At 40.3% G+C, this 144,179-nt stretch overlaps 3 protein-coding genes across 3 annotated transcripts in view; 2 read left to right on the forward strand and 1 right to left on the reverse strand.

Moving 5' to 3' along the window:
* Positions 1 to 25,770: 25,770 nt before the first annotated feature.
* LOC116316023 (transmembrane protein FAM155A) lies at positions 25,771 to 111,880 on the reverse strand. Its single transcript, XM_031734473.2, has 3 exons — positions 110,242 to 111,880; positions 33,517 to 33,688; positions 25,771 to 31,232 (listed from the first exon to the last, which is right to left on the reverse strand). Exons 1-3 carry the CDS (start codon positions 110,965 to 110,967, stop codon positions 30,931 to 30,933), a joined length of 1,200 nt encoding a protein of 399 aa, XP_031590333.1. The 5' UTR covers positions 110,968 to 111,880; the 3' UTR covers positions 25,771 to 30,930.
* A 23,970-nt stretch (positions 111,881 to 135,850) lies between these two features.
* abhd13 (abhydrolase domain containing 13) lies at positions 135,851 to 141,484 on the forward strand. Its single transcript, XM_031734620.2, has 2 exons — positions 135,851 to 136,274; positions 137,602 to 141,484. Exon 2 carries the CDS (start codon positions 137,636 to 137,638, stop codon positions 138,689 to 138,691), a length of 1,056 nt encoding a protein of 351 aa, XP_031590480.1. The 5' UTR covers positions 135,851 to 136,274; positions 137,602 to 137,635; the 3' UTR covers positions 138,692 to 141,484.
* Positions 141,485 to 141,956: 472 nt separating this feature from the next.
* The window catches only part of tnfsf13b (TNF superfamily member 13b), a 2,918-nt gene continuing 695 nt past the window's right edge, over positions 141,957 to 144,179 (forward strand). The window contains exons 1-5 of the mRNA XM_031734545.2: positions 141,957 to 142,425; positions 142,560 to 142,665; positions 143,209 to 143,265; positions 143,506 to 143,630; positions 143,895 to 144,045. Of these exons, the coding sequence (XP_031590405.2) occupies positions 142,192 to 142,425; positions 142,560 to 142,665; positions 143,209 to 143,265; positions 143,506 to 143,630; positions 143,895 to 144,045 (673 nt within the window). The 5' untranslated portion in view covers positions 141,957 to 142,191. The remainder of the gene's footprint in view (positions 142,426 to 142,559; positions 142,666 to 143,208; positions 143,266 to 143,505; positions 143,631 to 143,894; positions 144,046 to 144,179) is intronic.

Consider the following 144,179-nt stretch of genomic DNA (forward strand, 5'->3'; position numbering starts at 1 on the left):
ATTACAGATGGGGGACATTTTGGCAGCCGATGCCACACAGCCTGATAAAATCTGTATCCCTCCATAACTTTTGCTGTGAAGAAACCCTCTCCAACGTTACTGTAGTTATTGGTTATACTGTGATTGATTTCGCAAATAAACTCCTTCGTGATAGCTTCGCTACAAAATGTAAACCGAGTGTAAATTCACCGGAGAGCGGCGTGTTTCCATGATCGCGTCTGGTTTTACAGTATTATAGTATCAAAGTATTTTCTAGACAAAGTATTCCCAGCAGGTTATTTCAGTGTACAGTTTAATGTAAATTGTCTTCCACACGGCACATTACAATGTCACGAAACTAATATTAAATTAATCGAGCCTGCCGCTTTTCCAGCTTTTACTCTTTATTGCGCCGACTGCAGATCAGTGACAAGTAGCGTACAGAACGGAGCTGGGCAAGTGGCTCCTCCTACTTTGCGCGCTCTCGTGGATGGGGAAACAATTTTTGACGGGGGTAACTACTTTGGCACAACACCGGCCATGACGGTGATGACAGTCCGCCATCGGCCTGGAAAGTGGCCGGACAGGACGAGTACGTGCAGGCTGAGCAGGGCGAGGACATCCAATCAGAGGCCTGGAAGGAGGCCGGACAGGACGAGCAGGCCGGACAGGACGAGCAGGACGAGCAGGCCGGACAGGACGAGCAGGACCAGACGGCATGGAGACCTCAGGCGCAGACGAAGCTAGACGGAGCGAGGCAGGACCAGGCGACACTGAAGGCGAAGACACGGAGGCCAGACCAGGCGAAACAGAGGCTGAAGCCGGACCAGACGAGGGTGAAGACACGGAGGCTGGACCAGACGAGGGTGAAGACGAAGCCAGAGCTGGACCAGGCGACGGCGAAGACGAAGCCAGAGCTGGACCAGGCGACGGCGAAGCAGAAGCCAGAGCTGGACCAAGCGAAGCTGTAGCCGAAGCTGGACCAGGTGAGGACGAAGCTGCAGGCGACGGCGTGGGAGCCGCAGGTGTTGGCGCTGCAGGCGACGGCGTGGGAGCCGCAGGTGGTGGCGACGAAGGCTGGACGGGCCCCTCGGACCCTCCAGCGGGAACAGAAGGCTGGACGGGCCGCTCGGACCCTCCAGCGGAGGCAGAAGGCTGGACGGGCCGCTCGGACCCTCCAGCGGAGGCAGGTTGCTGTGGCTGGACGGGCCCCTCGGACCCTCCAGCGGGAACAGAAGGCTGGACGGGCCCCTCGGACAGGGGAGACAGCAACTATAGAACACAGAGACATAAACCATAAGACAGAACTCTAAGAAACCCAAAGACTAGAAATGATAAATAATATAATAAACTCAAAAGCCCTGGGTCAACGACCCAGGCATCCTAACATATTTACTTATCCATGTTAGCAAAAGAAAGTTGTTTAGCGGTGCTATAGTTAAACAATTCTCACACACCAAAAAACAAACAAAAAAACAATTAACTGGCTTAGAAAGTTTGGACACATGAATTTGCTTGAACTCCCTTGTCATATGACAGAATGTGACACCTCAGCCACACTGGACTTGTAGGTTTTGAGTTTAATATTGTTATATATTTGCTGCAATAGCCTAGATGTGTTCCAAATTTCAGTAGCCAGCCTTCAGTCTGAATATAATGCCAAATACTCCAACAATTTGTCTCTCAATACACTCATTGTAGCAGAGCTATTAAGAAGGTAATAGCACCACACAGAAGTACTATTTTTTACTGATGCGGGAGAGAAATTGCCACTGCTGGGAACATATAGTACTGAACATACAAATCACTAGCAGAAGATTGGTTGCTTGCTGTGACTCAGGGCCACATTGTAGATCTTATTACAGTTGCTTACAACTAGACCAAAGCACATATTTATGGAATCATTTATATGCCATATTTTTGGTCAAATGGAAAATGAAACAGTGCTACTCTCACTGTGAAACATATTGCATGAGTCATTATTGCCTATTTTTAGCCTGTCAGATGTCTAATTAAAGAGGGGGGTGGTTGGCCGAAGGTTCAGGAATAGCAAGGCTTTAAGCAAATATGCCAATAAGACAGCCATGTGACCTTTAGGTTGTTTCATCGTGTTAACAGGACATCTTCAGAGAATGAAGAGTAAAGTGCCTTAGAGTCACAGCTGCCACTAGTTCAGACGTGATGTTGTGATAATTGGGACAATAATCTTAGGTCACTTCGATGTCAATAAGTCAGTGGATGGGGATGCCGGATGTCACATCATCACAAGGTTACCAGGATATTCAGTGTTGGAAGTTCTTCTCAGAATTTACTTTGCATGCTTTTATGCCTCAGCATGTAGGCGAACTACTGAATGCCTTTCTTAATGTCATTATCATTTAATTATTGTAGCATTATACACGAGACATATTTTTTGGCAACATTTGCACACGCTTTCTGTTTCTGACCTTTTTTAGTAAGAGTACATTTATGCTTGATGTGCAAGTACACAGCTTGTATGTTGGGCAATCTGCCACAGTTTCCCTCCTCCGTGCTTCATAGCTGGGATAAGATTTTAGTGTGATACCTTGTCTTATCTCTCCACAGAACGTTGTTCCATATAAGTATATATCCAGATGCAACAAAGCCCGTTGTAACCTCGTATTGCATGCCTTTATTTATATGGAGGTTTACCTCTGCACAGTCTCATCTCCTTAATTGGAAAAGCCGAGCCCATTCTCCATTGGAGGCCTCTTGGACACTCATGAAGTAAAACTCTAAAGTTTAATAATGAAAAATGACAAGTGAAAAATGGACTCTTCATCTAGATTATTAAATTATATGAAGGGAATACCAGACAGCTCAAGAGACATTTAATTAATTACTGTCCAGAAACACATGCACGCGTGCCAACATACACATATCAAAAATAATTACACACTGAAATGATACATTTAAGGATGGAATTAAACTCATCATAACAGTTAAGGGTAATTACTGATATCGGTTTTGATTCATTTCCCAGTAATAATCACTGATGTGGTTTTAAAGGCAGGAGGAAAAGCAAAGAAAGGGAAAAGAACAGACAAGTCCAGTGCTGTGCCAGATAGCTTCTCTGTCTGCCTGTGGAACATAGAATAAATTGCACTGACAGAGCTGAATTCCAACACACCAATCAAAGAGTGACATTTTTCTTCTTTACAAAACGGAAATTATAGTTAACATTAGGACGGAGCAAAACATGCTCAGGTTTATTTTTCAAACTGGCAAACTCGGAGAACATTTGATAAAACATTTAGACTTGCTGTATCCGAACTCTGTCTCCACATAAAACCTTTTGCAGTTTCAAGTCCAGAAGTGTATCTCAGTCCAAAATCACCTTTCTTTCCCATGAACTAGCCATAGACTAATAAGTGAATTCAGTCACTAGTAAAGCAAATACGTGCCACTAAAGTTATAGGCTTAAAGACTCCTCTGGCAATTTTCTTATTTTATTAAACACTAATGCCCTTTCTGTATTAGACATGAAAGAGCTCATCAACCTTCAATTAACCTCTTCGTCTCTTCTGTTCCTATTTCTCTTGTGCTTAGAGGTATGGGTGACTGGAGGCTGTTTTTGCAGTTACACTACAGGTTTACAACCCAGGTAATCAAATATATCACTACTGATTCCTGGCTTCCTCTCAGTGTCTCTCATTAGGGGTAGAATCAATGCTGAGTAAAAGCAGCAAGGATGATGTCAGCATGAATCAAAGGAGGTTCGTCATCTTTGTGCTTTCCTTTGTACCTTTCAGTTTTATCGGTTTCCATTTCTAACCCATTTGACCACATTTCCGGCTTTTGTTTGATTTGGTTCCACTTGTATTTCTTAACTTACTTCATGCTGTTTGAACAGTCCCTCAAATGAAAAGGTAAAAAAACACAAGCTCTAACTTACTGAACTGTTTTAAATAAAACAGTTCAAAAGTCTGTCGCATATCACATTCAAAAGCTACAACCAGTACAAATCATTTTATTTAATATTTTAAGCCTGATGTAGATAAATCTGGCTCTGTTTAAGAAATAATAAGTGGGCGGTAAAGCTTTATTACTGATCAGAAGATTTCTTAAAAATGATTTTTAAAAGACTGAAATGGAAGAAGAATTTAGTCTGTCTGTGGAGGAAATAGTTGCTGGATGTAAAGATTAGATTAGAATCCTTTTTATTGTCATTGCACAGAGTACAACACAATTTGTAGCAATCCTAGAGGTGCCTTCACATATAATAGACATAATTAATTTACAACAATACAACATAATACCATAACTACAATTCAATAGAGCAGCTTAGTTATTGCACTTGTGTATATTGGACTTTAGAGCCTGTGCTTTGTAATGCAAGGGTGACTATTGTTGCGGTGCTTTCTCATTTGAGGTAAGTGTTTGGCAGAGTTCAGCTCTCGTGTGCTTCTGGGATACAGGCTGTTAAATCTGGTTCTTTGTGATGGACCTGAATCATCTGCCAGATGGCAGTAAATTAAACAGGTAATGTCCAAGGTGGGAAGGGTCTTTCATGATGTCGGCTGCTCTGCTGAGGTAGCAAGAGCTAGAAAGAGTGTGCAGCCACTGATTCTCTGTGTAGAGTTTATGATCCTCTGAGGGGCTTTCCTGTCTGCCAGCTGAGCTGTTGGCATACCACGTAGAGATGTAGTATGACAGCACACCCTCACTAGAGCATGGGTAAAAACAAAAATAACACCAGCAGCTTCTCCTGCATGTTATATTTTTTCTGAGAACCCTCACGAAAAGAAGTCTCTGCTGTGGCACTGCAATGTTTGTAGACTGGGAGAGATTTTCTGTAACATACACCCAGAAATGTGAAGTTTCCATTGGTGTGTATTGAGTTTCTTGTGTTTTCAGAACTCTATTATGCCTGTTTTCTTTTGTTTAGGTGGAGTTCAGGGAAAAATTATTTCAAGTGTACCAGTCGTTGGACTTAACTCCTATAGGCTGTCTCATCTTCTCCTTAAACAAGTCCAATCACAGTTCCGTAATGCACAAACGTAATGACTTAACGAGAGTCTTGGAAGGGACAGAGTTGTGGGTGTAGCGAGCACGTTAAAGAGGGCTTTGTACGCAGCGAGGGTGAAAGAAAGATTGGGGCCTAATCTAATAATCAAGGCGCAGGTAGTCAGGAAGCCCAGTGACAAACAGGTTGTGAAGTCCTAAGACGCTATGTTCGGTGTCCAGTCTGTCTGGGTTGATGGTACTAAAAACAAAACTAAAGTCTTCAAAGAGCATCCTTACATGATGCTCAAGATGGAATAGTACTGTAAGGCAGTGGAGATCTTCCATAGAGCTACAAATACTGGTGTGGATTCTTGGTGTTGGAAACATTGCTCTGACATCACGCTGTTGCTCCAGAAACATATCTCCTGTTCCAACATATCCCAAAGCTGTTAGACTGAAATCTGTTGACTGCTATTTGAGCACACTGAACTTATTGTCTATTGTTCACAAAGCATTTTCACTGGGAGAACTTCCATTCACTGGATATTTTTTGCATTTTTGGTCCATTCTCTGTAAACCCTAGAGATGGCTGTGAGGGAAATTCCCGGTAGAACAGCGGTTTCTGAAACATTCGGACCAGCCTGCCTGCCATCAACAACCATGCCCTTTCGTTCCCAGTCTGATGCCGGTTTGAAATTCAGCACATTATTTTGATAAATATGCGCAAGGTTTGTTTTTTGTTTTGTTTTGTTTTTTGTAGGCACATCATTTATTGCTGTGATCATTATGCAGATGTTTGCAGTAGTTGGACAATGGTGCAGTAATGAAAATGTTTGCAAATGTAAAAGTTTGCAGTACTGTCTAAACATTGGTAATGCACATAGCAGGTTATTCATCACCTGCTCTAGTGGGAGAAATAACAAATATGGTGCCAGGAGATGACCTTGAAATATGGTACAAACAGGAGTGCTGGCATAAATATACCCAGGGGTGAGATAGGCAGCCGGAAAAGTCAGGAAATAAAAATGCTTATAAGTTAGGTTAGAAACTATTGATATTACAATAAACCAGGCTTTAATAAATTGAAGGACTTGCAGAACTTTTGAATTATTTTAAATCTAAAATATGCACGAAATTTACTTTGTATGACTTTAAGAAGAATAGAAATGTGCATAAATGTTTGAGTACTGGTGCCACCCCAGGTAATCCAGACACCTGCTATGGAGATTTAGCACATTACGGTCTATGCCTTCTGTTTGCTTCCCAACACATAACAACAGCTTGGCCTTGGGGGCTCTCATCAGCCTTTTTGATGGAAAATACAGATTGTAATACTGCAGACTTTGATAAGGCCAGGATAAGAGATTGAGTTTTCAATTCTGGATGGAAAGGTGCGTGTCACCAACAAAGCTCAGCCTAGACAGGTAGGCATCCACCCACAGCAGCTTAACTGTCTGGAATCCCCTGTTGCCACACTGGTCTGGTAAGGCTTAACTGGTGACTCAATATAGCAAGTAAAAAACAGGAACATGTCCAGCAGGCTTTACCCACCATGCCCTCCACATTACGCTCACACACATCATACACTGCATATACGCCCACATACACTGAAGTGGAAATTCACCAACTAAAAAATAAATCAGTTTGAAACAGAAAAACAGGAAACAGGGGTTTTACACAAAAAATGAATAATAGAGAAGGAGACAATGATAAAGAGAAGGGTAGGAGAGAGAGAGAGACAACATGTTATTAATCTTAAAAAGTGAGCATACCTTCCCCGTTAAATTGATGGTTCACTAAAATGTAATTTATGTGGCAGTGCAGTTCTATAAGCACGAACAATGAGCACATATCCCACACTGGCTCTCGTTGATCCTTCTAGCAGTTAAGAAAACTGGATCTGCCGGAGTCAATGCATAAATGGATTATTCCTATGTTAAATCACTGAAGGGGATGTTGTCAGGGTTCAATTCATATGCAAGCTCTCCCGGTACTTTACCATAGGACTGCAGAGGTTTGGCACATCTAGCTCCAAAAAGGTGGACCTTCATCTGAAACTGCTTTGAGTCCTGCAATGAGCTGTTCCACCAGAGAACATGCAGGCAGACAGTTTTGTACACATGTATAACAAATCAAAGCAGTATTGGTCTGTATTAATGTGACAACAACGACATTCAACCAATGACAGAATATCGTTATTTATGTTCGTTCTTGCCTCACACAGGCGCTTCCCCCTTCTATTCAATGAACAGGACTGGGTGAAACAGTGACATACAGATGTCATACATATTCTGGGCATGATCATGGCTCCATGATAGTGGAGCCATGATCATGGCTCCACTATCATGGAGCCATGATCATGAAAATCATGTTTGCTACTGGATTGGAGCTAAAGAAAGTTTAAGAAGGTTGCTGTGGAGACAGATACTGCTGGTTCCTCACATTGAGGTCAGCAGAATGCCTGTTACCCTCCTATATTACTTCTTGATTGTGGATCAATAATCTGACTTACAAAAACCTGTTATTGTTCTCTGCCTTTCATATTTGAAAGGACAGACAGACTTAAGATTCTGAATATGAAGTGAGCATAGTCTCGCTTTTACCCATCTGAGGTCTAAGCTATAATCAGTATAACTATAACCCCAACTCTATCTTAATTTGTTATTTTAGTTCTCTTAAAAAATGTTTTCTCAAATCTTGGCATTCATGGGAAAAAATCATTATAACTGACACCATTAAAATCTATGTAGATTCTGTCCAGTAAAGTACTTTTTGTTTGTCTCCAAAATATAGGGTGGAGTAGATGACAGTTTATGCCGCAAAAGATTAAGTAGCTCGAAAAGCTCTTGTTTCACAGCTGCATTGACAAAATTGCCATCTGCACCTCAATTCAATTCAATTCAATTCAATTCAATTCAATTCAATTCAATTGTATTTATATAGAGCCAAATCACAACAACAGTTGCCTCAAGGTGCTTTATATTGTAAAGTAGACCCTACATTAATACATACAGAGAAAAAACCCCAACAATCATATGACCCTCCTCCAGACACTCAATTCCTTTAACTTCCTTTAACTTTAAATATGTTTATATTGTCCATTCTGTAAAATAGTCAGATGTCTATTCATATTAATGTACAGAATTCACCTGCTGCTGCTTCTACTGCACATTCACCCAATGTATATACTATATATTGTGGCGTGTTGGGGGAGCAGCTAGTTCTCTCCCATCATGCCTTTGGACATGTACTGCTGTTTTCATGTTCTTGTTTTATTGCTTATGTTTACATTACTTTTAACTGTTACCTTGAATGTTGTGTTTATGCTGCAGTATAATTTCAATGACAGTTATTGCTGATGAAAGAATGTAGTACCGTGAGTGAGTTCAGGCTTGTGGTTATTGACCCTCTGTAGCACAGTGTGGTACAGGTGTGTGTGTTTAAATAAAGAGCTCCCCCTACCAGTTTGGGGTTGAACTGCAAGCTCAATCTCTCTGTGAGCTTCTTTGTTGAGATTTCTCTGCATGCTACATTGGTGTCAGAAGTGGGATTTGAAGAGCATGGCCACTATTCTGAAAGAGGAAGAGGAGCTGAGGAAGATTGAGGAGCTTATCACTCGCCTGGAAGCAGTGAATGGAGCCTGACCGAAGAAGCAGGGAGAGCCCCGGGCAGCAGCAAGCCAGCCAGTGGAAGATCTGTGGGGCTTTCCAGATGGAACCTCACAGCCCCGCCCACTGGGAATCTGTCGGGCCGCCAAGACATGCTGCAGGCTCCAAGACCACGAGCAGCCAGCCAGCCTCCACTCATGGTGATGCCTGGGAGCAGCACACCCTCACTGCTGGCAGCCGAGGGGGACAACACCAACTGTCTCCAGGACCCAGTGCAGCCGCCGCTGCCATCAGGGGCTCTTGTCCGGGGGAGCATGAAGCTGCCACGCTATAATGGGGAAGCACCTCCAGAGACCTACCTTATCCAGGTACAGCTGGCTGCTCAGCTAAATGGATGGTCAACAGAGGAGACAGCTGTCCAAGTCGCCCTCGCCCTGGAAGGCAGGGCACTGCAGATCCTCACAGACCTTCAGCCAGAAGAGCGTTTAAGTTGGCCTGCTGTTGCCAGAGCAATGCAGAGCAGGTTTGGCCTCCGTACACATGTAGATGATGCCCGAGATAAACTTGCTAGCCGCCCACGGAGACAAGAGGAGAGTCTGGGTGCCTATGCTGCCGACCCCACGCCTTTATGCACGTGAGAGGGTACCCTGCTTTTGATGCTGCAGCACAAGAAGAGCTTGCTCTCAGGCTTTTGTCCGGGGTCTCCAGCCAAAACGACTACAAGAGCACATCCGTCTGCATGCACCAGAAACCCTGGTGGCAGCTCTAACTGAGGCCGAAAGAGTGGAGCATGTGCTCAGCCCAGGTGCACGCAGCCCTGGCATAAGTCACCAAGTGCGCCAAACAGACTACGAAAGGAGCGACCAGGAGGAAGAGGCCCGCCAAACCACCAACACACCACCCTGGCAATCTCGGCGAGGGAATAGACGAGCAGGAGGCCAACCCAGGGGTAACTGCCATCGGTGCGGAGAACCAGGCCACATCGCACGCTACTGTCCAGCACCAAGCCCACAAAGCCTGGCACCCCAGCTGCCGTTAAACTAAGGCGGGGTGGCACAACGGAGGAACTGCCCCCTGCCACCACTCTGTCCTCCGAATCACACTTGCGGGTTGGCCGGCTCGGCCAGGCACGGGGACTGTATCTGGACTGTGACCTTGCCGGCACCACCTGTAGAGCCCTGATAGACACTGGATCCACGCTTTCCTTGGTACAGGCCGGAGTCCTCCCTGGTACTGACGGCCCAAGACCGCAGGGTTGGCAGCCTACTCAGCTCCACATCACCACAGTCACGGGGGAGCGTGCCAAGGTTAAGGGGGAAAGATCCCTCCCAGTGACTGTTGCTAACTGCACTGTTGACCACAAGTTCTGGCTAGCCAGCATCCAGGACCAATGCATCATTGGTCTGGACCTGTTAGCCAAATGGGAGGCCACAGTGGACGTGTCCCGAGCAATCCTTTACCTGGGCACGGAGGCTGTGAAGCTCCACACCACCAAGGAAGTCCCGCTGCCTGCCTCCACTTTTTCAGCCAGCGTCAGGAAGCCTGAGGACCTGTCACCGCTGGCGGCGGAAGGGGCCTCTCCTTCACTAGCAGTACAGCAACTGTCCACAGAGACCAAGCTAGCTGTCGAGGACCTATACCAGAGGAGCTGCGAGGGTCTCCAGGCTGATCAGCAACGGCAGCTGCGGGAGATACTCGACTTGTTTGCCGACATCTTTGCAGCCAAGGATGAGGACTGCATGCAAACCAGCCTGGTACAACATGACATTGACACTGGGGATGCACGGCCCATCCGCCTCGCCCTCGCCGCCTTCCCTTGCCAAGCGTGCCGCAGCAGAGCAGAAGATCAAGGAAATGGCAGAGGCAGGCATCATAGAACCCTCAAACAGCCCCTGGGCAGCCCCAGCCGTACTGGTTCGGAAAAAGGATGGTACCTGGCGGTTTTGTGTCGACTATCGTCTACTCAACAGCATCACACGCAAGGACTCCTACCCATTGCCCCGGATTGATGATGCCCTCGACGACATTGCTGGGTCCTGCTGGTTCAGCTCCCTCGATTTGCGCAGTGGCTACTGGCAGGTGGAGCTGACACCAGAGGCCCGCCAAAGACTGCTTTCTCCATTGGCCAGGGACTGTGGCAGTTTAAGGTGATGCCCTTCGGCCTCTGCAATGCCCCAGCCACATTCGAGCGCCTAATGGAGAGGGTTCTGGCTGACATTCCCGTGACCGCTGTGTGGTCTACCTGGATGACCTCCTCGTCCCACGCGACAGACTTCGAGAAAGCCTTGGCTAACCTGACTGCAGTTTTCCATGCTATCCGCCAGGCTGGCCTTCGTCTCCACCCCAAAAGTGCCACCTCTTCCGAAGGAGACGACCTTCTTGGGTCACGTTGTCAGCGGAGCAGGGGTTTCCACTGACCCTGCAAAGGTGGCTGCTGTGAAGGACTGGCCCATTCCGGGCAACACTGCTGAGTTGCGGAGCTTCCTTGGCCTGGCATCATACTACCGGCGTTTAGTCAAGGACTTTGCTACCATTGCAAGCCCCTGCACCAGCTCACACAGAAGGGCCGGGAGTTCCACTGGAGTGAGGACTGTGCCGTGGCATTTGATCGGCTCCGATCTGCACTGGTTGAGGCACCGGTGCTAGCCTACCCAGACCTGCAGCTTCCTTTTGTCGTGGACACCGATGCCAGCAACACGGGTGTGGGGGCTGTACTGTCACAGGAAGGCCCTGAGGGGAGTGGGTCATCTCCTACTACAGCCGCTCCCTCAGCAGACCGGAGAGGAACTATTGTGTCACCCGTCGAGAGCTGCTGGCCATCATCCTGGGTCTCCGCCATTTCAGACCCTACATCTACGGGAAGAAGTTCCTCCCTGCGCACAGACCATGCGTCCCTCACTTGGCTGCTCAGTTTTAAAGAACCGGAGGGACAGCTAGCCCGGTGGTTGGAGACGTTGCAAGATTACCACTTTGAGGTTCGTCACCGGGCGGGACGTCTCCACACCAATGCAGACGCCTCTCCCGACGCCCTTGTGAGGAAAAACAGTGCAGGTACTGCCAACGCTTAGAGGACCGGGAGGGCATGACTTCAGTGATCGCGTCACCACAGGGCGGCCATGAGAATGACTCTGTTCCGGGTGGGCATTGTAGCAGTCTTCAGGTCCAGTCCACCGCAGGGGATACCGAGGGTCTGGAGGCCATGGATCCCCAACGGCTGCAACACGACCAGAACCAAGACCCTGCCCTTTCCCGGGTTCAGTGTTGGATTGGGGCCGGTCAGAGACCATCATGGCCAGAAGTATCTGCACTGGACCTCGAGACCAAGGCTCTCTACTCCCAATGGGCCAACCTCACAAGCCGAAACGGCCTCCTCTATCGGCGCTGGCAGGCTCCCGGGGGTCACCGTGAGGTCTTCCAGCTCTTGGTACCTCAACAGTTGCGGTCCAGGGTCCTCCAGCTGGTCCATGGTGCGGCGGGGGCAGGACACTTTGGAGTTACCAAGACTCTGCGGCGACTTCGGTCTCGGTTCTACTGGCCCGGGTGTCGCCAGGACGTAGAGCTCCATGTCCATCGGTGCGATGCCTGCACGGCTCAGAAAGGGCCTTCCCAACGCTCTCATGCCCCCTTGCAGCAGTATCAGGTGGGGGCTCCCATGGAGCGGGTTGGTGTGGACATCCTGGGGCCCTTCCCCACCACGGACCAGGGGAACCGCTATGTCCTGGTTGCTATGGACTACTTCACTAAGTGGCCTGAGGCCTATGCAGTCCCTGACCAGAGTGCTGTTACCACTGCTGAGCGTCTGGTCAACGAGATGTTCTGCCGGTTCGGGTACCAGAGGAACTGCACAGCGACCAGGGCCGGAATTTTGAGGTGCGGTGTTCAAGGAGGTCTGTCAGCGGCTGGGTATCAGGAAGACCCGGACGACGCCACTGCACCCCCAAAGCGATGGGTTGGTGGAACGCTTCAACCACACCCTGGCCACCCAGCTTGCTATCCTGACCTCCCGCCAGCAGCGTGACTGGGATCAACACCTTCCCCTGGTCCTAATGGCCTACCGTTCTGCAGTCCAGGAATCTACTAAGTGCACTCCAGCGGCCTTGATGTTCGGTCATGAGCTTCGGACCCCAGTGGACTTGGTGTTTGGGTCCCCCCCCGAGCCGGAAGTGTGCGGGGACCCCGGGTTGGGCTACCTCCACAACCTCCTCGCCCGGCTACGGGAGGTGCACCAGTTGACCAGGCAGGCTCTCCGAGATGCAGGCTCCCGGCAGAAGCGAGCTTATGATACCCGCTGCAAGGGTGAAGGACTCTTGCCAGGTCAGCATGTGTGGGTCTACAGCCCGGAGAGGAAGAAAGGGCTTTCCCCCAAACTGATGAGCCAGTGGGTTGGACCCTGCACTGTTCTCGAGAGGCTGTCCGATGTGGTCTACAGGGTGCGGCTGGTCAAACGGAACAGGGTGGTCGTACTCCATCGTGATCGCCTGGCACCCTATCAGCCCTTGAGTCCACCCAGGGAGGAGCCAGGGTCCCAGCTTCAACTGCAGGCCCCCAACCTGGCCTCAGAGGCGGCTGGGGACCCACGAACGCCCTCAACGACGCCGTCGCCTTCCCCAACACCTCAGAGACTTTGCTATGGACATGCCGGTTGCTGGGGACAGCTAACCACTCAGGTGGGGGCTGTGTGGCGTGTTGGGGGAGCAGCTAGTTCTCTCCCATCATGCCTTTGGACATGTACTGCTGTTTTCATGTTCTTGTTTTATTGCTTATGTTTACATTACTTTTAACTGTTACCTTGAATGTTGTGTTTATGCTGCAGTATAATTTCAATGACAGTTATTGCTGATGAAAGAATGTAGTACCGTGAGTGAGTTCAGGCTTGTGGTTATTGACCCTCTGTAGCACAGTGTGGTACAGGTGTGTGTGTTTAAATAAAGAGCTCCCCCTACCAGTTTGGGGTTGAACTGCAAGCTCAATCTCTCCGTGAGCTTCTTTGTTGAGATTCCTCTGCATGCCACAATATATATTTATAATGTTATCCTCTACCCCCATGTTTTTGCACATGTCGAGGATCGTGTCAGGATACATTTCACTGTGTGTTATACTTGTATAACTATGCATATGACAAATAAAGAACCTTGAACCTTGAACCCCCTATGAGCAAGCACTTTGGCGACAGTGGGAAGGAAAAACTCCCTTTTAACAGGAAGAAACCTCCGGCAGAACCAGGCTCAGGAGGGCGGCCATCTGCCGTGATTGGTTGGGGTGAAAGAAGGAAGACAGGATAAGACATGCTGTGGAAGAGAGCCATCTGCTATTTTTTTACAATTAATTTGTCCTACGTCACAACCTCACAGGAATAGATATGCATGCAGTCCCCAGTCTGAACATAAGCATCAGTCATATTGTTCCTTTTTTTCTCATTCAGTCTTAAGTATGTCTGAGAGTTACAAAAAATGGCTCTCAGGAATGTCTAACGTTAGCTGATTTGTGGTTTTATGTGCCAGGGTTTATAAATAAATCTCTTCTCCTATTTTTGTGGGACTCCTCTGCCTGTAACAAAGATTCCTTGAGCAAGAAACCTGCATAGTTTCTCCTCTTTGATTGTCTGAAAGGCATGCTATTTCTTCTCTCAGTCTTTACTGTATGGAGGTAAAATTTCAGATCCTTCTATTTGTGAGTGATTGTCACAACATTGGACAATCACATCAAATCCCTCTGCAGTTATCAACGACATCAATCAGGAGCCTGGGGAGACTGATGAGGGCAATCTCGTACTATAGCAATGCTAGACTGGTGATGGTCTCTTCAACTAATGGTTCCTATTTTAAGTGATGATGTTGCTCCATAAGGATGCTAAACGCAATGTAAGAGCTACAGAAAGAATCCAAAACAACATACTGCCATACTTTAAGATACACTATTAAGACAATATGCCTTTTCCCTTGCACAGACATTTAATACAAAATCAGATGAAATGCTGCCTTAGTTGCACAGTTTAAACACATGTCATCCTGCAGAAATCACTTTCTCACTTATTATTCCTTCTATGCTTGAAGATCTGTTCCTGTTGTTGACCATTAATTATCGCCGAAAACCTCTAGTGGGATCACTTTTATTTGGATTCGGATAACAAAATGAAATGAAATCATTACATTGTGCCTAAGGAAACACACACTTTTTGGACTGTAAATAAATAGTATTATCATTTTAGTCAGAAAGCAAACTATAGTCTTCTACTTTTGAATAATGTGGTAAAATTAAAAGTAGCACTGTACTAATGATGTGAACGTTAAGCTATGTGCAAAAGAATGTTTGTCTGTGAATGAAAACAGCAAAGAGAGAAGCAGCACGACTGAAAGGAAACATACTAGTTGCTACTTTCATTTACTAAGCATCCTGTGAGTATTTCATAAAATCAGATTTCAGTTTTCCTATGAGAAGATCACAAAGATGTTTATCCAAACCCCACATAACTGATAATTCATTCAGGGAAAATGGGATGCAACTTTCAGTGCTACCTTTGAACTGTATTTCAAGAATCTGTCTTCATACACATGGATTCTTGTCTTGCTGACTCCACTGGGACTTGACATTTACAATATTTTATACCACACCTGTGGACAGAGCTGCTTTCTTGTACAGAAAGTAAAAAAAAAACCCAAGTCTTGCCTTGTTTGCCTGAGTTATACATGGACACACTGTGGGGAATATTTTAAAGCCATGGCTAATCATCCAAGACAGGACCAAATGCTGATACACTGATGGAAAACAATTTGGAAATTAGAACAAATATATTGGTAAACTAATCTCGATAAGACCATTTGTGGTCAAATCAAATAATATTACTGTGATTTCTAATGTGGTGGCACTTAGATGATTCCTATAACATGAAAACAGATCAGAAAAAATGTCAGCCATCGCTGCTGCCAAGGTGATGTACGGGCAACAAAAAATACAATCAAGCTGATTGAACCAAACTTTATTTGTGCTCTAAAATTCAAATCTTCTGCTTTCTCCATATTAGATTTTGTTTGCATTAAGAAAACACTAATGTTTCAAACCATTCCACTTGACTTTCAGGACACAAGTCAAGCGATATAACTCAGTTTGCAGTATCCATTTCTCCGTGTGATGTCATTGTATTTGTTCTTGCATTAGTCCGCCGCTGGCTGTTAGTCTCAGGTAAACATTTACACACAACTGCAACACCCAGACTTTATAGCACTTAACCTACATTGTTAGATCCTGAACCTTTCAAATTTATGATAAGAAAAAAATGAGACAGCATATTTCATTTAGTCTCTAAATGTCACTTTTATTTGTCATACAAAAAAATTTCCTCTCGCATCCATTTGTTCCTAAACATTGTGCTATGTTTATGTCATAGTAGGGATGAAAGATGGTTGGAAGCAGATTTCAGGATCATTCATTCAAGTCATTTGGTAACTTAACCTTGAACAGACTTTTGTGAAGTCTAATATGAGTAAACTGATGGAACAATGTTGTTTTTGGATGCCTTTATTATAATGTTTCAGATACAGGTCGTATTTAAAATTTGGACGCTAACATGAACACTACTTTAAGATCATCAGCTGCTAACTATGGCAGCACAATTTAAAATGTGTATCGCTATGATAGCGCTATAACAATGGACTGGCATCTTCAGCATCTTTCTTAATCCAGGACTAATATCTGAAAGCAGGTGGAACAGCTTAAATCAAGCCCAAACAGTAACACAGTAAGATGCATGACTTCAAACTTCACTCATACAACAGTTTCCAGGCAAAAACATCCACCACCTTATTCAGGGCTCTCACTTTAGTGATGTATATGATATATTTCTTTTTTGGCATCTTATAACTTGGTGTCTTACATGATTTATAAACCAAATTTATACTTGATCTAAAGAAAAACAAAGCATTTATTTTTTTCAGCACTGCAGTAATAATGTCACAAAGTCTGAATCTGAGCACGCGCGTTCTTTAAAATATATTGCTATGATAGCGACGGATAGAGAGTAACTAGTACAATATTTAATGTGACTGGAAATCCAGGTAGCCATCTCCAGTCAGCACACTAGGCTGTGGTTCCTTATGGGATCAAATCATTTTGGTCATTTAGCATCCATCATATTCCATGTAGTCTAACTCTGTCCATATAGTTACAAGAATAATCAACATTTCTTTCATGTTCTTTTCATGATTCTTCATGACGAATGTTTGGGTGGTTTATCTGTTTGTTTTAAATTAATGGGTTGGTTACATGCCCAACTGATGGTTTGCTTCTCCTCCTCCTCCTCATTATTGTTATTGATGATAATACTATTATTATTAAAATTGTATTAATTCACATTATTATTAACATTATAAACATTATAACCTTAGAAATAATAATAATAATTATTATTACTTTTTTTAACCTGAAGTATATAGAACTAATGCAGGCTGGAGACACATGGTAATATCATGTTATAAACAGTGTCCAGGTCATTAGTCAAAAAAATAATTACAGTACATTACTTAATTACTCACTGCAGAAAGTAATTTGTATAAAGGTTTAAAATCAACCCAAAAGATACCTTACACAGATTGCCACGGTGATTCTACAAACGTGCACATGTGGAAATGGAAGCTACAACGCCGTACAATCCTGACTGCTCATCACTGCTTTTTGTTACCTGTGGAAGATCAGGCTCTGGCTGCTGTGCTGGGGGTTGGCATGCAATCATTCTGGGCTCTTGGCTGGGTTTATGTTAGCGTGCAGTCTGTGCAGATGTTTACAAAGAGACTGTGTTGGTATTTTTAATGCAGTTGTTCCTGCTCTTGGCGCAACTGCACTTCACCATTATTTTCAGCATTTTCTTATTCTAGAAAAAATAGATATTTTAACAATAAAATATAAAAAAATAAAAATAAGTGCAATGTCCAGATGATTGTAGTGTAAGTGCAGAGAATGAAAAAGACACATTTTTTTTTTTTTTTTTTTTTTTCTGTCTGTCTGGCATGCAAATAACTGATGAACCTTTGTAACAATGTAACAACATAATTGCAGCTGTAATGTGATTACTGAATTTAATACAGTAATGTGTTCCATTACTGAAAAACCTAATGTGATAACAGTAATGACTTATTTTGGAATGCATTACAGGCAACAATGGTAACAAACAATAAAAAAGACATCAGACTGTAGACCTGCCATATTGCTTAAACATGTAATATGTTATTGGATAACAGCTTTTCTAAGTGTTGTGCAGCTCTTTGGAAATATGTGAAGATTTAAGTGTGCATTTCGGGGAACATTTCTCTGTCCAAATTGTGCCATATTCCCTGTCTTCCTGTGTTTTTTCTGTACACTGTTCAAGACTAAGGTGAAGGTGAAGGTTCATACCCTGCCAATGAGTCAATAAACATCAGTCATGCCACCACTACAATTAGATTAACACCCTGTTTAGCAGCTGTGTAAAGTCTATAGGTCTGTAAAATACAAATGTGTCATTTGTGATATATGAAAGATAATCACAAACGTTCATGGATGAGCAAGCATAGGATCCGTGACTGACTATTTCATTTCCTATTACGAAGGTCTTGGTGTGGTATTATTTAGAGTATGTGATTCCTTGTTAAAACCAGTCCCTCTGAGGCCACAGGTGCAGATTAATTTGGAGGCAGCCATATCTCAGGTGTGTTGCTGGGCAGACAGAGTGTAGTCTATGGTGTATGAAAGCTGTGGCTTGTATAATGAAAATCGGGCATGTGATTAAGCCCTCCGCTGTTAGGAAATAACACACATAACACATTTTACGAAATCATATTTTCATTCCTTTTTTCAGTCATTATCTGAGTTTGAGGCTCTGAAGGGAAAACATGTCACTATCTACGTTGCTTTACGCAAGAGATTTTGTCACAGAAGCTCTAAATAAGGTGTGAGTCACAATGTTGCTATTGCAGAAAGAAATGCTGCTATTGCAGAAGGAAACTAGTTGAGAACAGCTGTTGTGCGTCTCAGAGCAGAGGCTTCTTTATTAGATGCAGTGCAAGATGTGTAGATCTTCAGCATTTTGACAATTTTTAATTTTTAAAAGAAAGAAAGAAAGAAATCAAAGAAAACTATTAGCTTCTGTTCTTAAGGCTTTTCTCTGGATTTTGAATTAACAGTGAAAAAGCTGTTGTATATATAAAAGTTTATGCTCTCTGTTATTAAATGAATCAAACCCAAACAGTAACACAGTAAGATGCCTGACTTCAAACTTCACTCATACAACAGCTTCCAGGCAAAAACATCCATCATCTTATTCAAGGCTCTTACTTTAGTGATGTATATGATATATTTCTTTTCTTATATCTTATATCTTGGTGTCTTACATGATTTATAAACCAAATTTATACTTCATCTAAAGAAAAACAAAGCAAACAAGCTTTTATTTTTTTCTGTACTGCAGAAGTAATGAGACGGAAGTCTGAATCTGAGCACGCTCTCATTTTAGTTTAGACACTATACGTCCATCATCACTCAGTGGCTGATGTCTGCACAGATGGCTTTAGAAGCAGATGCTATCAGTCAGGGTTCAGCTCCATTTGGGTCTAATCACTGATGCTCTGTGTGGCCTGTGTACTTGTGTACATGTGTAATTGTGTCCACACACACGTGCGTGAGTGAGACAGCGCATGATATTTTCCTATTAAGACAACTAAGAACTACACTGGCAATGTGAGTCATGTGCTTCTTTTTAAAAATACATTGCATATGCATATTTGTGTGTATATGTGTGTGTGTGTTGTTTTGAGGATTAGTCACTTCTAAAAGTAGCCATCCCAAAGCCAATAGCTAAACAGATGAAAATATTTTTTACCCCATTACCCATTAACTTGTAAATCTTCTGTCCATCCCATCTGTGTGGCCTGTGACCTTTTAAGTGAGTGGGATGTAGTGTGCCCAGTCACTCATCTTGCTGCTTAGCCGTGGCACTAATCACAAAATTAACTGCAGCTAGACTTCACTGTCAAACTATCTCATTCACTGAAGCACCTTGGTGGCCAGATGGGTACAGCTTGTTCCACATAACCCCTGTGTCCACTCTTAGAGTCTGAATTGGGAACTGTGTTTCACAGCGTGCGTCATCTCTGGATGGAGCTTTTGTATCCAGGCTTTGAAAACTTTTAGCTCTCAACAGAGGCACAGTCTTATTGGGGAGAAGAATTTGAGGACTTTCAAACTTTTGTAAGGACATCAACATCACTGAGTAAAGCAGAAAGGATTCACAGTGGTAAATGTGTGATGCACTGAAGGTTCTCAACTTCCGGATGTATCTGTGTTTAGCTGAAATGCATACAGTATTACTAGTCCAGTGTTGCGCTTTGTTTGTTTGCTCCTTTCTTTTCCATCTCCTTCATATCACAGTAGCTTTGACATATAAAAATATCCTTTCAGTATGACGTTGGTCTGGTCTACAGCCTCTTGTCTGATTTTGATGAACAAGAAGTGGCAAAAATGAGAAAGAATCATAAATGGGAAGGAAGTGTTTGTTTGACCCATCTTCAAGGTGCATCTCTAAGAACCTCTTATTGCACATTAGAGCTTTAGACAAGCTCTTTGAAGTGCTACCATGGTGATGATGATGGGGATGAGAAATGGTTTCCAGACTGTGCTCTGTGTGTGTGTGTGTGTGTGTGTGTGTGTGTGTGTGTGTGTGTGTGTGTGTGTGTGTGTGTGTGTGTCTTTGTTTGTGTGTGTGTGCATGTGTGTGTGTGCATGCAGGTGTGTATGACATGTTCAGATACCTTAAACCCACACTGTTATTAAACAGTCACCAGGGGACAACTACTGTGGTTACAAAAAGACATTTAATTTTATCCAAGTCTGTACAATCTGACCCTTCTGCCTACTTGATCTTTGGCTTCACTAAAGACTTTTTGGGTGAGTTTATGGTCGTAATTGTTAGTTTCACACATCAGGGTTAACTTTTAGGTGGGGCTACCATGTAATTGATAACTTGCTACCATATAAACATCCTCACAGTCTGTTTCAAACCTCTAAGAAGGTGACATGTGGACTATGTCTATATTTTTCATACAGTTTTACTTAATGGTAGTTTTAGCCTCTCCATTTGACTTCATACAGCTTTGTTGAGTCTTGCAAAGCTGCATTCTTTTCTTACCTGATTTATTTTGTGTGGCTTTGCCAAAAATACAAAAATATGTGATGACATAACTGTGTTTTATTCAGTTATTCAAACAGCCATTTTAGACAGGCTCTGAAATAGGTTAATTCCCTTAAACGGCCTTACCCTTATATCAGAAATAAACATGTCCACAGTCCAGACATGAAAAACTGAAAAGATTGAGTTTTAACATATGTCACTGCTCAGTTATATAAAAACTGGAAAATGTGTCTTTTTTTTAATGTTTTAATGAAATCAGAGCAATTTAGGATGAATTAGGTGTCACATTAGTGCCACATTAAATGTAAAAAATCACGGAATTGATTCATCAAAAACTTACATCAAAATACTCCTCTATACTTCATTTATAGAGGATTATTTTCCTATTAATCCCATTGTAATTAAATTGGCTATAAATCCCTTAGAGAGCATTATACTAAAATTAAACCTGGCAAGAAATCTAAAATGAAACAAACTCTTTCTATTGAAAACATTTAATTGGCAGACTTTTTTTTAAATTCACAAATATTACATGGTTCAAGCTATAAATTTATATCTTGTGAGGACCTCAAATGAAACTGAAAGTTGCTTTTATATAACTTCTCTGGTTTCAACCAAACCCTAATTTGATGAAAAAAAGATTTCAAATCACTTTTATCTAGACTTAACTTCTAGCTTAAATCTGTTCAGTTGAGAGGACAATCACACATGCACATGGAAAATAAACACATCAGAACTATTCATATGAGCATCCTTCTTGAGGTCCATGTACAGTAAGCTTGCAGTCGTGGTTAAATAGCTTCATTTTGTACAAGGGAAACTAGATAAATAAATAAGTAAATAAATAAAAAAATATTCAATCTAAATTACTCGATTTTTTTTTAAATTTATTGCTCTCTCTACATTGCTATTATTAATATGGTTTTTGTAATATGAAACAGTAGAGTGGGGCGTGTGTGTGTATACAGCAGGTAGGTAATGAAAGATCCATCCATCAACTAACCGAGAAGGGTGCTTCAGCTTGGAAACCATTTAGACTACGTGATTAAATCAGATGAAAAAGATGACAAATTACAGAGCATTAATAAAAAACAGGTCCTGACAAAAGTCTAAGCACAAGTCCACTGATTTTGAAAGCTCTGGACTGTGCATTTGACTTTAATTCCAATTGTATAAATGTGTTTCCCCCCCCTCTTCTTATTTGTCCTGAGACTGCACCAAATCGCTGCTTGTAATTTCTGCACAGCCGTTCCACTGAGGATTAAAGATGTTGGGTTAAGATTGCATAATACTGTGGGATGTTGCTGTGGCTTCGCACAGACATGTCAATATCTTCTTCAGTATATTACCTCTTGAAAGTCAGGGGCCATAGAAAACTGTAAAACACAGTCCATGATGGCTATGCTTCAAAATGTCCATACTGTAACTGTCCTTTCACATTATTGTGGAGGCCAGTGAGAATCAGTGGACCGGTTTCTCAAGATTGCAATAAGTCAGGGTGCCAGCAGCTCACTGGGTTGAATAGATAACCTTTATATGGTAAGGCTAATACAGGGCTGGGTTCAGATCCACCCTAGGCTATTTGCTGAATGTCTTTCCCCTGTGCTCATGTGGCCTGTTTTAACAGCAGAAAAGATGCTGGCAATCCATTAGACTAACTCTATAATGCTAATACTCTTAGTTGATAGTTTTGTGGTGAACAGAATCAACTTTTTGGGATTTCCTTACCTGGATGATTGAGCATGCATCAAGACTTCCTGAGTAAGGCCTCAGTCACACAGGCCTGGGGAAAAAAAATATACACCCTGCATGCACAGTTAGCAAGTAGTTGCACGCTACTTTTCACAGTGTAACTACCACTCTGCTAGTTTTAGCAGATATTTGCAGACATGTCAGTGTATTCTATGCTATCTACTGGTGACTGTGGCAACCAAGTTGTAACCATAGCAATTGCAAGGAGGTGTTTCATTGCAACATGCTATAGGTTGTTGCAACCAATGTCATGCATGGAACTTGCAGCCATTCCCCAACCGGTCACAGAATAGGCTACACATTTTCCCTGGTGACCAGTTGCTGTCCAGGGGTCCCTGACCAGACTCAAGGTCTATTTGACTGGGGAACTAAAAGCTAAACAGGCCTCAAGCTTGGAAGCACCTCAAGAGAAACAGAGGATTTTTTTTAATACTGTGACTGACACTTAACAAAATGTTACTCACAGATAGACAGTATTTATAACACAGGGCCACGGTCTGCTTTGCTAATTAATTAGGGTTCACTTAATAGTTAGTTTAATTATTCACTCAACCCTCAAAACAGTGAATTGTTGCAGATCAGTGGAGCAACATAAAGAGCTTCACTTTTCCATATGTCAGCACGGATATGAATGAGCTGCTACAATTTCCTCTCAGGCAGATCGTCTCTCTTAAATCCTCGTATTCCTAATGTTGCTTCCCTCCCCATCCCCTCTTTTTTAATACCTGAATTCAGACAGTACACAAACTGTGTTCTAAAAATAAGTTAAAAAAAAAAAAAAAACACAGCAGGATGCGCCAAGACTTGGCTTAAAACTGTTACGAGCGACGATTACATAAACGCTTTATAAGCTTTAATATTGTGAAACCCGCACACGCAAGGTCTGCATTTAACAGAGGGCTCTCACACCTACATAAAAGATACATACAGTGATGTTAAATCAAAACTAGAGCTGCTCGGCTCTGGTTAATACTCATTTGTGCAAAAAAGTGATTATGAGCCATACTGTACGTAGTTATGTTTTGTGACAGTGCCCTCTTGTGGCTATGGTACTTTTAGCAGGAATAGAGGACCTGAAATCTTACTAATCACTAATTAGAGGTGAAAAATATTTGCTGCTACTTCTTTGGAGTGCTAATTCCTGAAACAAGGCCATGTGGAGTTTTCAACGGGTTAATAGACTGGATGAGCCATTCTGACTGGTTATTCGTTTTTGGAGAACTTTACATTTCCTCTAACAGCAGCATTGTGCTGACCTCTGTTGGTGAATATATCAAAGCACACAGGTATCACAATTCTTTCAAGGCCTCACACACTAAAACTGGAATGTTTTCTGAGGATTTAAAAATCAGATATCCATTAAACTTTACATTTATCAGTAAATCCAGCAACCAACCTCTATTTTAAAACCACATGGCCTCTTAATACCACACAGACACACAGAGGCTGTGGTTTGAATGACAGGTGGAATATTGGATGCAGACTATTGGCGGGTTAGTTGAGGATTAGTCCGCTGAGCACTTCATCCCCCCCAACAAGCTGAAATAGAAATGAGGGCTTTAATCCAAAATGGAAGGGCCTGTGGCACAGAGCGGAAGGTAAACAAGAATATGCCATTTGTTATTGTTCTTTAGCTTTATAATCCTCCATTACAATAGCACCGAGTTCTGAGACTGTCTGTGGGCAATATATCTCAATGGATCTCAGTGACCCTCAATAATTCAGTTCACATAATGTGACATAGTTCATGGACCACAAGAAATATTAATCCAAACACCTTTGAGTTCCCTTACAGAGTATAGCACATTAGCATTCAAATTCAGGGGAGCTGTAGTATCTGATGCTCGGTAAGCAGCTGAATAAATGCATGTGCTGCGACATTAATTATTAATGGTGAGTGTGTATGCAACTGACCTTACTGGCCTCACTGGTTCTTGGTCAGCAGTTTCATAATGTGTAATAGGAAAATGGATCCACTCCTCTGCCATAACTCTCACCTTCGATGCACAGAATTTAAATGATGTGCTGTATTTCTAATGAGAGAAATATGTACACAAACCCACCTCTCTGCTGAAGTGATAATATGTACAGTTCATCTCTGATGTGACTCAGTAAATCTCCATAAAGCATTCATTCATGACCTCTTGATTATCCTTTTTTTATTTTTCTATTTTTCTATTCTTGGGTTTAATATATGCCAGCATATGCTCCATTTAATGTACTTTCACTGCCATCTCAAGGTTATAAATGGAACTGCATGTTTAAGCAATGCTGTGGCACACCAGCGTGTAGATACTGCTAAAAATAACCAAAAATTATGGTTATAAAAAAAATATAACTAATAAAATTATAACAAAAGTTTGCCAAAAAAAAGGTTATTTTCATTATTTGGGATTTTATATGAGTTTTACTTTGGCCTTAAGTGCTAAACAATTATGGAAAAGGATAATAACATTTTCCTGGCATAGTCAAATTTGTTTCTAATTATCTTTTTTTCTGTTTTCATACAATACTGGGATTGATTTTATTCCATTTATGATATAATTGTGTTTTTTGTATATTTTCCCATCTTTTATGGGACTCAAAATACAAAGCTTAATAAATTTCTTAAGACCACTTTTCATAAAATGAAAACAGAAATATTTTACAAATCTATCAAAAGAGTTCTTTAAAACAAAACATTTGATTGTTGTTTATTAGTAAAATAACACACTATAGTCACACTTTATGTCCCAAAATATGCTTTGCTATATTTTTGTAATTTTTCTGCTTTTATGTAAAACTGTAAATTTGAAAATCCATGGGTAACAAAAATAACTATATTTTAGCCTTTAACATATCACTTTAATAAAAAATCTTATGCAATTTGGTGGATTAACATTACAGAAACATAAAAATAATTTTGAAAATTGATGCTGCTCATTTAGCGCAGCTGTAGCATTAACTTACAATGGGTTGTCTACTTAATCTGTTAAGCACTGTACATGTCCTTTGCTGCACACGTCAGCAGAGTGCTTTATTAACACCACAGTTAACTGCTGTCAGCACTGTTACTTTCCAGCGATGTTCTGTTATTGCAGCCAGCGTCGTCAGCTTAAAGGTTGTGGAAACTGCTGTTCAGAGATAGTTTTAGATGTTAACTCATGTTTTTTTGCTTCTCCTACTGTCCTCACTTTTTCAAACATGTCTTTATATCTTTATGAAACCCTAAATATGAGTTTTGTATGGTTAGTGCGTCGTGTTCACCACTACCTTTGTACATTGATTGAAAGCAAGTCACATCATGCAAAAGCACCACAGAGGAACAGATTATATGTCTGTATTTATTTTCATCAGAACACAATTTTAATCATTGTAGCAGTAGTTTTCATACTTTTCGAAAAGATCATGACTTGTGAGACTGTTTTATAAATCATTTCATCAAAGTTGTTTGTAGAAAAATTAAAGAAGTTACTTGAACTAAAGCATCTATAATATTACAATATACTGGTAGTATAATAGTAATAATAATAATCATAATCGCAATGATATTTCTATATGCCTTTGAACCTTTTTCATCTCTATAATCATAAATCATTCGCTTATGCACACACAAAGCCACAACCTTCCACAATAAGGTTGCAAAGCTGAGGACAAGTCTATTGGTTAAACCTCACCACGCTCTCTTTTAACATCAATGATCTGAGACGCTTAAATAAAAAAAGGATCAGAAGTAGAAGAAGGAGGAGAAGAAGAAGAAGAAAGTAACAGCATGACATCAACTCAAAGTACACAAGGAGAGACATACATTGTTCAGCATACTAGGGAACATATTTACAACCAAAAAAGGAATGGGCTTCTGCATAGATCCACAGGATAGAGAACAGAACTATTGTGAAAACAGAGAGAGGCTGAGAAAGAGTGAAAGAGGGCAATATTTGTGTACATATTATTTAGTGGTAGGTGCACAGGGTGGTCGGGGCAAGAGGCATACATACGCTATATGTGCAGGGGTAAAACACAAAATTCGATTTTTTGTAAGTCAGTGTGTAATGGAACGTGATAGACCGTAACCTATGATCGCTACAGACCGTTGTCTGGCATCTAGTCTGAATCTATAGGACCCTACACAATTTCTTCTCATTATAATGCAGTAAAAAATTTGACGAACCAATACATACAAAAAAATAAAATTATCACAGAGTAACTGTTGCGTGCATGCCTGCATTACCAACAAAAGTCAAATCAGAGATTTACATCAGTCAAATCTAATTCTTTTTTTTTTCTTTTTGGAAGAAATCTTGCACACAGAAATGTCCATACTTGGTGCAAACATGTGTGAAGGCGTGTGATGGACAACACATATGCACAGCATTCGCACCCATGCAACCACAGTCAGGATGCTCTGCTGCGTGTAAAGCAAACATGCTCTCTGCATGACTTTTGAATGCAGGTTTATCGAATAGGCACGTCCGCCGGTTGGCTTTTGGTGGCTGCTGGATCGCAGCATGACCGCCGGCCATTAACGGCAGGATGAAATCACAATCTGCTGAACATATTACACTTCAAGGTGGACTCATCTCTTACATGTGCTTGTGACAAGGCTGGCATGACACTTGCGAGGCAATCTATGTATTCCTTCTAATGTCCATTATGTGTCATTATGAAAAGCACTGTGTCATGCTGTATTTTAAATTTGATTTATTTATGCTTTGGCACCATTAACCGCTGCCTGGCCTTGTCTGCACATCCTCTACTGCATTTCATGTTATGGAAATTTGGGGGAAGAATTTCCTTAAGACGAGAAAGGAAAAATGCAAATAATACCGAGTCTGTTTTGGGGCAATGACACAGTTATTACACACTCTACTGTGCAATCACTGTACTGATTTCACACTAAAATGCATGCTTCAGGACTGCAGCTAATATCAGATAGGTAATGTTGCAAGACCCTGTGTGGTGAAAGACAGCTGTGGTTTGCCACATCTGTCCCACTGCCACAAGGTCATTTAAACACAAATGAGCTCTCTAAAGAGACTCAGAGACATAAACCTACATCTATGCATAAGAACAAAAGAAGAGCACACAGCAGCAGCAGCACACATGGACCCGAGCCAGTTTTTTCAAGGGCTCTGCCTTCCTGGTTTCCGTTTATCTGTCAGACCTTTTGTGGTAGGCCTTTAGCAGAAGTGTCAGTGGAAAAGAATAAATCTATTGCCATCTACTGGTGGCCAATGGTATAGCAGCATTGTTCTGAAACCGGAAGCAGTCATTTATGATGGGCATGGGTGTGCCGTGCCACATGACCATGAAACAGTTATGTATGCATTTCATGCAAGCAGCAATGGTAATGAGACTGGGGCAGGGTCTAAACAGTAAGTGCCAAAATAAGCCAATATACTTATTACATAGAAATTGTGTGAATAATGATGAATTTTAAATCCTCATATAAGGTTAATAATAAAAGTGTTGACATCAGATATCAGACTGGACATCTCATATAAGTAATAAACATATTCGAGAGTGGGGGGAAAAAAATGCATCCAGCAAAAGCTGTTTATCTACTCATCTTTACCGGGTACCTGATCTCACAGCCTTGTTCATCAAAGAGACAAGAAATAAAACCAGAAACAAAAGAAGAAGTCAGCCCTTAAGGTCAAACCATTCCTCTCTTTTCACACACAGGTCAACATTTATAAATCAAAGTGTCAGCGGACCTAGATGATCACAGATAATGTGATTGGTGCAAACACAAACAATGGCATGCTCCTCTCTCTGTGTTTGTTTCTGTTTCTGCTTTCCAGTAACAGCCGGTGGAATACCTTTGTACTGAAACCGCATGAGTTCAAAATAATAACAATAACAGTAATAATAAATGAGCCAGGTTTTTACCTTTTCTTTACTAACAATTTGGATGCAACCTTTTTGAATGTGCTTGATGTCTGTTTTGATGGCGTTTGATCTGTATATCTTAATAAGCCCTTTACTTAATGAGACAGGAGTTTGACGTGTCAGGAGAAAAAGTACAAGACAGTGGGCATGCTACAGGAGCTGATATGGGATAAGATGTGATGCATTCAGGGAGTGGGGCTGAAGACAATCAACAAAAGAGGCTTTCATAACCTTGCAGCGCCTCCACATGCAGTTCATGTAATACACATTTGGATTCAACAGAAATGTCAGAACTGAATCAGCGCTGTGCTAATCAGATGTGGAATGTCAGTCTGTGTGTTGTATGTGACCAGCTCAGCACAAGGGGCCGGGGAGCAGGAATACAGTGTAAGAAACCGGAGTAGCTGCAGATAGCGAGCTACCGTTCCTAATGAGATGTTGACATTTTATCCTTTTTAGAATTACATGGGAATTATAGTTTAAAATTACGAAAGGTCATTAAAGGTAACATCCAGTCACTGTGTTTCCTTTGAATAAAAAGCCTGAGGTTAGGTTTTAGTTCAGGGGCAAACAGCAAATTGAGTTTTTGTTTTCAAGTAGTATTCATAGCATAGAGTGATTTATTAGTCATATTTCTGTTACATTTTTATTATGAACCCATGTCAAGGTGAAGAAGCCGATCCAAGGCTTAAGGGGAAAGGAGTAATAAATGCTGTTTGTATGCTGCAGACACTATTTGACTGGATAGTACCTTAAAAAAGATCAAGTCTTTTTATGACTGAATTAACGGTGCTAAATATACTGATCTAATGTTTTTTTATCCCAGCATCAGTCAGCTTTGCTCAGCCATGCTGACAAGTGGAGTTTTGTTTAGAATAACCAGAAGTAATGTCCTCGATTAAGACAAGCATAGGCTTAATTTCATTCGGTGAGATAAAATTGCCCTATCTCTGAATCTTATAGTTTTGTGTACACTAACAAAGGTGATCATTTTTCCAATAATTCATTAGGTTTACATCCACCATAAAAAGCTGACAAAAATGAACTTGTCACTCGCCACCCTGCTTTACTTGTGTCACTGTCGTCATTTTCACACATTAACTCCAGACAATGTTACGGCAGGTTAAAAACTATTTAATGAGGACATCTGCATTCTGCATGCAGCCCCGTAACCAGATGTCCAGAGAAGTATGTCGCTGCAGTGAAAGTGTGAAAACGACTCATGTTTACTTAATATTTTCTCTGCATTAAAAACATGATGATTTTAAATCCAGTGATCCAAAATCCTGGAAGTAACCCCTAAAAAACGTTTAACCTTTTAAAATTCTGATCATTTGTAAATTTTGTCCACATGGCTCAGCCCTGTCACAACATGAACCTAAAGCTTTCATCTGGCTCACCACAAATTGGATTTCATTTTTGTAGTTTTGACAGTCGGTTCTATTGGTCATGAGGACACTTTACGTAGTAGTAATGATGCTACAACATTCGCTGAGGTAACAAAGACAATGGAGAGCAGATAAGCACATTTTCTAATCCATTTCTTTGGCACCTGAAGTCTTCATGACAGTTACCTAAATGCAAAGAACCATGCATATGCATATGGCCTAAATTTTACACTTTATATTTGATCAAACCTCTTAGACTGAATAGCCAAAAATGAGGAATTATGGTCAAAGCTAGTAAGACCCACGTTGTATTAAAAAGAGCTCATCTGAGATTTAAAGCATTGGAAAAATGGAACGGGCCCTGGTTTCTAATGCCAGGTTTTGCTATTTTGGATTTAAAAGCAGCATTAATGGGTCAATGTTATCTCACAAAACAAATTAAGGGGAAACTGTAAACCTGCGTTAAACACTGTATTTATTATGGACATCAGAACCACATTCAAAAAAGTCAGTGGTGTTTAATGAGATTGTGGCCATGAAAACACCATGGCAGAGCTAAGTGACATCTGAGGGGGCCTCCATAAAAATCATCTGCCGTACCAGCCTGTTAGGTAGACTTTTGTGTCAGCAACACACACTCATTCTCTTACACACACATGCTCACACGCACACAAGTAAATTTAGAAAACGCACACACAGACAAACTTGCAAGATATTTCTCTTTTTCTTTACACGTTGTCTGTCTTATTTCAAGGCAGACACATTTCCTTCCTCTATGAGAGACTCAGAAACAAAGACAAAGGATGAACATTAAAAAGAGAATATGATTGTGTTATTCCATAGTTAGCCAGTGCAACAGAAACCAATAATTGGAACACAGTGTAAAAAAGCGTAGTGAGAGAAACTCAGCCACGAGGAAGCTGACCTTCCCTCTCAACAAAGGCTGTGGCATTGTCCCCTTTCCCTACAGAAGGGACTGTTTGAACCCCGCAGTATGTCTGTTTGTTTAGTTATTCATTTGTCTTGATTGATTCCCGTGTCTTTTAATATCAAAGCGTCCCACATTTTCCATTTGCCAGAAAGCGTTGCAGGATGTCCACAGGCGTACAGCTCCAGCCGCTCGCACAGCTGTGGCTGTATTTTTCCACATCGGTTGCCATGGTGAGGGAATCCCCCACCCCAACAACCTCACCTTCTCCTGGCAGCTCTATCACTCCTCGTTGGCAGGGCTCTCCTCCAGAGGCGTGATGGTGGGGAGGCCCAGTCCTGTTGCATTGTGGGATGCTGTGAGGCTGGCAACAGTGTGTAGGAGGACAAGGACCAGCAGGCAGAGTTTGAGCCGGCTGTTACACAGTCTGCAGGCTGCTGAGGAGCTGAGGGAGGTACGGTGCTGGCATGGTGGGTGAGTTCTTTTCAGGGTCCCCCGGGAACGGTTGTCTGCTTTCAAGTACCACCGTACGTCACAGCACTCTGCATCTGGGTCCACACCTGATGGATAGTCTTCCAGCAGCCCTGGAGGTTGTTTTTGGGGGTGGGAGGGGTGTAAAGAAAAAAGAGTGAGAAATGCACTTTTCTGTGCAGCATTTTTAATAAATTCATACTTGTTTTTGCTTTTTAAAAAAAAGCAAAAGAAAGAAAAAAATGTTTCCTGCTTCCTGTCTACGACCTACCTGCAAGAAGAGGAACAATGTAGTTACTGCATGCCTCTGACAAAGCTTCCATTTTTTGGATTACAGTTGACACACATATGCATATACAATGCAAAGACACAGCAGATAAAACTGAAAGAGCTCCAGAAGCTATAACCCTCTCACTCACTTATTTATGAACTCCCATAATCAGTCTCTCCTGCTGTACAGAGCACATATTTAATTTGCTGCCTCTGGTAAGAAAAAAAGTCCTTAAACTCTTCTGGATCCATAAATACTCATTAGTGCAAAAAATGTAGTTATTAACCATTATCCAAAAATATTTACTGAATGTGTATTATTAACTTCTAATTTATTAAGCCACAGCAAAAATAAATAGATGAATAAATAAGTAAATAAAGTTCCCAGGTGTTTGAGGAGCATACTATTTTCTTTTTAACAGATATGCAAAATATTTATAAAAATTTCTCCAAATAAATTGTTTTAGAAGGGGACGAGAAGAAATGGAGCGAGAGAAGACTTTACATGTTACTGATGTTGGGCTTATAAGACACATTGACAATGAAAAGAAAAGAATACTGGTTTGAATTTACTGTGAAAAAAACGGCCATATTGATTGTTCTTTATAATCATATATGTCTCAGTAAAAACTGGCACAAACAGGCAACTGATTCATCACATCTTATGCATCTCTGTTGTCAAGTAACCTCATGCTCAACATGACCACCAGAGGGCAGCATCAACATATGATGCCAGTGGGGACTCAACCCACATAGAGTTGTGTTCAAAGAAAAGTGCATCATGCTTTAATCCTCTGAACTTTTGGCATCTTGGCGCATCTGTCACTCGTCACAGAGAAGAATCAGAAACTACTGGTTGATTATCTTCAGTATTTGTTCCTGTAATACCTCAACATTATACTGCTGTCATGGGAACCAGAGGTGATTTGACTAAAAATGAGGTTGTGCTTGGTTAATTTTTGATTGGGTTTTCTAGTTAAAGTGAAGCAACTCGAGGGCTTCTGGTTACGTTTCAGTCATTAGTTTTATGAAAACCAATATTGGTGTGTCAAGGCTCCAGATCCCTGTTAGCTCTTAGATAGCTTGACCTTAAATATCCATGCAGATCTTCAGTTTTATATTTGCATTAACATAATATACACAAGTTAGTGAAATAAAAGGTTCAGATTTAAAATTCTTACAAAATGCACTTTTATTGAACAGCAGTATGTGGGGAAAAAGTGCCATTCTGACATGGTTAGCTATTATATTATGATTTAGAGCAGTGCATTAATAAGTGCATTCGGTATTGACACACACTAGTAATAAACGTGTTTTTCCCCCCACTAGAATCTTCTCAGGAACTCAGTCTTTCTAACAGAATAAACAGGCTCTGGTGAGACAGTTCCTGTGCCTACTCAGGAGGTAGCAGTTTCTGAAGGATGAGAGACTGTTGGTGATTGGTCAACTAAGCACTCTCATACATCTGCTGTTTTTTTAAACCCTGCTGCTGCAAACACCGATCAGGACCAGTAAACAGAATCCGGCATTTTTTCCAGTGGACGACATTTTGAAACATACTGATATACAGCAGTGCGCTTTGCTTTAAAATCCCAAAGACACGGAAATGCAAATCACTTTTATCCCTTTGGGTGGCTCCGGTCCATTCACGTTTCACAAATGAAAGCACCTTAAACTTTCACTGAGAAGCATTTAAAGCGCTCTGTATTGTTCAGGACAGACGGAGCATATGGACCTATTGTCTCAGTGCTGTAACGTGCAGCTGCCTCGTGGAGCTATGAGTAATTGGCAGCAATTTGTTGTTATGGTGTATCTCCCTGTCAGTCTGATGATTAGTCAGAACATCCTGTAAGTGTAAATTCATACGTGTTTTCTGCCTGTTCTTCTGCGGTTGTGCGCCTGAAGGATTACTGAGTGAAACGCTAAGCACATGTGCTTACTCATTGTAATCAGGCTGAGAGCGTGGCCTGCGGTAAATGAAGTAGGTGGGAGGTTAAAGGAAATTGATGTGTGGCTTTGAATCCCAGAATAGCAATACCTTAGCCCGAAATTTCACTGAGCACCAAAGCACACAGGATAAAATTACAAACACAGCAATATATCAAATGCACAATGATTATTTTGTACCTGTGCATATAAAACTGGGGCTGCCTCCGTGAATGAGATCATCATTGTCGGGCAGGACAAAGGGGCACCGCTGTTGCACCTCCAGGCAGTACTGACCACAGGGGATTCGATTGCTGCAGTGCATCTGGGTGGTCTGGAAGTACTGAGAACACAGCCAAGGCTTATAAACCATCTAGGTGGAAGACAGAGAGGTGAGAGGATATTGATGAGTTAGTAAGGCTTTTGCTGGATGACACGCACACACACACACACACACACACACACACACACACATGCTCACACGCTTGCATTGATGTGAATCATCATGACCTCCACATCTACTGATCCACACGGGAATGAGCAGATATCCTGGCGATCCTGATATCCACTGTTTGTGCTGAATTTAGTTGTTGCTGGGCAGTCATCACTTTGTCAGTCAATACTGAGATTTGTCCAGTTATGTTGAAATTGAGTATTGCTCTGCACTGAAACTGCACCCTTAACTGCTCTTATGCGAGCGGTCTTTAAGTAGAGCAACACAGGACACAGCAGACAAATGAATACCTTTTAAAATATTTGAGCTCCATTAAAAACAAAAAAGATAACATGCATGCTTAAATTCAAATATTGTGCCAACAAATTACTGTAGGACCATCACCAGCAAACTTTAACACAAAGTAGCATGGCTATTATCACTACCTGTACAATATTTGGATTGGGAACGCCATGTGTCTGTTTATAGCACTGACTATATAAAAGCCTTTTTTTACAGTTCAAGAAATTCGAGTGTGCTAAATGTGAACAGCACTGAAAAAGAATGTAATAATATGACATTTTTTTTAAAGATAAATTTGCTTTGTTACACCTAACGCTGGATGAAAATGGTGGGTCTGCTTTGCATTTACCTGTTGCTATGGCGAACTGTAATGATGGAGCTCCTTTGATAATAACATTTTTCATTCGCCATGCACGCACTTAACCCAGAGAGAGTATAATCAGGGTTGATTTAACTGACTCTGATCAGTCGTTCTGCAGCCAAAAACTGGTATTATGTGTAAACACGGTCGATAGAAATCAGTTCGCAAACACTCGATAACGCAAATCCTCCTGTTTTCGAGCCACTGTGTAAAGTAGTCATCTTCTCAGGTTAGCTCAAATACATGGAATCTGGTCAAAGCCTTATATTACATAATGCTTTTGCATTGGCATTGGTAAAAATGTTCTCGCCCATTTTCTCAGCTCAACAAGTGCACAAGTGGGGAAAAATGATTTACCTAGCACATTATTTTATCTTTTTTTCATGCGATAAGTCGGTCGCCTCATTGTGTGGTATTATCACCTGCAGCAATTAGATGGTATTTCCTGCAGCACCACTCCAGGGACTATGAGGCAAGCTAGCACCTGCTGTGCACTAATCATCACACCTAAAAGCAGTGCACCAAAGCACAGATCATATCACTTGTCCATACAGACAGAATATTTACATGTTGCCAGTATGTATGTGTGTGTGTGTGTCTGTCTGCCTGTATGTATAGGTGTAGGTCTACATGTGTGTTTGTGATATATCCAGATTAACAATAAAGAGTGTGTTGTGAATAACAAGAAAATATACCTAACATTACTAATATCTGCTTTACAAAGGTGATATTAGCTAATATAGTGTTAACTAGATATACAGATGAACAGTAGTCAATTAAAATGTCCTTTTCAGTCCTTTTTGAACAAACTTCTTAACTACATAGACCAATCAGGAACAATACTGCTGGCTGAAAAACATTTGCCATTTTGTTCCACTACATTGTATTTTTTTACAGAGAGACCTGGTTTCACAGCTGAATAACAGTATTGTAGATCAAGCATGCCCAGCCCCAGTGGGAATGGCACTCCCTGACAGCAGCATCCTCCCTCAGCAGGACAATGCACCATGACAAACCACAAAAAGTGCTCAGAAAGACTTGAAGAAAGATTCACAAAGACCCAGAGCCTGATGTGCACAGGACCAAAAGGATCTGCTGCTAACATCCTGTGCCCAGACAGCAAAGGACATCCTCAGAGTGTCCAGTGTCCGTGCCCTGACAGGCCATAATGTTGGCTTCAATTAAGGGGCTGCCTGAGGTAACTGCTAAACCTGAATAATATTTTACAAATTTGGTGTGAATATTAATATAAATTCAAGATAAATAAATAAAAAACAACAAAAGGAAAAACGTGCACCAACATTGCCCATGTTTAAATAAAGCTGGCAAATATTTCATACTTGGGGTGGGGGGATTAGCGTCAGTCTGAATGTCACATTTGTTGTGAGAAGAGATTATTTTGTTTGCTGCTCAAATATTCTTTTAAGTTAAAACATACAATCTGCAATATAATGATGTTGAATCAGAAATAACATGATTAAAAAAGCCCGGATGGTTCCATTTGCAATGCATATTTCAGACTGAGATGTAAGTATTGGTGAATATGTTCACATTCATAGACACTATGCAGTAAACTTCTCTGCACTTATATTTACAGCATGAGGCTTTTTATTGATACCACACACACTATTAAACACACACACACACACTGTCCTTCTCTGTAACCTGGTAGGGCAGCAAAAATATGGTCACGTGACCTTGAGTCATATCTTGCACACATTAAGTTAATATTTCTAATATAATAACACATTTTATGCAAATTTATGTGCATTTAAATGAATGTGCATATTTTTTTGTACCGTTTAGATTTGCTTACACACTAAAGTCATGAAGGTCTATCTTCAGAGAAAAGAAGAACAAAGAGTCCAGTGACAGATGGTACAGCCCCCGGAGAGACCTGATGTCAACATCATCAAGGCAGTCGTGGACTGCATTAGAAGACGCAAACAGTTGAGACAGCCTAAATTGAAAGAACAACCTTAGAAGAACCTTTAGTTGTTCATCCTGTAGCTGTCAGTGTGGAGAGATAAAGATAAACTGGATGCCAGGTTGCCTCTCATTCAGCGATGTATCACATTACATTAACAATGTAAGAGGCAATGACTGATAAGCAGTGTCTCTTTTGGTATTCATGATACATTTTCCCTACTCAGTAGAATCTGAAAAAACAATGTTAAAGTCAAGGTCTGTCTGGTCATTTGCACTGCATCCAAAACACGAAGCGGAATCAAAAACTAAAGAATCTATCGCACCAGCGAAGGAGCGACACCGTCTGAAGTGGCTTCAGAAGAAAAGTATAGTAAGTATAGTATAGTAAAACAGACTCAGTGAGCAGTGATGCTTATTTGTAAGACAAAGGACAGCAGTGTAGGTTAGATCTAGGTGATACCAACACATACATGGAGACCTCCAAACACATCAGTCAGCAGAACAGCTGCCAGAAACGCAGGAGATGTGACAAATGTGGTGTAAGGACTACAGCACACTTTGGCCCTTTGCCACACAGTTATGTCCGTTTGCACTCAGTCCCAGTTAGAGCAGCCTACTGCTGTTGCTGCATGTGAGAGCTCTACTCCCTCAACTATGAGTCTGCAGTGGAGCTGTGACTGGTAATTTATCATGTCAAATCGCAGAGTGGAAGGAAGACACAGCAAGCGAAAGCGATAAGGAGAGCAGTGTCTTAATAGAGACGGTGGTAGGATGGACTCTTTCTGTCCTTTATATAACTTTTGTGTTCTCTCAGTCCCCTTGGGGAGCGAATAAAATACAGCCTTCTCTTCAATCACAGGCTGTTAGTTAGAGGTCAGCCAGCTGGCTCTCAAATTTTTACACTCTTTTTTTCCATCACTTTGCACATGCTTTACATCTCTTATTCAAGACTGTTTTAATGGTTTTCACTGCGTCATCTCCCTTTGAGCAAGTGTCTCATACAGTCTCACAACACACACGTCATGGTATACGTTTCCAATAAACATGGACTATTGCAATTCATGAATATCAGGTTGTTCTGAAGGTTCTCTGAAAAACCTTCAGTTGATCCACAATGCTGCAGAAAGAGGACTGACAGGGACAAAATGAGAGGACATATTTCCCATATGAACTTCTCCTTATTGGTTTCCTGTTAAATCCAAAATCAAATTTAAAGTCCTTCTCCTCGCATACAAGGGCTCGAATAATCAAGATAATCTGATCTTAAAGACCTCATAGCACCGTATCACCCCAATACAGCACTTCGCTCTGAGACTGCAGGCTTACTTGTGGTTCCAAGGATATTTTAAAAGAATAAAGTCAAAATCAAGTAGATGAAGAAAATGAAGAAGAAGCAGGTGCAAAAAATACACTCAGTGTCCACAATTTTTAATAACAAAGGTAAGTAATCACGCTCTACTTTTTCAAAACAAACTAAATCCAGCTGGTTAGGTATAATGCTGCTGGCCTAATGGCAGCGGCACTCTTCCTCCTAGAGGCAGAACGCATCATAAAATGAAACAAAACAAGACAAAATATGACTCTGAATATTTCTTTGTAATTAAAAAAATAAACATTAAAGGGACTGGAGTTACAAACGATAGTAAGTTAGCTGTGTTTCTTTGCTTAAGTAGTCAAAGCAGGCTGAAGATTGGCTTCTAGAATTTGAAAAAGAAACCATAGTACGTAGATTCAGTGACTTCGCTCTTCATCTCTGCAAATACGACTCAACTATTTTTAAAGAGAAAGAACCATGCCGATCCCTCCCCTCCACTGTTGGTGATCTGCAGAGTTGAGACTCAGCTGTCTCCTGAATTGAATTATTTCATTACGATTAGTCTAATAAGGTTGTAATTGATGGAAGGCCTTATAGCCTGCCCCGTGGTATTGGTTTTAAGTGGCCCCGGAGGGCCCTGCCTTGTCAGTGCCTTGTCTTTAATGTTTTATCTGGACTTGTGGTTGTAGCTGAACTGCTGACGGGGAGACTCAGGGAGCTTGTAGCAACAAACCAAATTGCTGCAACACATTCCTCTTTAACCAGCAGTGCAATGCAGCAGATATGCACACAAACATATTTGGGGTCTCATGAGCAGCTTTGTCACTCAACTACCAGCTTTTCACTGGTTCATCCCATCTAGGCTCTCTCATTTTATCCTCTCTTCTGCTTCGTTTACTTTAAATGATCCTCATCTTCAATAATAGAACAGTTGAGGACAGTATAATAGCTTATAATTGGATTATTTTCATGTTCGATCAAACTGGGAGCACAGGAGTACAGTAAATAGCAATAAGCCAAGATGAAGATCAAGTGAAGGCTCATTGTTATAGAAACAATCTTTTTCTCTTTCTTTTGCACAGGTTTTAATTGATTGTCATCCAGATTTTGTCTCCAGTTTTCTGTACAAAGAGCGCAGAAAGAAAACACAAATGCACCATTTTCCCTCTGGATATGTTAGAAAACTAGAGCTTAAGTTTAAATGGAATAAAACGATGTACTGCATACAGACCACACAAAAAATCCCATATCCTGTAAATTCAAGCACATTTTCTACTTTAGTATGCTTTCCACATTGTTGTATGAAATGAGCAGTCCATTCAAGAAGTGACACTGAGGCAGTCAGAGCCATAAAGGGTCAAATAGAGGATATTCTTTAGTAGGAGCTAGCGTGTAAGCTATTCCCTTAGTTCCTGCAGCAGCAGCAGAAGCAGCAGCAATGCCTCATGGGACTCCCATGATAAAATTGAGCTGAAGGGTAAAACAGCAAAGGTTATGCCAAATATTATCTGTTAAACAACATGTAACACAGTGTAAAGCAAACCAATGGTCCCTGCAAAGAAAGAAAGCGCATCTATAATCAGTCTAATATGACTGCATTCCTATTATGCTACAGTATGTGCGTTTCCTTGTATGTGCACTGATTTAATTCATGCGTGCATACTGACTAGCCTGCGGCGTCTCTACCTGGCAAGCATAGAAACTATGTCAGCTGCAGCTATGTAGAGAAAATATAACGTAACTAATGATCTGAACAACAAGACAGACATTAAATAAACAGACATGGTTAGCAAAGGCGTTAGAGGAGCCAACAAGAATGTGACACAAAAGCACAAACAAGGCAGGCAGCAGACTGAAGCCCCATCACAATCAGTTGATTGAAACCAAGTAGAAAGCACTCACACAACTCAAAGAGAGTAGCCTATTCAATTACGTTCATGCTACATTTGAATGGCTGCGCGGACACTTAAGGGCCGGTTTCTTAACGATCTGCTTGTTGTTTTCGGCGGGCCCACTACAGTACAAGCACATTTTCACATCCACACAGGCACACACAAACTTCACCACCTCATATCTTTTAAATATGGGCTGCTCGTTTAGAAGACTGCGGCGCTAACGTAATTACCACACAGCAAGGGTGTACAGTATGACATTAAGGGAGGTTTGGTTTTTAAAAGGAAGAATAAAGACACTCAAACAAAGAGAAAGAGAGGGCAGCTGAGGTGAAAAAAAAAAGGAAAAGGAAACTACAGACGATACAAAGTTCACCAGGCTGTTATGCTGAGAAATTTGATAAGCCATATTTCAATGCAAGCGTTATGCTCAGTGAAAAGGGAAAACTACAACACGCATTATGAGCGCTGAATCATAAAACAGCAGCACTACAGGGTTATATGAAAAATGAATGAATGAAAGGTACGGTCATGGCAGTGCCTGAATTAATAATGACAGAATTTATTCCATGCAAGAGGTGTCACTGACTTCAAGAGTGTGTCAGGTGCTGCTCTGCACCTTCCGAGCGTCCCAGTTGATCCCGTTCAGGTGGTTTATCGGGGTGTCGCCGCGTCTGGACAACTTGATAAATTTATCACCAAGCTTCCAGCACACACATCGTAAATAAGAACAGTGCTGGAAATTGTGATAATTTTTTGAGCAAAGGGTCTTTCGTTGTAAGTGTGTTAAGGTGATAACTGCATTAGGTTTGCTAGTCTCCCTTTCTGTCTGCTGTAGCTGTGCTTGCTGTGACCCAATGGGAAGTGGAGAGAAAAGCAATCAGAGTAATTTATGTCTCAGCCTATTTAACTAGTTCACTATCAAGCTATTTTTTCTTTCTTCTTTTTATTTGGATCCTTTCTGCTCACAGGTTTGAGTTAACGTTTTAGGTTTGTTTGCATTGTTTGCACGTACACATTTCTGACTACTCTGCATCCAAACCTCATTTACACTGAATTTATTGCTACTCTTTCTCGATTATTTTCTTTGTGTGCTATATTTTGTACTATTCATTTGCTTTTATTTACCAAATGCTGATCTTGATCTCTGACCCACCTACAATCAACACAGCAAACAAAACAGTTACATAGATTTAATTCATTACATATAGGTACCTAAAACACAACCAGAATTGCCGCTTTCTGTGTTTATGCTGCCAACTCTATTGGGTTGCAAAGAAAGGACAGCAATGAATGCAGTATAATATAAGTAGTGAAGATTTTGAAGGAATTTAATTGGGTGAGCAAAGATGATGTAAAAAGATATAAAAGACATTAGTTTTGGCATGCAAGGACTACCAGGAAAGTGCTTTCAGAGTGTTATGATTACAGACTGAGGTTCGACTTTCTTTTTTAATATAAAATGTCACCAATTCATTTTTTTACCCTATTAAAGTTGAAAGTATGAAAATTGTCGATAGCAATTAAATGAATTCTTGAGTTCTTGAGAGGCCTTTGACTATTGAATCAAATCAGTTTGTCACTGAGTCCAAATGATCATTTGGACCAAATAAGTAGACATTTCTAGAGATTTTCTCACGACATGAGAAAGAAAATGACAATTTTGCTAATGTCTGCCTGAGCACAAAGTCACTTTGACTTAAAAGTCATGATTAGTAAGCTGAGATGGTAAGCAGCATGGTGCTGTGGTGGTTAGGACTGTTGCCTCATGGCAAAAGGGTCCTGGGTTTGAATCTGCCAGTTGGCTGGGGTCTTCCTGTGTGGAGTCTGAATGTTCTCCCTGTGCCTTCATAGGTTATCTCCCAGTGCTTTGGCTTGTTCCCATGCTCCAAACACGAAGAAACAAGTTTACCTGTGCCATTTTAAAATCATCAGTTAACAAGATAATGTAACATGTATGTCTTTGGACTGTGAGAAGAAACCAGAGCACCCTTAGAGAATTGAATCAGGCACAGGGAAAACACCTATTGGACAAAAAAAGGAATGTCAGTGGATCACCACTCGTGAGACATATACAGGCGGTGTTCCTGTGTACTGTACACAATTTCGCTGCAATTCATCCAGTAATTGCTCAGGTATTTCAGACGGGACAAAAGCTTTCATAAATTGTACCCACTATGAGCAGACAGCAGCGTTCTTAGAAACAGATGGTAAGAGAAAAAATCTATGAAAATAAAATAAGTTGAGACAGTGGTGGAGGGGGGTAGGCTATGAGAAATCGTGGATGTGACGAGATACAGATGGATGGAAACTTGAGAAGACGTTTTCCACAGGGAGGACATCCATATGCAAAAAACATTTGCCCAAAAACTCATTTTGTTGATTAATCAAGGTTATCTGGATGTAATTCATCGGCACTGTCATGCTGACACTTACACTGATAATTAACTTGACAAAGATAATTATCAGCAAGATGGGCCTACTGCGAGTGAAAGTGATGAATCAACACCCACTGCAGTTATGCAGCCTGCTGTTGGCTCTAGCAGACCATGCTTGCATGCTTGTGTATGTACCTGTAACTCAGTTATGAAGTCTCTCTGTCTCTGTGGTGTCCCATTACTGTATCAGCACCCATGCAGAGTTCTTAAATAATCCCAGTAAACAATATCAGAACAGCAAGGTGTCACAACAAAAACTTTTTTTTCTGTTGCAACACCGCAGTCTCTCCTGCTGATATCCATGCAACCTCTTACCATATCCCATTCAACTCTACCCCTCTTGCTTCCCTCTGCAGTGTGTACTGCAGCAGCCGGATGAAAAATGGCCTGGAAGGGGTGGCTGGTGCAAGGCTGCCAACAGAGACATAGCCAATATACACACACTCACCTTCAGACACACGCTGTCTAACCAGCTTTGCCGTGCTATTTCTCTGCCTTGCTCTTATCAGACACACACAGTCAGGTAGAAGGGGTGAAAAAGCATGAATGAGAGAACAGTTTTAGAGAAAGACATTGAGAAATGGCGGTGTCATATAATAAACTACAGTTGTCAGCAGCTTGCTATGAGAGCGCTGTCCACCTACAGGTGCTACTGACCCTACCAGACCATGTCAGGCTTTTTGGAGAGGGTTGGCTAAAAATGAAGCCAAGGTTAAGCTTCTATTCTTACAGCTAAAGCTCTGTTGATTTAACTGAACAGAAATCAGACAGACACACACAGTGTATATGCAAATATCCTACTTGACACATATAAAAGCATACTTGTGTTTTCCGTGTTTTCCTGTGCATACCTGAAAACAAAGCCGCTGCTTTAGCAACTCCATCAGAGGTATTGCAAGTCGTATTTGCATAAAAACTAATCCATTTCATCCATGTTCATCTGTCACAGACTTAAGAGATAAAGTCATAAAGATAGGAGAGAGTAATCTTCAGAAGTGGTACTGAATCTTATCTTTACATTTGGTTGGGGGAGGGGGAATCAAGGCTTTCTTCAAAGCAACCAAGGAGAAAAAAATACAACTTTTAATTAAATGCAACTATAAAGGTAGGGGTTGACTGAAGAAGAATAAGGTAAAGGAAAATGTTGAGACATCCGCACAAGTTATCAGAAATGCCGGCTATTATTCTGCAGAAATGTAAATGAAGAGGTCACATGACACAACAACTCTAAGCAGAGAGTTGGAGGGGATAAAACCCCCACCATATCTAAAAATGAAGATATCCTCCTCCTTCTGTTAAATATGCCCTTTATAGCAGGCAGTTCCCATCAGACCTACAGAGCTTTAGAGAAAGAAAGACGCCGCCTGCTCAGCACATCTGTGAATGCAGAAAAAAGCTTGTGCCCATTTGTAGTGCTACTGAGCCACTGAGAGCCAGTAAAAACAACTCAGAAAATTCTTAGTGGTTCAAACCCAATTTTGGAAATGACCAAATTATACATTTTATCTCACTTTTTTAAATCACAAATTAGCCACTCGCATTATGGTTGCAGGCTTTTTAGACCAAGGTGTAATAATGGACCTGAAGCCTGAAGAGGAAAGATCCACCTACGGCGCATCAAACAGATATTCACACAAGGACCAATCAAGTTCTTCCGTTGTCACCTTACTGCATAAAGACTGAAGTTAAAGGAACTGAATTTGTTTGAAATCTTTAGTGATGATGATTTCACAGAGGACATTATGAAGAGCACAGCAGCAGTTAAGAGATGCTTTTCACCTCATTGCTAGAGAACTTATAGCATAGACAATGGATACACAGTAAAAAATACAATTTTACAGTAATTATGTTGGAGTACTGCTTCATAGTGCTGCTGTTTTTGTTTTGGCTGCACAGGTAATGATGTGGTGATTAAGTATACTGTAGTAGTAATAATATTTTACATCTGCCCACTAAGAGTCCATCACTATCCCGTGCACCTCTGGACCATTTTGAGTTGGACTGCATTTTTATTTAGATTTTCCAGTCGCAGTCACATTATGCCCTCTTTTTCTGGTGCTTCCTTGATTGAATCTCCTCCTGTGTGTCAACATGACATTCCTTCCAATTGATTTTCATTTTCATTTTCAAGTTAAAGGGAACCAAATCTGTTGAGTGGTCCAGGTGGGACGCGATTACATTTGTGTGACAAAAAATACAAAATACAAAAATCCTGCATTTGTAATGCATTCTGAGCCAGCATAAAATGGCATAGTGGCACCCACCACAGTTCACATATTTTCCACAGCATTTTCTCCCTTACCTCAGGATGTTACTGTAGAGCAGTATTCATGGTGCACAACTCGATGGAAGTTAAGAATGCCGCCTTCGGGCATGGAAACTGTGGTGTCTTTAACTGAAAACAGCTGAGATCTGCTCAGTCATAGAGGCAGGCCCAACTCTTATCACAGTCAGTTTGAAAAACAAGTTGACTTTTGTCCTCTGCACAAGCTTGAGATGTGTAAAGCAACATAAAAACTGAAGTTATACAGATAAAAGCCTGACAGGTTTGCTTTTTACTTTGCAAACTCAATAATCAGAAATGACATTTTATAGTTATTTGCACAGCAAAGCACTTGTGTAATGCAGTTTGTTCACATTCTCATAAGGAGGTACTGAGTGAAAAAAGAGTGGCACAGATAGGGAGTAGTTAGCACTGGCACCTCAGCTTGGATCTCCAGGTCAGCTGCAACCTTTTTATATGGGGTTTGCAGGTTCTCCGTGTGCCTGTGGGTTTTCTGTGGGTCGTCCGGGTTCTGTCCAGAGACATCAATGCTATGTTAACTGGTTTACCCTGAACTGGCAATAGTTCTGGAATTAAGGCAGATAAGGTGCTTAAGTATAAATATACATGAGTAGGTGAAAGCAGTTCATAGCGCAAACATCTTTAATTAGTCAGAAAGATTAGATTGATGAAGACAAGTGAAGTGAAGGGCTTATGTGCATACACACAGGCACATACACAAGCACACACATGTACAACGTCTCTTGGTACACAGCAGATAATCAGAACCATCCACTGTTTAATTAGCAGCTGACCAGCTAACACAGTCGAGAAGCTGTTATTATTGGATGTCTTGTCTGGGCTGGTCCAGTCATAACCTGCTGTGAAACCAAGACTTGCTGTTAAAGTACATCACACAGACACAAACACACCATGTGCTGAGGCCAGCCACACTGACAGCAGGTTTGCCCCTTAACTTTGCTAAAAATTCAAGGCTGCTAACACGAAACAAAGGGTTTAGGTAATTGTCCAGGATAAAATCCAACCCTTTTAGCATATTTTCAGTTCTGTTAGTATACAACTTAGAGTGTTTTTGATAATGTCACTGAGGTAAGTCAGCAGAGGTTGCAGCATTGTATAGGACCTCAGTCTGTAAATGCCACTTTTTGGCATTTGATATGATCGAGCTTTAATCAAGCAAAAGTAAAAAACAATCTTAAACCCCCACCATAAGATAAAAACGATATATATATGTTTCTTATTGATTTGCTACATAATTTTCAGGTGTACTTGAATATTTACATGCAAACACAGAGTAGAGGAAGTAAACATTTACAAACTCAGGTACGCCTCTTTACACTCAGAGGTGAAAAGAATGATAGATTAAACATGGTTTTAATTAAAAAGCCAGCAAATTAAAGGGTGAATTAAATAAAATGCTATCATATTGAATGTTGAATGAAATTAAAATGCAATTAAACTAAATAGTGATGTGATAGAACCACTTATCCAAATTATGTAATTTCACAGAGTTAAAATGAACTCATTAGCAAATCATTTCATGATTAGATTTGATCAGCCTGACATTTATTTATTTACAAAAAGTCTAAAAAGAAAAAAAAGTTGATTTAGTGAAATTTTACTGATTTTTAAAACTCACTGCTGCACTTCATTTCATACATCTTAATTAAATATCAGCTCAGCTCTGTGGACATCTTACCACTTTTCACTGTTCACATGCAGTGAGAAGAAAATCAGGCAATGGAAAATGTGACAGAAGTGTTATCAAGCACACACAGGTTCACATCTAAAATATGGCAGTGATGAAAAGTCCAGGGAAAACTAGCATCTTTAGCAGCATGACAAACCGTATGGACAAACCAGTGAGGCGGAGTAATTCTTTAAACTTTTGTGCTTTTGGCAGGGCTCAAAGCTAAAGTGAAATATGATGTAAGTGCTGGTGACTTTCACTAGCCTCGCGGGATTAATTTAATCATAACATCTGATACTGATCCAAATATCTGATCATATACTTGATAGTACAGACACATTCGGACCAAACCTTGGCTACTTTGAGCTCTTATAGCTCAGATACATGTGGCTCAATTGTAGCTATGCATCTGCTTCATATAAAGAGGACACGTGGGTGGATGAGTTAAGGCAAATGTAAATGTAGGCAAAACATTTATTACCACAGTGGGGCCCATAGTTTTACAAATTGACCCATTTTTATTAAACACTCAAGATGTGGTTGGGGTGTAGACTTCCATCTCTAATTCAAGGGATTTAACAAAATTATTGCATCAACCTTTAAGAAGTTACAGCTATTTATACATAGTACCCCATTTTCAGTGGGTCAAAAGTAATTGGACAGTTGACTGACAATCAGTTTCTTGGTGAGATCGCAGGTGAAGTGAGACCTGTTTCTTTATTTCATGAAAAATCAAGCAGATATAAAATCTGGAGCTGATTCCAGGAGTTTGCTTTTCTTTTTTTTTCCCACTCTCAATATGAGTTCCAGAGATGTTGATGCAAATGAAAGATGCAAGAGGCAACTCAAACAAATCTACCGAAGAGATATCAAAAACTTTAGGGTTGACCAAATCAACAGTCTGGAATGCCCTGGCCAACTCAGCAACACCAAAACGCCTTTCAGTGTCAATCGTCATTCAGCTGGATATTTTATCCTCACCGCTCTTGCAAACCACGATGAATAAGCAGTGACATATCAATACATGGATCTGTCACTCTCCAAATACTTATGGATCTAACTGCATATGGTAATTAGCATATAAACCCCATGTCCTTGTAACAAGAGGCCTTTTTTGTTTTTTGTTTTTATACTGTCATTTCAAAATCTAGGCAAAACCCTGATACTCAACCTCTGGACACTAACAAGGTTAATTACTTGTGTATCCACATTCATTGATAGCTACATGCATGAACACAGTAGTGAAACAGCCAACTGTAATTTATCAAATGAAACCTAAACATAGTGGAGGCAGGGAATTTGGGTCACTGTGTGTACTTGTGTTTTTAATACAGTGCATTCCCGACTCTGTAGGCTTGAAGTTTCGGAGTAACATACATGTGCACAACTCATCCTCTGTTAACAAACCCTACTGTATTTGTGCAGGTTTATGAATGAACACACACTTACACAAGCATACATGTGTGGAGCAGATTTTTGCACCTTTTTTTGCCGTCTGGGGATTTGCGTCTAGTGGTGGAGGGTCTTAACGGAGCAAAGGTTCAACAGTGGCTGTTTGTACTTTAGTTATTCATGAACTTGATCTGCAACACCCTTATTCCTTTTGCAAACCATTCTCATCTGTAGTGTGCCATCTGCTAAAACATCACTGACTTTTTTTTCTCTTTCACACATTATCCTCATCCGCAGCCTCCACACATGTATTGGCTCGCACATACAGTAGGTAGCTCTCTGTCTATAACATTCTTACCCATCTTCCTCTCCATCACTGCTCTCCATCGTTTCATGTTCTTTCAGATGGCATTGTTTTATCACACATATGGACAGGAAATTGGGCCAGGATTTGGACAGCGTTTGAAAAGCGGGCCAGAATTAGAAAAGGAAAGGCAGAATCCGATGGGGTCGCGTCGTCTGGGCCAAGCCTTAGACGTAGCTGCTTTGCTTCTCCCAATTAGACTAAAAAGTACGGGGAGAAAGTCAGTCTGATATATTCAACCAGGCCACATTCCCTGTGCTTCTATCTGTCAGCGAAAGAAAGGAAGTGGGAGAGCAAGAGAGAAATGGGGAGATGCAAACATTAGAAGAGGAGGAAGGAGAGAGTGAAGATAAATTGGTCAGCCCTCCCCCCACCTCCCTCCTTCTCTCTGCCTCTCTCTCAGGACTACTGTGTGCGAGACTGCAGATAGATTCTGATGTTCTCATTTATGTCTTAATGATTGGGTTAGTATGCAGCTTGTGCTCTGCAATGCTGTGCTTAGACAGAAAGCAAGATCACAGAGGCACACAAGCATACATGGGTAGTCATGCACACATACACGCCAGATGAAAGGATTAACGCTGAAATTTAATGCATGCATTGGCAAATTTGCACATGTATGTTTCGGTGGAAGAGCGGAGATGACGGTGCATACCTCAGTACACCTCAGCATACATTATCATAATAAATATTAAGCAATGCATCAGTTAAAATCTCCCAAGATGATTCTAAACTATAGCATAACTGAGGGAATGTACAGGGGTGTTACACCGTGTGTGTAGCAGGGATTCAGGGCATGAATTAAAAACAGACAGAGACTGTATTCTTGTAATGACATGTCATATCATCATGGGTGGTTAATGCTTGAAATTCCAAAATGAGTATCCTTTTAGCAAACAGCCGTATCATTTGAATATTTCATTGAGGCCAATTACTAGCTTGTTTACTTATTAATCTGATTGCTGCTGCCAGAATGAGCTCCAGCCCTGTATCAAGGAAAGAATGAGAGTTTGTGCAAAGCAGAGGAGAGCAGAACAGAGCAGCCCCCACATTGCTTTTAGGTCTACTGCAGGGGAAAGCACTGAGTTTACACCGAATTCTAATGATAGCTTAGAGAATATCATCATGAAAGAGTTAAGCATTCAAGGTCCTGGAAGCGCCCAAATGCATATTTGTGTGAACAGCTGAAAGAAGATAAAACACACTTTATTTATTCCAGGTTTGACACAAAATTACACAAATTAAACAGATATTTTTGCTTAAACCCTCGAATATTAATTGTCCAGTTGTAGCTTAATCTTCATAAACTGTTTAGCAGCTTTTTTTGAGCTCCAACTATGTCAGAGAGGTGAGTGTGGGGTTTTTTTTTCATCAGTATAACTTTTCCTTTTTTTAAAGATCAGTTTTATGCTGTTTTTATCCTGATGTGATACAGATGCTTACCACTGCATTAAAAACCCAAATGAGAGAACATCTTTCAAACAATGGAGTTTGAATCCTTCAGCAGAGCTACCAGACTTGTAGGATCACTGCCAAAGCACACTGAATATGTTCTGGTGGCTCAAAGCAGTTGTAAACGTGGGACATATGCTCAGTGACAGGTCCATTAATCTATACTATATATCCCATAACAACAGGCTGTCTGTGAACATAGTTGGGTCCCGTTCTCTTCTGGCTTATTACAACTCAAGGGCTCACTCAAATATCTTGCCAGTCATCTCATAGCGGCCTCTTCTTTGGTATCGCGTCTACTAAACCAAACATGCATCTCGCACTTGCATTTGGTGCTTACAGGAGCAAAACAGAGACAATCAAGTGGCAGAAGAAGACACACTAAGCTGTTTTCTTTTGAGGCATCCTTATTCACAACCAATATTTGTCTAAATTTGAACATGGCTCTAATTCCATTGGGCTGTGATGACAAAATGGACCATCTAATAGCTTCATTGGCTAGACGAGAGCTCGCCTCGGGGCCCCAGTTCACCACTGCTTACGAAAGTTGATATATGAGAGGATGAGAGGAGAGCAGAAGGGAGGAGAGCACCTCAGGGGCAACAGCAGTTTCCTATTATGGCAACGCTGCAGTACCTGCAATACCCACGAACACTACGTCGAGTGTGCAACGCAGATGCATAAGAATAACAGATTGTCCATAAATAGGTTGGGTGGAGCATGTTTGTAGTGCTGTATGCTTATGTGCACCTGCACAGGCTCTTGGTAATCCAGAGATTTTCCTCTCCGTTGAGTCCATTGTGAGGAAGAGTGAACACAGGAACTTCTCGTGACCTCGGCACCACTCCCAAACATATTATCCAGCTAACAAATGCTAATACTACACTTCAGCCTCATCAAGTATATGTGTCCTCTCTTCAGTGCTAATCACTGTCACCCACTCATAGTGGTCCTGCTTAATGAAGAACATTTTCACCAACTGTCTGTTATGACGAAAGTACAACAGCAATAATAGATAACCCATATCACACTTCAATAATTGATAGACTATATCTCATTGGAGTTCAGGGCCCGCTCAGCGCTCAGGGCCCTCTCACATAAATCTTCTACGAAAATGGGTTAGTGCCAGGCTGTAGTAGGATTATAGTTCCAGCCATATGACCAAATTCAGTTCAGACTTCACTTTGCCTTGGAGGACAAGGCTTGTGATATTCTATTATTGTTCCTGAAATATGGTGAAAAGACCAAAATGTTTCCTTACTTTTCTGTGGCTCTCAAGCACATTTATCTGTTCTGGAGATGAGCACAGGCCTTCTCACCCCCAAGTTGTAAAACAGGAGGAACATGGTAGTTAACGGGATACTCCTTTTTTGTTTCATTTTTAAGTAGGGTAATCCAATAGAGTCATAGGAGTACCTCAAAAAAAAAAGGAAATGTCAAAAAGTAAAGTAAAAGTGAATGTCTGCCATCCCACCTGTCTCCTAACACCATTTTTCTTCTTCTCCTCAGGCAAAATGATATCTGGGAGCAGTATGAAAGGACAATGTCACCAATTTTCATCACAGGGTGTCAAAAACTGTGTTTCTGACAAATACCACTGCTCAAAATTATGCACAAGGTGTCATGTGGCATCTGCGACAGGAAGCGATGGCCACAGAAATATTGGCCACCTGGAATTAATGAGTCTCTTTTAGAGAGCTAAAAGTCCACATTGTTAGTTCGGACTGAGTTTGTCACTATAGCGACTGTCTCAATGGGCAACTTTGTATTTAGCACTTTGTTTTCATTTACTGCATTTTTACTTTTTGCTTGAACTCACTGGTTACATTTAGACACCAAAAAGTGCCAGGCAAAGTTTAGGTAAATACTGAGCTTTGGTTCACAACACTGACCCTGCACATGGAGAGGTGAAAAATAATGCATATACACATATTCGTGCAACACACTGCACAGAGAAGCTTTAAAAAAACTGCAATATTTTGTGGTAATGACAAAAATCTAAAAAGTCATTCTGGAAGAGAGAATGTGTAAATATATAGTAAATAGTAAAAAGCTTATAGTTACAATTTTGAGTTGTGGGTTTGAGGCAAACAAGTTAACATCCTCTGCCACTGTAACCCTTGCTGCCTTTAAGAATTACACGAAATCTGATCAGTTACTTAGACTGTAAGGGTTTGATTACTTGTTAAAACCTTTAATAATCCTTGTAGGAACTGTGGTAGGCACGATACTATGCTACCTGTAAGGCTAATGTTCTGACTCCAGACAATCGATTAAAATTAACCATCTGGGCCTGATACTGTCAAAGGTGCTGTGGCGGCAGACCTTATATTTTTTTAACAGACCCAAAGTCAGGGACAGGGTTTAAACAAAAGGCGAGCTGTTTATTAGGCTGGAGAAAATAGCTAACACAAGTAGGAAAATGCCAAGGCAAAACATAACTAGAGATACACTGGGAAAAACTAAATGCTGAACTCAAGGAACATAGAACATCGAAAGAATATAATAAAAACCTGAACACTGGATTTCCAGAACGTCGAGACCAGGAAACATGAAAGCTAGGGAACTTGACATGAAAACAACAGACGACCGGACAACAAATGACAGAAAACTCAAACACTAAATACACAGAGAGGAGACGAGGAGAGTGGCAACACCTGGGGAAGAAAATGGACGCAACGCCACAGGGGAAGCTAAACTTAAAACACAGAACATGGACATGAGACTATCAAAATAAAACAGGAAACACTGCGACACATGGACTGCTACATGAACTTGACACAGGAGGAAAGGCAGACGAGAGAAGGGGCGAGGGAACACGAGAGATGAAAGCACAACACAACAACTACGCAACACGGAAGACAGACTCAGAAAATGACACAGGGATAAGTAAACAAAGGCTAAGAGTATTATTAACTAAACATGAAAACCAAGGACTAAACTACATGACATTTTTCAAAGAAATCAGGAAAACTTCACAAACTCACAATGCTGGTTCGAATGGCGCAGAAGCATAACAAATACGCTGTAATGTACATTCAGCAAATTACAATTAGGTGCCTGAGTGTGTGTGTGCTGATGACTTTTCTGGGTTTGTTACTCTGACCGTGTGTCATCTCCTTGTTTCCCTGTGTTTCCTTTTCTCACTCACTCCCATAAGCTGCAACTTCATTCAGTTCTACAAATAAAAGTGGGCATAAGTATGACAAATTCTGTGGGGCTGAGGAGCACTTGAGTATAGATATGGGCTGCTTAGTCACGACGTGCTTTATGAAACTCAAAATATGGGGGAAGGTTCTTCATTGTCACAATCCCCAGTGCTATTTTATTTCAGCATGTAAATGAGTCTGTGAGAGTTACCACTGGGAGTTTATGAAAGAGTGAGATATGTTTATAAATACCATACATACACATATTCTGTGCCCCACACTGAGTTTAGAAGCTGTACGCAATGATAGAGTTGCCATGACATTATGAATGAACAATAGCCAGCAGTGTTTAAAAATGCCGCACATATTGCTTTTGCCACTAAAACAATGCTGACCTTATTGAGGTCATTCTCTTGCAGATGTAATGATCCCACCACATTTTGCCCTTAAGATATTACTAGCAATAGCCAATAACAGGTAATACACTGGGGCTCTTAATGTTGCTGCGCGCACAATCCACTTCCCTCTGTTCTTAGTATCTCTGCACATGTTTAGATGCTCGCATTTCCAAAATTTGCATTTAAATTGAAAAACAGACTAAGTAATTCCTTATTTCCCTGAGTAATCACAGTCCCAGTGACCACTCCACAGTGTCCTCCCACACACACATCTACAAGAACAGAACAATCTTTTCCTGGATACCACTGTTTGCTTGACACCTCCTCTTCCTCCCCCACATGCAATTCACAAAAGGGTGCACATACACGTGTGCGCATGCAAGAACACAAACAGACTGGGCACACTGGTTCACAAAAGCAAAGGCATGTCAGGGGAGGATCTGTGCTGTTCTTAGGGGGAACGCAAGGACTCCTGGAGCACTGTATGGTCTTTTCTTTCCTGGTCATGGCATTGTTATGTGGGCAGAGCGTCTGAGCACTACCTTTGTCCCTGAATTTCATCAGTCAGGCCGGGAAATTATGTGAAAGCATCATTAACTGAGATATTAAATGTTTTTGATATGTTACCTCTGCATGTTAAACACAGTTCCTAAAAGCTTGCCCTTCTTTAAAAGTGATGCCTTTTTATGGCTTTAAAGCTTTCCAATGGGTACATAAACAACAGTACCTGAACCTGCTGGAAGCAATTTTGAGTGAGCCATTTAAAATATGGTGCACTTTAGATAGGAGGTCACCTGTCACCTGAGTTTCAATCAATTTTCATGCAATTTAAACTTGTAACGATATATTTCACATGTAGTCATTTTAAGGAAAGAAGAAGGATAAAATACAAATGAATGGACAAATAACTTAGTCATTAAAGAGAAGTAAAGCTATTATTTGTGGTGAAGTGTGAAGGATGAGTTCAGCAGTCTCACAGCCTGAGGAAATAAACTGCTCTGAAGTCTGGTGGTGCAGCAGCAGATACTTCTGTATCACATGCCAGATGGCAGCAGGGTGAACATGCTGTGGCTGTGGTGGAGTATTTTTCTTTAGTATCCTTTGGAAAGACCAGTATCCCTGATGCTGGGTATAAATGGGTGGTGGTGATGCTGACGTCAATTTCAGTCACCAACTGCATAGCTTTTCAGTTTATATGAGGCACATACGATACCCAGGATGTTTTCTTTAGTCCTTTTTGTTCTTAGTGTCTTGGAGCAACTGTGACCACCATAATTTCCTCTGGTAATGATAAAGTATTCAGATTTTATAAAATTATCTCGAGTTTCCTTAAAAAGTACAATAATTTCTGAGTTGCCTTGAGCTAAGTTGAAATGTGCGCTTGCCACAAAAGGTTTTCTGTGATATTTATTCCAGACACCCTAATCTTGTTTACCTTCTAAACTCTAAAATCAGCTCCTCATTTGTTGATGCTGGGCCGTTCCCTGAGCACCACACTGGTGATTTCCTCCTGACATTAACACTCACCATTATTTGTAATCCTGCAGATAATGGTGATGTAGTCTGCAAAGTTCACAACAGAGGTCTAACCCTGTCTGGGAACAGAATCATGGGTGCGCCACGTGTAACGGGGGGGGATTAGCACATGGGAGCAGTAGAGAGGAGGAGGTGTGACTGCCAACCTGAACTGTCTGGGCTTTGCTTGGTTGGTAGTCTAATATGAAGCTGCAGAGTGTTGTACTCCAATCTAAAGTTCACCAGCAAGTTTCATGGATTTGTATTGAACGCTGAGCTCGAAGCTCTCACATGGATAAAACACACATTATTATATGGATCTGTGACTGAAGGGTCAGTTTTGAGTGGAATGGGCTTGTGACTTGATTATTTTAATGCTCACTGGGACACCAAAAATATGAGGAACATGTTTGAAAGCATGCATATTGGCTGCCTCAGGTGTCGCATGGCCTTAAATGTTCCACAGTTTACAAGGAGTTACATAACACATAAATAAACCATCTCCATGCCTGCTGGTCTTTACCAGTGCTAGCTTAGTGGTATGGCAGGTTGTGTCATCTGTATGTGATTCACTATCACTGTCCGACCTGCAGGCCTACTGATCAGCATACTGGAGAATAAACACCAACAGGCTGTGCTGCCCTATTGTTTAATGGCACAATCACGCTGCCTCTTATCCTCTGACTTACCATCATATTATACAGCATATGTGCTAGAGATGCCTGAGATATCTGAGATCCCTTCAGACTCAATGTATTTCCTCCAGTCTGACAAAACACATACTGAACAGATGTATATGATTTAAGTAGGATGTGAAAGCCGACAGTAACTTAAAACAAAACAAAAAAAACAACAACACTGAATTATTTTTTATCCATAATTGAGCTTTTTTTTACAGCACCCAGTGGTGACTAGGGATGGGTATCGTTTAGGTTTTATCCGATACCAGTACCAAACCGGTACTTTTGAAACGGTGCCGGTGCTTAAACGGTGCTCGAACCGGTGCTTAAAGAATGGAGAACACAAAATTGGTCCAAAAACCTCTCATGTTCAGCTGTTTTTTGTAAAAAGATAACAATGTTAGCCTTTTCTGCAGCTATAGAGGATTTATGGCATCACTCTTGGCTGGAAGCAGTGCTTAAACAATGGAAAAAAACACAAACTTTGTCCAAAAACCTCTCATGTTTAGCTGTTTCCCACTTTTTCTTTGGTCATTTTAGCCTTTTTGGCCAGGGTGAAGGGAGTATCTGCCATCAAACAAGAAGACAGCCGCATGTAACTACCACGGTGTTTGCTAGTTCACCTTACATGCATTAATTTAATAACGCGGTTAGCCTACTCAACGTAAATTACACACGAACAACATGAAGCTACTCACGCAGAGAAGAACGGCTGCTGCCATCATCATCCTCATCATTTCTGCTACACTGGCAGGGCTAGGGGCCAGGACTCTACTCTTCGGGGTTTTGGGGGATGTTGCTAACTCCGGTTCGATAATAGGCACCACACCCGCAGTAGATGTGCACGGTGTGAGGTCTCGCAGCAAGCTATCAAATATGGCGCATTTCTCGGCTTTTAACAAAATGCTATACGTCGCCAGGTGTTTCATCAGATTCGAGGAGTTACCTCATTTGCACAGTATCAGCTTAAAGCACTTGTTGCAGGCTGCTGAGTTTGCATCTTTTGCTGTGAAGTACAGCCAGACTTTGACCGCTTCGCCTTTAGCATTTTTAATCTGTAGCTCTGTTCTAAAACAACGTACGTACCTGGGCCCGCCTACTACGCTTGCAAAGGTAAAATGATTGGCTAGAATCCAAAGTGTATGACATCTCAGGAAAAAAAAGCACCGAAATAAAGCACCGAAATAAAGCACCGAAATGTGCGCTGCTTTTCGGTCTGGTTACTACCGTTTATGTCAGAACCGGTGCCATTACCGGTACCCATCCCTAGTGGTGACTGTATAATAATAGAGAAAACAAACATGTCTCTTGAGGATCCCCTCTACTTCTCTACATTAGTCAGGTGGATATTATGACATTTTTTTTCTGCCAGCTTACAAACATGTCTTAATGTCTCCATCATCTAAATAAGGTCCCCTGACTCCCTCCTCAGCTAAATGTCATCAGCATACGAATGCAAGTAACCGCAAACCGCCCATAAGTGGCTTCTGCCTCTAAACTTTGAAGGAAAAGGTTTCCAGCCTTAATAATCTTAGTAAAGATGAGCGCCCCAGTCTGTATCACTTATTAATAAAGCAGCTAAGAGGTCAACTCTCTGTTGGTTGATGCTGAATCGCTTAATGTGCTTTAGTATGCCTGTGGTTGTTCATGTCCTTAGTCTGTAGATGTTCATGTCTGTATATGAATATCTGTGGGCTGTATGTTTATGCTTACTGGTTCAAATATAAATATATATAAAATATAAATATATTACAGAAATAGAAATAACCTGTGAGAACTTCAATAATCATATTTAAAGGTGTATTCTTTACTCCAGCCTTTCAACCTGAGTGACCATATAGCGCTGTGATTCAGTGTTTGTTCAAATATTTTGGGCGCTGCGCTTGTGTCTTACATGGCCCATTTTTAGATAGTCTGAGTTTAAAATACTAGATTTACTTTTTTAATGCAGTTTCATTATATTTGTTTGTTTTTTTAATTATGTGCTTTTGCACCTTGTAATGTGGGTTTTTAAGTGCTTTACAAATAAAAGTCATAATAATAATAATTACAAAAAAATAGAAAAGTATGTTATGGGTATAAAAGGAAGAATCTGGCAGGTGAATCTAATCAGTATACCTGGTTTAAATTTAAGTTGATGTCTGACACCAGCAATGACCAGTCTAATACAATGCAGTAGTGTAACTTCACTACAGTACTGCAAACTAACAAGTTTACCGTGCACTGAACCGTCTAGTATAGTATTTTCATGCCACCTTTGAAAAGCACAAAATTATTTGTTTTGCAATATAGATTCAAAGGGGGAAAATGCATCAAAGAAATGATATGCACTGAAGGTGTAAGCAAGACTGTGGGATGTCATTTTCTCATTGCGGACCAACTATACCCATGCTGTCAAGCGTGCATATATGCTGGAAGTAATACTAGGCTGCATAAATGAAAAAATATTTCACTCAACACTATAATCTCTCTGTCAGATTTAATTACTAATTTATTAAAGGTGCTGGAACTCTGTTTGTGATTGTTAGAGCCCACTTAAACCACTGTCTATATGTATGCACACACAGACACACACATACAGGGCCGATACTGATTCATCAGCACCAGAGAACATTTAGAAAGTAAAGATGAGACAACCTTCAGCCCTGTTATGAGTATTGATTTTGTATTGATTTTGTAGAGTGTGTACACCAAAGGGCACTTTGCAAATTCCCTGTTGACAAGACCCATGTATGTACAACACCATAAATGTACATAAAGGGATATCTAATTTACAAATCAGCAAATGTGAGTGAAGCTATTTTTGGCTGCTTCCTCACTGCCACAGCAGTCATTTGCCAAGTTAACTACTACACCTTTGGAGGCACAATTAAAATCACAGAATGCTGGTATCCTGTGTCAGTCAAGCTGAATTAATTTGCTACCAAAAAGATGATTTGGGGTTTAATTTCCACACTTAAATCTTTTTTAAAGCATTGCAATAATGAGGATTGTTATAGGAAGTCTGTACATCATTACTTCCTTAACCCCATGACATCACTGATAGCATGTCCTAACTTTCTCTTTGGTGCTTTCAGTTACTATGGCGCATAAATACTGGTTGTGCCTCCACAAATACACTGTAAACAATAAAGTTGTTTTTATTCTTCCTTCACAGTAAATATATGTGTATTGTGTGTTTTAGATATTTTTTTATACATGAATCAGATTTTGTTAACCTCTTTGTAAAAGAGATTACACAGTTCACTTTGGAGTAATGTACTGCTTTGTGCTCCTTTGTAAAGTGCTTTATCATTTATTTTCCAATTTCTTTTAACAACAATCTCAAGGTTTGTTTTTTTTAAACTCATGGCTGTTATTTTTGGCTTGTTTCGCTTTATTCATGCTGGGAAGGAAAATAGCGTAATAGCTTCAAAAAGTTGGCTCGATGAATTTCTTCATAAACAACAAGGCAACAATTTTTTCATAAAGGAAGTTAACTGAAGCTGATTTTTTATACTTCCAGATTTTTAATGTAGCCAAAAAAAAAAAAAATTAAGGTGTGTTAAGTTACACCTACTCAAAAGAAAAGGCTATATGTCTCTTAACCACTACTACACTAAAGATAACAACTTTTGAGAAGTAGAGAGCGGTGTGATGTGGATGAGAAGAGACTAAGGAACCAGCGCGGTGGAGATAAATAAACCCACGGGTGTGTTTAGCTGACAAAGAGACCAGCTGCTGCGAAGACGTCTTTTCGCCAAAAAAACCCACCTCAGGTGAAATTTGACCATTCATTTTCTCAGTGTAAGCTGCAGCTGGAGCTGTTTGGAAATGTTACCAGCAGGTTATCGCTCCCTTGGCACAAATAAACAAACCAACATCACAGGCCAGCATGATACGAGTAAGCTACATTGCTTCCAGCTCCTGAAGGTGTGCAAATGTGTGTTTCTGTATTAGCAAACTAGGTCTGTTTGGATGCTTTGAATCCCAGTTTCTCGATGCATCTTATAAAATTTTTCGCCAATTTATTGTGATATTTATTTTATATATTTATGAGTTTACTTCTAGGCATAAAACAGTTAAGAAACAGTTGGAAATTATCACTGCGTTATAAAAGAAAATACATTTTTTATGTTTACTTGTGTGAATTTTCCAACAGCACTTATAGCCCTGAAAAAAAAAGAAAGAAAAAGGAAAAACAGGCAGCAGATGAGCAACTGCTGCCTGTTTGCCTCGGAGCTGAGATGAAAACAAGCAAACAAATACAGATCATGGTTCCTGGCCCAATATTTGTACAAGTGTGTTTTTGCTGTTATTTTGTGACTTTCTGTGTCCCAGTTCTCTCGTGTCATTGTTGGACAAAGCTACTATGACTACACTACAGTCTCACTTTGGGTTTACCTTGGTTGGTAAAACATTTGCATACCACAGCAGCTCCTCAGGTGACGTCCAGAATGCAAAATATCTCAAATAAAAGGTCAAATTTAGCTTGAACCTGGTAAAGTTTCTTCAAAAACCCGCTTCTTCTTCTCAAAATAATACAAAAAGGTGTTTCTCTTCATTTGTGCTTAAAGGAAGACCGCATTGCAACACTTTCTAGTACAGTAATCTTGTGTATGTTGGTCATGTAAAATTTCTCAGCATCAGATTCCTCTAAATAAAAAGATTCTTCATGACTGTAAGATGTTTGGTTTTTTATGGCATTTTCATAAGGTGAATAAATAAAGAAACAAAATCCTGAGACAGATCTTTGTAGACATGTATCTCAAGAGTAAGAGGTTTTTCTTTTTTTCCAGTACATTACTGACACCCGTGAAGACACAAAGAAGGTGTTTGTTTGTTTTTTCCTGCTTAACAAAATTACTCACACAGAACAGCGTTTATGACAGCCACACTATGGCAGATTTTGTCTTAGCCACATTTTGCTTAGCTATCCTAAAAATTGATATGCAAGTAAAAGAGAAACTTTTGGTATTTGGCAGGTTTACCTAAGCAAACAATGTGGCTCTAGGAATGGTGACTAAAATATCTAATTTGACAAATTTCCATAAAGGTCACTTAAAACTTAAAAGTTGTCCTTGCAATAGCACAATCATCCGCTCAAAGTTCCAGTTTTAATGCATATAATCATTTGAAAAAAGAAAGTTTTCACAAGACCGTTTGGTCATGTGAAAAACTAGGTAGAACCCATAATTGAATATCTGGTAGAACCAACTTTAGTGGCACTAACTTGAGTAATAATTTTCTATATAACATTGTTGGAGGAATTCTGGCCCACTCTTCTTTACAACTTTGGTTCAGCACATTGAGTTTTGCAGCCATTCATTCATGCACAGCTCTGTTAAGATCTCTCCACAGCATGCCATTTTTGGTTGAGTGCTGGACTTTGACTGAATCTTTGCAACACCTTGATCATTTTCCTCTCTGTTGTATATTTGCTGCTGTGCTTGGGATCATTACCCTGTTACATGGCCCAATTTTGGCAAAACTTTAGCTGTCAGACAGATGGCCTCGCACTGACGCGAGAATACTTTGGTAAACAAGTTAGGTCCTGTGGCTATAAAACAAGCCCAAATCATCACCCTTCCACTACTGTGCCTGCATGAGGTGTGTGTGCTGATATGCTGTGTTTGGTTTTCTCCACACATGGCACTGTGTATTATGGTCAAATATTTCCACTTTGGTATCATCTGTCCTAAGGACGTGGTTCCAGAAGTCTTGTGGTTTGCTCTGATGAAGCTTTCCAAACCTAATCCATCCTGCCATATTTTTTAGAGAATAAAAGGCTTTCTCCTTGCTCCCCTAACAAACAAGCCATACTTTTTCAGTATTTTTCTGATTTTGCTGTCATGAACTTTTAACATTTATCTTTCTAACATGCTAGGCCTTGAGTTTTTCTTTTTTTTTTTTTTTTGAGCATTGCACAGTTTGACCTTGGGGTGAATTGTTGGGGCCAGCACCTGAATGCTTCTTGTCCTCTCAATTCCTATGGAAACAGTGAGGATGCACTCAGTTTTTCACACATATTTCTTGTCTTGTCAAACTTTCTTTTTTCACATGACTACACATGACATTTGCAACAGTGCCAGCAAATCTTTGGGTTTACTACTAGTTATTACCCTGCCACATGCTAAGACAGTGACACTTATTAATATACCTGCTCTTAACTGACATAAAAGTACTGTGTCATGGGCAAATTAGCATGATGGACACAGAACCCAGCTGGGGAAGTAGTATGGATGTAAACCCGGGGTGTCTGCCACAGAGTGCAAATTGGGGTCCAAGGCCTATTAGACAGTTTTGAAATGTCTGTGAAGGGCACAAATTTTAGACTTTGAATTTAATTTTCACAATTCCTTTTCCTAATGTTAAAGATTTCCTCCATGGTCATTCATACCGACCAAAGTAATTAAAAAATAAATAAACAAATGAATTACCTATATTAGAAAAATAGTAAAAATAAAAATGAGAAATAATCATGTAGAAAAACTAAGATGCATGGTTGAAATTGCATGTATTTTCCTTATACTAAATATCTCAGGTAGTACGTGTATAGTTGAACTTCTTTACACCACCAAAAAAAGGCACTTCACTGGTCCGGCCCACTTAAGATCAAAGCAGGCTATATGTGGCCCAAAATGTAAAATGAGTTTCACATCCCTCCTGTATACTTAGTTTAAAAAGTGATACCAAACACTGCCACTAGTGTTGTCAAAAGAGAGATTGGCATCATGATTACCTGACATACTGACAAATCAGTTATAATAATATTCACAAAAATAGGGGTATTGAAACAATGAATCTTTCAAATATTGTCTCTGCTCAGTAATCACTTTGTGTGCTTCCATGTGTGCTTGGGCTTGTTTTATGCATTGCCTTGCTGTGTACCAAAGCGGAGTATGAGTGGGGATAATAAGTCTGATGCCCTGAAGAGCGAGAGAGAGACAGAGAGACATACAGAGGCTGAGAGAGAGGAAGAGAGAGAGGGATTGAGGGTTAGCTCTCACAGAATGCACAATGGAGCAAGCAATGAGACAGGAATGTCAATATACCCTGTGAGCACTGCCTGGAATACCTAAACGTGCTGCCACTGTAGAGACACAGTAGGACAGTCTCTGCCTTGAGGTAGTGTGTTTGTGTTGGAGGGTGTGTTGCAGTAGTGTGTTTTCTCCCTGTATATGTCAAGAGCTACTAGAAGCAATTCCTGGACTCTCAGAAGTCACCTGTACGTGCACAAAGATGGAGGAACATCCAGGACTCTCCCAGAAGCTCGCAAGGTCAACTATCAATTTGGTCGTCATCAAGTTGTAACAGATTCAAACTGCAGGACAAACTGCATTAAAAAACTGCTGAACAAAAAGAGTTTATGCTGATAAACACACAGACACACTCAAATCGAAACACGCATGTGCAGCGCTTGTGTAATGACTGAGTGAGGGAGACAGATGGTGACTCATACCCCACTTTAGATTGCCAGCACTACATTTCCCATGAGGCCACTCATAACGCCTGCTGTCAGAGGCAATGTTCTTCCTGTTTTTCTGTGATTGGAGTGCAGCCTCATGGGGAAAGGTCAGATGTCAGAGCTAAAGAGGGTGACCAGAAGCAATACGTCACAGAAGAAGATTACAAATAGCATCAGCTTCCTGTGTTCTCTGGGGTCCAGATGATGTTTCAGACTTAATAATCTACTGTCTGCATTTCTAAGAATGATTTTCATTAACTTCTAAAGAAAGACTGCTGCACTTTGATCTGTTTAAATGTGAATTTGATCTGCTTTAGATACACTTTTTGTTAAGAAATCAGACATTTATAACCATTTAGCAATTGTATTCTTTCATAAATAGATACATAAATAGGATAAGCCTTAGAACTTAATTAGAATATTTGTCCAGAAAAGCAAAGGCTAAATCATTTTAAGATGCCCTTCAACAAAGCTGTCAAAGGATAGCTCAGGATCACATCCTTATTCATGATGAATTTGTCCCTGTTGAGCTGTTTATGTTCTTTATTTTTATTCCTTTTTATTCTTTATTTAGCTATTTTTTGGAGTTCTTGAAGTCTTGGTTATCTGTTTTGAGTTTGGTCCTTTGGTTCCTGTTTTCTGTATTTTAGCAATGACCTTTTTGTTTGTTTGTTTTTTCATCCATATTATTATTACTTTCCCCACTGTTCCTGTCTGTGTACCCCTGTCCCTGACTTCTTGCTGGTTTTTCCCATTTTACTTTGAAGGTTAATTTTCTGCTGTCTCCTGTGTCAGTTTGGCTTCCTGTCTGTTCTCCCTTGATTCCCTGATTTTTTTCACCTGTAAATTGCTTTCACCTGCATCTTGTTCCTCATCTGTTTATCTTCTCCAATAAGTTCTCAGTATATTTATAGTCCTGCCTCCCTTTGTGACTTTGTCAGACTGTCTGCTCTTCTGCCTCTGGTTTCCCTCGCAGCCCTGGTTCCCATCTTTTGTTAGTTTTGGCAGTTGTGTTATTGTTATGTTGTTGCTTTTGTAATAAAGCTTGCCTTAATTTGGATCTACGTGTGAACTGAAATCGTAACAATATTTTAATGTTGGTCACCAGCTAATGATGATCACCACTGCAAAATGAACTGCTGGGTATATTTAGTTCTGTACTTCCTGTCACATTGACAGTTAATGCAGCGAAGTCTGCAAGCTGGTTTCAGGCAGACGTGAGCCGGGCACATGCCTCGCTCTCCTTATGTCATATACCAAACACACCCTTCCAATTTGGCAGTCTAATTATGCTGCAGAATCTCCCATCTCTCCTTGTCAGTGCTGCCGCTGCCCTGCATTTCTGCTTTATGTTTTAACTCCTACACCACCTCAGTGTCACTCGCCAATTTCTATATGTAACATATTTGGGGAGCAATTAGACTTGAACTATTTTGCTGCTATAAAAAAAATCCAATTTGGATTTTGTGACTGAAATCAATCGTGCAAAAACAAAGAAAAACAGCAACAGTGACAAACTTCTGACTTTTATTGTTAAACTGTTTTATTTTAGTGTGACTGATGAATTCTCATTCCAATTATTAAACCTAGAAAAGAACATCTCAATACTCTGTTACTTAATTAACCAGGAAAAACAGATTGTAACATATTACCTACAAACAAGTGGCTTATCATGCTGCCTAAAAACATTAAATAACCTCTAAATTAAAGACAGCGTACTAGCATTATTTCTCTGATGTCAGTCTTCTTTGGAAATGTAACATCTTTAAGATGCTCTTATGATTAACTGCAGCGTTTCTTTGAAAACAATAAAATCAGCTACAAATGTGAAGTTTCTGCCTTTTTTCATGCTTTTATGTTGTCTTCAAGTGTCTTTTCATATCATTTGCCCATTTTCTTTCATGCCACAGCACACTGTATTGTGCTGTAGAACAGTTTCCTCAAAGTGTTATGTTATCACTCTGCACTTCTGCCTGTTATGAAAGAGAATCCAGCAAACAACATCATCCAGTTTTGTTTTGTTTTTTTGCTGCCAGCGTTACAATCGCAAAAGTGAGGCATCCATTTCGAACCATTTATATTCTCATGTTTTAGAGTATGGAATCATACTGACATGTTGGCCATGGAGAGGCTGAAGGCAGCCTGAAAGGCCTTTCTAACCACTTTGTAAAGCTCAAAGCGAAAGCCCTGAGGGTATAGCTTAGAGCTTAGACAGACAGATCTTCACCTTCAGAACTAAGAGCTGACAGCTGCTGGTCAGATACTGTGAGCACTGAAGACAGACATCATGTCTACCTCTATTAAAGAAAGCGAGCCAGCTCGAGCCAGGAAAGAAAGCTTCTACAATAACCAACAGAGTCAGAGCCGTGCAGCTAGAGCTCATCCAAACTCATGTGTGTTTAAAATTCACTGCCGATTTAGACTCATATTTCATATTTGGCCCATTTCCACTCGATTGAGCTGAAATGTCCGAGGGGAGAGCAAACAGGAAGCAGTCATACATCACCCGGCATGAGTAGAGTGGTTCCTATGGCAACCGCAGACCCATTTCCACCAACAGTGCTTGTTAAGTCTGAGTGTAACCACATTCTCCATGGTTACGTGCTAAATTTCTAAATATAGATGTGGATATAGCAAAAGAGATATTTTTGGTTTCATTATGATGCTCTGTGAACTTTCATCCATTGAGCTCAAGACTTCCAGCTTTCACACGGTTGACACTTTTCACACGCTCTCACGCAGCACATCTATTTTCTTTTGCAGTGAGAAACAAATTCAAAATTAACAATAAAGAAAAGGCAGCAGGTTGCTCAGACCAGTGTGAGAAAAAAGACATCAAATATGTAGAATACGTTATATATGTTTTAAGACTTTTAACTCCCTCCCAGTTGTTTTCTTGCACTGCACAAACTCAGCATTTGCTCTGTGTATGGCACACCGCTTTATTTTTTTTCTTTCATACTTGGGATACCGCCTTATACTGACTTCCCACACATTGTGAGCACAGAATGCAGTGATTTCATCTGCCAAGAAAAATACAAACCATTTCAATCACCAAAAAGTGAATATGTGTGCAAATACTCTGTGGCACTCATACAACCGGAGCTTCCTGCAATCTGAGTAAAGTTTGGAAAAGATCAGTGAAAGAGAGGTTTCGCTTGGCTCAGTTCTAAAAACAAACAACTATATTATGACAGGAGATTTTCTAACAGATTCACAGAATGTATTCTTTCTTTGTGCTGTAAATTAGACGCAGTCAGCCATGTGCCACAGTGAGACCACGCTCTGCAAGCTTTCTTTCCTGAAAAGGGGAGACGTTGTCAGGTGATTACTGGGTAAGCACTGCTCACTGCCATTGCAATATATATAAAAACAATTGAGATAAGAAGAGAAACTTGAAATATCTCAAAAGAAAGGGTGCCAATATCAGCTGCTGCTGGACTCAAATAACCAGAGTAATGGGTAATCAAACCCTGACCATTATTCTTACTACCAAACCCCTGCACATGCAGGATATGGGGAACATACATTATACTATATTGCTATGTTGCTATTGTATGACACATTATATTATGACACACTACTTTCATATGACATCCCATTCAATACTTTGCATTTGATGCACAACTGAACTCTCAAATGTACAAATATATATATGATTGTGTGATTTGTATGAACTATTCGTATATATCATATAGATTTTGGCACTCACAGTGTTTAAAGCAATGTTAATGCAAACTTTCATCAAGATTGCTTCACTCGTTTGCTTTTGTTATTATAGTATGAGGAGCGTGCTATCTAATGTCCCTTTTTACGCTATTCTACTGGTCAAATGACTGTTAGGCTTCAAGGAGGGTACAAAAACAGAACTAGACAAGAAGACCGCTTGCCCGGATAAACGTGAAATTTCTATTTTGTTCAGGCTACATCCTTTAAGAGCTGTAGCTGCTGGGTTTATCCCCTTGTGCATACGGCATGTTCTGTTATCAGAGGTCCCCCTTGGGAGAGCTGCATCGCACATTTCACTGTGTGCATAGACACATCTCTCTCCAGCTGTGAAGGAATGTGCCAATCCAAAGTTGTTGGAGGGAGGTTAAAATAAAAAGAAGTCTACACAAACTGTAGTCATCCATGATTTTGATGGTTTTTAAACAGACATAGAAAAATCTGACTACATTAAACATAATGAAGGAGGTAGTACATTTTATGGTCAATACAATGGTAATAGCCAGGAGCCTCCTGCTGTGGTCTCACAAACACAGCCTCTCCATCAGAGCGGTGTACATCCCAGGAGCACAGAACCTTGCAGCGGAATTGATGTCTCACGGGGCTCCATCTCAGCGGAAGTTGAGTCCCATGCTCTTGCAGATGTTGACGGACAAATTTAAAAGGGCAGCGGCGGATCTGTTCACCTCACTAGAGATAAGGAATGTTCTCCATGAGCACATGACACAAATCTCCACAGGGATTGGAGCAGAGCGAAATCTAGGATGATGTGAGCCATCAGTTTATCAGACACTATTGTTATTTTGAAACACAAGAATACACGGAGAAGTAAATGCATACAAACACACAAGCACACCCTGTTGAGATGCAGCTGAACTTGTACAGACTCAAATAGTCTAAAGCGGGTCTGATGAAGGCTCAGTGTGTATTTCTGTTGTGAGTGAGCCAAATAAATAAGTAAAATGCATTTTTGTCCTCATAGGTTAACTGAACCGAACTAAATTCCCATTTTTATACCCAAACTTGGGCTGACACACTGGGCTTCTCTGAGAAGTCCCAAATTAATCAAGGATAACATTCAACCAGTATTTTTTTGTGTTTAGGAATGGAAGTAAATAATAAATTTGGGATCAGGGATCATTTGGATCAGCTGGAGCCTCATGGTGTTTTGGTTTTACTCTCTCTGCTCTCAGCTACAGTAACCAAACAGCAGAGTCATCGACTGCATGGCAAACATGAAGCAACATGTTACTGTACATAGTGCTAATTAAGAGTTAGCAAAAACCAGAGACAGCTATGTCATTGCTGTGCTCATCACATATACGGTCAGGTACATAAGCGTTTGGTGATGCGGTTTCTGTCATTTCAGCCACAGTTGATTTTAAATATGCTAGATGTGATTCTAGAGCAGACTTAAAGCTTTAATTTAGGAGATAAGGAAAATGATTGTGTTACTGTTTAAGACTCATTTTTGCACATAAAGATCCTGATTTCCAGAGGCTCAAAACCAGACGAGTCTCTGAAAATAGCATCATGTCCAGGTGAGGCCTGTTCCCTTGTTATTCCATTAGAAAATAAACAGATAAAAGATCTGTACTCAGGCAAAAGTTCCGGAAGTTGTTTGATTATCTAAATACCTATGGACCTGACCGTACCTAAAGTCGTTAAGCCTTTATCACCATTCTCATCTCCTCGTCCTCTCGGACACACACAGGTCTGCGGTGAGTTCTGCTGGGAAGCCTTCACTTGTTGCCATTTCTGCAAGTCTTTTGCTCACCAGGTTTTTGCCTGTTTTGTCACTCATTTACTTCCTCTACTGCTAAAAGCCGCACACAGTCGCAGACCGAGGGAGGAATAGGCTCGGCGAAAGTACGAGCAGGACTGTCAAATTAAGGCGAGCTATTTCCTGCAGTGTTTATGTAAAACAAGGGCTGAATCGAACTTTAAATTAAATTTAAAAGAAAATGTAGCATTTCAATTAGAGGGATGCAATAATTATGCGTGTCTGTTGGGAGTGAGCAATTAAAAACAAGAAAAGTCCCACTGACGCCCAATGAAAGCTCATCATCTCCAACCAAAAGCAGACTTTGTTTTCACCCTAACTGCCTCGTTCGTTTGCTTTAGAAATTCAATTTGTTGAATAGAAAAAAGAAAAAAAACCACACAAACACACGTGGATAAACTACACACGGACAAACACAAATTCACCCAAGTGCACACAGGTGCTCTAACCGGTAAATGATTGAATTTACAGCAGCCTAAGCCTGGTGAGCGGAGCTGAGAGAGCATCCATGGCGTGTGTTTAGCGGTCCCCCAGGACTATTAAATCAGCCTAGAGTGGATCAGGAAGTCATTGCCATAGAGACGGGGTCTGATTTATCGAGGTCCTGCTAAATGCTATAAACAAATCATGACCAATCATGACACACAGATACACATCTGGGTCTTTTTGCTCTTTCTCCACTTGGCCATTTAAATCCTGGGGTTGACGGTGAAGCTGGGTTCTGTTCTGTTCAAAGCTCATGAGCCACAGTCAGTACCCTGTCACGCTTCAGCAGCTGAGGGGAGTGACGTCTACTTACTTCCAAAAGCAGGCCAAGACCTTCTGCTACAGAGCAGGCTGAACAACATTGTATATTTCATGGTATCACTGGTGCTAAGAGGGGCTAGGACATGTCAGTAATTTCAGCAGTTTAAAGAAGAAGGTCCACCAGTTTGACCTTTTTATCGTCTTAATGATCCAGAAAACAGCTTATATTACACAATGCATATTACAAAAAATCTATTATAATCTACTCAGGTTTCTTAAGATTAAATAAGAGAAGCCCTGCATGGAGGTGTGTGTCAATATACAGGTCATATTCCAATTTTAGATGTCTTGCTTCCATCAAGACTGTGTGCTTAGCATTGGGGTTGTTCTATAATTAAATTCTTAGTAGTGTTTTCTCTGAGGTTATGCAACATTTCTTTTTCCACTACTGTAAGGAGCATAACAGATTAATTTGCTGATGTTAAAAGACATCTCAAAGTGATCAAAAAACAGTATCTACTGTTACTGTTATTATTATTTTGACTTGTTTTAATTACCAACAGCATGTTTTTTGTGGAATGGCCATCCCTTATGCTTCATGCCCTTACCAAAGTGAAATTTAAGGAACTTGATCAACGAGGCATTATCTGCCGTTTTATCAAACTGATGCCAGCTTTAGTATATCACTGTAACCAGTTCACATTAAGCTTGTAAAGCTGAAACCATGAAAGAATTGCTAGAAATGTCACATGTTTTTTTAACTACATTGCTACATTCAGCATTTTTGTGCAATTTATTGCTCACAGTAGCGCTGCGTGTGTCTGGCTGCACCGTACATCAGGATTTCCAGGGAAAGACAATAACACTGATGATGTAGAGGTCTCAAAAACTAATGTATCTAATATGATATGCTTTCAATACAGATACATGGATCATAGAAATTGCAGTCTATGTCCATTTTTTTCTTTGGACTATGTTAGAAGAATGTGCACAGTTGTGCTGTCTCAGAGGCAGCAAACAACATGAGATCTGTTTCAGATCACTCTAACTGCTTGAAATACAAGTGCTGCCTGGGTAGAGCATGCAGCAGTACAGAAAGACATCCATTTACTTGCTCTGAATTCACCACATTATTACCAAATCTATTTACAACTGGGTTAAAAGGGGCATTACATGATCTGCCTAATATGGAACTGGGAAGGTTTAAGACTATTCAACGTGACAATTGTGCTCTTACATTGGCTACAACTATGCAGCGAATATTTGAAAATGCCTTATTTGTCACTGAGATTGGTGATATCTGTGATCGTTCATTAAAATATATTTACAAAGCAAGTACATGTATTTTAATAGCGCCTCCCTTTTAAATATTGGAATAAGCAACAGGTCACACTCGTCCATCTCTAATTGACTACTTTTTTTTAACAACATGAACTTGTTGAGCTGCCGTGTTTCAGACTGTCCTATTAAACCTCCCTTTCCCCTTCCAGTAGAGCAGTATGTTTCAGAATTGTTGCTAACGGCAGGACCATCATCCTTCATCTGTAAGCCCACACTTGAGCACACGTGAATCAACCCTGCAGTGTTTACAGAGAGAGAGAGAGATTGAGGGACAGAGGGAGGGAGGTGGGAGGACTCTAGAGTACCAAATCTATAGGACAGGAGGAGATGTTAAGTTGGAGGTGAGAAATAACTGGTGCAATGCAGGTGAGTGTAGAAGCGGTTTAACGGGAGGTAGTGTGGGGGTGGGGGGGGAGGTGTGTGCGAGAGGAGCAAAAGTCGGGCCTCTGCAGTGGTTTGCTGTGGGAGAACATCAATCCAGAGCCCACTTAGCTGCCATCTCTGCCTTCGGACTCCAACGGGAGCTCATATCGAGAGAAGAGGAAGGACATGATCTGGCCCTGCAGCCCTGTATACCACAAACGGTACTATGCAGCGGCATAATTCATTCTCATTATTGACCCCATGTGTGCATTGCAGTAAATACAATTATCTTGTGTTCACTCCCTTAATCACCCTTCAGGTTTATGCAAGCACTATCAAATCTACTATGCTGTGACAAGGGTAAAAAAAGAAAGGAAGAAAAAACATGACTATGCTCAGTATTTCTCTCAAAATGTTGGCACAGGATTTTTATCAACATATCATCCTGACAAATCACTTTCTTCTTTATTTTGTTTAATTGCGTTTAACCGTTTCTGCTGTAATGACACTCTGAGTCCTGCCCTCCCCCGGAGATCAAGCTTTAGCGTTTATAATCACATTACAGCAGGCACAGCCTCTCTACACTAAAGCAACAATGCCGAAATGTGTCAAAAAGGAGAAGTCCATTCTAGCCGTCCAGCGCAGATCGCGTGAAACTGGATTTATTTGAGCGCAACTCACATTACCCCCGTACGCCCAAAAATGGCCCAATATGCATTTATCTTATTCTCATCCCATTCCCTCTGTGATGTTTAGTTTGCCGCCCATTAGTGTTGACAGACAGTGGATGCTCCATGCTGTGGAGATGCAGAGAGCGTAGGAGTTGATGGCCAGGATTATGCCAAACAGCGCAGTAGATGCCTGATTTCTCACATTTAACCATTATTGGGAATGCATCTCAAAGAATTCTGTGTGCAGCAAAATGTGTTTCCTTTTGATATTATCGTTTTAATTTGTGATTTAAAACACTAACCGAGATAACAGTAACAAACAGATTTATCTATATTTATCTGCAAAATGAAATTATTGGAAAGCCACTGATATAAGACGTGAAAGTTCTGTTTAATATGCATTTACTATTTTTGTCTGATAATATTGCTTTTTTTTAATGCAATCTTGTTCAGTCTCGGTCTACTTTTTGGTCTCCTTTTTTTTTTACAGTTGCTAACTTTCAGAACGATACAAAGCAAAACATCTGTGCATTCATGCCTTTCTTAGTTTCGCCTCATGCACCTACAGTACAGAGCTTCTCTCTATTTCTCCTTAGCTCCCACACTGCAGATTAAGTGAAGCTGTTTTTCTTAACTTAGCCATCCTCTCTGTTTTGCCTCCTTTGTGTTTTTGCCCTCTCCTCTCCCCTTGATTTTAATTTATTTTTGACTGTCTTAAACAACACTCAGATTTGATTAAATGCTATTAATCTGCTGATAAATCATATATTCTATAGGCTACTGAACTGCAAATAGGTAACCTGCAGTGAGGTTCTAGTTTGTCTTTAATAGCTTCATGCTGTTTTTCTGACCTAACAGATACATCTTTATTCTCTCACAAACATTATTTGGGGTGTTTTCTTATATAAGTTACCATTTTATTTTATTATATTTAGAACTTTTGAATAATGTTGTGTCCTCCTCTTTTCTCATGGTCCTACAAGCCAGTTTGCCACACATGACTTAGCTTAGCTTTAAGATGTAATATGCTTTCTTTGCTTCCTGTATCAGCAGTACTGAAAGAAATCAGCTTCTCCAATTTGTTGCAAAAACAAGGTCAGTTTTCCTTCTCCTAACTAAATTATCAGTAATCAATAGTGATTATGGGGTGGAGCTGCATCAGCCTATAGCTGCCTTGCGTCTGCCAGGAGTCAATAATCACTAGAGTGGAGAGTTTGAGAGGGCCACAGCCTTTTCTCAGCCAAATAATCTTACTGCCAGGTCATCACTGTGTAGTCCAACAGCAGAAATCATCCCATTTACACCAGTGCACACAAGTATGAACACACACGCATACACGGTAAGATTGCATTATGCAAATATCTTATGTTAGCCCTATACTGGGGCACATTTACATTTAAATGTATATATGTAAATATTGATTAATCCAAATTGCCCATAGGTGTGAATGCGGGAGTGAATGTAAGTGCGAATGGTTGTCTGTCTCTGTGTGTTAGCCCTGCGACAGACTGGTGACCTGTCCAGGGTGTACCCCGCCTCTCGCCCTATGACAGCTGGGATAGGCTCCAGCGCCACCCGCGACCCTGAAAAGGATAAGCGGAAGTGAATGGATGGATGGATGGATGGATATGTAAGTAACACATATTGATTATATTCTGTTGCAGCAGTGCAGGCCAAAGTTCTCTCAAGTCAGATGTGCAATGTCTTGTGACTTTAAGACCAGGAGGAAATAATGTAATTCTTCAGCTCATCACTCTGTGTTTTCTAGAGAAATGTGTATTCACAGACTCCTAGATTTTACTCACATACTGTGGATCACATGATACACCTGAGAGCAAAGGTATGATCTATAAATAGAGTATAAACGTGATCTACCACTTAAGGTTATTTTCTGATACCCTTGAGGGTCCCTTTATGCCATGAAGACAATTAGAAGTCCTGAGTCATCGCTGGCTAGAACCAGGAGTGTAGGAGTGAAAGCTGCTAAAAACAGTAGCAACAACACCCTGATGTGAGAGTGAAAGCTACTGTAGAATGTTAATTTTTTTTTATGTGAAACACATTGTGCTCAGCGAAACACTGCAGGTAGAAAACGAGAAGTTGCCTGCCTAGATCTGGGTGGAAATGTATTTCAAGTGCAAACCGGGCTAAAGTTTATGCAGTTGCAGCCATTTAAAACGTTGAAAGTATGATGCATATGAAAGTGTTGCCTGGGATACTGTAACAGTATGGTGACTGGGTTGCATAATGCACTAAAACGTCTCACAGAAACCATGCAATGAATTTTCTTTGAGTGCAGCCACTGTATGCACTTGAGGCTCACATCAGAACAACACATAAGCTTAGAAAATAACTCAGTCTGCCACCCAGCAACACACAATGTTTTAAAGTCATCACTGGATTTAGTTAAACAATGAAATATTAAAATCTGATTTATTTTTTTTAACAGCGATGATTTAAAAATTGACTTGCACATTAGCTAAGTGAGGAAAACACAGCTTTGTAATGACACTATTTCATGCAGATGAAAAACAGGAATGAAAAACTGGTAATAGTGTTCAATCACGAAAGAGAAGTTAAACATCACTATTAGAAAAACAGACGCTTATGTCCTGAACAAAACAGAAGTCAGATAAGTATCAAACGAGCAGGGTTTATTCTTTAGTACTATAACCATATGTGAGCCCACCTAAGCCCATGTCTTGAAGTACTGACAACCTTCAGCTTTTAATCTCAAGTTGGTTTATTCTGAGGCTAACTACCTATATCCACATAAAGTGTGTTTAAGCAAAAATGCATCAGTGTTTGTTGTTGTCATTGTCTTTTTTTTTCTCTTTCTGTTTTCTTTAAGGCTCAGACGTGTAGGCAGAAGCTGGAGTACCATAAACTCAGTCCAGGTTCCTTAGTCACCATAAACAATAAAGCTATGTTGCTAATATGGATTTTACGGAAGAGGATTAGGGCCACTGAAAAAAAAATGGGCACGTCTTTTATTTTCTTCTTTTCCAGAATACTGAGATTAAAGTCAGAATTTTGAGAAAAAAGTCAGAATTCTGAATTCTGATGAAAAAGTCAGAATTCTTAGAAAAAAGTCAGAATTCTGAGAAAAAAGTCAGAATTCTGAATTCTGATGAAAAAGTCAGAATTCTGAGAAAAAAGTCAGAATTCCGAGGAAAAAGTCAGAATTCTTAGAAAAAAGTCAGAATTCTGATGAAAAAGTCAGAATTCTGAGGAAAAAGTCAGAATTCTGAGATTAAAGTCAGAATTCTGAGGAAAAAGTCAGAATTCTGAATTCTGATGAAAAAGTCAGAATTTTTAGAAAAAAGTCAGAATTCTGAGAAAAAAGTCAGAATTCTGAGGAAAAAGTCAGAATTCTGAATTCTGATGAAAAAGTCCGAATTCTGAGAAAAAAGTCAGAATTCTGATGAAAAAGTCCGAATTCTGAGAAAAAAGTCAGAATTCTGAATTCTGAGGAAAAAGAATTCTGAGATTAAAGTCAGAATTCTGAGAAAAAAGTCAGAATTCTGAATTCTGATGAAAAAGTCAGAATTCTGAGAAAAAAGTCAGAATTCTGAGGAAAAAGTCAGAATTCTGAGATTAAAGTCAGAATTCTGAGAAAAAAGTCAGAATTCTGAATTCTGATGAAAAAGTCAGAATTCTGAGATTAAAGTCAGAATTCTGAGATTAAAGTCAGAATTCTGACTCAGAATTCTGGAAAAGAAGAAAAAAAAAAGACGTGCCGTCTTCTTTTTTCCAGTGGCCCTAAACCTCTTCTGTAGGATTTACATGCACAATTGATAGTAATGTCTGTTTAAACGCTTTCCCGTGATTATGTTGGCTTGAAATGAAATATCTCACTCTGCTGGTACTGCAGATTACTGCAGCTTCTACATGCGAGTCCATTTCAGGTTTTGCATGTTTTGCCTTGAAAGTGGGTTGCCCAGTCTAGCCTTACACGGTGAAGAAGAGTAAGACATCCTCAAAAGCATCCAAAAAAAAGAAAGAAAAAACTTTAAATGGAACCTGTGCAACTGCTACAATAATTTGGCGCTAACTTGACGATAACAAAGAGTCTTTAATTTTTTAAATGGTCATTTTTTATTGCTTTTTAAAATTTGTTTTCTAATGTGATTTTGCATTACCTCGTTTACCTCTTTAATTCTCTGATATATCTTTATTATGATTAATCATGGTTTTTATTGTGCCAGTGTTTGTAACAATGTCTGTTAAAACCACTTTATAAATACACTTTACTTACTTTCTAACTACTTATTACACAGTTTGCAAAAGACAATGTACTATTGTGCTTTTCAGTCTTCAGGCTTCATTAGGACATTTTAGCAAAATTAGCCAATTTTAGCAATTTAGCAAAGCACCTAAAAGACCAGCATACACGTCTATTAAAAATGCAAGTTAAATAAGTTTCAATTTATATTACCAACATCCATCCTTCTGTAATTCCATACACTGCAATGTTAGAAATTAGCTAATGTTAAATGCTTAAGCTATTGTAATGTAACTAACACTATTACTCACATAAACATTGGTAGACAACCAAACATTTCAGGCAATGGGCTATCAGTAAAATGAGGTTAACAGTTTCTATCTGCACTGAGAAGAGAAGAGTATGAGATTCAGTTTCCAGTTTCCCATCTAGGTTGACAGGCTCAATAAATTCCAAAAGCTCATCAGTCTCTCTCACATCCGCTAACATGGAACGTGGAAAACTTTGGTCAATAACTTTCAAGATGTTTTTACAGAGGGGACTTGCAAGTGAAGACAAAGATTTGTGTGTGTACAGTGTCCACACAACCAGGACTTCCTATTTAAAGCGAAGTATTTCAAAACCACACATGTACCCTCTGTTGTGATATCTATGAGTCATTGAGAGATTGAGATCTCTGTATCTTTTTTTGGACGCAGAGTGAAATTCTCACATCATAAAACACCTGTTAGAAAGACAAATTCTCACCTCTGTTTAAGATCTATTCCTGAAATAGCAATGAGACTTAATTAAGAACAAGTAAATGTTAAACATTAAAAAAAAGCTTTTTTATTGTCTTTTTTAGCATCTACGCCCTCCACATGTTTCTCTCTGCCTGTCTGTCTCTCTCACACAATTTCACAGTCTTCTCTCTTTCAGTGCTCTTCCCCAGAGGCCTGAGGTAACTTGTGGCATTTCTATGGTTTCTCTCAGAGGAAGCCAACGCCTCCCACTGCTTTCCTCTGTGCTGCCCTTCTGTCCTTGATTACCCGTACCACATGTCCTCACTTTCTCCCTGCTTGGTTCTCTAAGCTGTGTGTTTGCTTTACCAGGCAATGTATTTCTTTTTTTTTCTTCATTTCAGATGCTTTGTAGCAAGGAATGGCTCACTTCCAGTGGCACACTGCACTTCTAGCATAATGTACAATTGTGTTTCAACCACGTTCTCAAAACAGGTAATCATTCTCTCATGTGACTTGGAGTATCACCAGAGGTTTCAATAGGACCTAGGCTGTGACAAACTACATAATACTGAATCCTGAAGTTACTACTATTTGAAGGAAGTGCTTTTTTTCCCAAAACTCTATAGTTATACCCTAAGTTAGAGTTGAATTTTATGCAAATATACTCAGGTTTTAATGGGTAATGTATTGCTGTAAGCTATACTGTCCAGTGTTCCTGAGGGACTCTTTCACTCAGGGTGCTCTGGCAAGGTCAAGAATTAAAAACAAATAAATAAATCATACATCCTCAAGAAATCCATCCATTTCCAAAACTGCTTACTCAGAACTTGACAGGTAACCAGTCTATGACAGGCCTAGTAAAGAGATCTAGATAACCATCAATTATTCTCAAACAGGGATGCCAGGTGGCAACTGTTTCCTTATCTTTTGCCCAGTGTCAGCTGGGATGCTGTCTAGCACTTACACAACCCTAAGCTGGATAATCAGTTAAGAAGACGGATGGATGGATGGATGGATGGATGGCATCCCTCATGCATGAAAACTCTGCAAATTCTGGTATAATTCCAATAAATATTCTGATTCTACTAGTACAGGGCATTTGGCAATAACACAGAAAGTAGCATAATTTTGGTGTTAAGCAGACAGCGGTAACGTGAGTCGCCGGTGTGAAATCAGCGCATCTCTAATTAAAAAGTGACATAATCTCCTCCTTAAGATGCAGCTAATGTTGGTGCTGTACATTTACTGTGGTTTTGAATCTCCTGCACAGCAAATTCCCAATTTTCTTAAATGGGAATTTGTGTTGATTAGGATTGGGACAAGACTTCTTCTAAAACACCTGAAATGACAGCATGGCTTTTTGCATGCTTCCTGACAGTCCATAAAAATACACGCACCACATTTCACACTCTTTCCAACTTAAGCCATTTGGAGAACAAAGATACTAATAGTGCGCCTTGAATTACAAACAATACTTTAGGCTTTTGCCCTCATCCCCCCCACCTTTACTTGGTTTGTCTGACTGCAAAAGTTCTGCTCTAGTCTCAGTACTGTATTTGTTGTGAAGCAGAGGCTATCGGAAATAGGCTGGTACAGTAAGTGATGACTATGCCAGCCACAATGACACCCAGGAGCCTAGAGCTACAGCACACGCTCAGAACATAGCACAGTCTCTAATTAACTAATGAAATATTAACCACCTCTTCATTTTCCTTCTATTCTGTCTGCCTCCTTCCACACATTTCTCTGTGTTTCTTATTACCCATCCTCTTTACCCCCATTTTTCATAACTGTCTCATGTCCGTTCATGCCGTATAGATGAAGTCATACCACGGCAAAATGAGGAAAAGATCAAAGATAACTGTGTATTCCCTGCTCTCATTTTCCATGATATTGATTTAACACCCCAATGTCATTATTTAGAAGGAATAAATCATGACATTTAAAAATGAGAGGCAGAAGCAAGAAGAAAACAGATGGAAATTGAAAAACGAATTGACATAGACTGTTGGTCATTGACAATACTATTTGACTTTCTCATGTTAGTCTCATGAATGTGATCCAAACATGGACTGTCTGTATGTTCAGAAGTGTTTTTCTCACAATTAAAACCCATGAGGCACTTTTTAACAAAGATGGAAAACAAATACACACCAAGAAAAACGTAAAGGTGCCACAATACAGAGACTTCTCCCAGTGCACTAAGAATCCCACACATACACAACACACACTACACGACAGCTTCTAGGTCCGTGTGCTGCTGTGATATTGGCAACTCGGCTCGGTGCCTATCAATAAAGCTCTGGAACAGGCCAGAGGGCCAAGATCCCATGCTGGTCTCCCAGGTGCCCGATCTATATTAAGGTGGGTTTCCAGACCAGCTAAGCCAGCAGGGGGTGCACAGCGAGTGGAGATAAGGCAGGCTGAACAGTAGTTGACTACCTCCCGCCATGACTCTCTCAAAGGAAAACACTTATTAGCCACACAGACACAAAAGAGCAAGTGGGTTAACAGATACAGTCTAAAAATGTCACTTCTTGTGACAGTGGTTTGGCAAGCATGCAGATCCTCTGAGTTGTGTAAGTAGCAAGGTGGAGATCAAACGTGTTCAAGCACATCATAGCCTCCTAACACCCTGTCACCAGTTCTTTGATTGTCTATTTCAGCGTACTTGCCACTGTTCCATTTCAGAAAGATGCTCTGACCCATCTGGTCATAACAATTTGGACCTCATCAGATTCACTTAGGTCTTTACACCTGCCCATTTCTCCCACATCTAACATGCTTACAACAAGACTGTTTACTTGCCATCCAATATATCCTTGATGTTGCCAAGCACCACTATTGAATTATTTGTTATTTTGTCTGAGTTCTTATCCATGTACCCATGTTTTTTTCCCCTTATTTTCCAGTGTTCCCACTTAGTTAGATTTTTTTTTTCTGGATAGAATTCCTTCTTGTTCCCTGAGATGTGCTCATGCCTATATTTAAGTCATGCTAGTTTAACCTTTATTATCCTGTATCACCTTGCATTCAAAGCTCAAGTTGTGTGTCTCCCTCTCTCTCCCCATTGCACCTTTTTCTGGAAAAATCACTATCAGCGACAGAGTCCAGGGACTGTTCACTTTTAACATCATGATTTGATTAAATGCAGATTAATTCCTGCTGGTAAACAAGCAGCATCAGAAGCAGCTCGAGATCATATGTATGTTATATATTCTATTTGCTAATATTCTGCTTTCCTTACATTCTTTATCCTTTCTTTATATTTGTCCTTATCATGTATGCTCCTAATCACATGACTGGATACTAGTGGCATTCCTTCAGGACAAGCAAGGCAAGCAGTGCTTGCTGCTGCAGCTGGCTCTGCCTTCAGAGTCTGATATCACATATAATCTGCACTTTGGGTGGAAACACAGCTAGCATTGGCTTCAGTGATTTATCATCATAACCACCATGCTAACCACCGTGGCTAATGCGTGACATAGAGAAGATGGAGTGTGAAAAAGTTTTTAACTCATTTAATACATTAGAAGGAAAGGTCTGATGATAAAGGATGATGATAGATGAGGGGGGACACAATTCTTACTGTCCGGTCTAATGAAACAGGCAAGTTGACCAGGTGCAGGCTCAGCCAGCGCTTTTATGACTGAAAGTGCTGGATGAGCCTCAATGTAGTAAATTCAACCAGCCAATTTGACGACACTGCAACTACATTTTTCAATAATATTTTTAATATTATTGTAGATACCGACAGTTAACCCTGACACATAATGCTCAAGCCTTTTAATTCAACTGATGTTTTGGTTATTTTAATTTACTTTTTAAAAAAATCAAAATATAGACCTGTATTTCTGAACACATTAACAGCATTAACAGTTATTTTATTCAGAGATATGTGGTCCTCAAAGGACACTCACTATGATTTACAGAATATGATGATAGACATGAAAAAAATTATCATATTAAAGTATTTAAATAGCTAATTTTAAATACTTTATTTATAAAATAAAGTAAATAAAGTTTAAAATGAGATCAATCTTAAACACATGCAGCAGTAATATTAATTTGTTCAACGGTGATGGGAGAGTAATTATTTTCACTTTTGATATTTTATTCCATTTTCAGTAATACATGTACAGTAATGAGGTGTTTTCACAGTGGGGGTTTTTGTGCTTCCACAGGATACTGCTGTATACTTCCAGGAAGGCCAACCCAATGCAGTTCCTGTTATATGTAGGCAACCACTTCATATCAGGTAGCAAAGCTTGTGCTTCCTTTTCATTAAATACTGAGAGCACTTTATCTTAGTTGGATTTGGTTTATGAATGAGAAACAGTTTGATTAAATAAAAATACAAATATTGACATTACCATATTGTCAAACAACATGACATTTACTGATAGCTATCTTTGTGGAACAAAAACTGGAAAGGCAATAACAATCCCAGATTTACCCGTTGTACTTGTGAACCATAAAGCAGACTCTAAAAGTTCTCACTAATTTAGTATTAGGCAAAAACCAAAAAATAAATAAATAAATAAATAAAAATCCCTCAGTAAATGTTTGCTTAAAAGCAGAATTTAACCATTATTGTGATTTGCCTAAAACACAAAATGTGTCCTGTGTCTATAATTCCCTTGGGAGCTGCAGAATTTGTTTTGTTCAATTTTTAAGTGCTAATAAGTACATTAACTCACACAGTACATGCATGTAATTTACTGTAATTCTATATAAAAGATGTCTGTAAATACTCAGGAAAACAGGCACTTAATTGCACACCCAAACATCTGGTGTCTTCAAGGTAAAATTAATTAGCAGTGGTCATGGTTCTTACTGAATCAATCACTTCAAACAGTGAAAGAGTGAAAGCACCAACATGTAGTGTTTCCTCTACTTATCCTCAAATGATTCATCCTCCTCATTATAATTTCGCTCTTTATCCTGAGAAAACCGTGCACGTTTGCGTGTTTTTTTACACACCGTCACTGTGTGATGCTATAAACAACTGGGCAGGCCGGTGAGCAGCACAATACAAAGGCTCTCTGCCACCTCTCAGGACACCGGGTTTATATTAGGTGAAAAACCCCCTGCTGAATATTCAGTGATACTCCCATGCCACTGTGAGGTATTATACTTGAAATGAGAAAGCTGTAAGGAAGAAAAGGGCCATATGCCACTGTAGTGCTGGAACATACTGTTTGTGAACAAACATAACCGGTAATTTTCATGTAGATATACTGGTTATAGTGCTGTTTACCCTTTTATTTCAATATTAACCAAGTCTTAAATAGAAAAAAAAGTATACAGCTGTTTTCACTTTACCGGGAGTTCAGTAAATGTCCCAGAACAAATATGTTTACACTCTCGTGAGAAAGCTCTCCAGCGGCCATGGCAATTATGACACAAGCAAAGAGGAAAGTAAGGTGATGACAAAGTGAGTCATTGCACTTGGGATACGGGTGCTGCTTCCACTTTCAGACAATCAGCACACTCTCTTTTGGCCACGACTTCCATAACCCCTACCATGTTTTTATCATTGTAACCATAGCTACAAAGGTCGTCTGAAACAAAGTACTAATTTTATCCCAAACCAAGATCCTTCACAAAACCACATCAGGTTGTTTTGTACCTACACCTCAAAAATGAGCAGTACAATTATGTTTATGTGTATATGTGTGAGTTTATATTCTCTCATACGAGCTATAATTAATCAGTAACCAAAAAATGAGGCTAATTAAGATTACATTAGCCAATCTTTAGCCACAAGGTGCCTCATTATCATGGTGGCCGTTCAAGGCACTTAGTCCTGTGAGAGATTATACAAAAGCCTGGTAATAAATCCGGAGGGATTTCAAATTTGATTCAAATACATGCCTACACTTCAAGTCAAATTTGCATGAAATAGCTTTTTAACAGGCCAGTCACCAATGTTCAGCAAGGTCCGTGGAGAAATAGTCAAACCTTTTACTCTCTCTCTCACTCTTTCTCTCTCTCTATCTATCTAGCTCTACCATGCACACCTGGAAAGTACAAAATCTACCTTTCATCACAAAAGGTTGATAACATCAGGCTTCACAGAGGCCACACTGACACGGGACAAAACATATACAGGTGCACAGCTGACACAGGTTCCCTCTCTGTCTGCCTGGAAACTTGCGAAGCAACAAACACAAGAACACAATGCACAAAACCCACACACGGGCACCTACAGGGGCAAACTTCGGACAGGGAGCAGCAGGTGTGATATGCACAGCTGTCGGGGTCATAATGTAAACGAAATTGAAGACACATTCAAAAACCTGACAATGTTTCACACTGAAAATTATTCATCCTATATGCACAACTGAGTTGAGTTAAAGTTATTTAGTTGACTTCAGAAATTCAACTTCATACTCATAGAAATCTCAACTATAACAGTGTTCTTAGATTTACGCTTGAACTCGGCCTTAAGGCCTTAACTTGTATAATTTGGTGGACTCAGTGTTGTGTGGACACACAAAGCCAATGTAGTGAATAAGGTATGGCAGCTGCAAAGTTCAACAAAACCTTACACACATATCACAAAGTGAAGTGTTCCTGCATAACCTAGACAAAAGGCAGTTATGTCATGTCAGAGTAAGATTTTATCAAAGCATTTACAAAGACAGGCGTTTAGGTCCCATATAGGGCAACTGTTTCTGCAATTGCTTTTTTAGTAGCTGTTTGTTAGGTGCAAACTAACTGCTTGGCTGGGATTAACAAGCTCATGGTTTGGACTGAAGTTCAGCAGAAGCTAAAATACTCCCATCTACACAAAGCTTCTTCTTCTTTATTACAACACTCGCTATCACACAAACAACTAGAACAGCTAAAAACATATGGTTACCAACTCATGTGGCCTATTTTAAACATTCAGGAATTCTAATGGAATTACTTGCAAATTGAAAACTGACACTAAAGGGATACCCAGTGTGTTAAATTGTGATGCCATGGGATTCTGGCTATGTGCAGTATGTCACGTGCTGGGAATGAGACTGCCTGGTAGCAGCAGGTGGAAGCTACAGTTATTATTGTAGCAATTAACTTTTGAGTAAAATAGACCAAATTTAATATTTTCCATTTAGAACAAACAATAGAGAAGTTGAACCGAAGGCATACAAAAGGTTTTTAAACTGAGAATTTTATATAGTGTTAGAGTTTTAGCTTGGATGGTTCCCTTTTGGACTTGCTGTACAGACTTGCCGTGTGTGCTCACTGCTAAGGCTCCCCAGTATTCTTCATGTACCACAGTCAAACAGTTGTCCTCCAGCCTTTTAGCTTATTCATCCATGGAAATTATTCCAGATTCCTGCTGTCTGCAGACTTTAAAGAGAATAGCTGCAGAGGTTTAGTTAAGTAACACATTTTTAGGGTCCTTTAAAGTTTAAATCCAAATACACTACATGGAACATTAAATATATGGAATTAGTCTGATATGTGATTTACTTAGTCTTTACAACATTATACCTTCTGTCCAGAAGGTAGAAGTGAGTTACGCAAACCTGTTAAAAGACTATTTATGCTATTTGCACACTCACAAAGGGCACATTATGTGTTACTGAAAGCTTTGCCTGTCTTATTTTTGGGTCACTGGTTCTTAAGGTTTTACTGGCTGAGTGTTAATTTAGAAAGCCACAAGAAAATGTACTTTTGGTGTTCACAATGTTGTTTTATGATGGTAATCTTTTTACTAGTTTATACATTTTCTTTTCCAGTTAGTGACGTTTTAGTTGCTTCGTGCCTCCTTCAGTTTGATTCTGTGTTGCTTTGCAAGCAGTATGAAATGAGCTTTGGATGAATCCTTGGAATCCTTGCTTTAGATTCATCCAGACGGAGTTTTTAGTTATAGCAACTAAATTCACAGCAACAGGTTCACCCACTTTGATTTCAACATCACATCACACACTGAATAATGCACAGTGTGCATTAGTCAAAGTCTGCTGATAGTGTCAAGCGGCAGATTACTGCGTGGATCATCACTGCAGCTCTGTCTCACAGAAATGATCTTTCCACAAATAACACATTTTGTCACAGGTAATACATTTAAAAGGCAACAATAGAGAACTGTTCACACTGCAGACAAATTGTTGGAGGTTGACTCACTGTCAGCTCCTGTCTGCAACTTTTGCAACCCCAGTGGTTAATTTGTATCACAGATACATAACTAGGTTAGTTATATTCTGTGTAAACAGTGCACTATAATCAACCCTAAGTCGACACTATATAACATAATCAGGATAAAAAGCATACTGTATGTATTAGACTGTGTCCACGATGAAGTCATATAGCAATTTCTGAGTTTAAAAAACTAGTTTTAAAAAAGAGAACAAACGTGTTGTCTTTTTGCCTTATGCAGTTTGTAAAGGAAACACATTTTTCAAGTTTATAAAGTGAAGCAGCTAAATAATAACATCTGCAAGATCACAATAAGAAGAGTAGGGATGGGAATCAAGAACCAGTTTCCAGTTGTTCAGTTCCTGCCTGATCATATACATCACACATTTGTATATTTAATTCTCTAACTCGATGAGAACCGATTAGAGAATCGATAAGGAATTGAATCAATATGTGATATTGATAATGGAATCGGTATCGCTAAAGTCTTATCAATTCCCATCCCTTAACAAGAGGTTCCATCTTGTCAGGCTTCAAGGTATGTGCCGGTAGCCCAACCCTTTCATTTTGGATCGATTAGCAGTTAGACTGGCCACTTAAACTGCAACTACTGGTGTATTTTACAATACATGGCTTATCTAATGTATTTTGTGAATGTACCTGCCCGCTTGCATACTCTTTCCAAGGATGACTTAACAGATGGTACTGTTTAACAATCATCCGGGACATCTGGGAAATAAGGTTTCCTTAAATTGATTTTGCTTGAAAAGCTCAGAAAGTTGTTGTTGAGTGTTTATCTAATTCCTGTATATGCAGTAATAGATTCACACTCACGTCCCCTCTCTCTGTGGATATTACAGAAAATAACGTAGAACACAAATTGTTGTCGACCAACGTCGGATATTTCGCTGATGCTGACCGGGTGAACGGATCTAAACATTTATACAAGTCTTTAGAAAATGCAGCACTGTGTTAGGTCGTATAAACAATACATTTATTTATATCTAACCATGGTCTTTTTTTAATCTTAGTCAGATAATTTTGATTGCTAACCTAAACCTAACCATAGTTGGGAGCTTGGCTGCACACCCTGGTCTGAAATGTAAGAGTGCTTTGCAGACCCACAATCTACCCTGAAAATATTCCACTGACTGCACAGCATACTGTATGTAGGAAGATATTTTGTACAATTCTACACAAACAAAGCATACGTTCATTCTAAATTTTCAGCAAAGCTTGACTTTTATATATTTCAAATAAGATTCCACTTCGACTGGAAAATCATGGGGTGTCTTGTCGATGAAATCAATTTTACCACTCCTGACATGGCCCACAGCCTTTTCAGAAATCCACTGGGGGAGAATGGATGGAGTTTCGACACTGGAATCAGATGGAAAGGAAAGCCACATTCACTGCAGTTACAGCAAAAAGACATTACCAGTCATGTAGTTTCAATACCCTTCAGCTAGGATGATCACTGGTTTATTCCAGGTGCCTCTGTTGGGCAGATAATGAAAAACTCAGACCTGGTGTAAGCTGGAAATTAGGATGGTTATTTTCTTCCCGAATTTACACTGAAAGAGACTTACTTGATCAAATATTTTCTTAGGATGTTAATCTGACACAACAGGAGAAATAATGGTTGTTACTAGTGACTTAGATCATGTCCATTTCCCACTTTACCCACTGGGTTTATCCGTCAATGACAGGAAATTTAGAAGCTAGTTGTCTCTCTGCGTGTCTGCTTATGACAATAAAGTGGTGGAGGAATAAGAATAAAATGTTTTACTTCTTGAAAGATCAGATTTGCTACAGCACAGAAAGACCATTTACAATTTTACTACATTTTCTGCATGAAATATTGATGAAGCTGATATCAGCCATAGTGAACGTTCAACCAAATGCTCTTGTATTGTGGGATTAAGTGTTCCCGTCTTGACTGCATTAACGTTTATTAATTAAGCAAACGTTTTTCGGGGGTCCATTTATAGACCCACTGTGACTGGATTCGCTTAAAAATTGCTGGTTAAAAATTCAAAAAGCCATAGAAAAAGCACAGATTTAATGAACTCTATGTATTTTATCGAAAGCATTTTTCTTTGTATGGTAATATCACGACACGCTTCTTGTATAAAACATCATCTGTGAGGAATACATTAAGTAGGCCTTCATTAAATATGTTATTGTAGAAATCCCATAGGTTCTGTTTTTATAAATAAGGTCATTTAAGCTCAGTTGTGGAGTAAATGTGCCGAGGCAAATTTACCAAGTTTCGCTAAATTTTATTGTAAGGTACAGGAAATGGCGTTGTCAGTAAATGTGAGTGTGTGCACGCTTAACTTAAATGGTACAGCTTAAGTGTAATACGCTGCTGTGACAAGAGCACCACTCAGCAAGCGGGAACAGTAATATAAACACTGCGGCTGCCATCATATTAGCTCTGCCTGACTGAGTAAACCTGTCAGCTCCCTCATTTACCACTACAACAAGAGAACATTATTTCATATCATTAAGCTTTTTATAACTACCTGCTAACTCGACAAGATCTGTCTGTTTCACAGAATGGCCAACTGTCTTTTATGTAGCCATAAAGTCTTCAGTCCTTTTCCATAATTATTGACTGGTGTCAAGATCATCATTTGATCTCAGCCAAAATCTCTGAAACTCTAAAACTTAAACTGCCAACTTTCATCTCCCTTTGATTCACACATATTCACGCACATATACAAACATACATATACACATCATCAACAACAAAAATAGCTGCTGATAGATAAAAACATCTATCAACAGCAATGCCAAGTCAAGCTCTTGTTTTATAATGAAACAAGTGTTAAGCTGCGAGTTTTTAATTTTGCACTTTGCAGCAGCAGTGCTACCATTGCAGCTAGCATGCTACATAATATAAATGAGAGACCCCATTTCCTCCAGAAAAGAAAAACTACTTCAGCAGCCAAGTCCCACTGCAGGTGCCGAACGTTCGCTCCCTGAGCCACAGTGTTTGTCTCAGCCCCTGACCCTCGAAATGTATTCTCTCTATCTGTCTCTGTCGCTCACTCGCTGTTGTTCCCGCTGCAGAAAAACTGCAGACCTGCGTCACCAAGGACACAAGAGACAAGTCTGATGGATCTGTTATCACTCTCTCCACTCCTTTCCAAGCTTTCAGTTTTTCTGCCTTTTTTCACCAAACCTGCCCTTTTCAAGAATAAAAGCAGAGAAAACTGTCCTCAGCTACAAGATACAGTGTGCTTTAAGTTAGTTATTAATACAGTTGTTAATGGCAAAATGGCAATACCTGATTTGCATGGTAATGTTGATTACTAGTACAGTAGCATATAAGGGTGATTTGAAGTGCACAATATCCTCCATAGGATTTCATTTCTGCACACAGAAATTATTTCTATATTAAAAAAAACCCTTTGCTGGCTTTAAATTAAAGTACTGAAACTGGCTATGATTCAGCCAGTTTGAATCTTTGCTTTGAATTAATAGAAATTAATCAAGTTAAATGATTAAAACAATCCATGTTCCTCTAAGAACTTCAAATATTATTATGGTTATTATATTTCATTATTTTTTGTCATTTTTACGTGTTCAACTCTTTTTTGAAAGAGAGCTGACTGATGTTGAGAAACTTTAAAGAATGAGTTTGATCAGCTGATAGTAGCTGGGTGTCAGCGACTGAATTTTTAAGAGCTTCACTATTAACTCAATCATAGATGCTGCTATTCTTTTGAATAATTAAAAAGAAATTAAAAAGCCCAAAAAAGTTGCACAATATAAATTACCTGAGTGGGACACACAAATGAAGTCTCTGTGTTATTAACATTGCTAATGCTGTGTCCAACTACTTTGGAAGTCCGAGCTCTTAGCGGGATGCCACTCTGGAGTTAACTGTCTCCCAGTAGTAGAAGAAAAGCAAGAAAAACAGGATTTGTTTGGCTGCTATTGAAATACAGCACACCTATTTTTTTGCACCTAAAAACATTTACTGCAGCACATTCATGGATAGATCCTGGTCAGTTATCTGTGTGCGGCCTATTTAGTGAGTCACAAATATACAATAGCCATTTGGATTAGAAGTTATAGACTTTTATTGCTGTTTATGTGCGCTGCTGCCATATTGGACTGTTAATTCGGGATGCTGAAAGGCAGTGTAATTATTTACATCTGCTTATAAACAGAAAAGCTTAAATTTACATCACTGCATGTAATGTATGTATTACTTACAATAATAACATTGCTCACAAAATGCTGCATACTGCTGAAGCATGCTGATTGGCTGGCCAAAGATAACGTCGACAGATGTTAGGAGTGAAACAAAGAGGAAACTTACATGTGTGTAAAATGAGCATCTGTGACTGTGGCTGCTATCAGGTGGATGCTGCTAGAAATTTCCTGCAGCTGCTCCTTTGCTCTTCTATCCAAAACAAATGGACGTTACATTTTTGGGTCACAGCTCTGTAGGGCCACATTCATTCTGGACTGTCTTGTGAGCACTCCATATGAAATCAGACATTCAGAGAGTGTGAACACTCTTCTTTAGAGATTCTCTGGCATTATCCTCTCCTACAGAACAACTTGTAGTGTAGCTCGCTTCTGTCAGTATGGTAGATGAAGTGAGGATGCTAAGTGTTAGGGGATGATTAGCTGGGATGTGTGAAATCAGACAGAACCGGCCTGAGTGCAGACACCCATATCCCCCCCTGACCCACTTCTCTCACTCGCTCTGGTTATGTGGCTTAATGTGCTTGCTGCGACAAATAACACAAACTTAGCGCAGAGTGCTTATTTAAACAGCATGCAGAGGAGGGTTAAGGGATGAGTATAGAAATAGCAATGCTAATATCCGGGCGATGAGAAGAAATTTACGCAGCACTTCAAACCGTGTGTGATTACAACAGCAGCGGCACAACTTGCTGTGTCCTCTGGCCACTATAATGTGATGTCCACTCAGTAAAATTATCTAAACATCTCATAGTCTTTTCCAACCCATTTCCTGTTACCATAGCAACCTCTCTTCCTTCTCCCGTACTATTCCTTCTTTCCACCTCCTTGTTATCATCCATCCAGCCTTATTTCAGCATGAGCCACATTATATATGCCTATAAAGAGAACTTAGTTGATTTATTGAGAATTCGGTGCAGCAAGATGTGCTTCCTCTCACTTGCTGAAAGTTTTTAATAGTCCATTCTGTTTAACAAAGTACTCGTGCTCTCTTTTATCTAATTTTGCCTCCATGATGAGATCAACAGCACATTGACAATGACTAAGAAAAGAAAATGAGAGAATGGGTGCGAGAAATCATTCAAACTGTTAAGCTTTTACACTCTCTCTCCCTCTCTCTCGCATGCACACACACACACACACACACACACACACACACCGTGGATGTGTCGTTGGTGCCTTCACAGTGACACTGGTGCTGAGTTACAGTGCTAATGAGAACTTTAATGTCACCCACACACAGAATCCTAGCAGACAGATTAGAGCCGTGATTTTTACCGAGCCCCCAGAACACACAGAAACACAACACACACAGAGACATGTACACGGCACACAACGCACGTGCCCCAGTCACATGTCAACAAACAAACATAAATGGGGTTTAAGTTTCACGAGTACAAGCCTCATCTAGCCTCTCCACCTGCGATTTTCTTCTTTCTGTTGATGCTTCTGCTGCAGGGTCAAGTGCAAAAGTAGCATGCGTAGAAACAGAGGTTCAGATTTCAATGCATGATTGAAAACATGTGGCTCAAGCAGCTAGCGCTAACATTCGCTGATAGCTTTCCAAATCCAAATATGGTCACGTCACCTTTAAAAAAAAAATCAAGACGGCGATGGCCAAAATGCTAATCCCAGTGCTTCAGAAAGATGGGGGAGTGGAAGTCACAGGGGCTACATCAATCTTAGATATGCAGTCAGTACATATTCAGATTCAGCAACTGTTGGTTAAAACATTACTTTGAAGCTTTGCTGCTTAACATGCCAGTTTAAATCCGGGGGGGGGGGACAGAGCACTGCACAGGTGAAGAGGTTTCATAAAGAGATATAGAAGCGTGTAATTATGGTGGAGGGAATCCCCGCTGCTGAAAAACAGCAGCTCAGTGCTGTTTGTCAGGTCTGTCACAACAACAACTTCTATACAGCACTATCTTTGTGTGTTGGAAAAGAAAATGATGTTTCTTTTGTCACAAGGTTGACACACTAAATAGCACGATTTTATAGTCTTTTTTTAAACAAAAGGAATATGAAGAGTATTATTAATAGCATTTGATCTATGTTTTTGGTTGGAAAGTATAGATCACTGGATTCCTAAAAGAAAAATACAGAAGTGGCTGAGTTGATACAGCATGCGGGGGCAAGGAGATGATGGTATGGTGAGCTAGAAGAGGTGAAGATAGGCCTGATGAAGACAAAGAAAGAAAGAAAGATTATCCATCAGAAATAGTTCTGCCGTCCTGCGTGAATCATTTGAAGCTCATCATCCCCTCCTAATCAGTCACCATCATTTAGAGTTGTGCTACTAATATCTGCACATTTGACTAACAGCATCACACTCAGAGGTGATGAGGGGAGGGTGTAAAGTCAAGGTCGTTACCCTTTTGTCTACCAGCTCTACACTAGTTTCACTCTGTTTCTTGTACATAATATTGAAGCATTCCACCAAATAACAATCATATCAGATGTTTATCCCATCCTGTATGAAACAGTTAGTGTTTCTGAAGCATACACCAACACATAAACACCACCTGTCTAATATAGGGTAGGTCCACCAACAAAAAAGCATGTTGCAAGAGGAAGCTTATTCAGCCTTTGGAGTGTGCCATTGCCAAGGTGGGCTGTAACAATCATAAAAATACATAGAAATATACACTCACCAAACACATTGTTAGCAATACCTGTTCAACTCAGTTTTTACCCAGTTATCTAATCAGCCAATCACAGGATAGCAACTCAATGCATTTAGGCGAGTAGACAGGCTCAAGAGAACCTGCGACGTTCAAACTGAGCATCAGTAAAGAGACGAAAGGCGATTTAATTGAATTTAAATGTGGCATGGTTGTTGGTGCCAGACAAGCTCATCTGAGTATTTCAGAAACTGCTGGGGTTTTCCCACACAAGCATCTCTAGGGTTTACAGAGAATGGTCCAAAAAAGAGAAAATATCCAGTGAGCGGCGGTTCTCTGGGTAAAAATGCCTTGTGGATGCCAGATGTCAGAGGAGAATTCCCAGACTGCTTTGAGCTGATAAAAAAGCAACAGTAACTTGTTACAATGGCATACAAAAGAACATCTCTGAATGCACAAGACATTAATCCTTGAAGCACATGGGCTACATCAGCAGAGGGACTGAGGCTACAGTTCACATGGGCTCACCAAAACTGTACAAAATGGTTTGATGACACTCATTCATTCATCTCTGCTGCAACATGCGGATGCAAGCTTTAGAATTTGGCGTGAACAACATGAAAACATGGATCCGTCCTGCCTGCTGGATGTGTAATGCAGTGGGGGATATTTACCTGGCACACTTTGGGTCTCTCAGTACCAACTGAGCGTTGTTTAAATGCCACAGCCCACCTGAGTTTTGCTGCCAACCATGTCCATGCATTTATCAGAACAAGGTCACAAAAGCTCAAATGAGCTCAAACTGGTTTGCTTACATACGTCAAGAACATGTCAGTGAGTTCACTATTTGTTTATTGATTTACACAAAGTACAGCTATTTTATCTGCGGTCCATATTAGACTAACATCTATAAAAAGCAGACGAGGATGACATAAATCTGACTGCCCAAAAGTCACTTGCCAAGTGATCGTGACTAAACCCAGAACTTACAAGTTTATTACTAAAAGTCTGCCATAGACTTCACAACAGCTCTGTGCACAAATAACAAAAGACATGCCTTTAATTTATGATCAACAGTAAGCCAAAATTATTATTTATGCATCTCACACACCAGTGCAGCAGCTCTGAGTTGTAGTTTTGTGTGTGTGTGTATGTTGTGTATGCAATCGGTTGCGGTAGTAGGGACAGGGGCACCGGTATCTTGTTAAAGGACCCTTTGACATTTCCACTTAAGCCACCGATCGAACCACGATCATTCCAGTTCTTAGACACCTTCTACCTTCTAGGGCACAGCCACCCCAGAAAACTGCATTTTAATGAGATGATCAGTTTAATGTCATGGCTGATCCTCGTATAGGAGAGGCTATTTTAGATGGTAAAGGCACATACACACAGGTCTTTCAACCAGGAGATAGAAGTCTCATCTGAGACTATTTTTAACTTTTGGTTCGATCGTTGTTTATTAGGTGCAAAAGCCACCTTGTGAGAGTTAATAAAAGATCACAGCTTGCGTTAAAATAGACAATAAATGTTTTGCAAAGTTCCGCTTTCTAGGTCACCAGGGTGCCAACTTCTGCCCCATTTAAAGGTAAAAACACCAACTTTCACTTTCACATATTCACATGGCTGCTAGAGATTGCTTGACTTTATACTGTAGCTTTAGGCTATAAAGCCTAACAGCTTTGCACTAATGACCCATGAGGTTGTTTTCTGTGGGAGAACAGTGTTGTCTCAAACATCATCTGTATTATTCTGTTGACAATCTGGTACCCACCACCCCCCTCTCCTATTTACTTTCCACCTCATCTCTTCTTTTTTTTCCAACGACTCCACCTCCCAATCTATCCCACCCCGAACCATACCCCTACCTTAAAATTGAAAATCAATAAGTCAGTTTATGAAAGTCGCCCTCATTCTCCCTGACACTTTTTCGCTTACTCACTGGCACAGTCACAGACACATACATGTGTAGTCTCATAAAATTTGTCTTACAAACTTAACCCCAAAGAGCCTTAAATAATAAAAAAAAATGCAGAAAATCTAAATATATATATATATATGTTTTTATATATTTTTTGTCCATATAAAAAAAACTTTAAAGATGATAATGTGGTTGAATCTACTGTATTGTAGAGTATACTATATGTTTGGTCCAAGTTACACCAGTGTGCCACAAAATCGTTCCATTTCCAGAATCAAATGCCCGATCTTCATTTTGTTTTCTTTTTAACCAACTAGAATTATATTTAACCCTTTCATATAGTAGTTATATGAAATATAGCGTGATTTCTTTCCGCTATGCAACTGGATTTTATGCTCTCCAAAGAGCATGACCTTGCAACAGTGGAAGCTACCATAAGAGCGCTAAAAGGGGGGATGTGAAGGGGGTACTGCTGTAAATCCTGCCATAAAGAGAAAGGATGGAAGACAGCTTTATCCAGCTAAGAGCCTGCATAGGAGGATTAGGGCTACATGGAGCAAGATACGGAGAGAAGGGGGGGGGGGGGGTGACAAATGTGGGAGCACTTGTGTGACGGGTAACCACCTTGATAAAAATGGAAAGAGGAATGGAATAAATGCATAAAGGACATGTAGGGGGGGGGTTGACAGTGTGGAGAACAAAATGTCAGTGTAGAGGTCAGACTGTATAAGATTACAGTGGAACTTCGATATCTTCACCAAAACACATGCATGCCCTCCAGGTTAGAATAAAGCTAACACACACAAAAAGTGACAGTCTGGTCACTATAAATAGCTTAATTTTAAGTAAACCTCATCCCTACCAGCTAAATCCTCAACTGCAGTCTCAGCTGTGCTCTGTCAGATTCAGGACATGTGGTTATGTGCAAAAAAGACGAGACTTTGGTTTATGGAACATGAATTTTGACTCATCAAGCTCACCAAAAATGTGCATTTCTGATATGTTTTCATCCGTATGCTTCAATTTCCTTAATAGTTTAAGACCAGACATAGTTGAAGAAAAAAAGCATCAACTATGTTCGATATGTAATGTTTAATTCTTTTATTGCATTGTCTGTGATTTTTGTTGCTGAAAAGAAAATGTTCTGCAGTATAAAGGAAGATTAAAGATAATGATGCCTGTTTCCAAAGCAGAGATCTCCCCGGTGATTTTTTTACTCTGCTTTAGCATCTAAGCACAGTGAAAGAGCTTAGGTTTCTCTAAATTTAGCCTTGTATTTCTCCACTTCTCTGAGCATCACAACTGTCATTTAAACATCGATAACATTTAAATTCTAGTTCAAAGCTCATTATTGATATCACATAAACCAAGATTCTGCATAGCAGTCAGAGGAAAAAAATCAGTAGTAAGAATAAACCTGAAGTTTTTCTAGTAATTACTGATTTTGAAGGACAGGAAAAAGAAAAAGAAAAAAACCTCTTTTGTTTCTTATAAACAAGGTTTGTCTTGAAAATCAAACTTCTTTTTTCCACTTCAGTAGTCCTGATTTGCAGTTGGGAATGGAGTTTATTTCACCTGTCATAGGGCAAGAAGAAGAAGAAGGCTACATGCTGGACACATAATGAATGAATCAATGGCCGACCATTCACACCTACGGTCAATTTACCCACTAACCACTAACCACAACGCCATCCTTGTCTTCAAGTGATTTCTGAATTCCTAGAAAGGTTTCAGCTATTTAGAGAGCCAGAAGAATACCTGAAAATATGCTTCTTCCTAGCTTTGTGTGTTTTAGTTTGGTTGCACTGCTTTACATGGGAAAGGTTTAGCCAGTCAGCTGCCTGCATGTATAACCTTGGTCTGCAACACAAATACAAAAAGTGAGGTACAGAAGTGTTGCACTTCCTCCTTCAAGCTTTTGAAAAGTCAAGGATGAATAAATAATTTACAGAGTCACTGAAGAGCTGTCAGTGCCACTGTAAAAAATACAATACAACAAAAAGACATCATGGTCTAAAACATGCAGCCGAAAAGGAAAAAAGAGAAGATGAAGAAAAATAAAGCACAACAGCGACGGTAGAGTAAAAAGGTGAAGAAGGGGTGACACGGTAGCAGTCGAGAAATGGCGGGTGTGGGTTGGGGACAAATGCACAAACAGATGTTAGATAAAGATGGGGAACTTCAGTCTGCGTTCACCCCCTGACCCCCACCCCCATAACTGCTCCACCATCTACTTCATCCACATACACATACAGCAGGTGAAAAAAGCATTACAAAGATGTGCTGATATGACCCCTCATCATCAGGTCAAGCTCCACTCCATCCCTCTTCTGTCTTGCTTTGTTCCTTTTCCATGTTCTGCCTGTAACCATCAATAACTCCTCCCTCCCCGCCCTTCCATGCTCCATCCAAAACCACTCTGTCAAACCAGAGAGAGTGTGGGGAGGAGGAGATCAGTTTCAGCCCACTTACTGAATCCTCAATCGGACCACCAAACTTAGGTCTGACATACTTACGTTCAAGCCTTTGTCACACAACATAAAAGGCTCCTCGGTGCTGAGGTGGTTGCTAGGTGCCACTGGAGTAATGATGTGAATAATCAGCCTCTTAGGCTTCACAATGAGGGCTGTTCAGAGGACAACACAAACTCATTTGCATCAGTTTTAATGGAGGCGTTTAGTGTAATATGGTCTAAATGCTGTTTTGGAGGCTTTTCAAACCCACCTGGAAAACATTTAGATCAAAGTGTCCTTTTCTTTATTCCACAAGCAATAACAGCTGCATCACTGACCCCCTACCTGTTGTTAATGTCTAGAAACGTTTTACTTTGACTACAAGTTATTTGATCACTACTCTTTAGATAGTTTTTTTTTTTAATTCAAGGGAAAAAAATCCTAAATTTAAGCTGTGACATTTTGGATATTTTTTGTTTGCTTTTTGAAATTTGAAGAATAAAACCAGCTGTATAGATATTTCAAACAAGTAAAATGGCGAAACAATCAGCTGACAGGATATGATAAAGAATAGGAATGAGTTGCAGACTAGGAAAATTAAAGTTTTTCGCTTTTCAAGTTTTCCATCAATAGAAAATATGTTAAAGCAAAGCTGCAAAGTTAAAAACAACAAAAATAATCTAGATTTTAGGAAATATGAATAATAAAGATGACAAAACTCGAAACTTTAGCTAATTACAATATTTCTGTGAGTTTAACAATAAAATTCTAGCTGTAATGGCATGTATTACTAGCTTTAAAAAAATCCTACTGAGTAAAGTTGAACACTAACCTGCAAAACTGGCTTTGTCAGGGATATCAAATCAGGGATATTTCACTTCTTAGGCAAACGTGTTAACCACTGCGCTATAGAAATACATATTGTTTCAGCTAACTTACAGCTGTGTCCGCTTCAATGTTTATTCACTATTCTTTATATCTATATACAACTACATAAATATCCTTAACACATGAAATAAAGATCCACAGTTAGTACCAATGAGGAAACACAATGACAACCCCATGGGTGTGGGTCACAAGCAGTGTTGGGTAAAAACGTGCTCTAGAGTAATTACTTTAAAATTTTTCAGTAATGGAACAATATAACATGTTACTATATGTTGTGTGTATGTAAGTACGTTGTCATTTATGTTACAAAGGTTCTTCTGTTTGCACGACAGGCAGACACTTGTGCTACAATCAGTTCATGTTTCTATGCAGGGAGGAGGACAGTGGTGAAGCAGTCTATAACTTTTGAGGCGTGGCGATATGGACATTAGGTTTCTTTTCATTGCACAAAAGGACAAGAGCACAATGACGAAGAGCAATTTGGATTCACGAAAGAAATAACTGCATTATACTGCCATCACAACACATTGGCTCTTCGCAAGCATTTAAACAGACAGAGTGCTAACAGAAAGCTACCTGTACACATTTCTGCAGCAGAAACAGTGTGGCGATCACTTTGACGCCAATTATGGTGTAGTGTGAAAGTAAGAATGTGTGAAATAAATTACTTTATTATGCATTACTTTCTTCTGCGGTGCTGCATTACTTTTAAGAAATGTCATGAGTAACGTGTAATAGAGTGGTGCTTGGTAACTTGTATAAAAAGGCAGGTAGAGACATTTACACCCCACTCCCAGATTAAAACATCTCATTTGTGCTGCATGTCTGCACTCTACATAGACATCTTCACCTTTCTGCACTCTTCTGACATGCCTACGATAACTTTACTTCCACATTTAAATAAGCATATAGCATTTTACTAAAAATTGCTCACTATTACTTGACAATGACAAGTGGTGGAGGAATTTTCAAACCATTCCCTTGGGAAAAGAAGCAATAAAACACTATGAAAAACCTCACTACAAACAAAACTGTATTACTAGATCAAAAGTAAAAGTATTTATTCTGCAAAAAAATGTTCTCCATCAACATTAAATTGATTAATATTACTGCTGTATATATTCAAATTTAAGCTCATTTTAAATACTTTATATTCTATTTAATGTCCAGTATCATATTCTATAAACCATATGGGCATAATGGCTGTCCTGTGAGGACCACATATCCAATAAAAAATAATTCTTCATGGGTTCAGAAACACAGACCTGTATCTCAATTTTTTAAACTTTATATTAAAATAATTATTAATAATTAAAACTATTAATGAGAAATGAAGGTGGAGTGTTGGCAAAATAGCTGGTTAAACTTATTACATTCATTCAACCAAGTCATTTTTCATAGATGCTAATCTGAAAGTGCTGGCTGAGCTTGCACCTGGTCAACTTTTCAGTTTTATTAGCTCGCACACAGTAAGAGCTCCATCATCAGAGCTTTCCTCACTAATGTACTAAAGGAGTTATTAAAACAATTTTTTACATTCCATCGTCTCTACATCACATATATTGGCCAAGTTGGTTAGCAAGCAGAAACTCATCCGTTACATTGATGAATCACTGAAGCTGCTTTACTTGGAATGCTAGCTAGTTTCCACGGAGCCTGAAACAACCTGGTCTCCCATCAGCTTAACCTGAATGACTAGACGTTTGTCCACAATAAAAATTAGCAAACCACTAGAAAAACACTGCTGGCCTCTCATCTTACCCAGCTCAAGTAATTGTTTGCAGGAGACAAACAAGGCCATGAAATAGAAACAACTACAGTTTCCTATGACTACAAAAGCAGAGCTTTTAGCAAAAATAGCCAACTGCAAGATGGCCACCAGATGGCAGTAATGCAAATGACTGGACGCAAACAGGCCAGGAGCTTTTTAACAGTGCTGTTTGATAGGAAAGGAGAGTGATTGCTTCACTTTGAACCATTTTAATTTATGTCTAGTTTTAGCTTTATTTGCTTTGCTTGTTCTCACAAAAAGTGTTGGAGTAACAACCCCAACACTGGTCACAAGCTCGTGTACTCTCACTGCTGGTCCAAGATGAATGGGAGGGTTGCTTTAGGAATGTAGTCTAGTTTAAAACTCTGTGCCAAACCAAAATGTTATTGTTACTGTCAAAACAATCATGTAAACAGATGGACAAGAAAATTCAAGTTGCCAGAATTCCTGTAAAGTCAACAATAAACTCATAAATGATGAAAATTTCCTGTTGATTTGATAGTTGGAGTTTTCCCAACTTTTTATTTTCTAGTGTGGAGTAATCCTGTAACACAACACAGCTGGTTCCCACATGCTGCTTCCGCATGTGACTACTAAAATAAGCGAATGATCATCAAGCTGCAGCTTCCTACTCATCAGACAGTCCTGAGGTCAGTATCGATTTTCAGCCAAACTCTTCAAAGTAAGGAAAGTTCATTTCAAATTTCACCTCTAAAGCTATTTTCCTTCAGTGACTCTGAAAACAATTACTGCACAGCATCCCACTGTGCCACTACGCCCTAATGCAAACACACTCCACAATTGCATACGCACTCATTCAGTGAGAGAAATGCTGGTCTGATTAAAATGGAAAGGATTATGGGGGACTAGGTGCTCAAATCAATTGTTTGTACAAAAACCCAGGGAACATACAGTATGTCAGGGGATGTCAGGGATGTCTGACACAATCCCATCAAGCTGCACACATCATTGGTGTTTCCTCTAATCTAACCATTCATTTGTCATTCTGTCTCCATGTACATTTGCTTCTGTCACCTGCTGGCTGTGAGCCCCTCTCCCATGCATGTTTTGTCGGTTGTGCTACATTATATGCGTGCTCGTACTGTGTGCGCACACTACAGTACAATTTTATACACATTAGACTGCGTGTACATGTATCTATCCTCCTTCACTGTTTCTGCTATGCTGTCTCTGAATCAGGACATGCTGTGAGCTACTGATGATGGTGATGAGTCAGTAATGTGAGAATGTCACCAGAGTCTGGGAACTGTGACTGCTTTCTGTCTCTCTGCTCAGACTGAAGATTTCTCAGCTCACTTTACTATTGCTGCCATGAGTTTATTTTTTCTTCCTCTCCTCTCTTATCTTGGACCCCATTTGTCCAATACCGATGCTGACAATACAGATGTAGTTTAATTGCACTTCAGGCAGCTCAGATAGGCAACAAATGAAGAAGTCCATAACACCCTTTTAATGTATCTCAATTCAAGTAATCCGAGTGAAACTGGAATCTCTACCTGCTCTGGGTTCTGTTTAGAAGCTTTGGCCTATTGTCTCAGGTCAGATCAGGTAAATAATATGAAGAGCCTCAACCGTTTGTTTAGCTAGTAGGAAGTATTTGCTCCTCTGATGAGAGCGGATAGGAACAGAGAGTAGAGTGCTTCGGAAGGAGAACTGTCTGTTTTCCACTTCTGGCGTCTGTAGCTGTAAACCCACCATTAACCATTAACCGCTAGGCTGGCTGTAGCTATGCACAATGATGGGATTGACTTGCATTCAGTCAAAATTCAGTCATTTGACAATCTAAGAACAGAACGATGTACAAATAGAACAAAAAATGTCAGTCCCATTTCTAACCTCTGACTGAATAGGCAGCTCTAACGTCAGCTTAAACTGACTACTCTTCATTTTCAAGAATCTCAATGAGGCAACGAAGCACAGACCCCTTCGCTTGTGCACACACAGTCCCACTGCTTGTGGAAACATTACGCACACAAGCACATAACCTGCTCTAATTTGCATGTTGAACTCCACATTAGCAATTATGGACAAATTCTCAGTTTCTTTGTATTTCATTTTTTGTGTCAGGTATTATGTGCTTAAAACATCAGGAAGACATAATCCTCAATCCTAACACCTTGCTACAGCTACACCTTCCTCTTCACTTACCCACCTTTTATTTCTGCAGGCTTACTTCCAATATAGAGAGCTAACACCAGCCCCAAGTCTTTCCAAGCTCCATGCAATTTAAAGTCAGTCCTGCTTACGTCTATAGGCTGATATAATGTACCTAAAGGTAAACACCACAGCAATACTAAGCTATGTACTTGAGAACTGCTTAAAACTTTAGCATGCTTTGCTAGCAGCATCTTTGCTAGCAGTTTAGCAAGCTGAGAAAGGTCTTTGCTTAAAGTAGTGCAAACACACTGATGACCCACATTCAATAACTTGCAAGAAAAAAGTTTTGCTCCTCATTGCAGGTAACCTGTTGCATATAACATCCTCCATGCTCTTATTTCATTACGCTCCTTTGGCTGCTGTATAGTAAGAAAATGTGTCAGTCAGTCACCATCAATAAGCTAAACTTGCATGAGTTCAGCAGGTTCAAACCCCAGCTATTCCAATCCACATACTGAAGTATTCTTGGATCCTTAAGCCTTACGTTGCCCCTAATGCATCCATGTGTATATAAATGTTAGACAAGGTACTTCAGTATAGGAAAAAAGCACTTTTAAGAATGTGTGTATGAATGAGTAGAAAAGCGTTATTTGAGTAGCAGTCAGTATACAGCAATACTACTTATCTGTCAATAATTAAAATAAGATCGTAACAGTAATTTAGGTCCAATCCTTACATGTAAATGGCTGATAGTCTAAGGAGAATGTAAGCTATTTGAATGCAGGACTTTAAAAACATGGCTAAACGTATGCAGACCAAATACAGATCGTTGAGTGGTTGCACTTATCCTGTATAGGATTAGGGATTACGTTTCCTGTGTGACCTTATATGCGAAAATCACTATCCCGCTTTCTTTTTGTTGCTTTCACTGTGACAGTAACCATAACGGTCAATTTCAGTGTCATTTCAGCTGAGGGAATAGACCTTAGCTACTTCCATGTTCCGCTTACTGATGCACTTTGAGAGGACAAAAGCTTTCCAGTGTTTTGGAAAGGCAACCCCATTAACACTTTTTCTGGCATCTTGTTAGAATGATGTTGTGATCACCTCTTGCAGTTATATATAGATAATCTGATACATGTGAGTAGTTTGAAAAAAAGCCCACACATGTATATCTGCTAACCTTCAAATTGTTATGTTTGGGTTTATCTTTTGGGTATAACTTAAAGGAAGCTAAAGATAGGATAAAGATAGGTGGTTTAGGCTGTATTTTTTTTCTCACAGGTTATGTGCTACCTCAAAAGCTAAGGGTAAACTAGCATGCTATCCATGCATGGACAAAAAGTTGGATCATTAAAGATGAATTCTTGTCTGGAGAGAGGACGAGCCTGTGACTGCAGCCTGGGGGAGGTGGCAAAAAGCTGCAGTCAGCTTGGATACTGTCCAGCTGTAGGGAATCACATACACATGTATCAGACTGAATAAAACAGTATTTATCTGTCTATTATATCCATATTCAGCTGACAGCAAAAATATGATTTTCTTGCCTTCCACTGTCCTTCACTAAATTATTTAGTCCACCTTTCTACCTTAATTCTATTTATAATTCATGTGTTTTTGTATGTAAAGAATAATTTATGTCCTGTTCTATTATGTATTATGCCACTGCAGCTTATTGATATAATTCTAAAATCATGTCAGAGTAGAACAAACGACCACTCCCTGCTTTACAATTAACTGCAACAGAGCAGCATTAATACAGTTATTATTGAATGTATTCTATTTTTTTCAATTAGATCAGCCTGTTTCACTTTCTATCACACAAACAAATCGGGGTTTATAAATCATTGTCAAGCTTATGCACAGGGACTGAGTTAACATGTACCATGCATCCCAGCACAAAGAAGAACTTCACTGGCTGGTCACAGTAGCACTTGAACATAGTGAGATCCCTCCCCTGTTTACAGTGTTGTCCATGCGGTATATTTTTTTAAGACTGTCTGATGGGACTGTAACATTTCAACCCAAAAACCAAGATCTCTTCCTTTGGTGTGACTGAAACTTTGGTCTGCGAGACCAGATTTTAGTCTCTTAAGTGAAAGTCCCATGACTAACACAACTAACACCACTGCTGTTCATTGAATCTGGAAATACTACAAAAGCTATTTTACAAATTGCAATCAGACTGTGTTGCACACATTTTTAACAGAAATCAATAGAACGAATTCAGTGACAGTTTGGCAACTTGCCGAGTATGTTTCTGTCTCAGAGGGCTTGTGTTTTAAAATCCAGCTTGTAACATTGATTTTAGTTCATCCATTTGTCATCTTCCTTCGTAAAACGTACTCAGATCCTGGCCACAAGTACAAAGTCTTCCCATTAACATACAGATCTTTTCTGTTATACTGATGATTTGGATAAATATGGGATGTGAGACACCTAAAAAGTATTGTTATCATGAACAAATAAGTTCTTGATGTTTGCAGACTTTATATCTCCAATATTTAATGCATTTCATACAGTTATCAATTTATTTCCACTCTCTCTTGTCCTTTTTCTCTTTTCACTTTGTCACAGAAAATCAAACATAACACATCACCCACTCGCCAACTCATTCAACCAAGCATACCAGTGAAAGAGAGGAGAGGAGAGACAGATAGCCAAGTGTGCATTTGTAAAAGTCCTAATTAGTTTATGACATGCATATCACTGAATTGAGGACAGTAAAAGAATGAATTTGCAACTTTTATCTCATTATTTGTCAAGTTAGGCTATCGCCTAAAGCAGTTGGCTGAACACATGTGGTTTGCACACAACAGTTTGCACACAACAAGCCATGAGACACATCTGCACGTGCATGCATACAGCCCTACACTTGACTTTTTGAAACAGGGGATGCATTATTAGAAAATCTCTGCCAGAGTAGTGGTTCAGGGAAGGAAATAAAGAAAATATATGAAAAAAAAGGTTGTGGATGTGTTGATTGGAGCTGAGGCTCCAGGCAGTGAAGGAGGGAACTGTATGGTCTCATTGTGTTGTGTAGACAGGGAATTGAGGATGATGAGGAGGCGTTTCCATGGGAGTGCTGCTGTGTTCTTCTTGAACAGACACATTCCCTTATCTCCTGCCTGGGGAGAAACAAACACTGGCAGCTCATATGAAGGGGAGTTTCCCTGCATCTATTTGAGCTGTGCAGAAAAGCAACAGAGCCCTGATTAAATTTGAGAGACAAAAGTGCAGGACATCCACTAGGCCCATGCTGTCTGTGTTGATAGCAGAACCATCTGTACGTTATCTGTCTTGACAAAGCCTTCCTTCATTTAATTTATATAAAAAGCTGTTTATTTCATCAAACAACAGCTTATCTCATAGCATACATCTCTATTAAAATAAAAGGTGTTAACAGAAGCACATGCTGAATCGGTTTGCCTTTTTAAAGCTCCACTACCAGTGACCGCCCAGAGATCCCAGACTCAGTATATGAATGGGATGGGCAATATGGTAAACGTTTGAAACCTGTCACCATAACGGCAGACTGCATTCATTTTTGCTTTAAATCAGGGCTGTGGGGCATAAATGAAGTAATCAAATTAAGGACAACTTGCAGATTCTAAATGAACAAACACATTTGGGCATAAAATATGGTCGGAAATTATCAGAGTACAAAACCTCTGATGTGTGATGGTGAAAGTAAAAGACTAGAAAAGTGCAGGTTAGCTTAGCATGTGCTCTATGATAGAGCAAATGCTAGTGCTTTATTCAGCAGTCTTCAGTGCTGACGATGCCAGGTCCACAGCACTATGTTTGCTATTCATAGATGATGGGGATTTCTACTACTCTCTGTCTCTGGATCAACAGAGGAAAAAGAACTGAAAGGTGATTATTTACCGAGTTCCACTCTGCACACCACTAAAAACAATATTCACCTTTAAAGTTTTATATATATACATATATAGAGATATATAGATATATAGATATAGATATATATCCGCTCTGTCACGCTGAGGAGAAATATCAGGACAAACGGTATATTGCATGCACACAGAGATCTCTTGTAATAGACTCCATATAGTTCGGCTGAAGCTTTCTTTGGCAGAGGTAATGTTTTCATTGCCATTTGTTGGTTTGTTTGTCTGTGTGAAAGCAGGATTAGGCAAACACTGCCCGGCTGCTTTACATGAAACTTGGCAGAGAGGTGGAGCGCATGAAAAGAAAGGACCTATTAAATTTTCGTGTGGCTCTGGATCACCTTCTTCTTTTAATTCCGAGTTTGTTTTGATTTTTTCGACACAGTGGGGTGCAGTTTGGTTGGGTACGATTATCATTACATGGACTACTGTCAAATGTTACAAAGATGTTGTCTAATGACCCATGCTGATTATTTGGTTCTCAGTAGACAAGTTCCAGTTCTTGGATACACCAAATAAAATCTCAAACTATTATTAATACCTCTTATTGCAGCTTTTGTTTAGAGACACAGGTTTAAAGACTACTAACCAAAATATGGGAAAGTCTGATGTTCTCTGAAAATATTCCAAATCCACAGTTCTGTCACAAATGGGCAATTCCCACCCATGAGTAAGCTCAAACTATGCAGAAATTCCAGTTTTTAATGGAATTTGTTGTGTTATTGCCTCTCTAAGGAGAGGAATAAACTTTAAAACTCAAATATTAGATGGCTTAACATGAAAACTGGTAAAAACATTAATGCTTCCTTCAGAAAAAAACTGTATTCGCGCTGATGGTGATCCTCTGACTTTGCGCACAGCACTTTTATTGTCTCATTACTTCAGTTTACCTAAGACATTATGACCACATGCTTGATAAACTAACAACACGGGTTTCCACAAGCCGTGGCTGTTTTGTGTGTTTAGTGCCTCTGTGGAAGCACATAAACCTAAACAACTAAATGAAATGAGGGCTCAGCTGAAGAGTCTTGTTGAAACAGAAAGCAATAGATTAGAAAAGGTGATTGAGTAAGCAAAGGACCAGACAGGCATGGTGGAGGAGCATACAGAGTGATCTATGTGGACAGGCCTGTAATTGAAGGGAAGGAAAGGACCTTAGCCTAGATCAGTATCTACCACTCGAGCAGCTCAACACCCACATGTTTCCAGAAAGGCAGAGGGAAAGCGAGAACAAGACCCCCAGACGGACGACAAAAGTCTACGAGGATGAGAGAGAGAGGGGTGGAGGTGACGTAGAGACAGATGCTGGACATGTATGTGTGATGTTGGTTCCTCAGAGCTCTGACACAGATGGGAGGAAGACAAAGAGGGAGAGGATGTGAAAGTAAGACAGAGACAGTGACAGATATAGGGAGAAAGGAGATCAACATGTTGAGACAGACCCCTGGAGACACAGCCACCAGAGAAGCAGAGAATTATGGGAGTGCAAATTAAATTACACCGGAAGGGACAGTCAGGTCTGGACCTGCAGGAAACACTGCTCATGGGGCTCTTTCTGTGTGTGTGTGTGTGTGTGTGTGTGTGTGTGTGTGTGTGTGTGTGTGTGTGTGTGTGTGTGTGTGTGTGTGTGTGTGCGCGCGCGCGCGCCAATGTTTATGTAAACAAATAGAGTTTGGCTGTTTATGAATGTTTCATGTTCTTTTGTCTCCCTAGAAAAACAAATCTTATTCTCAGCGTCTCAGTGACACAACCTGATTAAAGCTTATGTACGTGTGCGTGTGCGCATGTACGATTGTTAAGTAACCAGATACATTCAACATCAAAAGGTTTGAAAAACATAAAGGGGTTAAGGAATAAAAGCAACACAAGAATAGGCAGCGGGTGGGCAAACGACATGCACACAACACATACACAAATATACATTAAACATTTATGTACACAGTGAAATAGCTCTGCTGCCTCCTCAATTATGTTGTATGTCATACATGAAATCCCGATTCGTCACTTTAAATGCAGGTTATGCTCATTTCTGTCTGTGCAGACAGATACTGTAGCAAAAAAAATAATAATTTCATGCTACATGCTCAGATGAAGATCATACATAGACAGCTCTCACACAAGTATTGAGTTTTTGAGTGAATTTATTGCAGTGCTTGATTTTTTCCATTGTAAGTGCCTTAAACTGCTTTCTTGTGTTGTGATGTCATTGTGTGTTTTTTTTCGTGCATATACATATGGAAGTTCAGCTTTCTGAAGAAGCTGAAAGAAGCTTTTTGCTGAACCTGAGCAGAGAGGATAGCCCTGTACACTTCATGAATTCATCCTGCTACTTCTCTCAGTGGTCACATCATCAATAAACTCTAGTGCACTAGCCATACTGTAAACGTCCATGCCATAACATTGCCTCCACCATGTTTGACAGATGATGTGGAATGATTCGGCTCATTTCTCGCCTTCTCCATACTCTTATTTTCCCATCCTTCTGGTGCAAGTTCACCTCGGTTTCATCTATCCAAAGAATTTGCTTCAGACCTTTGCAGCCGCTTTTTTGTTTTCTGTGAAAATCTAATTTGCCACTCCTGCTCTCAAGTGTAACCAGTGGTTTGCATTTTGTTGTAAACTCTCCATTCATGAAGACATGATGATATATCTTCCCCCTTGAGAATCTTCTTCACTCGAATAGATGTGAAGCTGTTTTTTTCTGTTTTTTTAACCATTGAAAGAATTCTGTCATCATGCACTTTAATCAATCTGGCCATTCCTAATGATGGCCCTCTTCAGTTCCACTGACACCTCTTTGGGTCTCATATTTAAAATTATAGTGAAAAGATTTAAAATACAAAATCGACTTCAGTCCTAAAATAGCAAGGGAACAGGTTGCCTCAACTGACTGTGAAACTGCTTATCAGTTAATTATCCAATTACTTTTGAGCACACAAAATGGGGGAACTAGTTATAAAAATGTCTTTAATTCTTAAACCATTTACAGTTAAAGCTGAAAGTCTGCACTTCAATCACATATTGGCTGTATTATTTCAAATCAAATCTGGTGGTGTACAAAACTACAAGTAAACTACAAAAAAATGATGTCTTTGTCCAAACAATAATGGAGCTAACTATGATTTTTCTGCTTTGATACGTTTCATTTCATGTTGCCAGTTTTTCACTTCAGTTTGAGTATTTGTTTGAAAAGAAAAGAAAAGAAAAGAAAAGAAAAGTATATATTAGCACTTTCTAAGACTGACATATAATCCTCAGAAATTACTTGTCAAAGTTGGAAAATAATATATCCACCGTCATCAGATTTGGGAGAGAAAAGCAGCCTTTCAGACGTCGCTCAGGTTTAAATAACATTAAAGCAGGGTGATGATGACTTTCACCTGGGGCTGCTAATTTAGCAAATTAGTTGGGTTTTATAGAGACGTTCACGATGCAGACTCTGTTACCTTAGTCAAAGACAACATCTCATACTGACATTGTAATGCCAATCTGCTATCTATTAATATCTCCAGGGCCATTTTTTCCTTTTAAAAAGGTATTTTTTAAACAAGATGTTACGTAAAGAAGGTTTTTATTTTGAAAACAAATATTAATAAATATTGGCTCTTTAATTGATAAATACACAATTGTTGCACTAAGGAGTATTTATAACATTTACCAGACAAAGTATTACCAACCTTGTCTTTTTAATAGAAGATATTTATAACTTAGATCAATAAGAGGGGCATTTCTAAATGTCAGCACTAATAATGGATTTCATGAAAAATACTTTTTGCCTCTGTATTCTTTATTATTTTTAGCACTCACACTGGAGGACTGACCATGCACCAGTCTGTTCTGACTCACAGATACTAAACTAACACAAATACCTCTCATTCTTTTATCAAAAATATCTCTTTCAGCTTTACTGTATAAAGTTGAGTTATACTCTAATGTTGACCTTGTGAAATAAAATATATGTTTTATTCTGTTGCTACACATGTACATACTGCAGCCAAATTGATGACAGGCCACTGTTAAGTTTGCTCATGATTAGCCGGCTAGTTATGAACGTATGTGTATATTGATATTGTTACCAGTTATGATATTTCTCCATCTTCAAGCCAGTTAGCTTTCTGTTACCTCCTGCAAATTCACCTTTCAACCTTACATCATTGATTCTACGATATCGCCATTCTTTCATCTACTTAACTTGCACAGCACTGACAACGCACACATCAAGCACTTACAAACACTATCTGTTAAAATGTCAATTCACTAAGTGTTAAGCCTTCGCAGGACTGGGAGACCCGGGTAGACAGAAATAAGACAGATAAGTATGAATAGTAATAATTATTGTTTCAAGCTGCCTAAAGTCTTTTTATTGTCCAGCAGAGTGATTCTTCAAGGAACTGTAGCTTGTGATGCAGGCCTGGGGTACTGTGCTTTCACAAAGGTCACTGAAGCAGATTAGCAATTCAAATTGGGATAAAGGGGCTAAAAGGCTGCTGTAGCCCTGCCTGAGTCTTATTACATTAGCAAAGAGTAGGAGTGCAAAGGCACACTACTGATCAGATGACATAATAGGGAAGAAGCTTGAAGATATCATAGCAAGTACATAGTATCATGCACTTACTGTACATACTGTACCCATGCATCCACACACTCTTTGACAAACATTACTCACAATATGCTATTTACATACTACAGAGTACAATTTTATTGTGGTGGTTTATCACTGGTATAGTTCCACTAACTATTCCTGTTTACACGCATAGATTATAAGCACAGCCAGCATTCTGGCCATCTGCCCTCGTACAACATCCATCTTGCACAAATGAGCTTGGGATGCAGAAGAATTGTGACAGCAGTTTGAATGCAAGATTTCCTGCTTTTCAAGGTTAATTTCCCCACCTTTGTTATAGTTCTGTTGTAGTGATTATGCAGCCTGCCTGGCATTAGACACATTTGACGATGACTGCTGTTACAATTTTTCAAAACTTCAGTGTTCAGCATGAGAAAATTGCTCAGACTGTGGTGCATGAAACACACACAGAAATACACACAGAAACAAGCTACAAATCCAGTGCCTGTAGGCTAATGATGCATGCACTGTACCCGCTACCAGATACAGTACAAGCAAGGCTAACATCATAAATCCCTTCTGTCCTTGTCAAGCCTTCCTCTCACATCTCCAGTGTCATTTACCATATTCTATACTTTCAACACTGCTGGTTCTCAATCCAGTTCATGGAAGACCCAACAGTAAATAATTAATATTTCTCAGGGGTGTTAAGCCGAACATGAAGGTGTTCAGTTTTGGATTGACTTGACAGAGACTGGATATATCCTATCCAAAGAGTCCAAGAAATTAGGTTGGCAATGGTCTATGTGACATTACAGTTAACTACATAGTCAAAATAAATACAATCGCTGAAGAAAATGGATACATCCTGTGAAAGGCCTTTGCTTTGTTTCAGCGCCATGGACAGTGAACACAGCCTCATGCACAGCTGATGCAGACACAATCCTCTGCAACAGTCCAGTGCACAACAAATGAAACAGGTTGAAGTGTAATTTAACCGATGTGTCCTCAGCTCGTTTTTCATTGTTCAACACGGCTGCCTTGGATACCAAAGCTAACACAAGGCAAAGTGTCTGTGTGTGCAGACGATTATACAGACCTCAATATACTCTGCTGTTTACTTGCACAACCCGGATGCAAGTCAAACGCCTGAGAGACGTGCTCTGGGGCTGCTGTGCTATTGGGACAACAAGTAAACTGGGGACAATGCAAAGCCTGGATTAGGTACAGAAATCACTGGAGTGCTATTAACGATATTGAAACGAGCACCACTCAGAGGCCCTCCCTTCTATTCACAGAGCTGTGTTACACGCGTGGACCTTTGTCCAAATGTCAAATTGTCACTGCCCCAGCCGTAGGAAGCCTTTAACAGGGCAGGAGTGGTAGAGAAGGAGAAACTAGGAGGATTGATAGAGAATGATTGACTGCAGCAGTGTCTGTGGAGCTGTGCTCTAGTCCCCCCCATGCTGTTTCATGATGAACAGCTGACAGGCTAAGAGATGCTGTGGACACTGGTAACCTAACGGTAATATGACCTCTGAAAAATAAATACCAATATACTGACAGATATGCTCAATGGTTGCCATGACTACTGTGAACCCACCCCCTTAAATGCACTGTGTGTGTGTGTGTGTGTGTGTGTGTGTGTGTGTGTGTGTGTGTGTGTGTGATAGCGGCCGGGCCTCGTCAGTCCTACCTTGCACTCCTCCATGCACGTCCTAACCGAGTATGCATCTGTCTCGTATTTCTGAACCAGCAGTTCAAACTCGTGGTATCTGTCCTCCGCCTCCTGGTCAAGACGCTGATAAGCCTGGACACACTCACTGCATCCCAGCACATCCACCCCAGTGGCCATATCCAGGGTGCAGTTCATATCGTCCAGACTCGTAAACCCGTAAAACAAATCCAAAAGTGAGTAGGAATTACAAAAAGAAAGGTACAAATCGCTCAGATTCACGTACGCCAACTGTGTCCCGTTTTCCCCTCTACCAGAGAGGCCCCGGCACACGGTCTCCGCGTCCGTGAAAGTAAAGCAGTCTTTGGACAGGCTGTCGGGGTGACAGGTGTCCATTCGCCACAGAGGTTTGGTAGAATTCCCTAGAAAAATAACATCTTGCTCTCTGGCGAGACGCTGGGGGTCAGGTGATGTTTGGATGTGGTGTCGGTAGTTTGGGTACTCGCCCATGTCTGTAATTGCAAGCCCCTCGCCCGACCGCTTGTCTCGGGTTCGCGTCAGTTTTGCCTCGGCACAGAACCACAAGTGATCAGAGAGGAGGACGGTGATGAAGAGCAGAGAGGCCAGCGACAGTCGCCATCTCTGGGCCCTCTCCGACTCGGTAAATGGCTTCTCGTTCTCTCGGGGTGCAAACCAGTATTTTAAGCCTTCGTCATGCTGCCGACGCATCCAAGCACCCCTGGTCATATTTTAGGAAAGTGCTGCCCTGGCCGACTCCACCGCGGGGGCTGCTCTGCCACAATACTCATTGACTTGTTGGGGGATGGACTCCGGTTGGTTCTCCTCTGTATATCGGTGGGGTGCCGTGCCTCCGCCGGTCCAGGGCGCTCCACTATCGCGCCCGCAGCACTCGGAGCTATTCCGATCCAATTAGCGAGCCCGCACAGATTAAGCCTCGCGCTGCCGCATCCCGGTTCTCCATGGCTCTCCGGGGGGAAACGGCGTCCTCTTTGACCGCATGCCCCCCTCTCCCTACCGTCTCTCCCCGGGTTTGTTCTTTCGGCGGGGGTGCAGGGAGACCAGCTGTTGCGAGCCTCTCGGTGCTGATGCTGCGCGTCTGCCGCCGTTCGCTTTGCAGATTCGCTTAAAGGAGAGCAACGAGCCCCTTTGATGCAGGCAGGCTAGTTTCTCTGTCCCGTACCTGGGCGAAAAACCTAGAATCCTTTCTCCTGTTGGCCATTGTCATCTTGGACCGCGGTTAAGTTGCCGCCATGTTCGTCTTGAAACACTTTTTCGGAGAGCTGGGTCTGTTTGCGTCATCTCCATCGTTGCGATAGCTCCATCGTTGCGCAGTGGCGGAGCAGCTTATTACCTATATGCACACCACATACGCTCGCTCGCGCGCGCGCTCACACACACACACACAAGCGCGCGGAGGGTGAGGGAGAGACCACAGGCACAGAAGGGTAGTTGGTGTTGTTTTGCCTATCTGTTCAGGTCTTCGTGAGTAACAGTCGCCAAATATTGTCCCGGCGGGGAGCAAAAACAAAGAGTCGTGGCGACATCTTTCTTTTGGTGCAGGATAGACGCGTTTCTTTCACATTGAGAAGCATGCAGTTAAGCGGTCGCGTTCACTGTTTGCATATAATCATTAAGATTCATTTATCCGGTCCGTTTCACAGGCCAGGTAAGTTGTGCTGTAAGCCGAACCACAAGCTGAAAATAAAAAGGGTCAAAGAAAAGAAAAGCTTTGAGCAGATTACAGAAAATTAGTCATGCTTGACTCGCTGAGGTAGAAAGCAGCTGAACAAGCAGCAGGTCTGTGCTTGCAGGATTTACAATACTGTTTGTTCCCTTCTATCGGGTCCCGTCCTGCGTTGTGTTTGACCGGTGGGTTTCCAACAAGCACATGGCTTGCAGTGCAGCTTTACATGCAATGCCCCTGCGTGAGTGACAGACAGGAAAAGCGAGAGGGATGGAGAGATAGATGGTAGTTGCTCTTTAGGGCGCGGAAAGTAAATTACAGTATTTATCCTCATCCTTAAAGCTACTAATCATTGTCAGCGTGTATGGCTTGGAGTGCTACCAAAGAGACAAGAGAGTGTTGCTAAATGTTAATGGGCTGCATATAGTGGAGAAGACAAGATATGATTAGCCTACCTGATTAATTTGTGCTCGGAGGCCAGGCGGGAGGCAGCTTATTGTACAATTTGTTGTTGAAGGGGAGAAAGTTCTTTCAGTCCAATTAGTTTTAGTGCAGCTAGCCTCCCTTTGCCAGAAAATATGAATAAAAAGTGAAAATGTGAAATAATTCGGGGAATTAAATCAGAATTTTCCTTATTGTTGGAAAACTTCCAGCAACCTTAATTCAGCCTCACAGACAGCTCACCACTCCACCACTGTCCTCTCTGTAGGAAGCATTAAATAGGCTCATTAAAACTGTTACCAACACAATGAAAAGATTTGATTATTCCTCTGTGTGTGTGTGTGTGTGTGTGTGTGTGTGTGGTGGTTTAAGCTTATTAAAAAAAACCACCTGAACTTATCACATAACAAAACTGTATCTGACAAGGTGTTTGTGTTCAACAACCCCACGAGGATCGAGGCAGTAGTAAAAGCTGCTTCTGTCATGTTGTCAGTAACACAGTTATTTGATTTATTACCAAAATGTCACACACTGAGTTTCAATTTGCTTTATGTTTCTGAACCCCTGTTTGTGTGAGTCACATTAAGATGTAATACCAGCTGAAAGTTCAATTTTCTGGGCCCAGAGTTTGGTTGACTCATTAGCTAGAAATTTAAACCACACATAGTGATTTGCCAAACATCTGTTGTATCATAGCTAGGCGTGTTTGAATGCCTGTTCATCACTCACTGCACTCACGTATTACTGCAGGGGCCTGTGATGTTCATTGTGGGGGATTGATGTCCTAATTTAGCTGGGATTGTCTCTATCCTTGCATAATTTTATGCTCTGTCTTTGACCCTAACTGTGTACTGTGTCTCTCTGTGTACAGTGTATAGTACCATAGTACTGTGCAAAAGTCTTGAGTGGCCCCTTGTTTCTTTCTATTTTGTAATGAACATGGGAAATAAGAGCAGTGATTTACTGAAATGTGCAAAAATGCGTGGAAATACAGTATATAAGCCAAAAAAAAAAAGAGTTTGCACAATTCTAATGAGCTTGACAGTCACCATTTTTGATGACCACCTTCATTCTTCAACACAGCCTGAGCTCTGTTAGACAAGCTTTCTTGAAATCTCTTTAAGTAGTCATCAGGAATAGTTCTCCAGGCTTCTTGAAGGTCAATCCATGAATGATAGTGTCCTGTGTGTGTTTTTCTATCCAGGTATGCTTTCACAGTATTTGCAGTGTGTTTGTTATCATTGTCACACTGAAAAAGAAGCTGTTGCCAATCAGATGCTTTCCAGATGGATCAAATTGTGATTGTACTTTTCTGCATTCATAACAACGTAATTTATGACAAGATCTCCAACACCAGTGATTAAAATACAATGCCAAACATGGCAGAGCTATCACCATATTTTACAGATGGCTGTAGACACTCACTATAACTTTCTTTTGACCACATATGTATATCCTTAAAAGTTGTTTTTTGAAAGCCACCCTTTCATTGCAACCATTTCTTACTGAAGGGTCAGATGCTTCTCTCAGGTCCTGTGTCGCATCTTTTTCCCTATTTCTTAAGGACATTTAAGGACTTTCAGACTGTCCTCCACTTGTCCAGTGTCCTCATATTCTTTAATAACACACTGCAGAGCGCGCTGAGATATGCCAAGTTTTTTCTAGTAGCTCTTTGGGAATCACCTTGTTGGTGCAAAAATAGTATTTCATGCCTGTCACACCATGTTATCTTTGCAGATTGTAGATTCAGTGAAGGAAATGGGAGCAACTGTTGTGTTTTTGCAATAGCCTACAAGCAAAAAAGTGGCTAAAGACAGCATTTAAAATTGTTTCTTTGATAAGTTGTCTGTTATGTTTAGACACAACACTGGTTCATCCCCTGAGTTAGGTGCCTTTTTATGCTGGAGTGATTCATAGGTCAGTGTTAAGAGGCTTAACAAAAGGAAAAAAATAATTTGAAAATAGGGTACAAGGAGTGAAAATGAGTGGGAAAGATGCCTGGAGAACTACTGCTTATGAACACCTTTTGTCTTTAAATAACAACAAAGTCTGGCTCCTTGGAGGGAAAAAATAAAGAGATGAGATTTGCACAGTACTAAGTATATAAACTGTATATAGCATTTCCATGAATATGTCAGGTCCTAAGACAAGACTGATCAACAACATATGGGGCGTGTGTGTTTGGCACAGCAGAGAGGTGTCAGCTTCTTCCCACTCCCAGTGTTTTTTTACCTGTGTGTTTATGTGTGTGTGTGAAGGAGACAGAAATAGTGCCAGGGCAAGAGTGAGACAGAGTATACAAACAGAGACAGAGGGGAAAGAGAGAGAGGAAAGGAGAGAGTCTGTGAAATGAATGCAGATTGCTGGCCCCCTAAATCTGGAGCCATCACAGTAACAGTAAGGGCTGGCAGACATGACTCATCCACTATTCATGCTGGGGGATGTGTGTGTTAGTGTGTGTGTATGTTTTCTGTGAAACAACTGTAGCCTATATACATGTGTAAAATTGACTGCACCGTCACCTTATAATGATGTTGCTCTTGTTACATCAAAGGTAATTTACACAGCTTAGGGCCTTACCCGTTTTTACATTAAAGTTTCTAGGACATCAAAAGTAGTCAATAAGCAATAAGTCATTCAATATCAAAAAGCCTTTTTATATCTATTCTTACATTACTGCCTTGTCTGGCTTGTCAAAGGCATCATCGTGCAGACAAAGCTGAACAAAATCTATTTATAAATGTCTATTTAAAACCGCTTAATAAACAAATCGAAACCACCCAAGCGGAGCGTTCAGTGCTTTTCACTGGTGTCTTTGATTCTTTTTCAGCTATTCTGATTTCGACTACAAAAAAAGTAATCACATCCTATATTGTTTTCATGAGTCATACAAGGAGATTAAACTGATGCTTTTTATAACTGATGCTGAGAGTGATGGTTCTTTAAAAACCCGTGTTTAACGAGAAGTCTGTCAAGTAATTGCCTTTTTTGTGTGCGCACTGAAGTTCACTGCTGCTTACATCAGATAACTGTACATGTGGCCGTTTGCCAAATGTTGTCATATTTGGAGCATTCAGACATTCTGTGAACTATACCAGCACTGAAATGAACATCTTTAACCTACACTCATTGTATCTCTTCTTATTCTTTGTCTGCTGTTTATGGTGGGCCTTTAGATGCATGTTCCTTTTCCTTTCTTTTTTCCCCTGATCTCAGTGATCTGTCAGCATTTCAATCCTCTTTTCTACTACCATCATCCCTCTTCTTCCTTCTCTCCCTTCTTTTACTTAGTAAACCCTGTAGGGTTATTCTCATGTGCACCCTTCTTATTTCTCAGTTACCACCAGCCTCTCTTCCTCTTTTCCTCTCTCTCCATCTTTCTTGCCTTTTATCTGCCTGACGTCAGACAGGAAAAAGAGACAGGCTCAGCATCTGTGATTGGCCAGAGAAGACAACGCCCTCAGCCCAGGCTCACATCCTGAGTGGATGTTACAAATATGATATAATGTTCATGCTTAAACTGTATTTTTTTTTTATTTCATGGAAGAACTATCATTTGAATAGAAAAAATATATAGTTAGTCATAAATACCTTTAAATCTTTATTACAGACAGTGCTGTAGGAGGAAGACAGATCCTCTCTGACCCCAGCCATCCTAGACGCAGACTCTTCCCACTCCTGCTGTTAGACAAGTGGTACTGGATGCATGCAGACCTGCAACAGCAGCTTAAGAGACAGATTCTACCTGCAAACCATGAGGCTACTGAAATGCTGAAAACCTAATTACAATCCACAATCACCAGAATTACAGAATTACATCCCTGCCCCCTGAACCTCTACAATAGAATGTATATATTCATGTGTTTATATATAAGTACATATATATGTGCTCAAACCCAATTCCAAAGAAAAAAAAACTTGCAACGGTGCAAAATTTAAATAATCGGAGAATGCAATGATTTGCAACTCTCCTAAAGCTGTATTTTTGTCACAATAGATCTAAGAAAAAATATCAAATGTTTAAACCGAGGAAGTTATAGACCATGATATGTATAGCAAAATAGTGCCTCCAGTATCTTACAAATCCAGTGTTTTTCCACATTTAGTTTATAGCTACACTTACATGCACTGATACACGCAGTGGCTATTTTATTAGTTAGACACACAAAGCTGAAATCATCCCAGTGTAGCAACCATGATTTAGTCAGTGATGGTGTTTTACTTGACTGTATTATACTGAGTGCTTCTAGTATTCTACGCCCTCATGAATGCAAATAAGAGTGACAAAATGTAGCCGTGCTGACAGTTTTCTAGAATTTTTTTTAATTATTATTATTTTCCTGATAGCCAGTAGGCTCCATATATTTATAAAGAGTGAAAATCAATTAAGGTATTCTCAAGATTTGATAGTGTCACTATACTTTTGAATTACAACACTGAAAACTTAAAGTATTATATTTTCTTTAGTGTTTTCCATCACTGCTTCTGATACTTTTCAAGTAATGTGCAGTTCTTCAGAACTATGACTTTAAGGGAAAAATGCATATGTGGTATACAGTACACTGTGATGGATTGCACAACTAAAGAAATTCTCAAGAGTCAACCGATTGATTTTCAACCATACAGAGGTGGATGGAAACCAATATCTGCCTAGAAGGTGAGAAAAAAATCAATTTAAAACACTGAAATAGTACATCAGTATTTACATAATAGCCCACAAAGACGCAAAGTGTTTGTGTCGTTAAGACTATAAAATGGCTTAATGGTATAATCCTTGCATGTGGTTTGGGGATGATGGGTTTGTTTTACTACATTTTGACTTATCCTATTATGGAAAGCATAGCTGTAATAATTATGGCCCCATTCCACTCCAGAAAGGTCCAAATTCTGTGTATGCTGGTTCACCATAAGGGCTTTTGGGGATGCTTAATTTAACTTGCACCTTCTATGTTGTGAGGGAAAAAAAGGCCTTTTGTTAAAACAAATGTACATTCTCTAGAGTGCTCAAGTCCTCATTGGACTTGAGGGAGATTAGAGCATTGATGGAGATGCAATCATGCCGTACAAGCTCCCACCCCACCCAGCACCACCTCTCCTCAGCCTCAGGGTTTTACTCCTGTGATCGATTGGTTCACCACATTTCCATTCCAAGAATCCCTAAGCGGCTTATCAACACAGCTCACTTTCCCAAGGACACTGCCCATTCCCATATTCATGTTCCTGGATTCCTGGCCTATATTCCCAGTATGCAATCGGGATCTGGAAGCCTCTAGCTTCAAAGGAAATGTTTCTGTCAGGGAAGACAGCTTTTACCCTGGCAAAGAAACATACAGAATACTAATATGTATTACAAGAGGATTGTTTTTATTGGTTCTTGCATTTGTATGTGCATTATCAATATTCTGTGAGGAAGAATACAAGGAGATTATTTACACCCCATTCATACCTTTTATGCTTCACATCTTATTTTAAGCATTGTGCAGTGTACAATAGTGATATGCATACAGTCACTGTTTGGTGCATTCGCTGTGTGTTATAAGATTAAACGCCTTTCTGTATGTATGACAGTGTGTTTGTCTTCATCCTGTCTTACACAGATGTTGCATCATTGATGGCCTGAAACTGTATCCTGGGGCTCTCAGAGTCTTGACAGAAACCTTCGTAGGGGGAATGATTTCACTTGCTGGGAAAAGACAAGAAGGTAGCAGAGATCATCACAGTACGGTACTACAGCACTTCTTTAGTTCTAAGACTGTCATGAGACAGAGCAAGTAAGATGTGTACATATTATAATGTGAAATAACCTTTTAATTGCATAAAATCAAACAGAGAATACTTTAAGTTTATGATGGTTAGAACTCATCAGGGAATAATATAATTTTATTATCATTCAGGTTTGATTTTGATACATCGATGTTTTAATTTAGGTCATTCTAGCCTCTTTTCTGCAAGAAAAGCATGAAGTCAGTCTGCCAGAGTAACTTTGCCATCAAGACAAATACTGCAGTAAGTCAATAAAAACTGGATGGATTATGATTCACCGATAATTAAGACTAACTATGGTTATGATCAGACTACTCTTTTTATAGTAATCTAATCTATTAATCTAATCATAAGCTCAAATTTGCCCATTACTTTGGTTTTATGATGCAATTCTAGGAAAACTAATAACATTTACATCAGCCTCAGATTTACTTTGCTGATATTTCTTTTTACCAAATGTTGCTATGCTAACATTGCCGCAATCTACTGGACTGAAAAATGAAGGCCCTGCAGAAGTGCAGTCCTGTTTCTTGAATAGCCACTTACAGCTTAATCCAAAAGTGAGTCAGCAACCATATGCTCCAATTTTGAAATGCCTAACTTCAGAGCAGAAGAGAAACCTGTTTACAGCCTGCCGCCAAAGAAAAAGAAAAATCTTTATATTTTATTGCATTGTTATTAACACTAATTAACAGCTGTCTCTGTGATCTACGCTTAAAGTCTATGAAAGTACCTTTCCAAACACAATTGAACACTTTACCCAATAACTTAGCAGTCTTCCTTTTGTACAAACATAGGCACTTAGGTGATGTCAACAGTCATAATAGTTGAAGGCTTGAAATGCTTCAAGAAGCCAGTGCACAAACTATAAACCATGGGCATGCAGTGAGGAGAAGCGGGGCAAGCAATGCATCAGTTTATTATTTATAAAAGTCAATGTGAGCTCTCTCTGTATGTGCTCTGTTTTGTAAAAGATCTCTTACTGTCTGTTTACATCCATCCTGGAAATAGTGAAAATCTTGTACCCACGGTTGCCTGTGGAAGGTAGCATGCCCGTCTGCTGCTAAATCTCATAGGTGTGGCAGTGTCACATCAGTAAAGGCTAAGAGGTCCTCACCAGCTTGATGTTTTGAAACTGAGTGTGGTGACGAATCACTTGCTAATAATTTAGCAGTAACAAGTTGTTAACCAGTGAACATGTCCTGGATAGTCCTGTTTAGTGATACTTAGAATGAGCAAAATGAGCAAAATGGACTTTACATGTTATTTAGTTTGACCTGAAATGAGTGACTAAGCCTGTTAACTCAGTGTTTATCTTCTGTAACGTGAGCTTACAGAGGTCCTATTTTCCCATAGACATCCATAGGACTGGAAGGCTTTCCATAATCATACCTATTATCTCCTGATGGCCTCTGTGTTGGCTTTGCTATATGTAAAAATGTACATCTTTTATATACAGTCTGTGCTTACCATGCTTAACTAAGAGCATGAATATGTCATAAATATACTGTATTTGCTTAATGTCATGTATTATTGTTGTGAGCAGGTCAGCCTACTGATATAAGTTCAAAGAAAAGCCTTACAGTGTTCCTACTTGGATATAGATTTGACAGTGACTATTTCACAGGGGATCACCATAGTCACATTTTAAAATTTGGCTTGAAATTTGACTTAAAGAAAAATAATGATTAAGCAAAGCAAGTACGTTTGCTGTGTTTCGATAATACACAGATACACAGCCTACAGATTTCTGAGGAGATCTCCAGGTGGGCAGAATGGCTCCCTGAAACATCAGCTTTAGCCTAAGTGTAAACAACAGAAGGCAGGGTTTACAGGAACTCCAAATCCCACGGTGAGGCTCCACACTCCAGCTGAGAAAGATGAGACAAAGCCCAGAGTGTTTATGTCACCAAGTACCCCTAATGTCATAAGCAACCTGAGCATGAAGTAAAGTAACTAATTTCATCTCCGTGTCTCCCATCAGTCCTTGCTTGCTAGTCTTCTCCCTTCACTTTAATTTAAACTTTCTTAATAGAGATCAAACAAATGTGAAGTGGCTGTCTTTCTGCACCTGCACAGAGCTGCGGGCATCATTTGAATTCAGTATACCTTGTGTGACGTGAGCTTACATACATTTTTTATATGCTGAATTTAATAGGACGACAGCTAGAAGACCTTGGATGAACCATTTATTAATGCAAAGCATTATAAAGACTCAGTGTGTGAGCAATGAAATGAGCCTTGCATTTCAAAATGCTTTTGCCTCTCACTAATCTGTGCTGTCAGAGAAAAGCACCTTCTGATGAAAGGAATATGTCTGCCCCTAGATCCAACAGGAAAGTAGGGGGGGAAATGCGTATTTCAGCCTTTGAAGAACTGGGAGTGAAGTCAAATCCTGGCTAACATGGATGATGTGTAGCATCCAGTGGCAAGATCCAGTCACCTCTCATCCTGTAGGAGTTGTATGTTCACAGAATAAGCATACAGCTACCCAGATTGCACTTTGGATGGATCTGGAGGAAGGCCAGTTTTCGCTCTACTGCAATCCCCCAGCTTCATCTCTCTTTCCCTTTCCTCCACTCTCTTCTGTTTTGGAGTATTTACTGTGCTGAGCCTCAGAACATCACCAAGCAGCCACTGCCACTGTGGTCTCACTGGTCCCACTAAAGCCACCACTGCAATTTCCAAGATGATCTGCAGTGAAAAATGCTGAAATCAGCAACAGTGCATCTGCAAAAATATATATATATATATATATATATATATATATATATATATATATTGTTTGTTTGTTTGTTTTTTAAAGTGCTATTTCATCATTTTGGCAATCTTATTGCTTCTCACTTGGTACTTAACCCGTTTCTGGTATTATTTTTAGCTGTGCTAGAATCTGGTATTAGGCACTCAGATTGTTAGTTATTAAATGCACCACTTTGGTCCAGATTTAAATATAAAGCATTCAAAGGATTGTGAAGAAATCCACGCTCCTTTCACTTATTTTTAATCTTTAGACAATTACAAGCATGTTCACCAGCCAAATGTAATGTTTCCTTAAGCCAACATTTATTGTAAATGAACAGTTTCTTATGCAGCACTTTTCTACTCTACTTGAATGCTCAAAGAACTATACACAACATGCCTCATTCACACAAGAACTTTCTTATATGCTTAAATGCTTTCTATTTCACATTTGTACTCTAATGAACACATCACAGTGTCTTGCTCGAGGGTAATCAGGTATGCACAACGGAGTCTGGAGGAGCCAGTAATTGAACCACCAACCTGCTCTACGTCTTGAGCTGTAGCCACCCGAGCTACACCATCATTATTGCATAAACTAGACCAAAACCAATCCCAAAATATTTGCAACTCGCAGTGTTCACGTTATTCTTAGAAGAAGGTTGGAGTAATGGCTTTGTCAGAGGCACAACTTTTACCCCAATTTTTTATCTGAACAGATTCCACTGACTCGAGAAATGTGTATGGGATACACAAGAAGCCATTTCTATCACTTACAGACTCCAGGTGGAAGCTCCGCCAGTGCTGGAGCCTAATTGTGTAGCTTAATGCAGTGACATAAATCCAGTTTTTCTTTCTCACTTGAAACTCTCTGTGTGGCTTTCTTGTCTGTAAACAGAGCCAAGGTTCAATTGTTATCTGTTCTGCTATGCAAAGCGCAAACCTTTGGCCTGTGCGTCACTGTGTTGTACTCAGCCTGGGCCCTAACTCTGCGTCATTTATCTCATCACACAGACTGACCGACCTCAGATGACTTTGCAGACATACTCTGCAGTCTACCAGTCACGTGCGATTCTCTCCCTCTCCCCCTGTGGTGGCTTGCTCTACTTCTGATCACTGCACACATCTGTGCTTCTCCTGGCAATCTAAAATCTAAGCCTAAGTGAGACAGTCATGAAAGAATGCCACCATTAGTGGCAGTTCACAAGTCTTTTTTTTTTTTTTTTAAACATGCATCACTGTAAACTCATTTAGCCCGGGGTGACGGTAAACACAATGATTATGTCACTGTAAATTATGTTAGTGGCCCATTTGCAGCTCTGCAAACTGCTCCTTAAAAGCGCATTTGTTGTGGAAGAAGCTAGCCATCTCAACAACAGCAAAGTTTTGTACAAAAAAATTCTCTTCTCTCTACAACACTTATTCCTCTCCCTCCATCAGTCATGCTTCTCTCCGTGACACTCTGTAAATATCTGCCACAGACAGAGTAAAGATCAAGAAAAGGTCAAAAATGATAAATTCTGCACTGGTTTGGTCCACCCTGTTTCAATATAAAACCAGAGTTAAGAATGTTGCTACTTTTCTAGCACTACCGCTAAGGTTATAAGAGAGCAGCAACATGATCTGCCTACATTTTTCTACACCTTTCTGTCAAGCATGTGAACCATTACAGTAACCATTAAACAGAGTCTCTCAGTGGTGACGTATGAAAGAACATCAATCATCTTCATCTGGTCCTCTAGGCTCACTGGAACGGTGATGGATTGCACCACCGAGATGTTCGATTTGAAGGAAAAGAGCAGGGTAGCATACCTGATATGCTGAAATTATATCTGTAGTTAAATCAATCAGCTCAGGTAGATCGGTATCATCTGAGTTTCCTTCATACAGTGGGGCTAATTTATTGGGTCACAGGGGGGTCATGGCTGGAGCTGCAGTGATACACTGTAATCAAGCCAGGGTCCACTGAGCTGAGTGCTGGGGACCATAAATCAGCTGGATGAACTGCAGCTATACACTGCTTGTTGGTGAACTAGCACAGTATATAAAAAAAGAGCATTTGACCAAGTATTATATGCTGTCATCGGGATGCACATCTTCACATACAGATACAGAACAGTCTGCTCTCTATTAATTCCTCCCATTAACAGTGACATTCAAAGCTATATCCCCAGTGCACAGATGCCAGTGTAAAGTACCTTTTCATTAAGCTCTTATTGTGTTGGCCCCAGGGGTGAGGAGGGGAAGTGCCTGGGAGTGTGTACATGGGTCTATGTTTATGTGTGTGTGTGTGTGTGTGTGTGTGTGTGTGTGTGTGTGTGTGTGTGTGTGTGTGTGTGTGGGAGAGAGAGAGCACGAGAGATGAGTGTGGGTGGAAGGTAGTTTTAAGACCAACAGCTGTGAAAATAAAAGGGCAAGGTGAGGAGGGAAGGCAATGTGATATTGTTTAGATTCACAGCTAAAACTCTTATCATTGTATCACAAGGTTGCCCAAACTAAAGATACTGGATAGGCTTACTATATAGATCTTCATATAACTGAAAAAAGGAGAGCTATAGGATGCTTGGTGCATACGGTCTTTGCATGAGCATGATTGTGGCTTCCCACTTTCAGTCACCCTTGCTTACTTTTGCCCTTCCTCACTCAACCTTCTTGCAACCTTTTCAACGTCAAAGATTGACTGTGTATAATTAAGTATTTCACCTTCTGAAAATCACATTGTCTACTCAAGTTACTCCCATTTCATTTACTTTCCATCAAAGCCAGTCAGACTGTCCAGTGAGTTTGCTGCAAGGTTTTAAGTGGATGCCTTATTGTTAAGCCTGTAGTGACTAAGAAGGCATGTTTGGTGTTAGTAGACTTATTTGCCCCCAACTGGGCTATTAGTCTTTATTTGCAACACAGTGCAGCGGGATTCATTTAGAGCATGACCTGCTCTACCACACACTGATGAATAAGTACCTTCCTACTCCACTTGCATCAAATAAAACGTTACTTTGAAGGCAATGCTGTACTTTAGTAAATTATAGTGTGAACACAGCCTTCATTGTGCTGCAGTCCATATGCATGTACCAGTTCAAAGCTCTTATTGCTGTGTGAATAAATGTAGTGAGGGGTATACTGTATGTTTTTGGACAGTTTTATATATATTATATACAATAATCTAGCATAAAATTATGACCACCTGCCTAATATTGTGTTGGTCCCTCTTTGCTGCCAAAACAACCCTGACCCATCGACACATGGACTGCACTAGACCCCTGAGTGTAAAGTATCTGGCACCAAGATATTAGCAACAGATCCTTTAAGTCCTGTAAGTTGTGAGGTGGTGCCTCCATGGATCAGACTTATTTCTCCAGCACATCCCACAGTTACACTGGAATCTGTGATCTGGGGAATTTTTAGGCCAAGTCACCACATCAGATTAATTTTTTTTTTAATTAAATCTCTTGTACACTTCTGTAATAAGACACCCCCCTGAACATTCTGATGGTTTCATGATTATTCACTGTTTTTGGTCAACTTAGAAGCAGCTTATTGGTCTCAACAGGATACCATGTATATGACAAACACTTGGATAGATACAGATGACTTTCCTTTACTATGGAAAGGATGCTGTGAGGATCTTAGACTTATCAACAATAAATGGAATATCTTTGGCTAACCTCTAGAATTAAAGCTGAGAGTCTGCACTTTAAGTCAATATTCATATAACTGTAACTTGAGGTTACTCTCCGTAACCCCCATTCTCGGATAACATGAGTGAGGTCTCTCAATCATGTAGGAATGCTCTCTCGGCGTTGCCCTCAGAAGCCTGTATGTCATGGTAAGCTGTGTGGCAGGCTAGGTTAGTGAACTAAAAAAAAAAAAAAAAAATACATGAATACTAAAGAAACAAACCAAACAAAAGCTAGAACTGAAACTCCTGACTGGTCATTATTAACTGGATGAGACTTGAACATGGCCCCTGGAACTTATACATGCCACACAACATGGAGAACATGACAACAAACAGGGGAAGACTGAAGACTTAAATACACACGCAGGATAACGAGAGGATGGGGAACAGGTGGAAACACAGCTGGGACTAATCTGACATAACGAGACAAAGAGGAAGCAAAACTGAATACACTAACATGGGACACGAGACTGTCAAAATAAAACATGAGACATGCACAGAGACACGGGCCATTTCTCAATTCTCAAGTATGCAAGTCCGGACTTCCCAAGAACGTGAGAACGCAGCATGATCATTCTACAATTGGAGCGGCAGTGTACTTGATGGCATCTGCGTTTTGGAGTTTTTACTGCCGTCCCCTCTTAATTTGACTGTGATTAATATTTGCAATGGAAATTACACACGATTTTTAAGAAAAACAAGATAATTTAAAAAAGTATCTTAAGCACTTTGGCAAAATTTGCTTTTATGTATCATCTGTTTCATAATGTTTAATAAGCTTCATACAGTTAAGCACAATCACTGCATGACTGAAACACAAGCTTAATCTCTGTATTAATAAAAATAGTATACATGTATGCCTAACAGGTGAGATGTTAGAACGCTTTTATTTTTGTTTTAGTAGACAGTCAAAACTTACAATAGACAGCTGGGTTTGGGAAGAGAATTGAACAAATATTTCAAATACAATCTGATCATTTTTGGAGCAGCCTTCAGGATCTCCATGTATTAACATGCTGTTTTTGCTCCTGGTGAGAGTGTGTTTCCTCCTGAATTTAAATATTTTTAATGTTAGATTTAAATCAGAGTCAGCTGTTTAAATAAGAACAGAACATTTTACATCAGGGGATATGACAGGTGAAATTCAAAATATGCTGACAGCTCTCCAAGTAAAACTTCAATATTAAACAGTCCAGTATAAAACACTAAGTGACTTATATATCATAATTAACCTGAGTAGTGAAAGACCGCGGGGGGTTTGAAAACGATGTGCCGTGAGTCCGCTGTCCTCGCCGGCTCTCGTGAGCCTTGACTTCCCAGTCTGCTATCGAGCTGGAGGGTAACAGATGTCTCCTAAAACATCAGAGGACTTTTGCAAATATGTGATGTCTTGATAAATCGAGCTGATATTTGAAGTTTACACAGCTACATTCTCGCCTGAAAATATCTTAAAAGTGTATTTCGTGACCCAGAAAGAGTAATATTTCAAACTTTTTAGCCACTCCCCTCTGCCATTGCTGCATTTGAGTTTTGGGCGAAATGCGTTCTGGGATATTTGGCTTCACCAAGTCCACACAAGTCACCACCGATGCATGCTCGATAAAAGGGGAGGAGCGAGAACACATCCGGGAATTTTGGGTGTACTTGGCTTGATGCGCACTTTGATTTGGAACTGTACCTGGTCTGCGACTGATGACGTATCATAAGTCCACAAGAAGAGCCATCGCCAAACATGTGTCCAAACCAACTTCCTTCCAAGCCAAATACTAGAAAATATGACGAAGCATATCTTGCCTTTGGCTTCACCTGCACAAGTGCCAATGTAGGTATCTCCGACAGAATTCGTTTCCCCCGGCATCGGGACTACGCGCTGGGCTGTCCAAATCACCCACAAACAGTATCCCACATTCTGGATTTTTAGTTCACAAACGCTTCTTATAATGATTAACTACTCCTGACATTTTGGAGATGTTAGCTCTTTGTACAGTAAAGTTACAATGGGATACAAATAATATCAGGCTGATCCTGCCACAATTTGTTCCCTCTGTTCAAATCACAGACAAACAGTATCCCACAGTTGTTTATGTTTTTCAACCCATTTTGCACAGAGAAGCATTTTTTGAAAAATGTATTGATAGCAACGCTGAATATTATTACACAGGAAAAAAAACAACTACACGTAAAATAATTACACCATGTCGCCTCTGCCTTTCTAAATGAGGGACAGTTACTGCGTGTGTATATGTAAGCATGTAAAAACTGCAGATAGTCAGACTAACAGTAACAGTATTTTGTCTCTATCTGCCATTGTAGAAATTCATCTCATGTAAACAAAAACGTGGCGCACAGCGTGACATGAAAAAAGGCAAAAGAGCAGGGTGCGAAGATTTTCTTGTAAAACAAAGGGGAGCCTAGCAAAAAAAGTTTGGGAACCACTGCTCTATATCATTACTCCAGACACCATTGGCTGGCAGTCATGACACCTGTGTCAAGGAGCAGCCATCCTCCCCCCTTATAAAAGGGTGTAATGCAGCGTCACTATCTTTCAACATAAGCTCACCTTTTACTCACTTTGTGCAAGGAGGGTGATCTGGTGAGATGCCTCACTCATGTTTTCAGAGAACAGGGGTTATGAAATAGATAACCTCGAGTTCTCTTTCAAACAGTTGCTTCAGTGTGTCACTATGGGGATATGCAGACTTCCTGTGCTCTTAGGAGGTCAGGACCCACACTTAAACTATGTGGGCTAGAGGTGGTGAGGTGAGATCCAATCTGTAGAACCTTGCAAAGGTCAAAGGTGAAGCCCTGTTTGCTGCTGCACATATCTCCTCTATAGAGGCACCCCTAAAGGCCTGGCCCAAAGGGTTACTAGTAGAATGAGCACAAAGCCCCCCAGGGGGTACAGACCCATGCTGGAATAAGCCAATTGGATTGCTTCCACAATCCAGTGGGAAATGCGTTGCTTGCTAACAGGCTTGCCAACATGTGTTTTAGCCCAGAAAACAAACAGCTGATCAGACCTCCTGAAAGCCTCTGTTCTCTCAATACAGGTACTTAAAGCCCTAACTGGACCGAGAGCATGTAAGCATTCCTGTTCACGGGAGGAGAAAGGAGGGGGCCAAATAGCGTCTAGCTCCAGTGGGGTGCATTGGAAGTGCAGTCAAGGATTTTTGAGCACAACTGATAGGGTATGAATATCAGTGACGTAGACGCAAGAGCCAGCAGCAATGCCGTCTTCAAAGACAGGATTTTTATTTCCACTTGGCTTAGTGGCTCAAATGGTGGGTGTGAAACTGCTCCCAGCACCAGGGATAAATCCCATGTTGGAACGGGTGGTTGGGCTCAGTGAGAGACCAAACGGCAGAACTAGGTACTCATACAGTCTGCCCTAAAACATAAATCATGACACTGTGACACGCTTGACTCACTTGTACAGTGTCTCATCATCTCTTTATTGGAATGCGCGCTGTAATATCTAATGTCTGCGTCCTCTTCTTGTGATCCAACTGCTTGGCTGCTGGTGTGGCACCCTGCGCAGCAGCAGGTGGGACGTGCTTCCTAGGGTTCTCCAAACCCTGGGCTGCAATCTGTGGAGCTGGGTGGCAAGGGATTTTAAATCTCGACACACCGAGATTTAATAGCCTGTGACTTGGGCAAACGTGCAACGACTGGGTGGAGGTGAGGGCAGAGCCTGGGTCTTCCCAGGAAGGCAGGGTGTCATGCTTTTTCCCCCAAGAGCTCCTACAAATTCAGGTATCTGACACTATGTGGAGACACTGGTTCATAACAAAACCCAACTCTTCCCACAGCTCACTAGCATTGGAGTTCTCACCTGGCTGGTCCTGGAGCTGTGCTGAAATAAAGGAGAAAGGTATCTACTAAACGCCACTGCTCCCTGCACAGGGCTGCGTGATGATAATTGCTTTGCCCAGCAGTGTGTGACCTCATCCAGGCATTTGGGGAAAAGTGGCAGTACCTGTTTAGTAGTGTGCTTTGCTGAGGGGATCTTTCTACCCTCATATTGTGAGGTGGAGGCCTCAGTTGTCACCATGGGTCATGGGATTGCCAGCTTTTCAGCTGCCTGTTTTGCAATGTCAAACAGCTCCATGCTGCGGGGCTGTGTGCCGGTTTATCTCAGTTGGTGTAATGTGTTGCAAAATTTTGAACGGGGGGGGGGGAGAACGTCCTCATCTTCGTCCAAAACGAGATGTTCCAACCTCGCTCAGAGGATTTGCTGAGTAACTCCTTATTAGCCTTGAGTGAATCAGATATCACAGCTTCGCAGTTGATAGCTTTGGTGAGCTAGGATGACCTGGCTAGTATGGTGGCTAGCGCTTGTGCTACTTGGCTTGGTGACTGTGTGCAACTAAGACAGTTAGCTTGGTCAGCTAGCTGTTATGCTAGGTGAGTGGTGGAAGCTAACAGTCTCCAACCTGCTTAAGCTAGCACTCACATTAGCAGTCAGAAGACCCAAGGCTTCTAAGAAGCAAGAAGAGGAATATGAATGATCGGTGATGCTGCGTCACACCCTTCTATAGGGAGGAAGGTGGCCCCTCCTTGAAGCAGGCATCATGCTGGCAGCCAGTGATGGCTGGATTAATAATATAGAGGCTTCTGTGGACAAAGTGTGTGAGAGAGTGTTCCCCAAACTGACACACCGAAGGGAATGTTTAAAAGAGAGCATCATTATCTGCTTTGTTTCATTTTGCACAAACATACACACACAAACACACACTTATTAAATGAGAAATGAGAAATGAAAGATGGCCTTTCCATCCCCACAGGATAAAACAGTAACCTTTAATCTGGACCACAACCCTGTCTGTTTCTACTGGCGACCAGACTCTACATGTCCTCTGGTATCAGCTTAGTCGGGAATGTTCTCCCAAAACAACTCAACCAATCACTTATTACTGGTCTGACTGCTCCTCCTGAAGTTACAGAGCTTTCTCTCAAGTGAATTTAGTCTTTAAGTAGATAGTGGTTACCAACAAGACCCCATGCACACTAACATTTTTACAGTTTACCTCACCTTTAAAAACCTCTTGACTTCACTCAGACAATGTAGCTACATTTTCAAGGACAGTGGGTTCTCAGCAGAGGCTGAAGTCTCCACAGGCTAAATCGAACACATTGTAATTACAGCATGCCCTTCATATTGCACTTTTTTTAAAATGGCCTTGCTCCTGACACTATTTCATGGTTGCACTTCCTTCACAGAGAGAATGCCCTTCACACAGAATCATTCTTGGTTTTTCCCAGTGTAATGATTTCTATGCTCAAGATATCTCTTAAGTAACTGTAATTAGGATTCATATTAACAGTAATGACCACAATCATTACTGCTGTAAGGTAAATTGTAATGTTTTTCATATAAAGACATAATTCTTTTTTAAATGTCTGTTGCAGTTCTGAAAATTAGGTAAAAACTCCAAATGAACAACACATAGCACATTAGACTGTGGCATTATTTTATCAAAATTGAGCTAGAATGCAAAAACTGTGGATGAAAAATAAAGTACACCCTCACTGATTCCAAAAGAAATACATTTACTTGATGAATTGATCCTCAGCAAGTGTAAGTACCTCTGTGAAAGTAGAAGTTTTGCAGTTTGGAGCAACCAGGTGTGTGTTAAGACAATGCCAAGGTGGTAAGTCATTTGCAATGATCTTAAAGCAATTGCTGCTGCCCATCAAGCTTCCCATCAAGGGTTATAATTGCATTTCCAAACAATATGAAGTCTGTCATTCTACAGTGAGAGTTTATTCACAAGTAGAAAACATTTAGAGAGTTGCAAATTTTCCCAGGACTGTCGGTTTCAGTTAATTCATCCTAAGGCCAGAATCTGCAATGCTCAGAAAAAAATAATATGTCTCAGACACTACAGGCCTCATCTAGTACTTCAACACATTAAATGTTAAAGTTCAAGACTGAACAAATACAGCTTGTCTCAAAGGGTTGCCAGTAAAAAAAAAAAGAAAAAAGACTCTTCTCTTTAAATTAAAAAAAACATGACAGCATGATTTAGGTTTGAAAAGCTGCATCTAAACGAATGAAAACAATGTGCTTTAGACAGATGAGACCAAAGTGGAGCTACATGGCATGTTTGCCAAAAAGCAAACACAGCATATCAGGACAAATACCCCATACCAACTCTCAGCACAGTGGTGGAGGAGTGATGATTTGTGCTTGTTTTACACAGGACATTGGCACTTTGCAGTCAATGAATCAAACTCATCTGTATACCAAAGTATTCTAGAGTCAAACGTGAAGCCATCTGACCAAATCTGGGTCATCCAACAGGACAATGACTCCAAGCACAGCAGCGATTCAACAACAGAATGGCTGAAAAAGAAAAGAATCAAGTTGGTGCTCGAGTCCAAGTGCAGACCTCCACATGATTGAAATGCTCTCTTTTTAATGACTGTAGTTATTACCTTAAAGGAATTGTTTATTTATTTATTTATTTTTATTTTAATGAACTACGATTGCTTTCTTACTATGACTTAACCAAGAAGGTCAAGAGCATTCTCACAACTTTTGTGATTAACTTAGCACAAAGACTTGAAGCAAGGGGCAACTTCAACCCTATAATTTTGCTCAAAGACTAGTACTTTAGAGCTCACTAACCCACAAAGGTCTTAGTTATAGTGCTAGTAGACATATTTTTGGATACAGCCAAGCCAGCTTTTGCCCCTTCCTGCTTTTGCTAAATTAGTTAAATTGCATCCACGACTCCTGACTTCAGTTTCCTGCTAAATAAACAGCCATTAAAGTGGCATCAATCTTCTTATTTGGTCTCATCAAGACAGCAGATCAAAAAATTTAAAGCATTATTTAATGCTGCAATAACTTTAAGTTCAATTTTTTTAAAAACACAGTAAATTACAAAAGGTGCAGTTTTCATTTCGCTCTAATAAATGTGGAAAAAAATACACTTGTATGCGTTGAACTACTTTTAAGGCAGCTTGATTTAGAAACTGTAGCAAGTAATGTTACAACTGAAGAGGGTTTTCAAGTGTCTTGAGAGCTGAAGAACGTGTTCTCTCAAAGTCATCTTTTCATTTTTATTTTTGGCACAATGGCCAAATGTGCTAATTATCTTTTTCTACCATCAGAGGAGGTTAGGCAAAGACCAGAAGAGGGATGATGGCTTAGATAACATCATTCTCACTCTAAAGATCTTGATAGGGGGCTTTTTTAGGGAAAATTGTGACTACTTTCCCTTTTTTTGTAAAAATGGTGACCACTTTTCCTTCATGCCTCACTTGTCATAGTCAGAGAGTGAGGAATAAAAAGTGTGAAATTCATTGCACAAAACCCCACCGATCACACTTAAAGCCACATCAATTAGTAAATCATGTCCCATTACCATGTAATTACCCACAATATTGTGGTTACTCCTTTATTACTTCACTACATGCTGCTGTTTTAAACTCAGCTCATCACCACTGCCTGTACTTAAGCACACACACACACACACACACACACACACACACACACACACACATAAACAAATGCACACACAAACTTATATCAGCAGGTTAATTAGAATGATTGATATCATCATAGGTGTGACAGAAGGTTTATTTGCATGGGAAATGAGGGAAATGTAGCCTTTATTAAAAGTCTACCTCCTTGCCACAGGAGGCCTCCTAATTGCTGCCTGAGACATACTGCAATTTCCACCCAATTTACTTCTGGCAGGCATAGTGTATAGGGCACTCTTTGCTGCATGCCCACAATGCCAAGCAGCCTGCTCTATTTCATGTCACTGTAGCATAAAACTGTATAATGTACAGTCTCACTGAATCTTGTTTAGTGCCTGACAGTAAAGCAATAAGCACTACAGTACCTCATGTGTTCTTAATTATATACAGTTGTGATCAGAAGTTTGCATACATTCATGTGTCACAGTAATTTGGGGCTTTTAATGATTTCTTTGAACTGTTGTTTTTCCAGGGTGGAAGGACTTAATGACTTCAAAAGAAAACAAGAATTGGGCGCACAAGTGTGTGTGTGCGTGTGTGTGCATGTATTGTGTGTAAAATAAAGACTTGCTATTATGACTCAAAGGAATACTCTGTCTCCAAGGTGACACTTTTACATTGTAGCCATGGACACAACCATCTATCATTCTATGCATGGCATGCTGAGAAATCAACAAATCAAAGAGGTGTTGCATGTTAGTATGGAACAAGCCAAACTATGTCCTAATGCAGCATGGCACAAAGACAATGATGGCAACTCTTATACGTAAAAAGTTAAAAACCTGGTGTCCAGTGAAAAAAAAGTTGCTGACTGACTAAATATCCCTGCGCTTAAATGGCTTGACATCTGCTGTGGAAGTTGTATTATTGTTTTTTATTTTATCAATGGGAACCACGGGTCCCTTGTAGAAACGTATTCTACGGTTCTGGAGGCTCTAGAAGGCCACATGGTGCATGGTGTGAGGTGAATGATAAGCATGTCCCCTTGGCTTGATGATATGATATTCCCAGCTGGGTCGCCACAGTTTTGCTTCGTCCTTCTTACAGCTCTGACTGCGAGTTATTGAGCTTGGGCCCTCCAGCTGTTTAGAGTGCTATATTTCAAGTAATTGAGTCGTGGGATACGAGCGCTGCAGAGTAAGAGAGAGTGAGCGAGTGTGTGTGTAGTAGATGTTTTGACTGACATGTCAAAGGTAATTGAGTCATAGGTAAGAGGGAGTGAAGCTGCCAGCTGTCAGTCTCTTATAGGCTGAATGCAGCACTCACCATCACCTAAAGAGACAAGGTGTAGGTGTGTACGTGCGTGTGTGCGTGCATTTGTGTGTGTGTGTGTGTGTGTGTGTGTGTGTGTGTGTGTGTGTGTGTGTGTGTGTGTGTGTGTGTGCACTCATCCACTATGCATTCTGCTGCATAGATACAATAAGCACCTCTAGCAGGTAGGGTCACTGCCAATGACATGGCTACTACACTAGTTAGATTCGGGTATAGTAGATTTCCCTTTTTATTATTCAGTCTGAATAATGAATGGAGTTTGAACATGGTCATAATCTTAAAGTCAATCTGTTCAAGCTGGAGAAAAAAAACAGTTCCTCATTTGTAAGTCTGGATGATTCAGTTCAAACAGCACTTTCCTTTGTAAATCCTGATTTAAAAATGAGCACAGCATTTTACTAAGGAAAAAATGAAATTAAAAAAAAAACTAAACAAATCTTTTTCATTCTTATATGTTGCTCTTTGTTATGACATAAATAACACTACAGCAACAAACCAACTAATCAATCCATAAATTCAAAGAAACTGCTGACTTGCAGAACAGGTCATGGGCAGTTACACAGCATGTGGACACTACTTCACAACCATTTTCTCCAAAGTAGTGCATGGCAAACCTCTCCTCACCAGCCTCCACGATGCGACTTTAAAGTTTCAGCAAATACTTGTGTCAGCACCTTTTACTCCAGCAATAATTAATACACTGTAATCGACAATGAGCTTTCATGTGCTGACTGTATTTTTGGTGTATTCTTTTGTGAGAAGATTTGCATAGCTTATGAAGCCGCTGCTGACTTGGACAACACGGAATCAAATCAACGAACCCCAAGGAGAGAGGTGAACAGCCAACAGCTGTGCTGGTCTGCACATAATCTGTCTCCTCCAAGGTCACACTCAGTATCACCAACTAATCAATACCAGTGGGCAACTCAGAGTGGAAATATTAACATATACTATTAAAATTAGAAACCCCTTTGCAGCACAATTTCCACTATGTTTGTATTTTCTAATTAGTTTTATAGATCACCATGAAATTTGAAAGTCATAGCCCTCACAAGCACGTACAACATGCAACATCATCCAGGTCCAAGTCAAACTCTCAGTTATTTTAACTTGTGTTGTTTTGTTGGCTTTAACTAATAAAAGCAACTTAAGGCAGCAAGGTTGAGTTGTTCTTTCTTTGAGGGATTTTTTTTTCAAGGACAGTCCCTTCAGCAGCCACAGCGGTGTTATGTTTCTCACACCTACAAGTGACCCATTTTTCGAAGCTTTGAGATGTGTCAGTTTTGACTCCACCAACACATAAAAAACTGTTCTTTATAGTCTGCTGTTGAGATCACAGCAGTAAGCTCTCATACATTTTCAAGTTATAAGAGACTCATTCTTGGGAAATGAATAGATTAAAACTATCTTTAACTTTGAGAGCATGTTTTCAAAGAATGTATCTAACAAGTCAGTCAATAGTAATATTTTTTCTTTCTTCCTCTTTACCTTCTGTCTGCTCCCTTTAGTGGTCACCACAGTGGATCATCTGCCTCCATCTCATCTATCCCTAACATCCTCTTCTGTCACCAGCCATCTGCATGTCCTCCTTCACTTCCTCTTTTCCCTCCTGCCTAACAGCTTCATTTTCAACATCCTTTGTCTAATATATCCACTATCGCTCTCCTGTACAGATGCTCAATCTAAGCTGTCCCTATGATGTACTCATTTCTAATCTTGTCCATCCTGTCCAATGAAAATTTTAGCATCTCCATCTCTGTCTCCTATCTTCAAATTATATGTCATAGCAGGCCTCACTACCATCTTGTAAACCTTCCCTCTGACTTTTGCTGCTATTCTTCTGCCACAAATCACCCCAAGCATTGGTCTCAGTCAACTCTACCCTGCCTAGATTCTCTTCCTCACTGCTCTTGTGCACTGTATGTTGCTTTGGATGTTTGAACCCAGGCATCTGAACTTGTTCACCTTCACTGCTCCCTGCAACATCACTATTACGCGATCTCCTCTTATTCACACACAAGTATTCTGTCTTGATTCTACTGACTTTCATTAATCTTATCTTCAAAGGATACCTCCACTTCTCCAGGTAATCTTCCAGACGTTTCCTACTCTCATAACTGATCACAGTGTCATCAGCAAACATCATAGTCCACAGAGACCCCTGCCTGTCCTCATCTGTCAACCTGTAAATACCATGGCAAACAAGAACAGGCTCTGATGTCCTACCCCCCACCCTGAACTCAACTTTAACTCCTACCACACACCTTACAACTATTTCACTATTCTCATACATGACTTTATTCCCTGTCACTTCTGACTTCCTTATACAGAACCGTTATTATTATTAGTAGTAGTAGTAGTAGTAATCATAACAATAACAAAACAAAAATAAAAAATGTACATAAAGTAAACAAGTAACAACGCTGCATCGGTCATTGAATGTGCTTAAGAATTATTTTTTAATCAGTTTGCTTTTAGGCCCTGGAATGCTGTATATTCTATCTAATAGCAACACCTGGTGGGTGAAAATTAAATAGCACACGCAGAGGCGTGAGCACGGCCAATACATCGTATTTAATATTCTGCACGTCCTTACTACGGCGGCGTGCTGTGCATTACACGCCTTAAGTATCATCTGATCGATACCTAAATTAGCACTTGAAATACTTTTGTGCTTTGTCACGCTGAAACGCAGTTTATATTGATGTGCGAGGACTGCAGCTTTACAGGAACCCATTTTCTTATTCTAAGCTCTACACGGAACTGAAAAAGGTTACACCAGTAATGCTAACCAGCTGTGCAGCTAGTGTCACCGGTGTTGTCGCTGACAGCCTGTCACTTACCTTGCTGCTTTAACTATAATCTTGTTAGTAGATACAGAGTTGAATGACAGTGGCTGTGTTGCCTGTGCGTTAGTATTTTACTAAAATTTCGTGGAGCTGAGACGCTGAAAATGAGAGAAGGGTAAGTAGATGGCTCCGTAGCTAACATTGACGAGATAGCTAGGTGGCTAACTTAAAAAGCTACATATAAGACTGCTAACAGCACTAGCAAGGTAAGGACAGCTTAGTAGTTAGCATTTCAGTTACTCAGCTAACTCGGCTGCAGCGAGTGGTCATTTAATGGGGTTAAACTCGTTTGTATAGCCAGCAAATTCAAAGCATGGTGTGTCAGTCGTGACTAATTTGACAGCTTCTTTTGACAGGCCAAAACAATACTGAGTGACGACTGGCTGCTCTTAACGATCGACGATCAGTTAAATTAGATACCAACTGCCAAAGCTCTGCTAAGACCAGTCGTATGAGCTTTTCACCAGGCTGACAGCAGCTGTCAACGCTTTTCCTTGTGGGTGGGGTCGAGACATTTTTTTTTTCCTTCGTAAGATTTCCATCTTCTCCTTTTCAGCATGCATTACCTTAATTTCTCGTACTAACCTCAGCACTGCACACATCTCACCGCCACCTGATAAGCCAGTATATTCACCAGGGTTTGGTTCCCATCACCTTTCGGTTGGCTGAGCACACCTGATTCCTCTTATAGGTTGCTGCTATAGCAGGAGACGGAAAAGAGACCCACTGCAGTCAAACACATTATCCAGTGATGTTTTACTATTGCTGTTATTATAAAAATGATACAGTCCTGGTTTAAGTATATGAATGTTTTTAGACAGAATACATAGAGGTCCTTCCATGTCAACTAACCAAATACCACGAGCTTTGACTTATGATAGTGAAATAAAATTGTGATAAAATGTATTTTTATCATGTTTTGTGCTTCATTATTTCTAAAGCTAAAGACTGTAGTTAATACGTATTTTAGCCTTGTGCATGAGACGCATAATGTTGATTGGAATATCGGAATATGTGGTTGCTGTTGTAGGGACACTTGTCCTTTTTTATTTGTAACCTTTCTTTTAATGCTTAATCAAATTGAATGTCTGATTTCAAAAAATGGTTTTGTACAGAATAGGTTTTTGAACAAAGCTGCATGAATGCCTACAATAATTTAATGAACACTAACTGGTGTTTAATTCTTTTATTAGGTGTGATAACATATCACACTTCTTCATTACTTCCCATTATTGGTACATGAGCAGTATGTTCAGTTTTGCATCAGTATTTTTTAATGAAGTAGGCTGATAACTGTTATGGATATTGTGCATGATTATATACTGATGCGGATGCAAGAACTTCTGTATTTGATGCAATTACCTGGCAAATCATCTTTGGTTCCCTGTGTTTTTTGGTTGTTTCATTAATGTTTTTGTTTGGTTTTTATTGGTTTGTTGCAGAGTGTGTGTCCTGTGACTCAGCCCTTGTGTAGCCATGGAGAAGCCGTGGAGGCTGTGGGGGGCAATGGAGCGTTGCACCCTGACTCTGGTGTCCTGGTCCTGGGGTGCCTGTCGTGTCTCCCTTTTGGCCCTTATCCTCACCTTCCATCTATATGGAGGATTTTTTCTCCTCGCTCTCATCTTAGCATCTGTGGCAGGCATCCTCTACAAATTTCAGGATGTTCTCCTCTATTTTCCTGACCAGCCTTCCTCCTCTCGCCTTTATGTTCCCATGCCAACAGGAATCCCACATGAGAATGTGTATATTCGTACTAAGGACGGTGTCAAGCTCAACCTCATCCTGCTTCGTTACACAGGAGGGGACACATCTCCTGGAGTCACTGCTGGAAATCAAAGCTGCCCCACTTCTTCTGCTCCCCCTACGATCCTTTATTTCCATGGTAATGCAGGTAATATTGGTCACAGGGTGCCAAACGCCCTGTTAATGTTGGTCAATCTAAAAGCTAACGTGGTGCTGGTGGACTACCGTGGTTATGGAAAAAGTGAGGGTGAGCCGAGCGAGGATGGGCTCTACCTTGATGCCGAGGCCACATTGGACTATGTCATGACCCGCCCTGATCTAGACAAAACGAAGGTGGTACTCTTTGGTCGCTCACTAGGAGGTGCCGTGGCTGTTCGATTGGCATCGGTAAACCCTCATAGAGTAGCAGCCATTATTGTTGAAAACACCTTCCTCAGCATCCCCCATATGGCAGCAACGCTCTTCTCCTTCTTGCCCATGCGCCTGCTCCCCTTGTGGTGCTATAGGAATAAGTTCCTGTCCTACAGACAGGTGGCGCTGTGCCGCATGCCTTCGCTGTTTGTGTCTGGTCTGTCTGATCAGCTCATCCCACCAGTTATGATGAAACAACTGTACGAGCTGTCTCCTGCACGGACTAAACGCCTGGCTATCTTTCCAGAGGGCACGCACAACGACACATGGCAGTGTCAGGGCTATTTTGCTGCTTTGGAGCAGTTCATTAAAGACCTGCTGAAGAGCCATGCCCACGAGGAGAGCGCTCAGCCTTCAGCTAGTGTCACCATTATCTAAAAAAAAAAGAAAAGAAATAAAAAAAAAAAAAAGTCAGGGACTGACTGTTTATGGGCTTGAGTGGACTGATTGGAAAAGCTTCACTGATTCTTGGGAAGAATGTACATTTTTTTAATCCTTTTGTGTGGGGTTTTATTTTATTTCACTCTTTTTACCTTTCTGTAAATGTAACATGTTAAAATGTTTTCACTGTTTCAAGGTTCTAAGAGAGGGTAAGAATGTCCTCCTGAGTTTGTTTTGCAGATATGTATGCATGTATTTTTGACGTTTTTTAATGAATGAAGCCAGATCCTACATGTCACAACACAGAAGACTTTGCTCTAGTAAGTCTGCTCGAATGAATTAAAGTCAGTGAAACAGTTTCTCTTGTTACTGCGTCCATATCGGGGCCTATGGTGTTTCAGTGAAAACTGATTGTTACTGCAGTTAAAATTTCAGTTCATCTGATAAACTGAGCTAGGCCTGATAATGCAGTCTAGGCCTTCAGTGTAAATATATTTAATTTTCTAAATTGCACTTTTTCTTTTTAGACTTACCCAAGTGTTTAATTATATGAGCTAACATCTTCTGAGCAATACTTTGAGCAGTGTACTTTTTTCCCTGTCCCCCTTTAAGCGTTAATCTGATGTATGTGCAACAGATTGGCATAGAAGGATATTGTTGTGATTACTGTCTATACACATATACCCTTTGAACTTTACTTTTAAAAGTAGCAGAAAGCTTGCTGATGAATAATTATATTCAGCCACAAGTGTTTGCTGAGATGAAGTGGTCAGGAAGATGAAATGACATGTTTGATACTTCTGCCTGTCAAAAATAACTTATAGACCTCTTATTTCCTGTCAGACTGCTTCTGTTTCATTGTGATTAAGATAATCTACAAGCTGGTTAAAATGCAATGCGCACACAAGAAAAGGTCTTTGTTTTTTAATTGGGCTTTAGGGGTTATTGTGCAACATTGGCTTCTATAGTTTATGGTAAGAACCTTTTACAGCAAGTTACATTAGTATGATATATATCTGTGCACCTAAAGAGGTATCGGTTGGTGTAATGGTCTTGCCCCTGCTGATCGCTGGAACACAAAAGGGAAAAATTACATAGTTCTCATTTTGTGCAAAAAAATATTCAGAAGATTTGCAAATACTATAATGAGTCCTCAGTAGTCTGAGCAAGAGAAATTTAGTGAGTAATTTCCCAAAGTTAATACTGCAAATCAGCAAGAAACTGCGGTCCAGCAAATTCTATTAGGGGAATTTTGAGGGCAGAAATTTTTGAAACTTTTGAAGATTAATGAAATTCTAAGAATTATTTTTTAACAAAGACTGAGGAATGTGAACTTGCCCTATACTTCTAACGCGTTAGTCACACGATGTGAGATTTCTGGGAGGCATTACAGACATGACGAATGATTACCAAGAAAGTTAGTTCTTAAAAATTTACTGTACAGCATATGGCCATTTGAATACTGAATTGAAATCATTTTAGGGAGCAAAAAAAACCCTGAAACTTTTTAAGAAGAGGTATATTTAAGAATGAGTTGTTTTCTTAGCTTTTATCATCAGCATTGTAATTGTTAATTGGAGGATTCTGTCACCCAATGCTTATTTGCAAAATGGCTTTACTCACTTGGAGGGCTTTTAATGAGCTAATTAACCTTTCCTGCATGTCTTCCATGGGATGGAGCGGAGCTCGACAATTAAAACGCTATTATCAGCTCTTGCTTTCTAAATGCAGCACGCTGCAGTGCAGTGGTATCAAAGCCATTTGAACAAACTCAACAGATCTCCTTAGCCATATTTAATACTGTTTGAGAAGTATGTTAAACAAAATCTGACAATGCCAGAAGACCAAATTTGTGCATCACTGTAACTTGACAAATGATCGACATCCTACTATGAATGTAAATGGTGGTCTTAAGTGAACATGCTTTATAGAAATCGTATATTGCTGGTCTTTTCTTCCTTTTTCTTTGACTTCTTTCTTATTTTACTGGTGGCACTGAACATTTTGGGACATTTTTGTATTATATCAAATCCATATGCTGAGTTAATGCACATTGTGCATACAACCATGTGAATATACACTCATCTGGCTCCACTAGCTTTGTTTTACACTTCTGCCGTGACTTAGAATTGCACCATCCCGTCATTCGAGAGAAGATTGCGGAACTTGTTGTCATTCAGTTGATTTACTGTTTTGTAGCCTGGTAGGAAGCAAAGTTAATAATAAATGGGATATTGAGTCTTCATCCTAGCCAAATGTGCTTTTACAGTCCAACACCCTGTGGATGAAAACAAATAAAATTGAATGTCTTTTAAGTTTTTATAGAAAATCATTGGCCAATCGTATGCGACAGTGCACTGTGGGACTTTTTTTTTTCTTTATGTGAATCTATTCGGAACGAATGCTGGCGAAAATGTTGCCATAACTCAGAATTGGTATGTTGCATTTTAAAGCTGGCATGTAATAACATCGAGTCTTGGCAAATTTTTATGGAAATGAACATGCACAGTCTTGACATACTTTGTGTATATCTGCCACAACATCTCCGCTTCTGTATACTCTGAAGAAAAACTGATGATTTATCACAACAGACAAACATCTGAATGAGTCATCTTTTGACTTTTGAGTACGGGGCGGTCAGTTTGAGCAATTTTTTCCATTTTCCAGTTGTTTCTTTACGATTTTTAAACAATGTCGACAACTTCTTTTGTAAGCACACATTTTCACTTTCTATTTTCTGTACTGTAACATGCAATAAATTGATACATTAAAATCTTTTTTGTGGTTTGAGTTGGGGTTTGTGTATGTGTGTGTGTGTGTGTGTGCTTCGTTATTCAGGGTGCTAAAACAAGTAACTTCGCACGGCTTCGCTTTTTTATTCTGAGAATAACAGTTTTGTTTGTTTTGCCATCAAGTGTTGCTGTTCACAGATGAATTTATTCACTTCCTTATTTTAGTGTGCATCTAATTCTGAAATAACGGTGGCATTATACGGTATTATTTTTACTTCTCAGTCTTAAATCACTTTACCTGTTTCACAACTTGGCTGTTTTCCATTTTGCTGCCTGGTTCCCCTCTTGTGCCCACTCGCGTGTCACTTTTTATAAGAATGTGTGGAAGAAGACGTGTGTTTTGTGATGTGAAAACCGAGGAGTGAGAGAGAGATTTGTCAAGGCTTCTGGTCAGGCAGGAAGCTCTGAGTGTGGTTAGCTTAGCGGAACAATAGAGGGGAAGCTCTTTACCCTTTTTTTTTGTAAAGTATTTATCCTGCGTAGTCCCTCTGACTGCACTGGATCTGGCTTCTCAAGGACAGAAGTGAGAGTTAAGGAGATCAGTCTTGCTTGCAGACGGGAGTTACGGTACTACTGGAGATTCTAGAGAACATTTGATAACAAAAGCAAACATCCGCCATTCCAAATACAGTAAGAAGAGAGGGAGAGGATAGTTCAGGCGTGAAACTGGTCATGTGGCAAGTGTGAGCTCGCTCTGGAGATTGTATGGGTCCTGCAATGGCAGTTTTGGCAGGTCTTAAGCCTGGCTCTGGACAAGGGGATAGTGAAAGAATGCTCTCCTGGCCAATTTTCCTGTTGATGCTGGCCGCTTTCAGCTCATCTTTTCTTTCAGCTTTGTCTCTGTACCAGCTGGTAGCTCTCAGAGCTGAAATAGAGCAACTTCAATCAGATGTCTCTTGTGGGAGAGAAGAGGGACAACCCAGCGCAGACAGATTTCAGGTGAGAGAACACTAGTCCACCCCCCACATGGGAACAACAGCAAGCACCCCACCTGCAAGGTTACGAAGATTTGCAATATATTGTAATTTAATTGCAGTTACTGTTTTTCTAAGAGCTGTATCGTGTCTGTTCAGGTGGAGATTCCAAACAACATCAAAGATGTTGCTCGCCAACCCGAGTGTCCACCTGTCTTCATCCGAACACGACGAAGGAGAACGGTGTCTGGAGCAGAAGTGTTAAGTAAGACATGGAGGGTGCACGCACTTGAGACTTACAATTATTGTTCACGCATGAGATATTTGCAAAGATGCACGTTTTGTTTTTTCAACTCTATTGCCTGATTAGGAAAAAAGAGAAATAGCATACACTTTTATTACTGGTACTATGCGTAGTGTTTAATTTTCTGTACCCTTGTTAACCCGTGTTTAATTGTGCATAGAGGTTTCTTTTTTTTTTCTTTGGTGGGCAGGGGGGTGGGGGGCGTTAAATCCCGCCACACTAAGTTCCCCAGAACGCACTGTTTACTTTAACATACCAATGACCACATTTTTTAACAATACAAAAAAATCTCATGTGATCAGATATTGCTGTTAGTTGATTAATGTGCATAGGGTAAGGACAAATTTATTGAGCTGTTGGGCACTGATGATGCACTTTTGCCCAAAAATGGGAGCAAAAAAAAGATGAATAAGAGCAAACAAGAGTAACGGCTAAGGAACAAGCTTTGTTAAGACAGAAAAGAAACAACTTTTTAAAATAGTTTCCTCTTGTGTTTGCTTGCAGTTTCTCAGCCTTTCCTGCAGATGCTGGCAAACGACAGCAGAAAAAACTACGTGAAAGGTACAAGATGTTCGACCATAACTGTGACATTTTGTTTTGATTTGTCTGTTTGTTCAACTTACCTCTGGTTTTTATTTATTGTTTCATATTGAGATCTCTTGGTCTTTGTAAACTAATCAGAGCCGTTGTTACAAAGTCAGAATTTAGACTTAAGCTGTATGAGGTCTCCAGTAACTAATGACTCACAAATATGGTCACAAATTTGTGAGTCATCCATAATGATGTTGTGTTTTGGATTAGAAATTTCAGCAGATACGTACACAGGCATCCCTTGGCAGCCTGGGTTAAAGAGAGGCACTGCCCTGGAGCCCGACGGTGACCGCATTTTAGTCCAAGAGGAGGGCTTCTATTATGTGTACAGTCAGGTATGTCCTTTTATTAAATTGTCATTCCATTATTTTTGCCACAGGGGGGTGCTGCCAGTCTGTTTCCAAATCATTAGCTATTTTTTCCCCCTTACAAACGGTGCAGAAAAAAGGGTGTGCTCAATCTATACATGCAGCTGGTTGAGAGACCTTGAACAAAGGTCAGATTAAGAGGAGAATATATAATTTAGATACTAAATAAGTGTAGCACCAATGCCCCCACCACACCTCGTGGTTTTAACCTGGTGGTTCTGATGTGCACAGGTCTTCTACAGGGACAACACCTTTGCAATGGGTCACGTGGTGTTCCGGTGGAAGAGAAACGTTGTTGGAAACGAGCCTCAGTATGTGTCCCTGTTCCGCTGCATCCAAAACATGAACCCTGTCCAGTCGTTCAACACCTGCTACACAGGAGGTGAATCTGTGTTATTGTTTTTGCCCAGATATGTTCTTCCTTTAAGCAACAGGTCTGATGGAGGTTAATCAACCCACTTCCTCTTTTGTCAAGCTGTCAAGCATTTGTTTGTGTGTTTGTGTATGTGTGTTGGT

Source organism: Oreochromis aureus, linkage group 16 (assembly GCF_013358895.1).
Source record: "Oreochromis aureus strain Israel breed Guangdong linkage group 16, ZZ_aureus, whole genome shotgun sequence".
Lineage (NCBI taxonomy): Eukaryota > Metazoa > Chordata > Actinopteri > Cichliformes > Cichlidae > Oreochromis > Oreochromis aureus.

Bases quoted from the DNA above. Each gene is read 5' to 3' on its own strand.
- LOC116316023 (XM_031734473.2), bottom strand. From the start codon at position 110,967: ATGACCAGGGGTGCTTGGATGCGTCGGCAGCATGACGAAGGCTTAAAA. The intron at 33,689-110,241 runs GTAGGACTGACG...TCTTCCACCTAG, and splicing joins CGTGCATGGAGGAGTGCAAG to ATGGTTTATAAGCCTTGGCT. The intron at 31,233-33,516 runs GTACAAAATAAT...AACAACCTCCAG, and splicing joins CCCCAGTTTTATATGCACAG to GGCTGCTGGAAGACTATCCA.
- abhd13 (XM_031734620.2), top strand. From the start codon at position 137,636: ATGGAGAAGCCGTGGAGGCTGTGGGGGGCAATGGAGCGTTGCACCCTG.